At 43.0% G+C, this 137,564-nt stretch overlaps 3 protein-coding genes and 1 long non-coding RNA gene across 8 annotated transcripts; 3 read left to right on the plus strand and 1 right to left on the minus strand.

Annotated features, from left to right (window-relative positions):
- The first annotated feature begins 18,925 nt into the window (after positions 1-18,925).
- Positions 18,926-41,641, plus strand: LOC140076045 (interleukin-9 receptor-like). The gene is made up of 9 exons (XM_072122574.1): positions 18,926-19,014; positions 23,354-23,436; positions 25,178-25,274; positions 28,606-28,805; positions 29,972-30,108; positions 30,758-30,911; positions 37,700-37,814; positions 39,921-40,005; positions 40,692-41,641. The coding sequence occupies exons 2-9, from the start codon at positions 23,355-23,357 to the stop codon at positions 41,070-41,072; spliced, it is 1,251 nt and encodes a 416-aa protein (XP_071978675.1). The 5' UTR covers positions 18,926-19,014; position 23,354; the 3' UTR covers positions 41,073-41,641.
- A 17,716-nt stretch (positions 41,642-59,357) lies between these two features.
- Positions 59,358-89,987, plus strand: PDPK1 (3-phosphoinositide dependent protein kinase 1). Its single transcript, XM_072120400.1, has 14 exons — positions 59,358-59,506; positions 73,569-73,814; positions 74,866-74,908; positions 76,506-76,643; positions 76,921-77,065; positions 77,633-77,730; positions 77,886-77,961; positions 81,068-81,136; positions 81,269-81,365; positions 81,490-81,663; positions 84,291-84,508; positions 84,939-84,996; positions 85,454-85,606; positions 87,161-89,987. Exons 1-14 carry the CDS (start codon positions 59,483-59,485, stop codon positions 87,272-87,274), a joined length of 1,653 nt encoding a protein of 550 aa, XP_071976501.1. The 5' UTR covers positions 59,358-59,482; the 3' UTR covers positions 87,275-89,987.
- A 445-nt stretch (positions 89,988-90,432) lies between these two features.
- Positions 90,433-95,697, minus strand: LOC140074997 (uncharacterized). 2 transcript variants are annotated; one of them, XR_011849325.1, is made up of 3 exons: positions 95,511-95,697; positions 93,088-93,255; positions 90,433-91,703 (listed from the first exon to the last, which is right to left on the minus strand). It is a non-coding gene; the product is annotated as an uncharacterized lncRNA (long non-coding RNA). The 2 variants fall into 2 exon arrangements; XR_011849326.1 differs by lacking the exon at positions 90,433-91,703 and adding an exon at positions 92,299-92,967.
- On the plus strand, positions 95,638-115,197 carry LOC140074994 (BTB/POZ domain-containing protein KCTD5). 4 transcript variants are annotated; one of them, XM_072120401.1, is made up of 8 exons: positions 95,638-95,942; positions 103,702-103,810; positions 105,919-106,010; positions 108,603-108,698; positions 108,970-109,086; positions 110,593-110,718; positions 112,519-112,576; positions 114,614-115,197. In XM_072120401.1, the coding sequence occupies exons 1-7, from the start codon at positions 95,712-95,714 to the stop codon at positions 112,561-112,563; spliced, it is 816 nt and encodes a 271-aa protein (XP_071976502.1). In that variant the 5' UTR covers positions 95,638-95,711; the 3' UTR covers positions 112,564-112,576; positions 114,614-115,197. The 4 variants fall into 4 exon arrangements, with proteins under 4 accessions (XP_071976502.1, XP_071976503.1, XP_071976504.1 ...); XM_072120402.1 differs by lacking the exon at positions 112,519-112,576 and having other exon boundaries at positions 95,644-95,942; XM_072120403.1 differs by lacking the exon at positions 108,970-109,086 and having other exon boundaries at positions 95,645-95,942.
- The last annotated feature ends 22,367 nt before the right edge of the window (positions 115,198-137,564 follow it).

Raw genomic sequence — 137,564 nt, forward strand, 5'->3', positions numbered from 1 at the left:
CCAGGTCTCTCAGGCCTACTATGCCTCCTCCCACCCCTCCTCCACCTCCTCCTCCGAATTACCATCCGTGGGCATGGCGCCATCAGTCGGTAGCTCTAGGCACAGCAGCAGTGCCGTCGTTAAGCGACAGCAGGCGGTGCTCAAACTGCTGAGCCTAGGCGATAAAAGGCACACCGCCCAAGAGCTATTACAGGGCATCACGGCGCAGACTGATCTGTGGCTGGCACCGCTGAACCTGAAGCCAGACATGGTTGTGTGTGACAACGGCCGTAACCTGGTGGCGGCTCTGCAACTCGGCAGACTGACACATGTGCCATGCCTCATAGTTCAGCATTTCCTCAAGACATACCCCAATCTGTCTGATTTGCTCAAAAAGGTGCGCCGCATCTGTGCGCATTTCAGGAAGTCCAGCACAGATGCTGCCACTCTCAGGGCAGCGCAGCGCCGCCTCCAACTGCCCGCTCACCGACTGTTGTGCGACGTGCCCACGAGGTGGAATTCAACATTAACCATGTTATCCAGAGTTTACCAGCAGCGCAGAGCGATTGTAGACTGCCAGATGTCAACTTCTACCAGAACTGGTAGTCAGGTCAGTCAGCTTCCTCAAGTCTACAATGAGGAGTGGACGTGGATGTCTGATATCTGTCAGGTGCTGAGTAACTTTGAGGAGTCAACACAGATGGTCAGCGGTGATGCCGCCATCATCAGCCTCACCATCCCGCTGCTTGGCCTGTTGAAAAACTCTCTGGTCAGCATGAAGTCGGAAGCTTTGCGCTCGTCACAAGAGACGGGGGAAGAAGATTCCCTTGTTGATAGCCAAAGCACCCTCAGGTCTGTTTCTCAGCGCATATCGGAGGAGGTGGAGGAGGAAGAGGAGGAGAATGTTGGCGAGACAGAAGAGGGGACCATTGTTCAGTCCTTCACTGTTCAGCGTGTATGGGCAGAAGAAGAGGAGTTGGAGGAGGAGGAAATGGACAGTCAGGCCAGTGAGTGGAGTGAATTTTTGCACGTTGATACTCTGGCACATATGGCAGATTTCATGCTAGGCTGCCTATCCCGTGACCCTCGCGTTCAAAGAATTTATTCCAGCACCGATTACTGGGTGTTCACTCTCCTGGACCCAAGGTACAAGCAAAATCTTTCCACTCTCATCCCTGGAGAGGAAAGGAGTGTGAGAATGCATGAATACCAGCAGGCCCTTGTGCACAAGCTGAAACAGTATTTCCCTTCTGACAACGCTAGCGGCAGAGGGCGTACTTCTGCGGGACAAGTAGCGAGGGAGAGTAGGCGAGCAGGCAGCTTGTCCAGCACTGGCAGGGGTATGCTTTACAAGGCCTTTGCCAGTTTTATGTCACCCCAGCAAGACACTGTCACCTGTCCCCAGTCTCGGCAGAGTAGGGCTGATCTTTACAGAAAGATGGTGAGGGAGTACGTAGCTGACCATACCATCGTCCTAAATGATGACACAGCTCCCTACAACTACTGGGTTTCAAAGCTGGACATGTGGCACGAACTGGCGCTGTACGCCTTGGAGGTTCTTGCCTGCCCTGCCGCTAGCGTGTTGTCCGAGCGGGTTTTCAGTGCAGCTGGTGGCATCATCACCGATAAGCGTACACGCCTGTCGACTGACAGCGCTGACAGGCTGGCGCTTATCAAGATGAATAAAGCCTGGATTTCTCAGGATTTCCATTCTCCACCAGGTGAAGGAAGCTCAACCTGAATAATTTATGCACTCCTCCTCCTCATTTTCCTCCTTCTCCTCCTCTTTGTACACTAAAGCAGAGGAAACTGGCTATTTTTTGCCAGGGCCAACTGGCTCTAGCAATAGTACTCTATGTAGGGCCACCTACCCGGTCCTCTGTTTTAAACAATTTTTGGGAGTGCCACATACAGGCACTCAATCTATTTAATTTTTCTGGAGGGCCACCTACCTGCTCCTCTGGTTTGAAAACTTTTTTGGACTGCCACATACAGGCACTCAATCTATTTAATTTTTCTGGAGGACCACCTACCTGCCCCTCTGGTTTGAAAACTTTTTTGGACTGCCACATACAGGCACTATCCAAATTAAATTGTCTCCATAGCAGCCTCCACATGTCGTCTTTTTAGCTGCCTTCACACGTTGTCTCCATTGCTACCTCCACACGTCATCTCCATAGCTGCCTCCAAAAGTCGTCCATATAGCTGCCTCCATCAAACGATCTGTGTCAGGCAGAATTTTGGGTTGTTTTCATGGCTTCCACATCAAACTTGTTAACTTTGTCGCCACCCTGATATGTTATCCACAAAATATACTGGCAAACTTTTATCATTTACCGATATTATTTCAGCGCTTCTTGCGCATCTGTTTACATTCCCCTCACCCACCATATCCTAAACTTATAAGAACGCTACTACACTTGATCTTATACAAAAGTTCTTAGAAGTGCTGTTTGGGGAGGAGCCGAGAGACAGGGGCTTGGACAGGCGAAAGCTCGTCTGGCAGCGGACCGCCAGCTCCATCCCAAGATCCAACTAACATAGTTTTAACTGCAGCACCTTTAATCTACTACTACTTTACTGCCTCCATACATTGTCCCCTTATCAAACGAGCTGTGTCAGGCAGAATTTTCAGGTGTTTCACCAGATACATAATGGAACTAGGCACATCTGTCGCCGACATGCTGGAGACCTGAAGTTGCAATCATAGCAGCGCAATATGGATGCCCCATACTGTCGCTCTTAATCATGGAACCATTTACGAAAAAACAATTAAAAATAGAACCACTATGCTATTCCATTATTCCTAAGTGAAATATTCAAACAACCCTGCCTGCTTTGAAAATTATAATTTTTTCAAAGTAAAGGCTTCTGGCCCCCAGACCCATTTTGGGTGGGGAGGAGCCGAGAGACAGGGGCTTGGACAGGCGAAAACTCGCCTGGCAGCGGACCGCCAGCTCCATCCCAAGATTAGGCAGCCTCAGAGGCATCCATGCATGCTGCCCCTGCTGTTTCCTGCCTCCACGATGCTCCACAGCGTCCACCAATGTCTCCATGCGCAACTTTCAACTCTCTATACCCCAGACGCTGGAGCACGAGAGGATATGCAGCACATCATCCCCTTATCAAACGAGCTGTGTCAGGCAGAATTTTCAGGTGTTTCACCAGATACATAGTGGAACTCGGCCCATCTGTCGCCGCCATGCTGGAGACCTGAAGTTGCAATCATAGCAGCGCAATATGGATGCCCCATACTGTCGCTCTTAATCATGGAAGTCGTCTCCATGGCTGCCTCCACATGTCGTCCCCTTATCAAAAGAGCTGTGTCAGGCTCATTTTTTGGGTGTTTCACCAGATACGTTATGGAACTTGGTCACTATGTCGCCACCATGCTGTGTTATCGACTAAATATACGGTCAACCTTTTGTTCACATAGGAAATCATTTCAGCGCTTCTTGCTCATCTCCTTTGGTTCCTCTCTGCCACCCATTGGTTTGAAGCCTGAGTCCATTTAGGGTATGTCGCCATGAGACTCTCTAGCCTGCCACTGCTGCCGCTGCCTCTGCATGCCGTCCCCTATAGTGTCAGGGTCAATTATTGGATGTTTTAGATGCTATCTAGCCTCATTCGGTCACTCTGTCATGGCCATGCTGTTGCCCATAATTTTGGCATAATGGTGCGATTAAGCAGCCTCAGAGGCATCCATGCATGCTGCCCCTGCTGTTTCCTGTCCATTTCCGTGGTGTTTCCATCCTTTTCTGAGGTTCCCAGGTGTTTGGCCAAGCTTCCCTGTGCAAAGCCTTGGTCCCCTTGAAAAATGCTCGAGTCTCCCATTGACTTCAATGGGGCTCGTTATTCGAGACGAGCACTCGAGCATCGGGAAAAGTTTGTCTCGAATAACGAGCACCCGAGCATTTTAGTGCTCACTCATCTCTACTTCACATCCATTTTTATTTACAACTGCCTAAACCTTTTGCACAGTATTGAATGGAACTTGGGGCCATGAACCAGAGATCTAAAATTTGTACCAGTTTTGTAGTATCAATTATGTTAACGGCCTTGTCCTTTCCACTATAGCCCAACCACATTTATGTTTCTAGATAATTAACTCAGCAGGGAGAATGTCAAAACAGCAAAATTTTAAATACTGTGCTTCTCTATGTATATTAGTGAATGTAGCACTATCCCCCTAAGTAAGTATGTAGAGTGACCTCCTTTTAATTAAAATATTTAGAGTATCCTTCAAATTATACTACAATGTCTTCTATATAATATTATATAGAAATACAGCACCAGAACCAAACTCCATATAGAAATACAGTGCCAGAAATGAACTCCGTACAGAGATATAGCACCAGAAATGAGCTCTACAGAAATTCACTACCATAATCAAGCTCCCTACAGAAATAAAGCACCAGAAACCAATTTCATACAGAGATACAACGCCAGAACCAATCTCTGTACAGAATCACAGCACCAAAACCAAGCTCAGTACAGAAGTACAGCATAAGAACAATGCTCAAAAACTGAGCACCTAAACTGAGCCCCTTAGTGAAAACAGCCCCAGAACTAGGGTTCATACAAACAGTACATATAATAGAGTAATGGTAGATCATAACTAAGACGATATGTGCTGAAACGCATTGATCGCAGGATAACCATGTACATGCTTTTACTTAAAAGCAGATTTTTACACTTCATTCATCCCCCCCCCCCAGCCCAAATGCAGCATCACATTATTGAACAATTAAGATTACAGATCTTTACCTGATATTATAATAACATAAATGACAAACACTGTTGTCAATAGAGTTGTAAATAAATTGTTTGACTATTGCGCCCTCTTCAGTACACACTTGATATTACATCCTCTTTTCATTATATGTATAGTTACTTATGCCATTACATTACATGGTAGTCATATTCATAGACCCTATGTACCCAAAGGAGACAAATATCGGCATCCTTCTAGCCTCCCTCTATATAAGTGCATTGTAAAGCATACACAATTAGGTTTCTGTATGAATACACATTCCATAAAAAATATGGATTAATAAAACTTTTAGTATATTAATAATAATTATTATTATTATTATTATTATCTACAGTCTCTGGGGGTTATGGTGATGCCGAGTGCATTGAGAAAGAAGGTAATGCAAAAGAAAAACTGTTTGCAGGACTGTGTTCACAAAGTGCTGAAAAATGTATATATTTACCTGTAATAATAATGGAGACCCCAGAGCATGCAATACTAATGGATACCCCAGATCAGGCAATACTAATGGAGACCACAGAGGAGAGTGACATCTGGAAGAAGGGAGGACCCAGGAATCGTGAATACAGCTGACAAATACTGAACACTTATGGTTCCTTTCCTGTTCTAGACATTGCTTTGCTCTGGTCCTTGATACTAGTATAAGGAGATAAAGCAGCAGGAGGGGACCCTGGAGCTTGCGTACTTGTCAGTTGTACTTACTGCTGGACCAAGTGATTCCATGATGGATGCGCACATTGGTTTTGTGTGCTACCTGAAGGAGGATACAGGAGGAGGATGTTGTGCACCCCTACACTACTCAGCATCTGCCGTCAACACAATCCAGCACCCACGGGTGGAGATCCACCAGCCCCAACAACCCAAAGGTACAGAGCCATGATGTAATTGCATCAAACCGCAGGGATACCATGGGACTGCTGGGTGTCATACCCTGAGCATCCCATATTGTGATGGCAGTGGATACATGTAGTGCCACTACATTACCATACCATGTAGATTGAGCACACAGTGAGCCGGTTATACAATTTCTTCAGTATGTTTGCTGAGAACCTTGTGTTCAGTTTAATAAGTTCACATATTAAATTGATCCAGTCTCTACAGTAGATGTCCCTTTGAGAGATACTGTACCATTTCATCTCAAAATCTCGTCACTTTGGCTCAGTTTCGGTTCTTATGTATTGCTTTAAGTTCTTGTTTCTCTACATTAATACAACATGGTGAGACATCTAACCAAAATGGTTGGCACTCTGGTTAGCCTCAAACTAAAAATCCTCACACCCTTTTACCTTGAAAACGAATGAAGCAATGGACTATGTAACACACATCCTGGGGTGGAAACTTACATTGTATAATTAGGCTTCATGCGTCAAGTGGAAATACATGAGAGTGTGATCCAGGGCAGTGAAGGTCCACAAGTTCTGTTTGGGTCCCCAACTCTGGGTAAAGGGGCAAGACAAGACAGTTAGCAAGTCCCAAAATGTAGACTGACCAAAGACATTGATCAACACCATCTAGTAGATATATTTAAAGGCAACCTGTCATCAGGAGCCCTTTTTCTAGCTCCCACTTGTCTCCATAGAGAATAGAGTATACATTGACATCCAGTTTTTATAGTAAAACTGTTTTTTTCCGAACAAAAAGATAAGTTGGATCAAATTTTGCCTTTCTGTATGCAGTACAGTGTCTCTAGTCCCTTGGGAGTGGCCAGTGAGAAGTGGGGAAGACATGTATGACGTCCTGAAGGGGGGGAGCGACCAGTGCAGTTACCCGAGGGCTTGTTTTACTATAAAAACTGTTTGACAATGTGTTGAATATTGTCTATGGGGAGCCATAAAAAGGGGGTCCTGATGACAGGTTCCCTTTAAGGGGTTTCCCATTATGGACATGTATCCCCTATGGATAAATGTCTGATGACAGGGGTCCAACTTCCAAGACCCCTGTAATCTATGAAATGGAGACGTACAAGAATTTTTTGATGGGGGATATGTGTCCTTAATGGAAATGCCCTTTCGATATTTACTTCCATAAAAATCAATAGCCATGTAACCTGCCCCTAATACCCCCATATATTTCAAAGTCCTCCTTATTGTCCAAATCATAAATTATACCCCCTTACAGCCCCAACACTTAAAGGGAGGGCCACATTTTGTTGGACAACTTTTAAGCATGGCTACTGATCTACCTGTTTATCATGCAAGTGCCAGCATATGATAAACAATCCCCTAAACTCCCAACATTCCTGTTTTTTTCACTACTATCCCAAGCGGTTGGGAGAATGTCCCGCTTTGTCCCGGATGTCTCCTCTGAGTCCCTCCTCCTGGTCCTGACAAGTGCAGATTTGAAGCTGGTGCTAGGACCAGGAGGGGAGACAAACCTGCTCCTCCACGCCATCCCCCTCCCGTAGTGCTAAGGCTGCTCAATCTTCATGAGGGAGAGAGAGCAGGCGACAGAAGGACTCTGTCCGATAGGCTGTGTGAGAGGTCAGGGCTCTGTGCCAGATTCATGAAGACTGTGCTTGGTTCTTTATGAATCTGGCGCACTCTGCACGATAGTAAGGCAAACTGCACTCTGTAACAATAGAGAGGGACACATGTATAAAATAATTACAACCTGGGGGAGATCTATAATACACTTGTGCGCTGGTATATGATGAAGCCCCACACCCACCAGATACATCATGAGGCTCATGCCTGTGCTGGCTGGCGCACAAAACAATGCCAGGTCCGATCTGGCGTAGCTTTGAGTAAAAATGTGCGGATATTCAGCTGTGAATGTTTGGACATTTTCAAAAAGTGCGCACAAGGCAGGAATGCCCCATTCCCACCCACTCTGCCTCTGACTCCGCCCCTTAACGGCCCCTCCATGCCCACATAGTTTGAAGATGGTGTATTCCCCAGAATAATCACAATATCTTGCAGTACACAATATAATTGTGATTATACTAGCCAGATAAATCATCTCCCCCTGTGTGTGTAATCTATAGTGAGGGGTACATATATATGGTGCATACATTTGCTTTATTTCATATTTCTGAAAACAGTGTTAAAAAGAAAAAGGTTAAGTGTGAATTTATGTATAAGCAGAAAATGGGCGCTGCTATATGCCTGACCTAGGGATAAACCGCGGAAATTAAAAACGAAATTGTGTCGCAAGATCAAGCACTCACATGCACCCGGAAGAAGCAGGTGAACTCCAACGGACCTCAGAGCAGAAGCGACACATAGTGAATCGCCGCAGCTCCGAATCCTCATCGGACAACGCACCGCGGGATTGCAACAGGACCGGGTAAGTAAATCTGCCCCATTGTTGTGCTGTTATTATTGTGCAATGTACGTTGCAAAGTTTTATATGTGGCCATTAGGTGGCATCCTGCTTTCATGTAGCCTGCAGATATACTACAGACATGTACTGATGGTCCTCAAAAGAGATTCTGAAATTGTAGGAAAACATTGAAATATAATGGGGGTCATTTACTAAGGGCCCGATTCGCGTTTTCCCGACGTGTTACCCGGATATTTCCAATTTGCGCCGATTGTACCTGAATTGCCCCGGGATTTCGGCGCACGCGATCGGATTGTGGCGCATCGGCGCTGGCATGCACGTGACGGAAATCGGGGGGCGTGGCCAAACGAAAACCCGACGGATTCGGAAAAACCGCCGCATTTAATGTGTCGCGAAAATTACACTTACCTTCACCAGGTATAGGCCGGTGAATTTCAGGGCATTCCAGCGCGCCTCCGGGGAACTTCAGCGCAGCAGCGCCACCTGGTGGACGGCGGAGGAACTACCTTAGTGAATCCCGGCCGGACCCGAATCCAGCGCAGAGAACGCGCCGCTGGATCGCGAACGGACCGGGTAAGTAAATCTGCCCCAATGTTTGTATTTAAGTGCTTTGAGAAGATCACAAAATACATGTTCTTAAAGAGGTTGGCCACTTTACCTCATGTTTTTGTAATGTGTGTGTAAGTGGTGCGGGGGGCAGGATATGAGGTAATTTACCAATATACATCTCGTAATAGTTCTGCTCCGCTTTCCTCATATGTAAAGTGAAGCCTCCTGTCTTTTACCTCATCAGCCAGAGATTCCTGACCATAAAATGGCCGCAGATGGAGGGTCATGTGATCTCTATCTGTCCATGAGCAATCGCCCTGCCAGGATCTTGGTATTATATTCATGAATGTAAGATCAAGGTCCTGGCAGGGCAATTGCTCATGGAGAGATAGGGGCAACTTTACTTACCCGGTCCATTCGCGATCCAGCGGCACATTCTCTGCGGTGGATTCGGGTCCGGCCGGGATTCACTAAGGCAGTTCCTCCGACGTCCACCAGGTGACGCTGCTGCGCTGAAGTTCCCCGGAATGCACTGATCTTCACCAAGCCGGAACGAGTGAAGGTAAGCGCGAGTCCAGCGACACTTTTCCTTTTTTTTTAAATGCGGCGGTTTTTCCGAATCCATCAGGTTTTCGTTCGGCCACGCCCCCGATTTCCGTCACGTGCATGCCAGCGCCGATGCGGCACAATCCGATCGCGTGCGCCAAAAACCTGGGCAATACAGGGAAAATCGCCGCAAATCGGAAATATTCGGGTAACACGTCGGGAAAACGCGAATCGGGCCCTTAGTAAATGACCCCCATGTAGATCACATGACCCTCCATCAGCGGCCATTTTATGGACAGGAATCTCTGGCTAATGAGGGAAAAGACAGGAGGCTTCACTTTACATATCAAGAAAGTGGTGCAGAACTTTTGTCAACACTTTTGCGTATAGTGTTAGTAGCAGCAGGACTGTGAAAAATGCATTTATCTTCCAGGATTGTAGCTGGATTAGATACAACGGTTTGTGAGATCTATTCACTGAATACATCGCTCCTGGGAGTAGTCTGAATGCAGAGATCAACTTTGTAAGGTCAAAACTGCTGGTAAACTCCGCTGTATCTATGTGAGGAAACACAATAGGATCACAACAAAATAATTCTGTGAATATTTGCACAAATCTCCTGTCATGGGAAAATCGTCAAACATCTAGACATATCATAATGCTGTCATCACTCCTGACCACCAAGGATATAACACCATACATGTAATTGACCACAAGTTAACAAACTATAGGACTGACCACAAGTTAACTGTCTGTAGCCTCATTTTAAGAAGGGTATTGAACTGGAGAATAGACTGTCAATATCAGATCATTTGGGGCAATGTTGAACTGGGAATCCTTGGGCCCAATCATGTGAATTATTCTGAGGGCCCATCCTCCATTATCAGTACTGTGCAGTGTCTATAAGCAGGATAAGAGAAGTGGTACTGAGCAGTGTCTATATACAGGGTAAGAAAAGTGGTACTGAGCCGTGTCTATATACAGGGTAAGAGAAGTGGTACTGAGCCGTGTCTATATACAGGGTAAGAGAAGTGGTACTGAGCCGTGTCTATATACAGGGTAAGAGAAGTGGTACTGAGCATTGTCTATATACAGGGTAAGAGAAGTGGTACTGAGCCGTGTCTATATACAGGGTAAGAGAAGTGGTACTGAGCGCTGTCTATATACAGGGTAAGAGAAGTGGTACTGAGCCGTGTCTATATACAGGGTAAGAGAAGTGGTACTGAGCCGTGTCTATATACAGGGTAAGAGAAGTGATACTGAGCAGTGTCTATATACAGGGTAAGAGAAGTGGTACTGAGCCGTGTCTATATACAGGGTTAGAGAAGTGGTACTGAGCATTGTCTATATACAGGGTAAGAGAAGTGGTACTGAGCCGTGTCTATATACAGGGTAAGAGAAGTGGTACTGAGCCGTGTCTATATACAGGGTAAGAGAAGTGATACTGAGCCGTGTCTATATACAGGGTAAGAGAAGTGGTACTGAGCACTGTCTATATACAGGGTAAGAGAAGTGGTACTGAGCCATGTCTATATACAGGGTAAGAGAAGTGATACTGAGCCGTGTCTATATACAGGGTAAGAGAAGTGGTACTGAGCCGTGTCTATATACAAGGTAAGAGAAGTGGTACTCAGCAGTGTCTATATACAGGGTAAGAGAAGTGGTACTGTACAATTTCCATATACAGGGTAAGAGAAGTGGTACTGAGCCGTGTCTATATACAGGGTAAGAAAAGTGGTACTGAGCCGTGTCTATATACAGGGTAAGAGAAGTGGTACTGAGCCGTGTCTATATACAGGGTAAGAGAAGTGGTACTGAGCATTGTCTATATACAGGGTAAGAGAAGTGGTACTGAGCAGTGTCTATATACAGGGTAAGAAAAGTGGTACTGAGCCGTGTCTATATACAGGGTAAGAGAAGTGGTACTGAGCCGTGTCTATATACAAGGTAAGAGAAGTGGTACTCAGCAGTGTCTATATACAGGGTAAGAGAAGTGGTACTGTACAATTTCCATATACAGGGTAAGAGAAGTGGTACTGAGCCGTGTCTATATACAGGGTAAGAAAAGTGGTACTGAGCCGTGTCTATATACAGGGTAAGAGAAGTGGTACTGAGCCGTGTCTATATACAGGGTAAGAGAAGTGGTACTGAGCCGTGTCTATATACAGGGTAAGAGAAGTGGTACTGAGCCGTGTCTATATACAGGGTAAGAGAAGTGGTACTGAGCCGTGTCTATATACAGGGTAAGAGAAGTGGTACTGAGCATTGTCTATATACAGGGTAAGAGAAGTGGTACTGAGCCGTGTCTATATACAGGGTAAGAAAAGTGGTACTGAGCCGTGTCTATATACAGGGTAAGAGAAGTGGTACTGAGCCGTGTCTATATACAGGGTAAGAGAAGTGGTACTGACCTGTGTCTATGTACAGGGTAAGAGAAGTGGTACTGAGCACTGTCTATATACAGGGTAAGAGAAGTGGTACTGAGCCGTGTCTATATACAGGGTAAGATAAGTGGTACTGACCTGTGTCTATGTACAGGGTAAGAGAAGTGGTACTGAGCATTGTCTATATACAGGGTAAGAGAAGTGGTACTGAGCCGTGTCTATATACAGGGTAAGAGAAGTGGTACTGAGCCGTGTCTATGTACAGGGTAAGAGAAGTGGTACTGAGCATTGTCTATATACAGGGTAAGAGAAGTGGTACTGAGCATTGTCTATATACAGGGTAAGAGAAGTGGTACTGAGCCGTGTCTATATACAGGGTAAGAAAAGTGGTACTGAGCCGTGTCTATATACAGGGTAAGAGAAGTGGTACTGAGCCGTGTCTATATACAGGGTAAGAGAAGTGATACTGAGCACTGTCTATATACAGGGTAAGAGAAGTGGTACTGAGCCATGTCTATATACAGGGTAAGAGAAGTGGTACTGAGCCGTGTCTATATACAGGGTAAGAGAAGTGGTACTGAGCCGTGTCTATATACAGGGTAAGAGAAGTGATACTGAGCCGTGTCTATATACAGGGTAAGAGAAGTGGTACTGAGAGCTGTCTATATACAGGGTAAGAGAAGTGATACTGAGCAGTGTCTATATACAGGGTAAGAGAAGTGGTACTGAGCCGTGTCTATATACAGGGTAAGAGAAGTGGTACTGAGCCGTGTCTATATACAGGGTAAGAGAAGTGGTACTGACCTGTGTCTATGTACAGGGTAAGAGAAGTGGTACTGAGCACTGTCTATATACAGGGTAAGAGAAGTGGTACTGAGCCGTGTCTATATACAGGGTAAGATAAGTGGTACTGACCTGTGTCTATGTACAGGGTAAGAGAAGTGGTACTGAGCATTGTCTATATACAGGGTAAGAGAAGTGGTACTGAGCCGTGTCTATATACAGGGTAAGAGAAGTGGTACTGAGCCGTGTCTATGTACAGGGTAAGAGAAGTGGTACTGAGCATTGTCTATATACAGGGTAAGAGAAGTGGTACTGAGCATTGTCTATATACAGGGTAAGAGAAGTGGTACTGAGCCGTGTCTATATACAGGGTAAGAGAAGTGGTACTGAGCAGTGTCTATATACAGGGTAAGAGAAGTGGTACTGAGCATTGTCTATATACAGGGTAAGAGAAGTGGTACTGAGCCGTGTCTATATACAGGGTAAGAGAATTGGTACTGAGCATTGTCTATATACAGGGTAAGAGAAGTGATACTGAGCCGTGTCTATATACAGGGTAAGAGAAGTGGTACTGAGAGCTGTCTATATACAGGGTAAGAGAAGTGGTACTGCGCGCTGTCTTTATACAGGGTAAGAGAAGTGGTACTGAGCAGTGTCTATATACAGGGTAAGAGAAGTGGTACTGAGCAGTGTCTATATACAGGGTAAGAAAAGTGGTACTGAGCCGTGTCTATATACAGGGTAAGAGAAGTGGTACTGAGCCGTGTCTATATACAGGGTAAGAGAAGTAGTACTGAGCCGTGTCTATATACAGGGTAAGAGAAGTGGTACTGAGCATTGTCTATATACAGGGTAAGAGAAGTGGTACTGAGCCGTGTCTATATACAGGGAAAGAGAAGTGGTACTCAGCCGTGTCTATATACAGGGTAAGAGAAGTGGTACTGAGCCGTGTCTATATACAGGGTAAGAGAAGTGGTACTGAGCCGTGTCTATATACAGGGTAAGAGAAGTGGTACTGAGCCGTGTCTATATACAGGGTAAGAGAAGTGGTACTGAGCGCTGTCTATATTCAGGGTAAGAGAAGTGGTACTGAGCCGTGTCTATATACAGGGTAAGAGAAGTGGTACTGAGCGCTGTCTATATACAGGGTAAGAGAAGTAGTACTGAGCCGTGTCTATATACAGGGTAAGAGAAGTGGTACTGAGCTGTGTCTATATACAAGGTAAGAGAAGTGGTACTGAGCCGTGTCTATATACAGGGTAAGAGAAGTGGTACTGAGCAGTGTCTATATACAGGGTAAGAGAAGTGGTACTGAGCCGTGTCTATATACAGGGTAAGAGAAGTGGTACTGAGCAGTGTCTATATACAGGGTAAGAGAAGTGGTACTGAGCCGTGTCTATATACAGGGTAAGAGAAGTGGTACTGAGCCGTGTCTATATACAGGGTAAGAGAAGTGGTACTGAGCGCTGTCTATATACAGGGTAAGAGAAGTGGTACTGAGCCGTGTCTATATACAGGGTAAGAGAAGTGGTACTGAGCCGTGTCTATATACAGGGTAAGAGAAGTGGTACTGAGCCGTGTCTATATACAGGGTAAGAGAAGTGGTACTGAGCAGTGTCTATATACAGGGTAAGAGAAGTGGTACTGAGCCGTGTCTATATACAGGGTAAGAGAAGTGGTACTGAGCCGTGTCTATATACAAGGTAAGAGAAGTGGTACTCAGCAGTGTCTATATACAGGGTAAGAGAAGTGGTACTGAGCCGTGTCTATATACAAGGTAAGAGAAGTGGTACTCAGCAGTGTCTATATACAGGGTAAGAAAAGTGGTACTGAGCCGTGTCTATATACAGGGTAAGAGAAGTGGTACTGAGCGGTCTCTATAGACAAGGTAGGGGATAACTCTGTGATCAATGGGGGTACCAATGGTTGCCTCTTGATTCACTGTCTATAGCACTGACAAAAGTAACCAGGTACGGTGCATGGTTAACCCCTGTTCTTATGATCCTTGTTAACCCTATCAATCACCCCCAAGTTACCCCCTATCCAGTGGAGATGGAGCATGGAGCTTTTTCATTTCGGCCTCTCATGTCCATGATAAGGAGGCAGAATCCAAGTGTTTTGTTGTAGAATATTTTTAGCAGGAGAATCCTCTATAAAAAAAAAAGAACACTCTAATGTACGGACTTTGTAAATATGTCTTTATAAAGTAACTCAGCTTTTTATGTAGATTAATAATATGTCACATGTCATTTATAGGTGGACGCGCCTGAAGCCGCAGGTTTGCTGATTCTGCAGTGTGACAGCAGATGTAAAGCTTAGATACAGGAGATGTGGACAGGCAACCAAAGTGGGAAGGTGTCAAGATAAGTTTTAAAAACAACATCACTTCTTTTTTTTTAGACAATCTTTGGCCAAAATCTAGATTTTAACACATGCGGGTCAGACTTTTTGTGACATACAGGATTCTTGTTAGAATTTTACAGTATGTTACAAGATCGCAAAAAGACAACCAAGTGCTGGATACATCTTCCACTACAAGATATAGATATTTCAATCAGTTAATTCAGTTACCTAGTCCAGAGATAACTCTGACCCCAGCGGTTTAACCCCTTAGGTGCTGCGCGCAATGTTGATTGCTTCATCTTAATTTGTTGGCAGTGGGAAGTTGTTTTCTTTGCTTGGGGTAACCTTAAAAAGGTATTCTGGGTTCTTGATAATGATGGCCTATCCATAATTTATGGACACTTTACCCTTTACTCTCCCAAATACGTTGTCAATAGGCTATTTCTTTCTAGTAGTATAACTCCCTGTGCCTCCTTTCTTATACCTTATGACACCCCTTTGTCCTCATTCCTATAGACTATTAACTTTTGTGTCCCCACCCTATGGTCCACATGTATCAAGAGTCGTGCAAACTGCACTAGGGTGCAGGGAGCTGCAGATTATTGAATACTGGCCCATGGTCTTCATTAATCGGCAATTTCCATCAGCTCCATAGAGATGAATGGAGCAGAACGGACATGCACAGCATTCTGTTCTATTCATCTGGGTGGAGCGACAAGGGCTCCGATGGAGGTCCCTTATCACTGAGACCTCCACCGATCAGCAAGTTAGGCCCTATCCTGTGGATTGGGCCTAACTTGCTTGGTGGGAAAACCCCTTTAAGGCAAACATGTCCCCCGCCCATCTGTGACCACCATTACTGCAACTAAAATACAAAAATACATATTATACTGCATTCCCCCATTCTGAAAAAAATTCCCCCTCTTTTGTCCCCATTCTTTATCAATTCACCCTCTTTTGTCCCAATTCTTAATCAATGCCCCATCTTTTCCCCCACTCTTAATTCATGCCCCCTCATTTGCCCCCTTGATTAATAAATGCCCTCTCTTTTGCCCCCCATTCTTAATAAATGTCCCCCTCTTTTGCCCCCCATTCTTAATCAATGCCCCCTTTTTTGTCCCAGTCTCAATAAATGTCCTCATACATGCCCCCTCCTAATTAATGCTCTCTTTTTCCCCCATTCTTGGTAAATCCGTCCTCCCTGTTTTTTGGCAGTTCAGGATCCAAAGAAAGGACTAAAATTACCTTTTCCCAGTGAGTGGCCTTGGCTCTGCTTCTCATCATGTAGTAAGGCACCCAGCACTGGCGACTTAATGATGTTATTATTGTGTTTCATGTCATTAATGATGATACTTGTGTGTTCCGTGCATAGTTCCAGAGCTCTGCCACTGCTTGGATCTTGGAATCTCCAGTTAAATGTTTCAATGTACCCCCAATGCCTACACATCATTAACTCCAGCAGATTCTGTCTACAGTCTCTATTAAATTTAATGAACAATACTTCTAGGTATTACTATACTGAGTCATTATATTTCTGCTTATTGGTATTATTAGGTAATAGATCTACTTCCTGTTCTTTGTTCATGATAAAAGCTTAAGAAAAACCTAGAAACAAAGACAAACTCCTGCCATTGTAGGACGAAACGTCTGAATAATTTCTTCTGGTGAACCCACGATAGGCTTAGAGCTTTCTCACACTTTAGGAGATTAGTAAGTGATGACATTACTGATCAGACGCAAGAGATCCAGCAAGTAGCAACTAAAAGGTGATCATCTGTTTAAATAACTACTTATTCCTGCACTTAACATCTGGAAATTAACATTTAATTTGATTCATTTGCTATATACAAATATTTCTCCAATTGGGGGTTATTAACAACAATGTACCTGTGTGAAGATAATTTCCTATAAATGTAGCCAAGTTGTCCTTTAGAAACAAGATTGTTGTCCTTAGATATGACCACTGCTGATGGAGTGAAATAAATTGTTTTTCCTTATGAAATATCCAGGAGTTACTACATGTCAAACATCCGTCCTGTAGTAATAAACACTGAAGTGGTATTGTAGGGGGTATGCAGGGTGGTCGTATTCAAGGACAGCTATCTTGTTTCTAAGGAACAATATGACTACATTTATGGTAAATTATCTTCACAAAGTTACATCCTTTTAAAATAACATGCAATTGAAGAAATGTTTTAATACTTCAGATGAATGAAATTAAATGTGAATGTCCAGATGAGAATACCCCTTTAATGCTGCATTTGCCCAAGAGATCTTCAGCGCTTTGCAGGACATCTCCACACTGTGCCCCTAAATATACTACAGTTACTTATAGTATGATGCCATCTGGTCAACAATGAGCTTCTAAATAATATATCCCATCTTCATAAATTTTATTGCATCCCCTAAATAATAAGGCAGCAAGCAGTATCTATACATTACGATTAATTGTATAGATAGATGCTATAGAGGTAATATATATGTAATAAATTATTATATTTTATACACCCCCATAATAACTTATATTATATATTGTAAGAGTGTACATGTCAGCTGAAAAACCCTTCAACAGTTGTCTTTTGTGTGCGAACAGACTGTGCTTAAAATGGTTGCACCAAATTCAGAATTATTGGAGAGTTGGAGTGAGGATCTGACCACTGGGACACCCAATAATCATGTAATTTGGGGGTCCTGCCTCTAATATTTTGCACTGCCAGAGATAGCCAAGGTCTGTACGCAACATCTATTCACATTCCATAGAAAAGAATGGACTCCAATCAGATGGGGTATAGGTGACCCCTGTTCTCATGATGAATAAGAGTCCCAGTAGTCGGACCCCATGGACCAGACAACTATTACCAAATGTGGCTTAGAAGCGTATGGCCAACCACAGGATAGGTAGACACCATAAGGAAGGGTCTCATTATGATTCTATGCGAAATTGATGTTTCACTTTTCTATAAACATTTTTTAGTTCACATTTTAATTGGTCATTAACTGGGATAAGATGAAAAGAAAAAAAAGGATTTTTTTCTAGAACGAACAAACATTATTTAAAGGAAATTTGATATGGAATGTAGGAAAATGTGAGTTTTTCTCCCACTGTATAATATGGGTTTCCTACTTTATCCCTCCTCTATCCACGTTCCCTGTCTTCCTCCATACTGGTCTTCCTTATTCTTCCTTTCATGATCTTGTCTATCTTCACCTATTTCTCCTCATTCATTCTCTTCCAGATCTTATCCCATCATTCCATATCAGGCAACTCTGAAAAAGGGCAATAGTTCTATTAGTAATAATAGAATATTTTGCCTCCCCCATACTCTGTAAATCATCAGATCCTACAGCTGTACTGCTATGGGTCTGGTGGTCTTACACTGTAGCAGAGTGGTCTCCATCTACTATGGAGATTGGGTTATTCTTACCTGGCATGGTGGCTGAGTGGGTAGCACTTCTGCCTTGCAGCACTGGAGTCCTGGGTTCGAATCCCACCCAGGTCAACATCTGCAAAGAGTTTGTATGTTCTCTCTGTGTTTGCGTGGGTTTCCTCCGGGTACTCCGGTTTCCTCCCACACTCCAAAACATACTGGTAGGTAGATTAGATTGTGAGCCCCATTGGGGACAGGGACCGATTTGACATGCTTTGTGCAGAGCTGCGTAATCAGTGTGCGCTATATAAATAAAGAATTATTATTATTATTGATGAGAACTTCTTTAAAGGGGTTTTCCCACAAAGGCAAGTTAGGCCCTTTCCACGTGATAGGGTCTAACATGCTGTTCAGTGGGGGTCTCAGTGATGAGACCTCCAGAGATCATGAAAAAAGGGGTCTGATGGCCACGCTTGACCATTCTGCTCCATTAATCTCTACGGAGCTGACGGAAATTGCCGTCTGCTCCATTAATCCGACGGAGCGACGAGGGGTCCAATGGAGGTACCCTATCAAACCCCTCATTTTCGTAATCTGTGGGGGTCTCAGCACTGAAACCAATGTGGGAGAACCCCTTTAAATTCTTCCTCCCCTTTATCCATGGACTGTCTATGTTCCTTCTAATAGAAGGAATTAGTATATATACAGTATGGACGGAGGGGAGAAGGTGGGTGAAGGGGGGCTCCGCTCTATAGTCCCTCCGCTACTTCTATCCTCCTCCACATTCCTTTCCTTGCGCCCCATCCCAGAAAGGAGACTACGTGTATTGGCCATGACTTGAAAAAAAAATCCAGAGAGAAAAAAAAAAAACCTCTATTTATATCACGATGAATTTACTTCCTCCCCCAGGAAATGGTGATTTTCTAGGAGATACATAGAGATACATATGTTCCTCTTCTACTAAGAGAAAAGAGTCTGACAGCGGAGAGGAGCCGTCTCCTGGCAGGTACTGACATTACTCTATGTTGTGATTCTTTGACAATTGTTTTTTTCCGATTTTACTTCCTTTTTCCGATAAATTAAAAAAAATCCTCTCTTGCTTCACTAATGTAAAACGTTTTCTAAAAACATATTGAAACCCTATAGAAAAAAATCACAAATATTATTTAAAATTTTTCAAAGTATTCCAAATATTTTAATGTAATTTCAACCCTTCAATTACTCTTTTTTTAAATTTTGTGCTGTGAACTGAATGCTTTATTTTTATTTTAAGGTTATAGCATATTTTTTGCATATTATCCTTTTTTATACAACCATCATTTATTTTATGATTGTTTCTGTGTTTTGGGGGGGGATTTAGTTATTATTTTTATTATTTGCCAGATGCTTTTAACTTGGGGGTTTTATTTTTAAATTGTATCAATAAAAGTTATATATTATTTCCTATACACTACACCAGTGAATTCTTTATCCTTGTAGTAGTAGAAACTTACATAAATATTATGTTGCACCTTATCTTTCTTATCAGTAACATATGATTGCCTAGCCATTGAAAAATACACTTTTTTAAAATTAAAATATTTGTTTAACAAATTTGTGATATTCATTGAGTGTTATTGCTGTAAATCATGAAATTTGATTTTACATTCTGCATCTGATGAGCTGTGACAGACAAATTTTTTCATGCAGGCCGTTCATAAAAGTTACATTGGGGGAATTTATTAATAGCTTTCCACCAGTTCTTTATATTTTTTTGGTTTTCTCGCTGTGCCTGTGCTCTCAATTTGGGTGCACTTTGTGAATTGTGACACTTTTTCTGCTCTCCTAGTTTCTACGACAGTTTTTTGGCACAATTTGGTCCACAAAAGGCAAGTCTACCTAGTCCTATTTCAGCTTTATGAGTCTGAAGTAATTTCAGGCCCTTTTTGCATGTGCGCCAATTTATAAATCCCTTTCCCATCTAATATCCCTGCCTAACTTACCACACAGTTTATGTGCCTAAAAAAAAGGACACTGCAACACTTTTAATACATGCCCCCATTGTTCCTAAGTAAAAGATTTTAGTTTTGGTAAAACAAAAATATCTCTTTTCTCCATAACAATTTTTGTATTTCCGGACACGGGGGAAATGTATTAATTTGTGGCACAAATTCTGTTTTCTGGCGCCTGACTTCAGTGTTGTTTTGTAGTGTGATTTTTGTTTTCATTGTGTCTCAAATGCTTAATTATTTTGGCACACCTCCATTAGAAATAATGACACTACACATTCAGCGAGGGGTTCAGAAGTTGATCATTTAGCTTTTTTGACGGTCTTATTTTGCAAGTTATAAGGGTCAGAAAACTGAGGTTTTTGTGGCACAGATATTCTTAATCTGTTGAAACAGGTACAAATAAAATATAAAAAACTGGGATTGCCTTTCCCGGGTGCTCCCGTGACCCACATCTCGGGTCGCGGGCTCACACGTGCACCTCTGCATGCCCATGCGTCCCACGTCTCCAACTCACCTGTCCACGCTCCAGTTCCCGGTCAGGCATGCAAGGCCTCCTAGGGCGCATGCGCACCAGTTCCTGAAGATTTAAAGGGCCAGCGCACGTTTGATTGGTGCTGGCTATCCCCGGGATTCTTCATAAGCCTCTTCCTCCACACCACGCCGGATCTTTGTGTCTCACAGCCGTAGAAAAAAACTTGTTTGATGCCCTGTGCTACTATTCTTAATTACCGTTGTGACCCCAGTTCTGTTGTTGACTTCAATCTCGTTCTGCCTGCCCTGACCTATTGCTACGTTCCAGATTCTGATCCTGTGCTGCCCATCCTGACCTTCTGCCTGTCCCCGACTACGATTCTGCTCAACGTCTATGTACCTTACACCACCGTAGACAAAGTCACACCTGTGGAACGAACTGGTGGTACCACTCTGCAACAAGTCCAACCAGCTTTGCGGCAGGTTCTGGTGAAAACTGGGTCCCAGGTGTTGGCTTACGTCATTGTCCGCGGTGGTCCAGTGGGTCCACTACTTCTGATCCTGACATTGCCCAACATAAAAGCATTGTTATATTCTCCCAATGGAGTCCTATGCTTTCTTTACCTTCCATGAATCCTTTCAGTTTACTTTTAGTGAATCATTTTCTATCTAAAAGAATGTATTTTCATATATAATTTCCATATGAAGATCATACATATAAGGGTATAGTTGCCCCAAATTTATTTATATTTATGGGGATGTCCCATTCGCTTCAAACAGATGATATTGAGGCATTTTGAATTCAAACATTGAGAACACATTCAGCCGGGACAAGTGTGCAGGTATCTAGGAAGTACTTTACATTACAACTAGATGCCATAAGTCACTGGGGTAACTGTAACTTTTTTTAAGCTTTTTCTATTTTTGTAACTTTTTATGGAGCTTATGCCCTTTTGAGACTTTTTTTTTTGCACCTAAGACAACCTACTTTAAAGTTTACCTTTGTCTAGTTTACTACAGTTATCTGAGTTATCACCTCATTCCAGATCTTAAAGTTGTGTCTTTTTGCGAAAAATTGCAATTCCATACCTGCACTTGTTGTTTGCTACTTTTTGGGGACTTTTTGCGACTTTTGTTCAAAAAGTCGCAAAATCACTAAAAATCTTAATTCATATGAGTTAAAAATTCAAAACTCCTAAGACACATCTGACCAGCAGCAAAAAAAAGCCAGAAACACAAAGCCAAAACAAAGGTACATATACCCTACTGTCATGCAGTTTGTTTTTAGCCAAAGACCTAGTCACAATTTTTAGTATAGAAACTTAATTGTCCATCCCTCTATTCAAGTCAATGCACAATTTACAGTGCACATTCTTGTGAAGGATGATTAGGAAAGGCACACACCTGTCTATATAAGACCTCACAGCTCACAGTGCATGTCAGAGCAGATGAGAATCAAGAGGTCTAAGGAACTGCCCATGGGGTTCAGAGACAAAATTGTAGCAAGGAACAGATCTGGCCATGGTTACAAAAAAAATTCTGCAGCACTCAAGGTTCCCAAGAGCACAGTGGCCTCCATAATCCCTAAATGGAAGAAGTTTGGTACGACCACAACTCTTCCTCGACCTGGCCGTCCAGCCAAACTAAGCAATCATGCGAGAAGAGCCTTGGTGAGAGAGGTAAAGACGATACCAATATCATTGCTTCTGAGCTCCAGAGATGCAGTAGGAAGTTGCACGAAGTCAACTATCACTACTGTCGGGGCTTTATGGCCGATGAGTCTGATGACGGAAGCCTCTCCTCAGTGCAAGACATATGAAAATTTCTATAGAGTTTTAAAAAAAACACATGACGGATACAAGACAATGACCCTAAGCACACAGCTAAAATAACACAGCAGAGGATTCAGAACAACTCTGTGACCATTCTTGACCCAACCAGAGCCCTGACCTAAACCCAATTGAGCATCTGCAACATCCCCCCACCAGGGCTGTGTGACTAGACAGCAAGTCTCAGACACAATGGGGCACATTTACTTACCCGGTCCTGTCGCAATCCCCGATCCGGGCGGTCTAACGAGGATGAAGTCCAGTGCGATTCACTAACATGCGCCCGAGATCCTGCATGTGTCGCTTCCCCGCTCAGGTCTGCCGGAGTTCACATTCTTTTTCCCGGTGTATGTGAGTGCTTGTCTTGTGACACAATTTGCAATGTTAAATCCCGCACGTTGTCCGAATCCGTTGGATCGTCCGACAGCCCACCCCCCGATTTGTATCGCGTGAAACGAGCGCCGATGCGCCAAAATCCAATAGCGTGCGCCAAAAACCCATGTTAAATGCGGCCCAACACGGAAATCATCGGGAAACCCGACGAAAATGTGGTCCGCGGACCCTTCGTAAATGAGCCCCAATCTCTCATCACTCCACCTGGAACTTCTCAATTCTTTCTAAGAACTCTCTAGAAATTCTCAGGCCACCCAAACAGGGACCTTCTTATAAATGGAATTAACAATGAATAAACATGACATCCTATTGGTCGGTATGTTTCTTCCTAGGCAGGTTTTATGCAGCTGCAAAACCAGATATACAGTAGAGAGGTGGGGCTGTGAGGAGTATTATAATGTACAGCACAGCAGTGTGAGGATACAACCCAAGTCCAGCTACATCTATTCATGGAGGCAAATTTGTAATGTGTAAAAGTGCAAACTACTTGAAAGAAATCTATCGGTGGCCTCAGACTATACAGAGCACTACGGTGCTCCTGGCTGGGAGTCACAGCAGGGTGAGGGATATTACTGCAGGGATCATTTAAAGGTGCAGGAGCCTAAGTTTCTTTGGACCAAGACATGAATTGTTCTAATATTTCTCACTGTTTCAATTACAGAATGAGAAGAAATGTCGGGAAACTCTTCATGTTGTTCGGCATCCATCTGGTTTTATGTGATGACGCTGATATGTGTCCTCCTAGTAAGTAGCAAAATTTACTGTATATTTTTCAGGAGACAGTAACAGAAGTAAGGGCCAGCTACAAGTGTAAGGGTTTTGGGGAATTAAAAATCATTTAAAGGGATATTCTTAAACCGTTACAGAATATCCTGCAAATTGTAACACAGCAGGGGGTGAACCCTTGTTTTTAACCCTTTAAAGGAAATCCATCATGATAAAGCGGGGACATTACTCATAGATCCAGACTGTGGTAATCTTCTTATATGTCTTATCCATGGCCTCAACTTTTAAAATTATGCTGATGAGCCAGAAGGGCTCTGGGGGGTGTTACCAGACCCCCTCCATGCTGTGGCGTACACTGTGCAAGAGGACTTCCCCCTCCCACTGTGTGCTGAAACTCCCTTGCTGTGAGATTACATGAGGCACAGGTGTCGATGGAGCAGTGTGGAGGGGGGCAGTCTAACAGCCTGTGCAGCTACGGCGTGGAGGGGCTCTGATAACCCTCACCAGAGCCCTTCTGACGTAATAGCATAATTTTAAAAGTTGCATTTAGAAGGAAGGAGGCTGTGGATAATAAAAATAAGAAGATTACCACAGTGCCTGGATCTATGAGTAAGTGTCCCTGGTTTATCATGATGGACTTTTATAGTAGATTTCCTTGAACCCTCGAATGAGAGTCTGGATTTCACTGAGCCATGTTGGACTTTCAATGGGAAATAGCATTGGTCTCCTTGTAGTGGAAGCTGACCGAGTTACAAATGTGCTTGAAGGGCAATTGATTAGGGAAAGTACAAGGCCGAATATGGACTCAGAACAGAGCCTGAGAACAGAAACTTCAGTGATATAAAGTGATAAGTATACCGTAAGTGATTAGTAACAGATAAGTAACAAAATCAACTTTAGATTCATATCAATAAATAGTTTCACTGCACATAGTCATAGCAGGATAAAGTCATGAAATTCTAAGATTGTCATCTTTATTGAACTCTTCTCATTAAAGGGCTTTCCCGCAGTTGATCTTGTGTTAGATGACATAAAACAGAGATATTTATCATTAGAATGATTTGCTAAAATGCTCCTGTGTCTAGACACTGCTATGGCGCCCCCTGTTGTTCTTCTTTTGATTCCTATTCACTGTCCTTCTAATGTGGACATTGGGTCAGATTTACTTACCAATTCACTAAGATCGTTCGTCCGAGTTCCTTCTGGAGTTCACCTTCTTCTTCCCGGTGCATGTGAGTGCTTGATCTTGCGACACAAATCCTATTTTAAATTCCGCGGTTTGTCTGAATCCATTGGGTTGTCCGCCGGTCAGGCCCCCCGATTTCTGTCGCGTGCAAGCCGGCGCCGATGCGACAAAATCCGATCGCATGCACCAAAATCCCGGCGCAAAACGGAAATATTGGGGAAACCCGGCGAAAGTGCGGCGTTCGGACCCTTAGTAAATGAGCCACATTGTGTGCCCAATTTGCACCGTGTTGATGGTTGCACATGCTCAGTAGATTAGTTTGATCACTCCCAAGGTCTACTGTACATGGGTAGCAAAGCTATCTCTGGTCTTGGGCAGGCCCACCAACATGTCTGTACACTGAAAACAGCACTGGACACATTTAAGTGAATCACAGGAACAGAAAGGGGAACCAAAAATGATATTTGTAAATGTAATCTGGGTACGCAGAGGTAAGTAGTACAGAGTGGCAGTTTTACTCAAAAATAGAATTCAGTATCTCTTATAAATTGAATTTTTTTTTGTATTATTTAGTTCCCAAGTCAAATGTGGACTGCTACACAAATTATATTGATCGAATAACCTGCAACTGGCTCAAAGAATCGTATTCCGGAAATGGGCCATTCGTTCTGTGAGTATTGGTTGTTCCTGCACATAGTTTATGATTTTACATAGTGTTTGCACAGCTGGAGAGAGACTTTGGTAACAATTCCAACGATACCTATGTCATGCTTCTGACTTCTTCCTAGCCTGAGATATGATCTGTAATATTCTTATTATGACGCAGGGGGGCTCATTTACCAAGGGTCAAGGATCGCACTTTTGTGGGACTGTTCGCCTTTTTCGGGGATTGCACGGCTTGGACAGGTATTTAACAGGGGTTTGCGCTGGGATTTTAGCGCACGCAATCGTTTTTTTGGCGCAGCTGGGCTGGCTTTCATGCAAAACAAAACGGTGGGGCATGCCGACGGACAATCCGACGGGAGCGCGGGATTTAACTTTCAAATTGTGTCTCAAAATAAAGCAGTGCTCGGCAATCTCCGTCAACTCCATAGAGATTAATGGAGCAGAACGGTCATGCACGGCCATCTGCTCCCTTAGTCTAATGAGCGGCAAGGGGTTGGTCTGTCCCCTCGTTCTCACGATCTGCAGGGGTCTGGCCCGCCCTGACCCCCATGGATAGGGCCTAACTTGCCTGCGTGGGAATACCCCTATAAGAAGGTAAAATCTGGTGACAGGTTCCCTTTAAGCATCATTTTCAAGTCAAGTCGTTTCACTAAGGGCCGTTCCACACTTGCAAGTGTGATGCGATGAACTCGCATCACACTCGCAACGCATGCTGCGCGGATCACACGGCCCGAACGCTGCAAACCGGGACTGAACTCAGCATGTCAGTTCAGTCCCAGTTTGCAGCATTCAGGCCGTGCGATCCGGGCAGCATGCGTTGCGAGTGTGATGCGAGTTCATCGCATCACACTTGCAAGTGTGGAACGGCCCTAAGATATTGACACACCATAGGGCAGTGATGGCGAACCTTTTAGAGTCCGAGTGCCCAAACTACGACAAAGACCCGCTTATTTATCGCAAAGTGCCAACACAGAAATGTAATTTGTGATTTATACTCCCTTCTCTGTCACAGTTTTCATTGATACCAGCCCCTGAGGACACCAATAAAGCAGAAAATAGTCCCAGGTAGAGCTGTCACTTTATAATATCTCTGTGCACAGTAAGTCCTGGGCTGTCTGGGACTGCAGGAATATACCTGGAGTCATCTCTGGTGATGGCCTGGGTGCCCACAGAAAGGCCTCCGAGTGCCACCTCTGGCACCAGTGCCATAGGTTAGCCATCACTGCCATAGGGCATGATTTTACAAAAATATCACATTTCAAACTTTTTCCGATGTCGGTGAGAACAGATTGTAAGATTTGCTATTTTTCTCTACGGTCGGTGCAGAAAGGTCACATCTTGATTCTAACACGCTGATAACAACTGGGTTTTTCCCACTTACTTCAATGAGATATGTGCTGTACAAAAATACAGACTATGAATAATGAATCAAAAAAGATAATGGGGCAGATTTACTTACCCAGTCCATTTGCGATCCAGCGGCGCGTTCTGTGTGGAGGATTCGGGTCTTCCGACGATTCACTAAGGTAGTTCCCCCGATGTCCACTAGATGTCGCTGCTGTGAAGTTCATTGGAGTGCACTGAACTTCACCAAGCCGGGCCGAGTGCAGGTAAGCGCGTGTCAAGCGACACTTTTTTTTTTTTTTAAATGCGGCGGTTTTTCCGAATCCGTCGGGTTTTCGTACGGCCACGCCCCCAGATTTCCGTCGCGTGCACGCTGGCGCCGATGCGCCACAATCCTGGGGCAATTCAGGGAAAATCGTCGCAAAAAGGAAAAATTCTGGTAAACCGTCGTAAAAACGCGATTCGGGCCCTTAATAAATGACCCCCAATATATAGTCAACTCTTCTTGAACAGTGTTGTTAGTCTAAATGGGTTCTCTCTTCATAGCAAGTTAGGCTTTATCTACAGTATGGGCCTAACTTTCTGATTGGTGGGGGTCTCAGTGATGGGACCCTCACAGATCAGAAGGGTCTGGTCACTGAAGATGACCGGACACGCATGCGCCGGCTGTTCATCTTTATGGTGTTGAGGCAGATAGCTAAGCACCGAACTCATCTCTGTCAGCTCCATATAAATGAATGCACAACTGGCTGCTTCTGTCATCTTGGGTGCAACAAGCCCCCATTCTCATGAACCCTGGGATTCCTGCATTGAGACCCCCATAAACCAGCATGTTAGGACCTATACTATGGATCCTTTCACCAGACTTTACTCCATTAAACTATGAGCTCCTTCAGGTATGGGATGAAATGAAATTCTCCTCCAAAGTGATGTAAAAATGAGCAGAAAAAAGTCATATTTGCCTGACATGAGTGAAGTTTATAGACTACAGTGGAAGCATCATTTCAGATGCTTCTAAAATCAACTTTTCTAATAAGTTTCACAGGCTGTTACAATGAGCAGTGCAGTTCTCACCTCCCCCTGCACTTCCTGCAGTTGTTACATTACACAGGCAAAGGGAGGAGGGAGAGAGAAGTGTTTGATTTTAAAAGGAAGGAAGCCATGAATAACAAATATAAGAAGATTACCACAGTCACGGTGCCTGGATCTATGAGTAATGTCCCTGGTTTATCATGATGGATTTTCATGGTAGTCAAGAGGTACACTATTATAAATCCAGATATTGCAGTAATGTGACTGTGTGTCTGAGCCATTCCAGAAAAACAATATGGCCGCCCTCTCAGTAGTCACATGATAGTAATGGCCGCCCTCTGAGTAGTCACATGATAGTAATGGCCGCCCTCTGAGTAGTCACATGATAGTCATGGCCGCCCTCTCAGTAGTCACATGATAGTAATGGCCGCCCTCTGAGTAGTCACATGATAGTAATGGCCGCCCTCTGAGTAGTCACATGATAGTAATGGCCGCCCTCTGAGTAGTCACATGATAGTAATGGCCGCCCTCTGAGTAGTCATATGATAGTAATGGCCGCCCTCTGAGTAGTCACATGATAGTAATGGCCGCCCTCTGAGTAGTCACATGATAGTAATGGCCGCCCTCTGAGTAGTCACATGATAGTAATGGCCGCCCTCTGAGTAGTCACATGATAGTAATGGCCGCCCTCTGAGTAGTCATATGATAGTAATGGCCGCCCTCTGAGTAGTCACATGATAGTAATGGCCGCCCTCTGAGTAGTCACATGATAGTAATGGCCGCCCTCTGACTAGTCACATGATAGTAATGGCCGCCCTCTGAGTAGTCACATGATAGCAATGGCTGCAACAGCAACAAAAATAAATATACATATTAACCCAACTAAAACTCATTCCTTTTACTGTAAAGCCTACCAAAACTAATTTTTTTACCCCTGTCGTCCCTCAATTTCATTGCAGCACGTTGACAGATATTTTTCATGGTTATGATGGAGAAACCATCACGTGTGACCTTGTATCCAGCCCACAGAACAATATCTTCACCTGCAATATGACCCACAACTATCCCAGCAACATGGAAATATATGAAGTATCCTTAGAAGATCAGTCCTCAGATACAATTATTGAAACTATTCAACCCTTTAAACCATGTGGTAACAGTAAGTGAAAGACATGAAATTTGTCCTCTGACTATTCCTTTAATGAGAAAGTAGACTTTCCTGTAGTGATTTTACAGGCGTGATTTTACGGTACACTTTGAAAAAAGATAAATTCCGAAAATATAACACTATATATAAGTCACCAGAACAAAGCACCAATACACTAATACATCACAAAAAATTAGCTCAGTGTATCAAAACAACACCAGAACCAATCTCAGTACAAAAATATAGCTCAAGAATCAAGCATAGATACAGCACCATCACAGTATATGTAATCAGCACCAGAACCAGCTTCTAATACACCTAGCCTAAACTGAGCTCAGCATATACACTCACCGGCCACTTTATTAGGTACACCATGCTAGTAACGGGTTGGACCCCCTTTTGCCTTCAGAACTGCCTCAATTCTTCGTGGCATAGATTCAACAAGGTGCTGGAAGCATTCCTCAGAGATTTTGGTCCATATTGACATGATGGCATCACACAGTTGCCGCAGATTTGTCGGCTGCACATAAAGTGGCCGGTGAGTGTAAATACAGCACCAAAAACAAGCTCAGTAGTTAACTACACCAGCTGAACAAAACTCAGTACATAAATAGAGCACCAGAAACAAGCTCAGTATATAAATAGAGCACCAGAAACAACCTCAGTACCTAAATAGAGCACCAGAAGCAACCTCAGTACATAAATAGAGCACCAGAAACAACCTCAGTACCTAAATAGAGCACCAGAAACAACCTCAGTACCTAAATAGAGCACCAGAAACAACCTCAGTACCTAAATAGAGCACCAGAAACAACCTCAGTACATAAATAGAGCACCAGAAACAACCTCAGTACATAAATAGAGCACCAGAAACAAGCTCAGTACAGTACAGTAGCTTTTCCAGAAGCTGTTGTGAGGGCTGGAAGAAAGCGATAGTGACAGCCCTTCGGCTCCCTGTCCCTGAGGCATGGTGCTCCATTAGTTTTCTTATCATTATTTTACTATTTCCCACATAATTGTAAAACTTATATTGCCATTTCACCACTCGAACCCCCATCCTCGCATTTCTCTCTATGATGATATATTATCCTCCTCTGTGTTGATGACTTTACTGAGCCTAATAACATCCACATATATTGAAAGTCAATCCAAATTTTTTTCCAATTTCTTATTTTTAGTCAAACTGGATCCGCCTTCTGATCTCTCCTACAATTTCACTGGCACTGAATATAATATAACATGGAGAGGAGTATGCAATTTTATATTCTCGGAAGTACATTATCAAGTACAGCTCAAGAAACAGGCATCTGGCCAGGTAGGCAAAGCAACCCACGTTTTATACTTTAACCTGGTTTTTAGGTATAGGGTAGTCATATCTTTAATATGTTTAGTTTACCTTTACAGCTTTTCAGGCATTGCACAACCACCATTTACATGCATTAGAGCCTGGAGAGAAGGCACTTCAGGCAATACTATCTTTGGTTCTATAGCAACTAGAATCACGACTCTGGTGCCATTTTAAAGAATGGAATCCCATCACTATTGCCTTTTTATGTCCAATTCTATATCAGAGCCAGTGGCGTAACTAGAAGCTGATGGGCCCCAGTGCAAAGTCTGTGCCAGGCCCCGGAATATAATGTATGGTCTATAGTAATAGTCTTCTCATATGGGAAAGTGACAGCATAAGGGCCCCCTAAACCTCTTGGGCCCAGGTGCGATCGCAACCTCTGCACCCCCTCAAGTTACACCCCTGATCAGAACCACAATGCATGTGCATTTGCCTCCCAAATAGTTGAATGGAGTAGAATTTTCATACAATTCTTCCCTATAGAAGACTTGCAGACGTGTTGCCTGCAGAATTGGGGTTCCGCACCATTATCTGTATGATGAGTTAATTTTGCATTGGTATAATATAAGGTTTTAATACAACATCTGATGTGATTCATGAATTTACCTGGTTACAGGAATTATTGAAGAACCAAGTAGGTGACACATATATGGTGTTCCAGGCTTCAGAATTTGATGAAGGCTTCAACTATATTCGAATTCGATGTAGGCCCGAAGATCAAGAGGACTACAAAAGCCATTGGAGCAACTGGAGTCCACAGCTAAAGATTGGTATTTGATTTCTATGAGTATTCGGGAAAGAGTCAGTAAATTGCATTTCATTGATTTAAAATGTTAAGTGATCTGGATGAAGGAATCCCTTGGGTAGGTCTGCCCAAGGGATTCCTTCACCCAGATCACTTAACATTTCGTTTCTCCTGCTTTATAACATTCCGTAGCTACTATGAGGCTCCAGCCTCTTGGGAAACATGGGATCGAGCCAGTGTCGGAATGGTGTACCTTGGGCCCACCAGAGAAAATTTTTTTGGGGGCCCCCTCCAGACCCTCCCCCATCCCCCCCCCCGCACCCTTCATGTGGTACTGGGCTGTGTACTGCGGTTGTAGCTCCATGTATGGCTGTAGATCCATGTATGACTGTGTACTGTGGCTGTAGCTCCATGTATGGCTGTATACTGCGGCTGCAGCTCCATGTATGGCTGTGTACTGCGGCTGTAGCTCCATGTATAGCTGTGTACTGTGGCTGCAGCTCCATGTATGGCTGTGTACTGTGGCTGCAGCTCCATGTATGGCTGTGTACTGCGGCTGCAGCTCCATGTATGGCTGTGTACTGCGGCTGTAGCTCCATGTATGGCTGTGTACTGCTGCTGTAGCTCCATGTATAGCTGTGTACTGCGGCTGCAGCTCCATGTATGGCTGTATACTGCGGCTGCAGCTCCATGTATGGCTGTATACTGCGGCTGCAGCTCCATGTATGGCTGTATACTGCGGCTGCAGCTCCATGTATGGCTGTGTACTGTGGCTGTAGCTCCATGTATGGCTGTGTACTGCGGCTGTAGCTCCATGTATGGCTGTGTACTGCGACTGTAGCTCCATGTATGGCTGTGTACTGCGGCTGTAGCTCCATGTATGGCTGTAGCTCCATGTATGGCTGTGTACTGCGGCTGTAGCTCCATGTATGGCTGTGTACTGCGGCTGTAGCTCCATGTATGGCTGTGTACTGCGGCTGTAGCTCCATGTATGGCTTTGTACTGTGGCTGTACCTCCATGTATGGCTGTGTACTGCGGCTGTAGCTCCATGTATGGCTGTGTACTGCGGCTGTAGCTCAATGTATGGCTGTGTACTACGGCTGTAGCTCCATGATAGAAATGATGGATAGAATGATAGATAGAAATAGGGCCTCTCCCCCACCCCAGGATAGAAATAGGGCCTCCCCCACCACAGGATAGAAATAGGGCCTCACCTCCCACCCCAGGATATAAATAGGGCCTCCCCCCACCTCAGGATAGAAATAGGGCCTCTCCCCCACCCCAGCATAGAAATAGGGCCTCACCTCCCACCCCAGCATAGAAATAGGGCCTCACTCCCCACCCCAGCATAGAAATAGGGCCTCACCTCCCACCCCAGCATAGAAATAGGGCCTCACTCCCCACCCCAGCATAGAAATAGGGCCTCACCCAGCATAGAAATAGGGCCTCACCCCCCCACCCCAGCATAGAAATAGGGCCTCACCCCCCCACCCCAGCATAGAAATAGGGCCTCACCCCCCCACCCCAGTACAGACAGTACACACACAGAGGGCCTTACCTTGTACAGCAGCTGCAGGAACCCGCCATCTCAAGGGCCGGCGAAGATGCGGTGACGTCACAGGAAGCAGGCATCGGATATCGGAGCGCCGGGGCCGCGCCGTCAAATGAGCGCCTGGGCAGCGCCGTCACTTGAGCGCCGGGGCCGCGCCGTCTCCTGAGCGCCGGGGCCGCGCGGTGTCCTGAGCGCCGGGGCCGCGCGGTGTCCTGAGCGCCGGGGCCGCCCGTCTCCTGAGCGCTGGGGCCGCGCCGGCACCAGAGTGCCGGGTCCCAGCAGGCGTCAGGGCCCACCGGAGGATTCTCCGGTGGGCCAGTCCGATGCTGGATCGAGCCAGTTCAGCACTTTAGACCAGAAATGCTCACAGTGTTCCTTCTGTACATGGGTCCACTGCACCACGTCCCTTCACACCCACCGTGCCATAAGCATAAGAGGCTGCTAAATCTGCCTCTGTGGGGGTCATTTACTAAGGGCCCGAATCACGTTTTTACGTCGGGTTACCCAAATTTTTTCTGTTTTGCGACGATTTTCCCTGAATTGCCCCGTTTTTTTGCCGCACGTGAGTGGATTGTGGCGCATCGGCGCCGGCATGCGCGCGACGGAAATCGGGGGCATGGCCGAACGAAAACCTGACGGATTCGGAGAAACCGCCGCATTTTTAAAAAAAAAGTGTCGCTTGACACGCACTTACCTCCACCCGGTCCGGCTTGGTGAACTTCAGTGCAATCCGATGAACTTCAGCGCAGCAGCGACACCTGGTGGACGTCGGAGGAACTACATTAGTGAAGACCCGAAGATATTTCTTTCTATCGGTTACATTTGTACTGTATATTTGGGAATATGTATGGGAACTATTCGCAAAGATAATTTTATGTCCAACTAAGTGTTTATGTCCAACTAATTTTATCTCAATCAATTACTGCCTGTAAGCTAAGGACATTTAAAACAAAATAATTTTATTCTTATTTTATTAAAACAGTAAAAGACAGGGATTCACGAGGATTCACGGCTCATGAATCCCCGTCTTTTCCTGTTTTAATAAAATAAGAATAAAGTTATCTTGTTTTAAATGTCCTTAGTTTATAGGCAGTAATTGAATAAGTATGGGAACCTACAAATACATGTTTCCTAGTATGTATATATCTGTGTGATCCCCCCCTCCCCCCGGGATGGCCCCATGCATGAATTTTCAGATAGAATAGTGGACCCAGTGCCATATAAGAAATGGCAATCCAGAATTATTAGTTTGTGTTCTGTTATTTATTTTTTTAATCGGATATTTTTTAAATAATCAGGAAGCATGGTCACAAAAGCCTTGGTGGGGCCACAGTTTCGAAAGTCCATCGGTATGGTCATCCAGAGGGTCATCCAAACATATATCAATCTAGAATTATTAGTTTGTGTTACATTATTACTTAGATTACTATACATCATTAGATTAATATTTTATATCCTTAAAGCACACCTGTCATCTGGTCTCTGTAACTAATTCTGTCACCACTACCTGTTGGAGTCACTTTAACTAGTCAATTCATAAATTCATTATTTTGAAATCATATTTTCTTTATTATGTAAATGAGCCCAGGCACATGGAGAGAGAACGTGATGTCAACCCTGTTACCTCTACCCTCCTCCTGCTCATGTCCGTGTAAAATGTATAGTAAAGCATTGCTAGTGTCTGTGCTTTATCTACACAAGTACCTGACATGTTCTGCTATACACATGTGAGAGACCCAGACATCAACTACACAAGTACCTGACATGTTCTGCTATACACATGTGAGAGACCCAGATATCAGCTACACAAGTACCTGACATGTCCTGCTATACACATGTGAGAGACCCAGATATCAGCTACACAAGTACCTGACATGTCCTGCTATACACATGTGAGACACAGACCTCAGCTACACAAGTACCTGATATGCTGTGTCCTCCTATACACATGTAACACAGACATCAACTACACAAGTACCTGACATGTCCTGCTATACACATGTGAGAGACCCAGATATCAGCTACACAGGTACCTGACATGTCCTGCTATACACATGTGAGACACAGACCTCAGCTACACAAGTACCTGACATACTGTGTCCTCCTATACACATGTGTGATACACAGACATAAGCTACACAAGTACCTGACATGTTCTGCTATACACATGTGTGAGACACAGACATCAGCTACACAACTACCTGACATGTTCTGCTATACACATGTGTGAGACACAGACATCAGTTACACAAGTACCCGACATGCTGTGTCCTCCTATACACATGTGAGAGACACAGAGATCAGTTACACAAGTACGTATACAGAATTGGGATCTGTACTGTAAGATAACACCCAATCGATGGGCTACACACATGTAAAAGTGGGCTACATTAGATAAGGACAGAACAACATGTGTAAAGTAGCGAATGAACTTTATTGAAAAGCTTGGACAAAGGACAAACATCAACAAGACAAAAATATCATAAAATCATTTAAAAAGGAATGCACCCTAGTGCACCCATACATACAAAATCCACTGGAGCCCGACACCTGATAATGTTGGGTTTAACCAGACCTGGGCCTCACAAAAACCATCCCACTAAAAAGTGAGTGTATGAACCGGGCATGCGTCTGTGGGAAAGGAGATAAGAGCAAAATAGCTATCAGACAGTCCAGCCCGAGGATGTGTGGAAATGCGGCACGAAAGTGCATGTAAATCCTCTGTGCTGAAGTGGCTGAGGTACAATAGCGAACCCACTAGACACCGGTCTGAACTACAATATTTACCAGGGGATGTGAGGTGGAGATGTGGACCCAGGACAAGTCGCCCCACGCGTTCCGCCGCGTATCGCCCCTGAGGAAGCCGCGATACGCGGCGGAACGCGGTTGGGTCGCGCTGCATATTGCAGCAAAGGCTTACCGGTAACAACTGCGATCGGTGATAGCACTGATCGCGGGTGTTTTCACAGCGTGGGCTGCCGGCAAAGGTGCCGGCAGCCTCAAAAAGATAGTGGCGCATGGGCGCCGCCATCTTACCTGGGATCGCCGCTACCCGTGACGTCATCGGGGGCAGCGATCCGTCTCCATTTCGTTTTATGAGGAAAATCCCCATATACTGCCATACTGTAGTATGGCAGTATATGGTAGGATCGATCAGACAACCTAGAGTTAAAGTACCCTAGGGAGTCGGAAAAATAGTATAAATAAAAATAAAAAAAAGTAAAAAAAAAAAAAAATAATAATAAAAAAAACTAAAATTTCAAATCAACCCCCTTTCCTTAGAACTGACATAAATATAAATAAACAGTAAAAATCATAAACACATCAGGTATCGACGCGTCCGAAAATGCCCGACCTATCAAAATATGATAACGGTTTTTCAATGCGTTTAACCCCGTAACGGAAAATAGAGCCCAAAGTCGAAAATGGCACTTTTTTGCCATTTTGAAAATTATAAAACAATCTATAAAAAGTGATCAAAAGGTCGTACAGTCCTAAAAATGATATCATTGAAAATATTATCAAATTTCGCAAAAAATGACACCATCCACAGCTCCGTAGACCAAAGTATAAAAAAGTTATTAGCGCCAGAAGTTGGCAAAATCAAAATTTTTGTACAGGAGGTTTTCATTTTTGTAAATGTATGAAAACATTATAAAACCTACACAAATTTGGCAAATGTGTTTTTCACCATTTTCATTGCATTTGGAATTTTTTTCCCACTTCTGAGTACATGGCATGGAATATTTAATAAAATAAAAATTTAAGGTACAGTATGGTAACATTTACAGTAAAATGGACGATGCTAATGTTGTTGTTGTATGCCTTATGTTTATGAGCGACAGTTTTCCTGCTATATACCTGCAAGTCATAAGAATTTAAATTAAAAAAAGGACCATGTTAAATTCAAATCTGTTTTTTTTAAAATTTTTACCGGTGTTTTGTATGCATTGGAAAAGGGGTAGTCTTATACGGCGAATATATCTTAAACTCTATATTTTAAACAGGAAAGTAGGGGGGTCGTCTTATACACCAGGTCGTCTTATACGCCGGAATATACGGTATATAATTCAGGACCTTGGGAAAGCTGGGAGAGGCTGGCTGCCTACATAAACACATTGCACATGGAGCTTGTCATTACACACGGAGCTTAGTCAAGACATGACTGATCAACCTGAGCTGGATCACTCATACACAGCAGCTGGAGGATGGTGCAGCAATTGATTATTCTGCCTGACAGGGAGAACAGTGATTACATCATCCTCTGGAGCAGTGCATAACTAATCTGCTAGGAAAAGCGCTGAGCCCATGCACAGAAGTGACACAGCTTCATTATCATAATGTTATATCTGGTTTATCAGCAAAACCACTCAGCTTAGGGATTAACCAAGATATGATCCTGCATCAGTGTAGCTACAGCATTCTCAAGGTATGTTTGGTTAACTGCACACATGATAACAAAATAACACATTCTCTAATTCACTGTTTTTAACAAAAATGCAGCATTTCACATATAAAATTCCAACCTGTCTCTATGAGTCCTTGTGTATAAAATATTTGTTGCCCCGGGATCTGACTGTAAATAGTCAGATTCTTCTCATGAATAGCTTCTCCTGTCTACACGATCCATTGTGCTCTCTGCCTTCTGCCCCTCCCCATCAATTACAAGACAAGCTCACACACAGACACTTCCTGCAGGCAAGCAGCAGCTTACAGAGACTTACTCTACAAGCTACAGAAAAGATATACTATAGCTTACAGTATGTGTTATAGGTGAGTTAGCAAAGTGTCATTGTGTGTTATCTCCATCTCCTGGATCTCATCATCTCTGATCTGTCTCATCTCTCTTTTTCTTTTTCTACTAGTGAACATTCAGAAGCAAGATAAAAGTGTAGATATACATGGACCCTGATAATCTAAGCACATTGTCAGCACTGGATCTCATAACACTCCAGGAATCATAAAGTGTCTGCTTAGAGAGACTCCGCCCATACTCTGGAATCTTATACTGACCATCCTTGAGCGATAGCAGAGAGCAATAACACTGAGTAAAACTGAGAATTGCAGAGTAAGGGGTTAAAAATTATCTTTATTGTGAAAACATCTCTAGGGGGTTAAAATTTGAGAAATTTCTTTCACGGGCAAACCCCTTTAAGCTTACAGGCATGTAGAGTGACAATGAAAGGATAGGGGCAATGCTTTCTAATGGCAGTTTATGAAAATATATAGTTTGCCTGACGGGTTCTCTTTAATTTTTCAGAGAAAAAAGATGAGACACATAAACAAAATGTGGTCCATATCATCACCATTGTGACCCTTCTAACACTGACCCTTATTTTATTGTTCCTGGCCTTACGCTCCAACTTATATGTAAGGTAAGTAGTGACATCAATGGTTAAGGGCTGCATTATAGATGTAAACGAAGGGAGAAAAGTTTGTTTATTAAACAAGTTTTTTGGATAACGATTTTTACACTATATTCATATAATAGGTTCTCAATATCAGATTGTTGGGGTCCGACACCCAGCACCCCCAGTGGACAGGAAGCAGAGAGCGCCATTCTCAGTGTAGTGGTCAGACCAGGATACTGCTCTGTTCAACAGATGATTGGTGGGGGTGCTAAGTTTTGGACCCCCACCAATCCAATTTGTGAAACCAAATCTTTTAATAGATTATCAATATTTTAGGTAAAAAATAAACTACCTTAATTGAGTTGTCTCATGAAGTAAGTCCTTCCTATAAGCCATCCCAGGCCTCAACAACCAACAAACAGCTGTTGATTCTTGTAGATAATTCAACTTATCATAAATTTACTCAGTGGTGGCCACTGCAGGGAAAATTAAGCATTACATGCCAACAAATGGAAAAAACTACAAAAAATATGAGTCTGAAGGGTGCCTGGATGCATTACCAGATCTCCTCCATGCTGCAGCTTCACCGGCTGTTAGAGTCTTTTACCTTCCCCCTCCCTCTGCCTGTGGTCATCTAACACAGTGGGGGTCATTTACTAAGGGCCTGATTCGCGTTTTCCCGACGTGTTACCCGAATATTTCCGATTTCCCCTGAATTGCACTTACCTTCACTCAGCCCAGCTCGGTGTATTCCAGTGCGTTCCGATGCTCTTCAGCGCAGCAGCGCCACCTGGTGGACGGCGGAGGAACTACCTTAGTGAATCCCGGCCGGACCCGAATCCAGCGCAGAGAACGCGCCGCTGGATCGCGAATGGGCCGGGTAAGTAAATCTGCCCCAGTAAGAGAGGGAAAGTGCTCACGCACAGTGTAACAGCCTGTGAAGCAGTACGGGACTCTGGTAACACCCCCAGGAACCCGTCTAGCTCATTAGCATAATTCAAATACATCTTTAGAAGGGCGGAGGATGTTGCTAACAAATATAAGAAGGTACCACAGTCACGGTGCCTGGATCTATAAGTGTCCCTGGTTTATCTTGGTTGATTTTGATGGTAAATTACCTTTAAAGGAATAACCCACTACTTATGGCAGAATCAGATTCCAATGCACATAATTTAATATAATAAAATTTGGTTCATATACCGTATAATAAATACAAATTGTCCTTCATTATATGTAGAGATTATGGGGCACATTTACTTACCCGGTCCAGTCGCGATCCAGCAGCGCGTTCTCCGACGCTGATTCGGGTTCCGCCGGGATTCACTAAGGTAGTGCGCCCGATGTCCACTAGGTGTCGCTGCTGCGCTGAAGGACGCCGGAGTTCACTGGAGTTCACCTCCTACGTCTTGGTGTATGTGAGTGCTATTTTTGCAACACAATTTTATTTTTAAATTCCGCGGCTCTTTCGAATCCGTCGGCTTTTCTGACAGCCACGCCCCCCATTTCTGTCGCGTGAAAGCTGGCGCCGATGCGCCATAATCGCGTGTGGCAAAATCCCGTGGCAATTAGGTGCAAATCGGAAAAGTTCGGGTAACCCGACGAAAATGCGCGATTCGGACCCTTAGTAAATGAACCCCTATATGTTTAGTTTTAATACAAAATTGACAACTTTTCCTTTGCACACAAACATTTCTGCATAATACAGTATTGTAAGGTTTGTGGGAATGGGGCTTAGTTGCATTGCCAGAAAAAGCCTAAAGACAAGAGCGTCACTTTTATGAATACTTTACATGGAGAAAAGCAGTAAAACAACGCATAAACGGCTCCTGTCCATAGCAGAGGGGAGGGGCTGTAGAGCAGAAGAGAACAGAAAGCTCTTCAGGCTGATAGACCCGCCCAAAGCCTTTGCCAAAGCTGCAGACCTGAAATATAAATTCACTTTTCACAGTCCTGTTGCTACTAACAACATACAGGTATGGTTATACAGATCTCTATAAATAATACCTAATATTGTCTACTGTTTTGTAAAATCAAAACTGATGACAGATTCCCTTTAATCAATGAATATGAAAATGATATCTTACTTATCACTATTCATATGATACATCTAGTCATTGTTTCTTATTCCAGAATGCATGTCTCTGCTTTGAAGAAAATTCCAACAGCAGCTGATTATTTCTATCCTCTATATCACATTCATAATGGCAACTTTCAGGTAATTTCAGAAATAAAGTTCTTTTTTTTTGGGGGGGGGGGGCGGGGGGCTGGTTCATTTATGACTTGGGTAGGAGTCTGACACCTGATGCCCTTACTGATCAGCTGACCTCAACTTCCTCATGGCCAGGCTGGGTATCTGCAGCTCACTTCTCAGCTGAGTTGCAGTTACTTTGTCTTGCCACTACACAGAGATTGTAGTTGTTCTGGCTCCGTTCTGTGTTGATTCAAGCAGTGGAGGATCGATAGGGTCCAAATTTCCACTGGTCTGATATTCATGACCTATCCTACATATGGGTCTTCAACATACAATGTAAAACCCTCAGAATACTCCTTTAAAATTATAAGGTTGCACTAAGCCTAGCTCTTCAGGTGCTACTTGTGGAGGTGCTTTATCCTGAAGAGCTATCTACTGAAAGCAAACTCCACCCCTATAATAAACCACACTCATATATGGGAAACAAATCCCTTTAAATATGGCATGGTTAAGCAAGAGGGTAATAATTGGAGTGGACGTGGTCTAAAAATGTACTAAGTTCCTGATTGGCTACTACAGCTGTCAGAGCAAAGGGGAGGGGCTTGTTATGAACAAGCTCAGTGTAGAGAGCAGAAAGCTCTTCAGGATGAAGTATCTCTACTGCTGTATGTCACATCTTTTACTTTATATTGTTTTTTTTTGCTCCTTAGGATTGGACTAAATATTCAAATAAATGTAAGGAAAAAAGAAAAGGAAGAGAGCCCGGCATCCCGCAGGACACAGACCTCTATAGTACTACTGTACTACAAGTTCAAAAAGATGCTATATCCGCTGTCAAACTTGAATCTCCAATGTCTAAGGAAGACATCTCTGTGACCCATGCCACCGATGACCCCACGTCTTGGTCTGCTTCGCTGGTGGATCCAGAGATATCTTTCAATGGAATGTATCCGGTGTTCTTTAGCGGTCTACCTGGTCTTAGCGATGACATCATGGATGAACCCGATACTGTGTGCAGTTTGGATGGTCCAACAGACTATTTTTCTTACAATGGAAACTACATCGCAAATTCACAAGAAATTGCCGAATGATTATCTTCATCTGGGTGGTTTATTATCTCTGACTTGAACTTTACAGAAGACGGGCTTAGAATTTGTTGAAGAACAGATGAACTTTAACTTTGAACCATCGCAACGTCTTAAACAGAAGATTTGACATTTCTGGGTACATGAACCCGGTCCATACACATTTATATTACAACCATACAGTGTTCTGTAACACAACAGGTTATAAACTACCGGTGTACATAATAGATACTACACTATTATACACAGTATGATAATAAAACATAGAGTAGAAACAGGGCTGGTTTTAGACAAAGTGGGGCCCGGAGCAAGACCAACAGTGGGGCCCCAAAATAAACTATTTTATGAAGAGTCTCAGTCAGTAAGAGACTCCTACACAATAATAACACTTTGTAGTTACATACAGTAGTAGGTAAGTAGTATCTGTAAGATGGGAACGTTATAGGAGAGAGCCAGATGATAGGGAGATTGATGATAGAAGATAAAAATGAAAGGTGATATATGATAGATATGAGAGAAATCAATAGATACAGTAGAAAAGAGATAAAAGATTGCTTGATAGATCAATAAATAGATAGGAGATAGATAGATAGGTAGATAGATATGTACATATATATATATATATATATATATATATAGGAGATAGATACTAACCATCTTCGCCTGGGCATTTAACCAAAAGGAATTAAAAGAGCAATACATCCTTTGCCCACAAAAGTCCACATGCAGGTGCCCCTTTATGACAGGGGGCCCTGGGCAAATGCCCAGTTTGTCGCCCCTAACGCCAGCCCTGAATAGAAGTTCCCTAATACTATCATCAAACCACATACAAAAAACATAGCTGCTTTATTTCAAAAACAGTGACAAACCTATTCCTAGATAGGCACGATGCCATCATGGCCAGGGGAAAGTGTACAGTGCCATCACGACTGATGAAATGAACAAATTCAAGTACAAAAACATAACTAGAGTGATCGGGAAAAAAAGGGAAGGAGGACCCTGCCCGTGAGGGCTCACAATCTATATGGGAGAGTAGATGGAGACACGAGGTGAGGGAGCAGAGTGCTGCAGATATTCTGTATTGTAGGCAATCTTGAACAGGTGGGTTTTCAAGCTACGTTTGAAGTTTTGAAAGGTGGGGACCAGGGTCGACTCCAGGTTCCAGTAGGCCTCTGGGCGACAGAGCCTCAATGGGCCCCTTTGCAGTGAACTCTTGTGGCAGGATTAAAAATTCAGAAACTAAAACAGTCTCCTATTCCCTAAAAAAAATTCCCTAATTTATCATACTAAATTCCTTATATACAGCCTTATGTGGGCCCCCTTGCAGCTCTGGGCCCCTGCACTTGCCCAGGTATGCACAGTGGTTGTACTGGTCCTGGTGGGGACAATCTGGCACATTTTGGTGGAGAGTTTCAGAGTACGGGGGATGCACAGGAGAAGTCCTGGATACGGTTGTGAGAAGAGTGGATGGTTATAGAGTAAAGCTGAATGTCCTGTGAGGAACGGAGATTAGTTGTGGGACAGTATTGGCTGATAAGTTCCGATTGAGGAAGGGTCGGAGGGAGATGTTCTTGAGATGGAGGTGGCAGGTTGTCGTATGGTTCTGTATGTGAGGCTTACAGGGAACCTGTCAGCATAAATTGACCTAATAAACAACTTCCAGTATGTTGCAAAGCAGCTGTACACCTTCTAGATCGTGCCTCTTTCATCCAGAAAATCAACTTTGAAGTGAAATGTTAATTGAATGTATTTAGTTAAGGAGGAGAATGATTGAACACTGAAGTCAGGATAGGGAGCTCTGAACGCCTCCTCCTCTGTGATTGACATTGTGCATCAGACTTCAGGAGATCTGGTTAGTGATATCTGGATGCAGGTCCATCAATTACAGTAAATGGGGTGTCATGAAGAAGAGAGAGCTTGACTTCAGTGTTAAACTTTCCGCCTCCTTGATTTTATACAAACAATTCACATCTCACTTCAAAGTAGATTTTCTGGATGATGCCATCAATCTGGGTCTTGAAAGAAATACGATCAGGAAGGTGTTGATCTGCTTCACAACATACTAGTTGTGGTTTATTAGGTGAGTTACTGCTGATAGGTTCCCTTTAAGGCTCTGTCCCATTTTTCAAAAGTACGAAGACACACATTGGGGCACATTTACTAAGGGTCCGCGGACCACATTTCCGTTGGGTTTCCGGACTATTTCTGATTTGTGATGCATTTAACACAGGTTTTTGGCGCACGCAATCGGATTTTGGTGCAAACGCGCTGACTTTCATGCGACATGTAATAACAAAGGTGGGTGTAGCACAGCCAAATAATATTTTTTGAGCCAATGCACAAATACCAACATGAAAACAACACAAGAAAAAGAGTGCATTTAAGGGCTCATATGTAGTACAAAACGTAAATCCAAGTTTATTAAACTGAAATAGTTAATAATGACAGACAATCAAAAAATACACACATTTAAAATCATTTAAAAATACTATGTACCGTATATTCCGACGTATAAGACGACTTTTGAAGACAGAAAAATCTTCTGTCTTCTCTGGGGTCGTCTTATACGCCGGTAATCCCGACCGCCCGCCGTGTATTCACGGCGGCGGTCGGGTCCCGGTGCACAGAGAGGGCTCACGGGCTGAGCCCTCTCCATAGCCGGTAAGTCTTTGCAGCATATGGCAGCAAAGGCTTACCGGTAACACCCGCGATCGGTGCCAGCATGGGCGCCGCCATCTTACCTGGGATTGCCGATCCGTCTCCATGGTAGCCTCGGGTCTTCCGAAGACCCGAGGCTATTTCGTTTTAACCCCTTCATTACAATGTGCTGACATTGTAATGAATGAGGAAAATCCCCATATACTGCCATACTGTAGTATGGCAGTATATGGTAGGATCGATCAGACAACCTAGGGTTAAAGTACCCTAAGGAGTCTGAAAAATAGTATAAATAAAAAGTTAAAAAAGTTAAAAAAAAATAATAATAATAATAAAAAAAACCTAAAATTTCAAATCACCCCCCCTTCCCTAGAACTGACATAAATATAAATAAACAGTAAAAATCATAAACACATCAGGTATCGACGCGTCTGAAAATGCCCGATCTATCAAAATATGATAACGGTTTTTCAATGCGTTTAACCCCGTAACGGAAAATAGCGCCCAAAGTCGAAAATGGCACTTTTTTGCCATTTTGAAAAATATAAAAAAATCTATAAAAAGTGATCAAAAGGTCATACAGTCCTAAAAATGATATCATTGAAAATATTATCAAATTTCTCAAAAAATGACACCACCCACAGCTCCGTACACCAAAATATAAAAAAGTTATTAGTGCCAGAAGTTGGCAAAATAAAAAAAATAATTTTTGTACAGGAGGTTTTCATTTTTGTAAATGTATGAAAACATTATAAAACCTTTATAAATTTGGTATCCCCTTAATCGTACCGACCCAAAGAATAAAGTAGACATGTCATTTGGGGCGCTCAGTGAAAGACGTAATATCCAAGCCCACAAGAAAATGGCGCAAATGCGTTTTCTCACCATTTTCATTGCATTTGGAATTTTTTTCCCACTTCTGAGTACATGGCATGGAATATTTAATAAAATAAAAATTTAAGGTACAGTATGGTAACATTTACAGTAAAATGGACGATGCTAATGTTGTTGTTGTATGCCTTATGTTTATTAGCGACAGTTTTCCTGCTATATACCTGCATGTCATAAGAATTTAAATTAAAAAAGGACCATGTTAAATTCAAATCTGTTTTTTTTTTTAATTTTTACCGGTGTTTTGTATCCGTTGGAAAGGGGGTAGTCTTATACGGCGAATATATCTTAAACTCTATATTTTAAACAGGAAAGTAGGGGGGTCGTCTTATACACCTGGTCGTCTTATACGCCGGAATATATACGGTACATGAAATCATACAGTCACCCAGTATAGTGAACTGTAAACTACCCGACAGTAGGATAAATGCTCAATTGCTAGATGCCAAAAGGTGAGATAGGTCCCCTAACCATGTAAACATGCCAGGCTAATTGTACCAACCTCGGGGTCCGTGAGAAAGTACAGAAATATTGCTACCAGGTAAGCATGACAAAAACATGGATGGATACCGAGGAGAGGACTGTAATACAAATGGCGAACCTATAGGCAGTCAAGGAGGGCACAAGTGGACGAGGGTGGCAGGCTCCCCACGCGTTTCGTCGTATAAGAACGACTTCCTCAGGGGTGTCTTTCATGCGACACAAATCGGTGGGCGTGGCCGTCGGACAACCTGACTGATTCGGACTGGGTGCGGGATTTAAAATTCTAATTGTGTCACAAGACACGCACTTACATACACCGGGAAGATGAAGGTGAACTCCGGTGGACCTGAGCGGGGAAGTGACACATGCAGGATATCAGGCGCACGATCTTGGTGAATCGGGCCGGACTTCATCCTCGTCGGACCGGCCGGATCGGGGATCGCAACAGGACCGGGTAAGTAAATGTGCCCCATTAAGTAGCATAGAGTGATGCGTTTTGAACTCTGAAGATTACAAGAACGTGACTAAGATCTTGTAATCTAAAGCGTTTGTGTGTCACTGTACCTTTTTAATAATAAAAGGATCATTTTTTACTACTTTGAGTGCCTGGGAGAAGACTTGTGGATTCTTAAGTTTAGACTTAAGGAAATTCATTTAGTCCTTGCAAATTCAGACATTAAACCATGGCCTGGTCATCTTCATTCATGTAGTATGTTGTACTCATGGTACCTGGTTACCATAGCAGTTAGACCTTTGCCCCTGTCGCTTATAATTGGCTGCATCATTGCTGAATTCTTATGTTCTAGAAATGATCAGAACTGCAGGGGATGTTGAATTAAGGTCAGGATATGATACCCGGTTGATTAAATTTTAGAATCAGTAATGTGGCAATACCACAAGGTTTGTAAATGGGGCCAAATACCACCCTACCGGCATTTGGTTTATAAAATATATTCATTAGGGGACATGTACGGTATCTATTTTTTATTTTGGTGTATAATTGAGACTTTTGGTTGGTCTTTTTTGCACCTTATGTATGATCATGTCTTTTTTCTTGTGATACATGTTTAGTTTTTCCTCTCCTGGCAGGCGTGCCTTTTTTTAAATTTTTTTTTTAAACTTTTTCTTGCAAATACAGGCAGTCCCCGGGTACGTACAAGATAGGGTCCGGAGGTTTGTTCTTAAGTTGAATTTGTATGTGAGTCGAAACTGTATATTTTATAATTGTAGATCCAGACAAAAAAAATTTTGGCCCCAGTGACAATTGGAGTTTAAACATTTTTTGCTGTAATGGGACAAAGGATTATCAATAAGGCTTCATTACAGACACCTTACAGCTGATTATTACAGCCTGGGACTATAGTAAAGCATTCAGAAAGCTTCACCAGAGGTCAGAGGGGTCTGTCTGTAACTATGGGTTGTCTGTAAGTCGGGTGTCCTTAAGTAGGGGACCGCCTGTATCTCAAATGAACCTGGACACAAGCCACCTGAGAATTTGAATTTGAGGCCGTGTCCTGCATTTTTAAGCACGCTATTCACACCCCATGGAGATGATGACATATGAGGGTGCGGTCGCACATGGCGTTCAGGATGCGTTTTTCAAAGCATTGCAGAAACGCATGCATTTTACATGTTACCATGCGCTTGGTTGGTTAGAAAGCGTTTCTCTTTATTATTGAAAGTGTAAGCAGCCATGAACCTGTTAACACAGCTGCTTACACATCCAGAAATAAAGAAAAAACACTTTCTAACCAGCCAAACACATGGTAAAATGTAAAATGCATGTGTTTCTGCAAAGGGTTTAAAAATGCAATGTAAACGCCACATGTGAACGCAGCCTTAAAGTATGGCAACTAATTCCAATTTACATGTTAAAATAGAGTCTAAGAGAAAAAAAAATCCTTCCTCTGCACCTACCCTAAACCAGGTACGCAAAAAAAGTGATACATAAGTGAAAAGTAGTGATACATAAGGAAAATGAAGATACATAAGTCACAAAAACACAAAAAGTCACAAAAAATAAAGAAAAAAAAACAAGCAAAAATAAAGATACATGTCCCTCATTGTGTATGTCCTTTTCTTTGAAGTAACTCACATTTAGTGTGAATGTCAGTGGGGTTTAGAGCCCAGCAGCTTAGTAATGTCTCAGTCTTTCTCAGAACCATATCAGGTTTCCATTAAATGGGCAGATCAGAATCTCTATTACACTAATAATTACCGATAGCGCAACAGAAAATGGGTAACTGCATGCAGCTCCAGAAACCTCCCCACCTTATTTGATTAATAAAGCAGTGAGAGAAAGATAAAAGTCAAGGAGGGGCATTTATCAATTTGGGTACAGGGTGCCACAAGAACCGTGCTATATTTTTCAGTGGGATATAAGTTTGTGGGGCAAGAGATTAATGAATTTGTGCACAGGCAAAAAGTAATAGAACTTACTAGACCTACTTTTAGCTTCTCTAATTTTGCTCCACAAATTGTGCCCAAAATGAGTCGGAAAAATCGGAGAGCTGGAAAAGTGTCTGCTTCACAAGCCGCGCCACAATTTTGCAGAAAAGAAGAAAGGCCAGGCCCCAGTGGGGGATGTTCCACATATTTTACAGTACAAAAAATAGCGAAAGGTAGACTCCCTCAACAGGATCAATGGCTACCAAAAGTGATGGAGCCAGAATCAATATGGTAGCATTCTTTCTTGAGATGGTGGCCAGAACCACTTTCAACCCACTTACATGCTGATCCTTTCTTAACCCCTTCACGACTATAGACATACGGCCATATAGGTCCTAACTTCACAGATTAAGACCACCATGTGCCCTGGGCTGTATGAATATTATAGTCCCTACAAGTCTGGAATCACTTCCTACATCTGGTACTAGAATCAGGAGAATGGAGGATGTGTTAATCTTGAGGACCTTTGGAGGACCTTCCAAGGTCCTGCAATGGCTCTGGTTTACATGTGTATTGAGAACAGGAACAGATGGGAGGATTTGATGGGTGAAGGTCCTTCTCAGTATAAAATGTGTTGGGTGGTTTGGGTGGCCACAGGTCCCCAAACTGCCTGTATTATCATCCACTATTGATTGTAGTTTCATGCAAGAAGATAGGACTTTTTGCACCTTTTTGCTGGGAATGTAACTTAAGAAAGATCTTGGTGGCCAAGATATCTACCCAGCAGTGACCCCCAGGCTCCGGCTTCTTTTGCTCCTATAACCATCCATTGCTTTTTTACTAGTATCATTACATTGCCGTTACTTTACCTTCCTGGCTTATCTCTTGTTTTCACTCATGAACCTAATAATGAAACATTAGCTACACTGTCTGTTCTATGAGACGCCTTCCTTCAGTGGTTTATTGTTTGAGTCACAGGAGACTAGATGTACTGAACAAAAACATGTTCTAAGAATCTAATCTGATAGATTTGGGCGATGAACCTTTGGTTTTAACAATCTATTGCTCTGCTACAAAATACATGAAAATGTCTTGAACTGAATCTCTGTAGAATATGAGATATATCAGATTATCAGATAAACACAGCTCTTCCTGCCCCTTTGATACAAATTGTGAAATTACTTGTACTCTCTGTTACCCTCAAACCTGGACCAAGACTGAATGTAGCCCAGGTGGCCAACAGTCCTTATTTAATCAGATGCTGTGTAATATTGTCACAGATGCCCCTGTGACCTGGGAGACCTCCGTCTGCCCCGGCCAGCCTCCATGGAAACTCACCACTCCAGCGGCGATCTCTCTGCTGGCTCTGTGAAATTTAAAGGGCCAGCGTGCCGCTAATTGCCGCTGGCCTGCCGCCTGCCCTGATAAATTCCAGCCCATTCCAGTGTCTCCTGCCGGATCTTTGTGCCTCATAACCTTGGAGAAAGCTGTGTTCCTGATGCCCTGTGCGATTATCCTCATTTCCCGTTGTGACCTCGATTCCATTCCTGACCTCTCTCCTGTGCTGCCTGTCCTTTTCTTCCGCTACGTCCCTGACTCTGATCCTGTGCTGCCTGTCCTCGACCACGAGTTTGCCTTACGATTCTGTACTTCGTCTTGGCCTGGTGGTACCACGCTGCAGTCCAACCTGCTTTGCGGCGGGCTCTGGTGAAAACCGGGTACCACTTAGACTCCGTTCCCAGGTGTCGGCTTACATCATTATCCACGGTGGTACAGAGGATCCACTACCACTGATCCTGACAAATATTTAGCTACATTTATTCATATACTTAACACTTACTTCATGAATGTATGGTAAGTGCATCCAAAGGAATAAACGGATGGCTACGGATGTTACCATTGGTTCCCGGGCAGGATTTCTCTGTTGGAGCTGAAAATTAGAAAAGTAATGAGAAATTATAGACTATAATGACCTCTGAGCTGCCCACAACACAAGAGTCTATGAGACATCATTGTATATAATACACAAGTGTTCTACAAGTAACTTCTCACCTGTTTGATGATACCTTCAGCAGCGGAAAAGGTTTCATCAAGTAGTGCAGGATGGTACATGCACTCACTGGTGAGCATTTGATTTAAGATGGCACCCAATGCTGTCCATAAAGAAAAGAACAGTCAGTACACGCCTTATACCAAGGAACTAACATTGTAGAGCCATCTTGGACCCAGTATAGTCTATGCTCCTAACATCCCTCATTGTTCAAGGTCCAAAAGAAAACAATACAATTGCAACATCCCCCATCGAGGCCTGGCCTTTTTCATGGCATGTGGGAGCCGGGGCCCTGGTTACCTGACTGGCTGGCTAGCGCAGCCTAACGCTCGCCAGTGATCACGGTGCTAGGTACCAGGGAATGGAGGCCTCGCCCACAGCCTGGCAGGTCTCCGGCAGCTGGAAAGTACAAGAAAATGGAGGGAGAGGCTGAAGGTGTAGGTTTCAAGCTGGAATAACCCCGATGTGTAGATAGGGATTCCTGATGATGGAGGATGGGGTGCCCTTGATGGTAAACAGCCTGGCACAGGGATCACTCAGAGGCAACGTTGGTGAAAATCCAAGGTAGGGCAGACTCCTATGGGTGGAGGTCTGCTTGGGCCTGGTGTATCAGGGCAGCGTGCCACAGACACTGGTGCTTCTCAGGGAACTCTCCTGCACTGCTCAAGCCCCTGGACTGAACTCTGGAACTTTTCAGCCACAAGGGGTTTTATGAACTCCCCATGTGAGGTGGCAAGCTCTCTTATCCAACCAGCTCTCTCCTGGCATTATAAATGTTACAACACATGTTATTGGCCAACATTGCTCCTCTATGGAATGGAGAGGAATTTAGTTTTGCAATACCAGGGCCCGAACCCGGGTGTAGCACATGGCCGGGTGGAGAAAGTGGTGAGGGGGAAAGAGGGTACCTCTGCCTGGCTTGATAATGGTCTGGTTAGACACTGTGGGGCACATGTAGCAAACTTTGGTTTGCCTTTCTCTTTAATGTTTAAGACTTTTCATGGTTCATGTGCTCATTTGCGAATTATTTTTTGCGCCTAAGAGAGTCTTCCTTCAAAGTTTGCCATTGTCTAGTTTTCTGCAGTGTTTCCTGAGTTATCACCTGAAACCAGATGTGACAGTTGCAACTTTTTTTTATAAAACAACAAATTTTGGTGCAAATCTACGGCTGCCCCTGACCAGGCGTAAAAATTAGCTCAGAACTGATTGTGACTTTTGGAGACTTTTTGGGACATTTGTTTTAAAAAGTTGCAAATTCACTAAAGACCAAACGCCACATGTATCAATAAGGAAAAACGGCTAAGATACATCTGACCTGCAGGAAAGCCAAGAAAAGTCCCAAAAAACAAAAGGACAAAGCCGGACTTATTATACATGTGCCCCACTGTGTGCTCACCACACCATGATTGGGTGCCATAGACCTCTATGGCGGACGTGATTTGGTTGCAAATTGTGTGGCCATGTCACAGCCCCTGTTACATTCATGTGCTGGTAGTCTTAGGCACACACAGCATTATGGATGCAGACTTTTCACAGCAGTATGTCCACAGCCATTCCAGAAGCATCAAAAGACATCCAAAATTGAAAAAACAACAGTCATTATGTAGCTAAAAAAAATCTAAGTTGATCACAGTCAGTATGACACAAATGCGTGACATTTCAGGAACATGTACGATTTAAAAATGATAGAAGGCCATCTAGTGGATTTCAGTAAAACTGCAGTTTAGTGTAAGGTGCCTACAGGTAAAAAAATAAATTTTTGCCTGAATTCAGTCATTCTGCATTATTGTATTACAGACAGTTCAAGATCCAACTAAAATTTCTTTCAAATCAAGTTCTTGGGATTAAATACACATATTCACTTTGAGTTGGTAAAATTGTGGCATTACTCACATGTTGTCACATCTGCAATTCTCTATAGGAAAAAGATGAAACAATCAAAAGGAAAAGTAAGGAAAATTCTTACTTAAAAAAAGTAACAATGTTGTGTCTCAAAATGGAAAACATGATGGACTACTCCTTTCTATGCCCGCACCAAGCCAAAACCCAATGCCCCACATTTACTAATGGCCGTGCTTGCAGAGGTATTCAAGAAGTGTTCGTGACACATTTCTGGCGCACACAACATAATTGATTCGTGACTGCACTTTTCTTTATGCGACACAAAATTCTGCACTAAAAGGGGAGTTCTGGTGCTCAATTGGATCGTGCGCCATATTTGTCATGTAAAGTTTGACAGAAGTGTGTTGCACGCCCAATGTGCACCAAAAAAAAGTGGTGTCCTCTGTTGGGGCAGTGTAGGGAGCGCCTAGATTCATGAAGAACGTGCGCCAGAAATCATGAATCTGGCGCCCCCTGCACACTACGCGGGCAAACTGCATTTAGTGCAGTTTGCACAGTTATTAGTAAACAGGAGCGGACTGGACATATGACCCACCAGGAGAAAGACAAGCGGCTAACATCATAGTCTGTGAGCCGCCAGTGTGCACAGAACTGTCACTACCGGCCGGACTGAATGCATCAAGTAGCGGAGCTGCGGGGGAGCGTTGGAAAGGTGAGTACATGGTTTATTATTTTTATGTGCTGGGCAGGGGCTGGCTGTATACTGGGGGGGGGGGGCAGGCTTGTTATGTACTGGGGGGACTGGTTGGCTATATATTGGGGGGCTGGCTTGCTGTATACAGGGGAGACTGGCCGGCTAAATACAGGTGGCTGGCTGTATACTGGGGGAACTGGCTGGCTATATACGGGGGGGCTGGCTATATACTGGGGAGGGGCTGCCTGGTTGTATACTGGGGGGACTGGCTGGCTATAAACTGGGGGGGGACTGGCTATATACAGGGAAGGCTGGCTGGCTATATACAGGGGGCTAGCAATACACAGGGGGGGGCTGGCAGTATACTGTGGGGGGATGGCTGCCCTTATACAGGGGGTGGCTGGCTGTATACTGGGGAGGGGCTGGCTGGTTGTATACTGGGGGGACTGGCTGGCTATAAACTGGGGGGGGCTGTCTGGCTATATACAGGGGGGGGCTGGCAGTATACTGTGGGGGGCTGGCTGCCAATATACAGGGGTCGGCTGGCTGTATACTGTGGGCACTTTTTTGCCATTTTGATAAAAATATAAAATTCAATAGAAAGTGATCAAAAGGTCGTAAGTCCTAAAAATGGTAGCATTGAAAACGTCATAAAAAAATCGCAAAAATGACACCACACACAGCTCTGTACACTGAAGTATGAAAAACTTATTAGTGCCAGAAGATGGCAAAATCTCAAAAAAAAATTTTACAGGAGGTTTTAATTTCTGTAAATGGGTGAAAACATTATAAAACCTATACAAATATGGTATCTCCGTGATCGCACCGACCCAAAGAATAAAGGAGACGCGTCATTTTGGGCACAGAGTGAAAATCCAAGCCCACAAGAAAACGGCACAAATGTTTTTTTTTTTTTTTTTTTACTGCATTTGGATTTTTTTCCCGCTTCCCAGTACAGGCGGTCCCCTATTTAAGGACACCTGACTTACAGACGACCCATAGTTACAGACGGACCCCTCTGCCCCCTTTGACCTCTGGTGAAGCTCTCTGGATGTTACTATAGTCCCAGACTGCAATCGGACCCCATCTTGTATGTAACCCGGGGACTGCCTGTACATGACATGAAATATTAAATACCATCACTATGAATTGCAATTTTTTACACAGAAAATAAGCCGTCACACAGATCTTTACTTGTAAAAATAAAAAAAGTTATAGATGGTGGGGAGTGAAAAATCTAAATTAAAAAAAGAAAAAAGGGCCAGGTCGTTTAGGGGTTAATCTGGCGCCCCTGCACTGCTCAGGAAGTATGCATCAACTTTTTTGGGCGCACCTTTAACATAGAGCGTATGACACACTTCTGTGGAATCACAATAATAAATGTGGTGCACGGTCTGACTCTGCGCTGGAACGCCCCTTTATGTGCAGAATAAAGCCCCAATTTTGAAGAAATGTGGGGGTCCATTCTAGTTATTCCTCTGTATGTGTCCTGTTTTTCCTCCAGATTCTCCTCCGTATGGACACAATTTTAGTTAGTGTCTCACCTGATTTGGAAGGCTGTAAGAATATGTCATTGTCACTTAATTTTGTGTTACTCAGCACCCGGTCCACAAATACAGGGGGCAAGAGGAGGGCACTTGTTTGTGGCATCAGTATTTTCCACAGCTCCACAGACTTCTATGGCAAGTCACAAGCAATACTACCAGGAATGAGAACTGCTTAAAAAAACCCTTGTGGATGTAACACAGTCATGTTTGATATTAAGGGAGCTTCCCTACAAAGTAGCTAGAAGAGGAGTGGTATTCCCGTTCCCATCCTGGAAAACATATTTGCTTATTTTCCCTGAATACCCTAACGGAGCGTCAATGGCTAGAAGTCTCCACACGCCTATAAGACGACCTTGATTGACAAAGTCTCCGTAAAGAGAACTCTTACTTTCCAACCCTAGTCACAAGCCTCTCACTCAGTTCCCTACACTGTACTGAAGAGATGCAACCACAACGACACAGTTCTGTCTGCAGTTGGGAATCTGTTCCTTCTGGAATAGATTTACTGGTTTGGTCTTTTTCCTGCATCATGTCATTAGGCTTCCGGAAAGTCATGCTTGATGTCAAGGGAGCTGCCTTACAAGGTAGTTTAAAGAGGCTTGGTTATCCTTATCCCATCCTGGAAAACTTATTTTCCCAGGATGTAACACACAAGACTTATGAAACAAAACGGCAAGGTGCATCACAACATTGCATAACATTGATACGTGTGACAGCTGTATAAAATACATATAAAACACGTCTGTGACACAAGCATGTAGCCTAAGGTCTCATTCCCCCTGACCGGATCCTGGGCAAGCACAAGGTAGGGTGGAGAAGGAAAGTAATGGCTCCTCATCCCCCTCCTTGACATAGAAAGCTGAGCGGCCGCACCGCAAATCTGGGAAAATATAGGACATCCCCACCCAGCTTGTACATGGTGGGGTGAGACCCTGGGTGCCATAGACCTCTTTGGGGGCTGTGAATTTCCGGCCAGGCTCCAATATGGTCATGTGAATGGGAACTAAGATTGTTATATAATTGATAAAATAATTATTGGTACAACCCATTTAACTCTTTTCCAGAAAGGAAGACTCAAATCCCCAATGCGTGGGTTTCCTCCAGTTTCCTGCCACACTCCAAAACATACTTGTAGATTGTTCTGTGGAGTTCACGGAAAGTGCATTGTCGGATGATAAGATACACTAAGGTCATGCGCCCAATATCCTGCATGTGTCGCTTCCCCGCTCAGGTACGCCGGAGTTCACCATCTTCTTCCTGGTGTATGTAAGTGCATTGTCTTGCGACACAGTTTGAATCTTAAATCCCACGCTCAGTCCGAATCAGTCGGATCATCCGACGCCTCCCCCCCCCCCCCATTTCTGTCACATGAAAGCCGGCGCAGCTGCGCCACAATCCAATCACGTGCAACCCAATCTCAGCCCAAACCCCTGTTAAATACCTGTCAAAGCTGCGCAAATCCCGAAACCGCCGAACAGTCCGACGAAAGTGCGATCCCCGACCCTTAGTAAATAAGCCCCAATATATATATGAGAAAAGAGCCCTGGAACATGTATCGGAATATTAGCCATAGATAAGAGGAGAGTTTATTTGCATCATTTTTTCCTGTGAAGCAACATATGGATCTCTTCAAATAGAACCAGTATTTTGTAACCCTAATAGCAAAAAGAAGGAAGATATGACATCTTCTGGTCCCCTATACATGCTACAGTCACAAATGGTAGTGTATAGGATTCTGCTTATGTTTACCCCGCAGCAGAGTAAACACATCTGTCCTATCTCTATATCATGTAACACTCGAGCAACAAAAAGACACCAAACAGGCTGTACCAACCGCAAGCGTTTTCCCCTATTTCCTGTGTTTTGTCACACATTGCGGCACATTGCTCTGTATACAGCCAGCAGTTCTCACATTAGTGCAATACCTTCTAAGAGCGGCCAGTAAAGGAAGGGAATTGATGATTATAGAGCACCAGTGCACTAATCTAGGCAGTATATATACATTTACCCAAATTATAAACTTTATGCACAGTCTATAAATCTGATTTGGCAACTAGACTCACAGCATATCCCTCCTACACAATATAATGCCCCTTCTCACACTTCTAACAGTGTGCAGCCTAAAGTGCACGACTCTCAAGCAGACTCTGGGATGGTTTATATGACTTTTAGCAATTTAGGGTTCATGTCACGTGTCCCTGAGATCGTATGTGGAGGATGTCAAACAGTATAGATGCTGCTTTACTCTCTTTCATTCAAACAGAAGCAGCATGTAGGACATTATAGAGTAGTACTGAACAGTATCCATGTGAATAACACTCCGGGATTAAATAGAATATTTGCTATTTAATAGAGCAGAGCAGTACTGGAACAGTACTTCCACATACATGGAGCTGCCTGCACTGTTCAGACAGGACTAAACAACCTGAGCTGCATGACTCATACACAGCAGCTGGGGGATTGGTGCAGCGATTGATTACTTCTGCCTGTCAGGGACAAGACAGTGTATACGGCTTTCTCTGAAGCTGAAGGTAAGAGGAGAAGCGCCGGAGCAGCCACAGGAGCGAAAGAGCCTCATTAACACAATTTTATAATTGTTTTTTCAGCAAAACCACTCAGATCAGTGTAGCTACAGCATTCTCAAGGTTCATAATTCATAAAAGCAAACGGTAGATTACCTTTAATAAATTGCCGCAAGGCCCGAAAGTGTCTGAAATGACTCCACATTCATAAAGGTGAAATAGAGCTGGGTAGACTTGATTGTGGTTGGTCTTATTTTGCACCAAAAATTGTACCAAAAAAAGTCTCAGAGACACTAGAAGAGCAGGAAGTTTCACAAGTTGCACCCAAATTGTGCGACAAAAAAAATCCCAGTATGAGTGCCAGGGGAAAAAAATTAAATTTGTTGTGTCAACAAATAATAAGACACATGGCGCAGCAACACCAAAAAAAACACCCAACAAAAAACTGGCACAACGCCAGTAATACATGCCCCCCAGTATGTATCTGTGATAAGACACTGTGTATTTCCAGGTTTCTTATATTTGCTTGTTTTATTGATTTATGCAAAGTTTGTTAAAACAGCAAACTGTGAATGAAGAACAAATAAACGGTATAAAACTCTATATTGCCTCTCCAATGTTATCTCCATTACAACAATGGGAGAGAGATTACAAAGTAGTACAACCCCTTTAAGACAGTTTCCCTTTTACGATGTAACTTTTAACCCCTTCAGTTCTATCTAACACAGATGCCGCAGCCTCCAATGTGTGTTTTTTTTTACCTCCCGATCATCATTTCCTCTTTTCCATTCCGGAGAAATAATAGTACACCACAAGGCAAATAGATAAGAAAATAGAAAACCACAAACAACAATGGAAGCAAAGAAACCGATATGATACTACGATAAAGCGTAAACTATATAAGTTCTTATTGAGATTGAAAAAACACAAAACCCAGGAGCCCCAAATGAGATTTTAGAATATATTGAGATTCCATACCCCAAAATAATTGTAGACTTTGCCTTGATCTCCAAAACTAATTCAGGCCCCCCAGACAGCTCCAAAATAACTAAAGACCCCCAAACACATAACATACACAGACTTGACTCTTGGTTGAGGACCCCCCCCCCCCCCCCAAGCTTCAGCGACTGAAGTAAGGGATTACTACACATACATTGCACATGGAGTCATCTCTTTGCTGACATAGGAAGTACAGAGGTACAAAACTGTTGCCAGTTTAGGCTATGTGGCTATGTGTTGTAGATCTATATAGAGGACCTAGATCATAAGGTCCATTACCCCAGTTAGGGGCTGAGTGGATTGGAGTCAGGTACCCTCAAAAGATGGAGATATAGGCAATACTTTCCGGGCTAGGGTTAAGAGGACTGGTGGTAGGTCTCATCAAAATAAGCAGACATAGGCAAATCTTGGCAATACCTGGACCACAAGGTCCACTTCCCGGGCTAGGGTTAAGAGGACTGGTGGTGAGTCCCATCAAAATAAGCAGACATAGGCAAATCTTGGCAATACCTGGAGCACAAGGTCCACTTCCTGGGCTAGGGTTAAGAGGACTGGTGGTGAGTCCCATCAAAAGAAGTAGACAAAGGCAAATCTAGGCAATACCTGGAGCACACGGTTAGGGTTAAGAGGATTGGTAGCAGGTCCCAAATCCAAATTGGTAGTAGATCTCCATCCCAAAAGATGGAGACATAGTCGAATCTAAGCGAAACTTGGACTACAAAGTTAAGCGAATTGGTGGCAGGTTTCAACAAAAGATGAAAACATAGGCAAACCTAGGCAATATGTGGACCCAAAGGTCTGAGGTTAATAGGATTGATGGAAGGACCCACCAAAAGATGGAGACGTAAGCAAATGAAGGATTGTCTCTCCCTCTTGGACTCTCATTTTTGAAGGCATATTCCATCTTTGAGGCTATATCCTTGTGATGTCCCATATGTGACTGAGAGATGTGACAACCACCTCATGGACCCTCATCACTCCCACTCACTCATACAACCCCAAGTGAATGGGTGAGAGTCAGACATTTTCTATTTTCAGAACTCACAAAGTAGGTCCTGTGCTCGCAATACATCCTAAAGGACCCAAATCTATCTATTAATTAATGGAATAGCCTATGGATATACGTGTCCCCTTAAATCTATGAATATCAGTATTTAGTCACAAATTTGGAAACCACCAATGAACCAACCAGTGATTTCAGTCTGGGTCCGGCCTTGCGACCTGGACGTATTGCTGGACTAGCGACCAAACAGCCAATCCGGTAAATCGATGCTACGGTAGCTATGACTTGTTACTAGTCACGGCTAGTGGCCATAGGTGTCAATTTTCCATGTTTGTCGTTCAGCCATCAATCCGGAAGTAGGTCCGGGTCATGCTGCTGAACCCCAAACTGAAATTACGGGTCCTCTCATCTCTCCTCCTCACGTGTAGGAAGCTGTAGATACCTCAGAGAAGATCCTATTCTTGTGCGTTTCGGCGAATTCACAAAAACGGACGACACATGGACCGTATTTGCGGACACAGCAAACTACAGTAATGACAAAAAAACTGGACTGTGTTCACACGGAGGCAGCTTAAAACTCAAAATCTGCATTTGGGAAAAAAAGAAAACTACAACTGATATTTTCTTTTTTTTCCTGGAAAAATCCACCAACTTTTGTAAGAACAGTATGTACTGTATATATGTGTACATGTGAGTTGTCACACAGTTTTATGTGGACTTGTAGAAACATTTATATTTTTTTTCCTCTAGTAAGAAACGCAGTAATGTGAACAGATGCCGCTGTTATACTCGATATCAGTTGCTATTCAGCCCTTCTGAAACCCGGTATAACAAACGCACAAATAAGCAGGAGGACACCTCAAGGACTTGAAGACACATTTACAGTTTATTTTATTTTTACAGAAAAAAAAAACGCATGTAACAAAACGCAATGTGAGAAATAGCGCAGTAAGGTGTGATGCTACGGCTCGGTCTCCAGTTACAGGACAAGGTAGGAGTGTGGGAAGTAAACAGAAGCGCCGTCCCCTCACACACACACACACACAACCTCCTCGCTGCAAAATGGAGGAAACAAACAAGGAAACGAAGACGCTTTTTCTGTGAATGAGGAGGAGGAGGAGGCGGGAACCTGGCGGGCTAATGAACGGCCGCCTCGTCCAATCACTAGCGCGCTAAGAGCAGCTTCAGCCAATCCAGCGCCACATCATTGCAGATCGCTCCTCCCTTCACCACCACGAACATTGTTGTGGAGTGACGTCAGCTCCAGACGATGCGGGCGGCCATTACTGTTGGCCGCTGTGTGAGTCTATAAGGCATCTGAGGAGAGGGGGAGAAGGCCATGGCCAGGACCACTAGCCAAGTGGTAAGACGGCTGCTTTGTGCTGGGGCTCGGGCGGGGGAGCGGGTGGGAGGCTTTGGTGAGGAGGCAATGGACGGGGAGAGGTGTGCGCCGCGGCGGGTGCAGGCCTCTCCCTCCATAGATGGAAGGATGGGCATCTGCCCCTGTGCCCAGTGCTTGTCCCTGACCCCCACAGCCAGTCCTGTAAGTACACGTCACCCCCATTACAGCCGCACCCCATATAGACCCCCACATCACCCGCCGCCTCATAACTTCACCAAAAATGAGCAGATTTCACAATAATTTACCCATAACCTTTACTTATCCGCAATCACCATCTTCTAAACACCCCCCTGTGAGCTTAGAAGTCACCCCAAGGTGTTTAAACATGAATTCTAAACCTGGGTGCACCCTGATGATGTCATCATGTCCTGCTGTGATGATGTCACCTTTAAGGGCACGTCCAGGTTATACCTATAAGGCTCAAAATCTTTCTAATATACTTTGTTTTGTTTTATTAGAGTATTTGCAATGGCAATTACTTTTGGCGTATAGGTTATAACCTGTTGTATGCTTGTCACAGCTGGGGGTTTGCTTCAGTTGTGTCCCATCAATGTGAAGTTGTATATTTTGGCAGTATAGATCGTTCCTGTGCCGATGGGTTACTGCAATTATATAATGTATTAGCTTGGTTTAAGGGGTTATCAATAGGCTGTCCTTTTGGGTTGGGCATCAATGCCAAATAATTTGGAAGCTGACTCCAAATTGGGTGATTAATGCTGCTTTCACCCAAATTTATGATTTGTCCAGTCCAGCATTTCTGTGCAGTGTGAATCCGTATAAACAAGACATTTTTCATCCATATGTTATTGTATCTGTATAACATGCGGTGAGCTGTCTGACAGAATGCACCTGCCACCGGCTCTGGGGTCCCTGGATACTGCCCATATATACAGCCGCATACGGTGCACAGCTGTATATATTTAACATTCCCATAGACTTCTATGGAGTGTATGGAATCAAAATACTGGGAAAAAAATAGGGCATGCTCTATATTTTATGTCTTGCTCAAGGTACACTGGACAATACGGCCATGGCATTGTAAATGCCCATTGAAATGAATGTGGCCGTACGCTACCCGTGTGCCAATAGTATGGCCGTAAGAGGCCTAAAAGGGTGATAAGTGCTCGGGTACGTTCTAAAACCTTTTTTACAGGATCCATCTATAGATCAGTAGTATTAAGAGGGATTGTCTCAAATTATCTCCCTACCCCATAACAAGATGATCAGTGGGACCTCCACTGATCATGGGTTATGGGGGTACTGTTCTCCCTAATGGGTGGAGCTGCAGGACGTGTGCGCCACCCATGATTTCCGGAGCGCTGGGGTCTCGGCAGTCGCTCTCACCGATCAGCACGTGGATAGGGATAATTAAGTAATTTAATTTAAGTAAATGAAAGTGAGCTGTTATACCAAGCAAAGCCACTACTGAATGTGCGGAGCTGTGCCATCTATACAATACATTGTAGCAAACTGTCTTCTTTGTAAATCAATAGTAAATTGCAGCAATAGATCTGGAAAATGCTGCAGAAGTGAGTCCAAAATATGATAATTCAGTTGTATAAGATGGGGGTCCACAAATCATGACAGTGGGGGGTCCTCTTATTACAGCATTAATATGCAACATGGCTGCTGACCGGCCCCACTATTTTTGTGAAAGGTGGTTTCCTAAATTTTAAAATTGCCTGTCCTCGGTACAGTGTCTGATTGGTGGGGTTCAGGCAGCTGGTTCTCCTGCTGGTTCCAAAAATGTCTGATTCTATTCTTGGGGAGTAACACAGGACCCTTATAGTGGTGATTGGTGAGGGTCCCTGTCCTTTGCATCGGTGTAGGGGGTGCACCAATCCATACTAGAAGGTGAACCATGGAAAGACGTGTATAGAACACGTAATATTTAGATTATGGAGAAGATGAATGTCTGCTCTTGTTGAGAGGAGATGATCCAAGCCCCTCTGGAATTTTCTAGTTTCTGATAACTGGTACCCATGAGAGCGATACTTTGTGTCAGGGACCACTCAGACAACAGGTCTATGAACTATATAATTATACCATCTTCCTTCCCATTATTCCTCTCCTGACAGCTGCGATCATATCCATGATGTGACACCCTTGCAAGTCTTATTCCTTTCAATTAGCTTTATTTACAAAAGTTCACAGAGCGCGCTTTAAAGGTGACCTGCAGAAACTTGACTCGGTGACTCTGTGCAGAGTATTTGTCTTACTCTCCGGCTTGTAAACAACGTGCAAGTTCCCCTTTCTGTTGAGTGAAAATGGGAAGCGAGCGAGAAGGGTAAACAAGGCGTTTTAGTGAATGGCGTGCGCGAAGTGCTGCTGTGGTTTCTACTAGTCATTCACAAGTGCATTGTCATTCATGGCTATGGCTGCATTCATTGGAGGCCAGGAGGAAAGCGATCTGCTAATCTGTGCGCTCTTATTGGCATCTGCCAAGTTCCCTCCTAGTTTCTCTCCCACATTTATGGCAGGCGTTGGATTGGATAATTATGGCAACATGTAACTACTTGTGGATGTATACAAGGCTCTGGAATGTGGATGTGACATCTGCTTGACTTTGCCAGATCAGTTTTCTTGTTTGGTTTTGCAAGAATTTTATAATATGAATATAATAGTTACATATTCTCCATTAGGGCGTATTCACATTACAAAGGGGTCCTCTGTATGAGGCATTGTAGCATGCGGTGTCAAGTAAGTCGATTCCCACGATCCAGAGAATTAGGGGTCCTGGTCTCACCGATTGAATGAAGTAGCAGGTGGAGCAATGCATCTTGTCACACCTTTTGTGTTTTGGGAGTTTGGAAACCTCGAGCTTGGTGCTTGGGTATCTCCACCTCTCATGTTCACTATTTGCGTGCCCTGGAGATATCTGAGCGCTGTGCTCGGCTATTTTCGACACTACCATAGAATTGAATGAATTGGCAAAACACATGCTCAACCTGCTTCTCCATCCAGGACCGCCATTCTCCGGTTTGCTGGTCCCGATCAGATTATTCTCTACTCTTGTGGAGGTGTTCCTATCAAACTACTATGACCTGACCTGTGAATATACCATACATTTTGTTCATTTGTCCCTTAGCGTACAATGATTGCTGCGTGTGTATAGCAATCAACTTTTAATATCTATCAGCAATTGATAATGGCAGGAAACCTGCCCATGTAAAGGGGCAATTAGCTCAATATGGGTGCATTATAAGGGTCTGAGCTATGACCACGACAAATAAGGCAAGGTAGATGCCCATGTAGAAGCCAATATATACTCGGTTGTGTTCAGACTGTCAGGTTACATGATACCTCTGCCCCACAGCAGCTTTATTGTGCACAGCACTTGTAAATATGTGTTTGCATTCAACTGGGACTTGTAAATCTTTTCTGTATTTTTTTTTTCTGTTAAATTAAGTGACTTGCACTCAAGGTTTTTCTTTAGGATTGACATTGCTTCATCGGTGTCGCATAACTTTGGTTCTAAGGCTCAGTTCACACCATGTTGCATTCTCCGCTCCCTCACGAAATAGTGGGGGAGGGGGGAATTGTCTTTCTTTTTTTCCTGCTGTAGTAGTTGTATTCGTACATGAGTATCAATGGGGAATGGAGTCAATGTTCACTTTCTGTTCTTGCGTTCTGTTACTCTCCTAACATGGAGAGTGCAGCGGACACTCGCAACGCAGATATGAACTGAGCCTATTTCTATGTAATGGGCATCTTATTATGTAACGCTCTGCTACAGCGTTGGTGGTGTAGATCCAGTTGCGGTTTCCGTTAAGCCGGTTTTAATGACTAGAATAAGGATTAGGGATGAGCAGACCCAATTGTCGTGTTCGGCTGGATTGGCAGCCGAGTAAATCGTTGCCTCTGCCAACTAGCGGACCTTCCTAAATTTTTTACATGGTGGATGGAGCTATGCTAGTGGCAATTTTGAGTCTGACCCTATTTGTTTCTTTCTAGTCTCTTGCAAGTATTCTAATATTTTTATATATATTTTGGACCAGCTCCTGTCTGACATGTATGACCCTATAACAGAGATGACTATTAGATACCCCCTTCTGCCCTTTATGTCCGGCTTTGGGACATTTATTTTACATGTGCCCCATGCAGCTTGTGCCTTGTTACTCTCCCATTGTAGTGCGTGTTTGTTGTACAGTGGTGTCCTTTAAAGTTGCAGGTTTCTTTAATGCATACATTCGCTATAGATGGTCTGCTGTGCTTTGGATTCCAAGCTGAAAAAAAAAAATTAGTATTAAAATAATTTGCTCTAATTTTTATATTTTTTTCTTTTCGCTAGCAGAAATATAAATGTATTTACTAAATTCTCCTCCTTCTGTAGCCATTGCTTTCATTTGTCAACCATTAAATTAAAATTAATGTTTTTAAAAGTAATAACAGAATTTTTCCAACTAGAATTAAAAGTAACTCGGAAAAACAATAGAAATTTCATGTCATTTTTTTTCAGTTAAAAACCTATTGCTTATTATTTCATTGGCATTCATTGAAAGTCCTGTGATTCTGTGGAAACTTGCATTTTTACATGAACAATCTTTTGACATTCTTGATGAATTTACTAATGAAATAAAGATTAATATAAAACATTACATTGTGATTAAAATAATTGCACACATAAAATAGTATATAAACTTGGTAAGTCATTGATTTAAAGGAAACCTACCACTTAGTATGGCAGGGGTAAGCTGTAAGTACCGAGCACCAGCTCAGGGTGAGCTGGTGCCGGTACTTACTTTCGTTAGTGTTAAAACCGCGGTATCGCGGTTTTAACACTTTTTAAACTTTAGGGCAGAAGGGGCTTCGGCGCTGCGCGCGACCGTGCGCGCGCAACATCTCCGCTATTTCCTATGGAGGCGCGCGCACGATCGTGCGCACGCAGCGCCGAAGTGTCTTCTGCCCTAAAGTTTAAAAAGTGTTAAAACCGCGATACCGCGGTTTTAACACTAACGAAAGTAAGTACCGGCACCAGCTCACCCTGAGCTGGTGCTCGGTACTTACAGCTTACCCCTGCCATACTAAGTGGTAGGTTTCCTTTAAAAAAAAAAAAAAAAACAGCAAGAGATGTAAGTGCAGAGAAGTGATATTTGTCGACCTCCATTGCTAGTCACGGTCTGAGTCTTGTGAATGATATGTGACAGCAGATCATGTGAAATCGGATGTTTACTATAAATAAAAAAGATAAATCGAGCGTCTTCTGTTCTTGACAAATTGTGACCTCGTTGAATTGCGAGAAATCACAAAGGGCCTTTCATTAAACTTTAGCACGCGGTGGAGATTGATAACATCTCCATTATCTTCAGGAAAGGAAATATCCAAGGATGTTACTTTAGGCTTGTGCCATTTTACTGAAATGTTTCCATAGTGAAGCGCCCTCCCGTCCCAGCCGCTTCATAGTAGTCTCTACAGACAGTCCCTGGGTTATGTACAAGATGGGGTCCATAGGTTTGTTCTTAAGTTGAATTTGTATGGAAGCCGAAGCTGTATACTTTATCATTGTAGATCCAGACAAAAAATTTTTTGCCCCAATGACATTGAGTTTCAAATATTTTGCTGTAATGGGACCAAGGATTATCAATAAATCTTCATTACAGACACTTTATAGATGATCAGTGCATCCTGGGACTATAGTAACGCATCTAGAAAGCTTCACCAGAGGTCACAGGGGGCAGAGGGGTCCGTGTTTTACCAGAGGTCGTCTGTAAGTCGGGTGTCCTTAATAAGGGGACTGGCTTTTTATATGTAATTGGCATTAAAAATGTTTAAACAAATGGTGAATTTACCAAGCAAACCTGCTCATGACGGAAACCTTCATATTGTGAGGCGGCGATTGCAAGAAATAGAAATTATTATTCCCAATGGAGCGACTTAATGTCGAAAGAAGAGTGCGGGGTCTTCTGGTCTAATTTAAAAAAAAAATTATTTTGTTGAGAAAGAGCAAACAACCTTGTGGTTAAATTTTAGTTTGGTAGGAAAAGGGGGAATCTACATTGGAGAAATTGGGTTTATTTAGATACAGGCAGTCCCCAGGTTACGTACAAGATAGGGTCTGTAGGTTTGTTCTTAAGTTGAATTTGTATGTAATTCGGAACTGTATATTTTATAATTGTAACCCCCGGCAAAAAAAATGTTTGGTCTCTGTGACAATTGGATTTTAAAAATGTTGGATGTCATAAGAACCAGGATTAACACTAAAGCTTCATTACAGACACCTGTGATAACTGTTACAGCTGATTATTGTAGCCAAGGACTAAAGTACAGTAAATTACCAACATCCAGAGGTCCGTTTGTAACTAGGGGTTGTCTGTAAGTCGGGTGTTCTTAACTAGGGGACCGCCTGTATTATGAATTAAAATATAGTTTCATATACTTATAGGGGGTTGAATGATTAGTCTCCATCTCATTGATCTGTCTTCATTTCTGTTTTATCTCTCTCATATCTGTCGATCTTGCTCTCTGATATTTATCCATTTCTTCTCTATCTTTCTCGCATCCATCTAACTATAGTGGTAAAAACAAACTGTATCCATGACATGAGTCACCGTTTTTAGAGCAAAAATATGACTCATGTCAACAAAAATTTCAGGGATGAGTAATAACCCAGATTACGTTACAAAGATAAAGAAGAACTTTGAGAAATTAATAACCTAAATGTAAATTGAGTTTTCATTAATCAAGTTTTCTTGTTTGTGCTTTTGTAGTGCAACAATTAATATTAATGTCCAATTAAAACTTTTCTATATTATAACTTATTTTTAAAGTTTTTATGACGATTTATACTTTTGTGTTAAAGGGAACCTGTCACCGCTGTTCCAAAAAAATGAAACTAAGACAGGTTCCCATAGAGCCCTTTAGTCCTAAGGGCACCCATTCATCAACGAACACTAGTGATGCATAGAAAAGCAAAAAAATCACATTTGATTCTGTACCTGGTAACCAGGGAGAACCCAGAGAGTCCACGTGGGAGGATCACCGCGGCTCGAGTCCTCGCCCTCCTCTGTGCACATCAGCCAGCGCACGCCTCCATCTTTCCTACGCCACGCGGCTCCCTGGCTTCCTGCTCGCTGATAAGCAGTGACACAGCTGAGAGCAGCCAGTGCGCGTGCGCGGAACTCGGCTGTGCGATGTAGGAAAAATCATACAGGGGGCGTGCGCTGGCTGATGTGCACAGAGGAGGGCGAGGACTCGAGCCGCGGTGATCCTCCCACGTGGACTCGCTGGGTTCTCCCTGGTTACCAGGTACAGAATAAAATGTGATTTTTTTTGCTTTTCTATGCATCGCCAGTGTTAGTTGATAAATGGGTGTCCTTAGGACTAAAGGGCTCTATGGGAACCTGTCTTAGTTTCATTTTTTTGGAACAGCGGTGACAGGTTTCCTTTAAATAGGTTTTTAATATTTTTATGTAATTTTACTGACAACAACTGTTCTGTTAATTGGAGAATTCTTTTTTTTTTTTTTTTTTTTTTTTCCTTTTGATAGATGAGGAATAGAGATAAATGGGTGGATAATAGATGGGTATAAAATAGAAGGATATGGGATCAATGGATGAATAGGCTCTTCTTAGAGAGGTCTTGTGCAGGGTTGTTTTTTTTTTTTTTTTTTTTTTTCAATTTCTATAAATTTTACAAAAGCAAAACTAATCCTATGTCTCGCTGGTATAACAGAATAGTTTATTTCTGGTAAAGTGTAGTTTTTCTTAGAACATTAGTAAAAGCAGTTTCCTAACGGATCAATGCTGCTAGATGAGGATTCAGCAAAATCCTATCACGAATATCCGTCTGATCAATAAAAATGACTTTCCTCCTTGTATGTAAATCTGGAATAGACAAATAGACAGCACATTATACAAGGTAAACAGTTTTTTTTCATAGTTTTTGTTTGTACCAAGACAATAGGAGATACTGATAGAACACGAGCACAAACCGTAAAGTTGATGACTTGTCATTTCTTGTCTGTGAGCTTGGAGCCAGACTTGCGGCGATCACAAGTTCTGTTTCACTTGAACTATTTGGCTCTTTGTAGTCCTATAGAGTTCTGCCGTTACTGTCCCAGTAATAGACCCTTATATGCCGCCACTAAATTTATTTGCCATTTTGCAAGGATTTATAGGAGCGCATAAAGCGCATCGGGGAGGGGGTTGCAAAAATTAAAATACGAGACTCGGAGGCGCCCCGGTGATACATATATTTCTGCGATTGCCTCATATAGACCTATAATATTTCCTCAGGAATATTCTTATTGCCACACATCTGCCATCACTAAACCGATGATAATGTCCTTTAACGCATTTGAGACATTCACCAAAGTTTGGAGGTGGAGTGAAAAGGAGATTCATATCTTTGGTGCATTTCTCTTTTTAATTTTGATGAGCGGAGAAGTGTCCCAAAATTTTCATTAAACTCCACACGCTATTCTGTTTTTGGTTAGAAACGGGCAAGAGAAACACAACTTTAATAATAATATAATAATAATAATTCTTTATATATATAGCGCCTACAGATTACGCAGTACTGCACAAAGCAGGACAAATCAGTCCCTGTCCCCAATGGGGCTCACAATCTAAACTTGAGCTTGCATCCAAAATGTCATCTTCTCTATACCAGAAAACTGGAGCAAAGCCCTTGATATATCCTTACTATACTGCAGGTGTTTATGTGGGAACTTTTCTGTGCTTTCAATTGTCTCTTGTAGCTAATCTCCGGATCTTTTTCCCCAGATTAACCTTGGTATACGGTAATGGGACGATGCAGAAAATGCTGCGGACTTAAAAACATGGGGTGCAGTTATATTTTCTTAAGGTTTATATACAGATGAACATTGGTTCAGTTTTCCCGAATCTCTGTGAAGACCATAGAAACTCTAGAGCGGGTCCTATTTGCAGAAATACTGCAGAAAATCATCAGGATTTTAGTGACCTCTATAAGTGACCACAAAATTCCAGATTAATTTTTTTTTTTTCCAGAATTCCTTGCCGCAAAATCTGCACCCATTTCTCAGTTTGAATCCATAAAACAGGTGCAGGTAGTCTCATAGTATGAAGCTTGTGTGGTGGCTATTGTAAGTAGTGTAGTTATATTAGGAACGTCTCTCCCTATGAGAATGTTGCTGTGGTCCATGAAATAAATGATTGTAGGGTCAGGAGAATCAGTCTGCAGGTCATTTTGTTGTTTTCTAATTGACAATTGTCGTCCTGCAGTAAAACCCGCACCCTTGAGTGACACATAAAAAGTTCCTGTTGGCCTTTGTATCTGAAATGTGATAGGTGTGTGAGTAGCGTCTGGTATGTGACCTCGAATTCTTGCTCCCTTTTTTCCCCCTCAGGAATTTTCTGAACCGATGAACTCTACTTTCCGCTGCACGAGGAATGCCAAAAATAATTTACCCAAATTTCGACCACTTCCAACATGTCCAAGCATTTATCCGATGGTAGTCATAGCACAGGAGGATGAGTAGCAGCAGGCGTGTTTTATCTATTGGCCACACACAGAGAGATTACCTGTCCGTCCGTCCGCCCCCCCCCCCTCCTGTGCTATTTACGGCCTTGGGCACGTGGGTATACAGGGACAGGCTGGTGTATGCGGATCACACACATGGATGAATCCATATCCAAGTGGTAAAAATGTTATTTCATTAGATTAAACCAAAAAAAACTGAAAAAAATAGAGGCAGGCGTGGATAAATTTGGGCCATAGGGGAGCAAAGGTTCGCCCTGCTGTGCTAAGGGTTTGTATTTTGAATTCTGGGAACTGGTCCCCTCCCAAAGTCTTAATTTTCCTATCTCGGACTCCCAGGCACTAGGGATAGAGTATTTTTAGACTGTGGTAGGAAATTGTAGAACGTTGTGGAGCCCCGTACAGATTAGGGGAGAGATCTTGTATATGAGAGGAATATGTGTGATATTATACATAGTAAGAGACCAGGCAGGGCCTCAACCAAAATGTGTGAGCCGGGCAGTTGGATCCTACACTGGACCATAGAAGACACGGCTGTGTGTATAAGCCCATAGGAATACCTTGGTCCAGAAATAACACCCGTGTGCGGGGGGCTTCACCGTGCCGTCATCTGATGCTCCATTATGTATAGTATGTGAAGTTATAGGAGTAAAGCGAGACAAATATGAGGCCTTTCCCTGCAGCAGTAGAAAGAAGCTGCCGCTTGCTCTCCCTAGGACGAGTACATGTAAATGTGAGCCGGCCTGACACCAGCCTGAGCTGTTGTTTCCAGAAATGATAAGCGCTTAGGACATGGACTCCAATTAGGAGGATCTGGGTGACTCATCTGTATTCTCTCCGGCCTCGGGGGGATTTGCAGCCTCCATTAGCCGTCTATATTCAGACTGTGTTTATGTGAGGATTTGCTCAGGTTTGGAGGGAGAGATCACGCTGTACCTTACTAGATGCCTCTTCTTTTTGTCTTGTCTGGGATTGTTTACTTCCTTCTGAATATTGCAGACTCATTGCATCATTCTGCCGTGCCAAGGTGCCCATTTATTTAGTTGAGTACATAATGGTTTATAGCTCTAATCCTGTAACTACATTATAATTATACCTGCAATTGGCTTGTGCGTCTGCGGACTCCTAAAGCGGCTGATACCAGAGAGACATTGTGCGGTTGGTGAGCAAAATAGTTTATTCGCAGTCCTATAAGCCGTACTGTGACTTGAAGGTGGAATTTCCCTTTAAGGGGCAATCTGGAATTACATGGAAAAACCTCTCGCGCAGCAGAAGATCTTATTTCTCTGTTTACGTATATAGATTTACACGAATGGAAACTACGATACAACTCGCTCATCTCTTGTAACAAAATATCCGCCTTTAGGGCTATTAACACGGTTCGGTTGCATTAGTGGTATGGTCATTTAAAAAAACAATACTTAAAGGGAAGGTATTTGTTTTGTCAAATTAACCCCAGATTGGGTTACATATTTGTTTTATCCCTAATCTGTTTTATGCTTTGATTTTGCTGTACAAGCGGCCATCTTGCCTAAGCTGCTGGGGTTAACAGCATTTAGAGATGCACTTTACGGCAGCCACATCCCCATAGTCGGGAGATGTTTGAGTGTTGTGGGCATCTGAATCCTAGTCCCATAAAACCCCTTTAAATCCAGATGAATGTCTGCAATGTTTCTCAGTGGTGGTCTGACGGCTTTTGATACCTGGATGTTATGGCAGAGCGTCCAACAAGGAAGTGGCTTATAAATCTTTCATTGTAAATGTTTAAAAAAGTGTTTTCAATAGAACCTTGTAAGGAGGCTGTTTGTATCCGGAGGTGTGTGTATAATCGCCACAATCTCCTGTTTACTCTTCCGTACACCCAGATAATGCCATGTCATTGTGAACGTTACAGCTGCGCTCTGCCTTACCTGTGCCGCCACGTGACCTCCTCTAGGCATCTCTAAAAAATGGTAACTTTAGTTTGGTGCTGGCTCCTTTTTGACTCCCTTTTAAAGGAAATGATAAACCAGGGACATTACTCATAGATCCAAGCACCATGACTGTGGAAATTTTCTTATATACGTTATCAATGGCCACCACCTTTCTAAAATCTACTTTTAAAATTGGGCAAATTAACAAATTACCAAAACCCAAGCTGCGGATTCACAGGCTGTTACAATGCGCAGAATATGTCTCCACCTCTCACCCCTTGTAATCAAGCAGCAGGAAGTGCAGGGGGGACGGGAGACATGCTCGTAACACCCCTACAGAGCTCTTTTTGGCTCATTAACATCATTATAAAAGTTGTGGGGGTCGGGGGAATACCCCACTACTTTTTTTTTTTTTTTTTTTTTTTTTTTTTCCAGAGGTTCTGATGTGTCATGGGAAGTGGGTCCCGTGAACCCCTCTTGCCCTTCCCATACACGGGTTACATCTGCCAAATCATCTCATGCGTGTGAGACCTAACTCCTTCCACATGCAGATGTTTGGAAAGAGGAGCTTTGGGGCACGTTGGCAGAGGAGCTCAACAGTGTCTGCTTTTTTGCCGTACACATTTCGTACACTAGACGAGAGTGCAGATGTTCTGAATTGGCTATGGGCGGGATCATCGGTTGAACGTTAATGTGACTCTCCTAAATCCCTTCTATTTTAGGAAGGATTCTACATTCTATTTCGTTATTGGGGTCCATGGACCAATTTGCCATGCTTTGTGCAGTGCTGCGTAATCTGTGTGCGCTATATAAATAATTATTATTATGCTAATCATGCAGCCTTATCATTATCTATGAGGGAAGTGCAGAACCAGCAGTTATCGGGTATCTCCACTACTATATCCACCCACCTATGCACACAAGTCCCCCAGGGTTGTGCAGCGACTTGTGCGGAGACACTTCTCGGCACATGCATGGTAGATTCTCTTGCACCATCAAGAATGGGCTGTAAATCTTTACAGGGCCGGGACAAACCCCTGTGGTTTTGATTTTGATAGAAGATACAGAAATAGCACAAGCAGCCAGGTGCATGGAAAGTACCACACCATGTTTATCTGCTGCTAACACGTGACTGTAAAGTTTTTGCATCTGTATAATTTCCTACTCATGGAAGTTTCCTGTAGTACGGACCATTCAGTTATTTACTTTTGTAATTCGGTGAAATTGGGCGGTAGAATATAATACGATGCCAGGAATTGTTCCCTTTCCTAGATGAATGTAATCTGTGTCTGGTCGCCTATATGCCTGCGCTGCGTTTGGAGCCAAGCTATACATTCTCAGTTGAAAATCTTGGCCACATTATTTGTACGTGTTCTTATTAATGCGCTTGCTATGGCTACGCATCCATGGATTGCACTGCATGAAAAGCTGGATCAGGAAATGTAGAAAAATGTGTAGAATTTGAGGTGGAAGCAGAAACCCTTAAAGGGGTTGTCCATGGTTGAGTTGAAGTGTATAGGAACAGAGGCCTGCAGTGACTGGTGCCCATTAAAAAAAAAAAAAAAAAAATTAATCCCAGACAACCCCTTTTAAGCATAAGTGCACACGACTGTGAGCTTAATACAGGTTGCAAACTGGTCGTCTGAGTCCTTGGTATGCTTTTCTTTGTGAGCTTAATATTGGAGTTTCTGTAGAATACAAATGTACAGGTTACATACAAATATTATGAACATCAAGCTACAAAGCAGCTGTGATAACAGGAGGGGTTTACTGCGTAATAGGGTCATTAAGTCCTGTACTCCGACACATTTCTTCAATTGCGTGCTATTAAAAAAATGTACCTGTGTCAAGATAATTTCTCATAAAATGTTGAACGAGATTGTCCTTGGATACGACCACCACTGCTGGAGGGATTAGACAAAGAAACAGTTTTTGTAAATGAGATGTCCAGGAGTTAATTCATGTACCACAGCTGTCCTGCGGTAATAAACGCTGAATCCAGTTGGTCTCAAGAGTGCATGGTAGCTACTGGTGCCAGAGTGCAGGGTAGTTGTATCCAAGGACGGCTATCTCGGGTGACTTCAAATAAATGTAAATGCCAAAATGGGAATACCCCTTTAAGGAAAATGGTTAGGGAATCTGTTTAATGGGTTGTGTGCATTGGGTGAAATTTAGTAATTTTCTGATTATATATTTTCTAAATCCGTGGAAAACTGTCGCCCATCAGACATCATATCTTGCTGTGTGATGGATTGTAACACCGGCTGTACACAAGGGGGGCAGAAACTCCTACCAGTAACTAATATTAACCACACAGGTTCCAGGCACTCGGTTATAAACAAATGGCTCTCCGCCTCCCTGACTTTATACTTATGGTATGGAGAATTTTAGATGGAGAAGATACTCCCACTGCTCTTCAGCTACCACTGGCCATAAATAATACTATGAGGCAACAAGGAGGCATCATGGGAATAATCACCAATCTGCGAAAGCGGGGGAATTATAACTCTACCTTGATTTTTGGCATTGCAAAATGTGACATTTTGTGTTATACAGTCAGGCTGCAGGGATGAAATGTTGTGCGCACTGGAGGTCTGTGTTTGTATGGTGTATAACCATTTTGCTTATCTTTTCTCTTTTTATCTTTCTAGTATGATACTATGCCTATTCAGTCCAACGTGGTTATGTGCCCCTGCCCATCTCCTTCTCTCGTGATCAATTCAGATTCTGGGTCTTCGCCTTCCGTCGCAAACTGCAGCACCCGAGCAGGGTCCACGAGTGACACGAACACCGAGTCCGAGCAGCAGACCGTGCAACAGCCGACGCAGCAGCCTCGAAAGAAACGTCCTCAGGACTTCAAGTTTGGTAAAATCCTCGGTGAAGGATCCTTTTCAACAGTGAGTTTTTATTTTTTCCACATATTCATCCTTAAAAGTGCTGACCATGAAAATAGGAGATGGTTTGGGGGAAAAAAACCACACTTGCCCCAACACTCCGATCCCAGTTTTACTCTTGTGCTTCCTGTTTTCAGGCCGGAGCACACCGGAAGTTTTAGGGTATTTATGGGTAATTACCAGCTTCATCCAGTGAGTGACCTCAGAGCGGGGAGGGGTGTGACACGGGAAATTAAGGAAAACCTACCATCGCGGATATACCTAATAAAGTAGATCTGATGGTAGGTTGCAGCTCTTAATACTCGCCCCCAAAGGCCTTGGTGCTAATTTGTATAAATCGGACAACTATTTTCATTGCTTATACAGAATTTAATGGGTAACCAAAGTAAGCATGTGGGTGAGGATCAGACTAGAAACCTACCGTCGTACCTACCTTATTAGTTCCCTGATGGTTTCTTTTAAATCCCTGTCCCATATTCCATGTCCCATATCCCCTCATGAATGAACATTAGAAGTACGGCCAGCAGGGACTCCTTGCATCATATAGATTGCACTGTGCTTGGTCCATGATATTGGACCAGCACAGGGTCTGTTTCCTTTGGCCCTAGCAAGTCTGTGTGGAGGAATTGGGGGGGCGTGTTCTGAAATGTGAGGAATTTTTATTTTGCATGCAAGAAATTCGCTGCTTTTACAGATTTTGAGTTATGCGACCTCTGGAGGGGAGGGGCTTCCTCATTACATACATAATATATTGATTAGTCTCGCAACAAGAAGACCTTTCAAGAGGAACTTCTGTCTTCATAATGTGTTTGGTCATAAGCCGCCCTGTTCTGTAGATGTGGAAGCAAAACTTTAATTTGTGCAATATCCAACTGTAAGATTCACGGGCACCTTCAGCATCGCACAGTCCCTACACTCCCAGCACAGTTTGGTTTCTTGTGAATGTCTTTAGCAAAGCGAAGCTGCCATTTTTGGTTACGTGATAATTTCCATGGCCAAAATCTCTGTTTAATGTTTATATGCCGTTTAGTTTATTAATTTTACTGTTTTATAGGTTGTTTTGGCCAAAGAGATCGCAACAGGAAGAGAGTATGCCAGTAAGTATATTTATGTAGAGAATTTATAAGAGTTTGATGAGGGAATACACATGTTTTTTTTTCTTGTTCTCCACTGCCTTGGTCATGGATAAATTCACTTATGACCTATGCTGTGGGTCAGGGGGAAATGTTATATTGGCGGGACATCCCCTTTAACCACTGCAATGGGCACATCACACTGTAAATGCACACAACTGCATACTCTTCTCCATAGATTAGCAGCATAGATCCAACTTAGACATATTTAGCCTATCCAGAGGTTAAAGAGAATCTTCCATCAAAATAAAGTGTCATAAACCAGGGACATTACTCATAGATCCAGGCACCGTGACTGTAGGAATCTTCTTATATTTGTTATCCATAGCCTCCTTCTAAAATCAACCTTTACAATTATGCTAATGAGCCACGAGGGCTCTGGGGTCCGTTACCAGAACCTCTCTGTGCTGTAGCTTCACGGGTCTGTTATGCTGTGAGATAACAGCAGGAAGAAGGACAGACAATGCCTGAATCTGAGTAAGTGTCCCTGGTTTATCATGCTTGATATTGATGGTAGATTGCCTTTAAGCCATAAAGAGGTCAGAGACAGCAGTCATCGTATCCAAAGGCTTGTGGATATGTTATCAATGTCCACATTGCAAATACAGAACACAATATTGATGTGTGCGTAAAATGACCACAGTGTTCTGGTCTGAAGAGCAATCTGCACATGAGCAATAATGTTATAGGTGTTGCTGGGACAGAGATTTTGAGGAGATTACCTATAGCAGTGGTGGCGAACCTATGGCACTGGTGCCAGAGGCGGCACTCCAAGCTCATTCTGTGGGCACCCGGGCCATTGTCCCAGAACACTAGACAGGAATTTTCCAAATTCCAAGAAACGTAAAAGATGTTGCTTTCGGTCATAATTTTATACTTACTTCGCTACTTGGGACTGTAGGAAGAGGGAAAATGAATTGACAAGGCCCAATTATCTTTGGAGGACCTCTTGTCGGTCCCATGATTCTCTGTGCACAGAGGGACACTTGTTGCTGTCCTCAGGAGGCCAATATGATTGAAAGTTGTTGAAGAACAGGGAGCAATAAGTTACTGCTTTAAATTTTGGTTGGCACCTCGCGATAAATAAGGGGGGGTTTTGGGTTGCTTTTTGGGCACTCGGCTGCTAAAAGGTTCGCCATCACTGACCTATAGGATAGGTCCTTGATGCTGGATCTGGAGGACTGACACTTTTGCCATCCGTTTATTGAAGAGACTGTAGTGTTTCATCAAGCGCAGGAGGGACTTGCCTTCATCCAGGTCAAGTTGTAGATTTGGATAGCCATTCTCTCAAGAACCACTGCCACTTCAAGTAGCTGATTTGTGAGAGCAGGAGATCTGCCACTACCACCAATGAAATCTTAAAGGCCAATACTGTAATCCCTTTTAAAGATTGTGTGCAGCTTTGGTGACAAAAAGTTGTCTGTCTGGTTTTGCCATGGAGATGTATGGGTCTGTAAAGTTTCTTTAGCTGAGAATCAATGGGATTTTGAAATGAACAAAGCCTCGTCGTACACGATCGCACCTCCTAATTAACTTCAAAATCTTTTCTATTTACTTCTAGTTAAAATTCTACAGAAACGTCACATTGTAAAGGAGAATAAGGTACCATATGTGACGCGGGAAAGAGATGTCATGTCACGGTTGGATCATCCGTTCTTTGTCAAGCTCTACTTCACATTTCAAGATGTTGAAAAGCTATGTATCCTTTATTACAAGTGACCCTAGGTCTGGATGTTATCTTTCACCCCTTGTAAGTGCATCTAGTATAGCGGATGCTTGCTGGGTGGGATGTACAGCTAACCCCCTGCTGCGATGGCTGTGCTGTACGGGTCATGAAGGTTTGTAAGTCTTGAGTCCTTTTTAAATTGTACTAGGTGTAATCCTCATATGCAGCTTTACGGACTGCCTAGGACCCATCGAGAAGGAAATGAACTCCGTCTTTCAGCATGAAATTATTCCTTGACAAAGGGCTGCAGACTTTGGCCTTAGTTATGCCAAAAATGGCGAACTACTGAAGTACATAAGGAAGATCGGCTCCTTTGATGAAACGTGCACAAGGTTTTATTCTGCTGAAATTGTTCGCGCTTTAGAATACCTACATGAGAAGGGAATTATTCACAGGTGAGATTATGAAAAGGGTAAAAATTTTAAAATAAAAATTTGGCTTTAAGGAAATCTTCTGTCTAAATAAAGCACAATAACCGGGGACATTTACTCATATATCCAAGCACCATGACTGTGGTAATTTTTTTATTTGTTATCCATGGCCTCTTTTCTTATAAAATCAACTTTTAAAATTATTCTAATGAGCTTGAAGAGCTCTGGGGAGGGGTGTTGTCTGAGCCTCTCTGTGCTGTAGCTTTATAGGCTTTTACACCATCACAGCCTCCCCCCTCTTCTCCCTCAGCACTGCCCATTCTGCCTGCTATAATCTCACTGTACATGAGCACTTTCCCTCCCCTCCAACTGTGACAGCATGGGGAGCCCTTCAGGCTAATTAGCATAATTATAAAAGTTGATTTTAGAAGGTGGGAGGCCTTGAATAACAAATATATAAGAAGATTACCACAGGCAGTGCCTGGGATTTTGAGGAAGTGTCCCTGGTTTATCATGATGGAGTCTGATAGTAGATGCATTTTAATTCTATTTGAAGAATATTTAGTAATTGAAACAATTGTTGCTTCACAGAGACCTGAAGCCGGAAAACATTTTGCTTAGTGAGGACATGCACATTCAAATCACAGACTTTGGGACAGCGAAGGTGCTGTCATCCGACACCCGGCAAGGTATGTACCACGATCTTGACCAAAAGTTCATGATCAATATTGACCTAATTCTGAGTTGCATTCCTCCTTCTAAACCTGAGCTCCATTTATAAATCTCTTGGCAATCCTCTTTGTTGTTGGTGGATGCAGATAATGTGTATATTTTCTTTTTCTAGCACGGGCAAATTCATTTGTGGGGACAGCACAATACGTGTCTCCTGAGCTTCTGACAGAAAAATCGGCATGTAAAAGGCAAGTATAATGTGCATTCACAGGTTATGTCCTTGTGACGAGAGGAGTCTTGGTTTATCTCATTTTGAATTCATGTTGAAAATCCTAACGCGTAGAGACCAACACAGATTCCTCATTGGCCTCCGTTAGGCTGTTTGTATGTTGGTTGTGAGACTTAAATATACAAAGTCCTGGTAAAGTTTTTACCTCTAGTATTAACTACGTAATTACCCTAAGCTTGAATCTCTCCAGACATAGGCTAAATGTTTGTACTGATATTTTATTTAACTGTTCATTTCCTAAGCCTTGTGGTGCATGAGTTTTCTCATAGATAAATCAAGCCGAGACACGGAGCAAGTTTGGTTAGAACAAACTTGTTCATGTGTTACAGGCAAGACGCATGATGGTTATGATGGAGCAAACTTTACCGCAGTTGTTGTTTTTTTTTTTTTTTTTTTTTTTTTTTAAACATGTAGTGCGATTGTGATTCAGCTTAAAAGAGAAGTTTAAGGCCCTTCATACGGCTGGAGACTGCACTGTGATCGGGGGTCATGATCCAGCCACATTTTGCCAGATCAGAGCACCCATAACGTTTGCATGAGTTCTAAGTCTTTTCTTTATATTTCCAAATTCTCCTGGCTTTAGCTCAAAACGATTGCAACATAAAACAGCAACAAAAATTGTATCTCCAGTGTTAAGGACAATGTTACCATTGTGAATCTACATATAGGTGTATTTTCCATGAAAATTAGCAAATTTTTAATAAAAACCGTTATATTGGCTGCATGCAAATTAACTTACAAGACTACTAGAGCGTGGAGCGGCTGCGCTGTGTGCTAAGGCTACTCCATGTCCCAGTAGCATCTGGAGTGGTGCTGCCTTACACATTGCCATTGTGCTTCTGCAGACTGGTGGAAAGCCTGTGACGCTCTGCATGGGAATCTATCTATGCAGAAGGCACACACTCATCGCAAGCAGAAATTAGGGACGCGCAAGAAGGCAGCACTCTACACCTATTTGTATACGTATAAGAGTGTTTTTGGCTAGAACAGTGATGGCGAACCTTTTAGCGGCCGAGTGCCCAAACTGCAACCCAAAACACCTCTTATTTATTGCGAGGTGCCAACCAAAAATTAAAGCAGTAACTTATTGCTCCCTGTTCTTCAACAAGGTTCGATCATATTGGCCTCCTGAGGACAAGATGGAAAATTTTCATCATTTTAGCTTCTTGCCAGTGTCCCTCTGTACACAGAGAATTGTGGGGCCAGCAGGAGGTCTTCGAAAGCTAATTCGTCCCTGTCTACTCATTCTCCCTCTTCCTACATACCCAAGTAGTGAAGTATCACTTAATATATGACTGAAAGCAGCATCTTTTAAGTTGCTTGGAACTGCGGGAAGATTCTTTGAGTCCTGGCTGGTGTGCTGGGGTGATGGCCCAGGTGCCCACAGAAAGGGCTCTGAGTGCCGCCTCTGGCACCCGTGCCATAGGTTCACCGACACTGGCCAAGAACATGAAATGAGATGGACCTTAACAAGCAGTGTAGGGTTGATGCATGCAGGAGGAAACTACTGATTTATGTCTGCATATGTAGATTCTCAATGGTAGATTTCCTTGAGGCCCCTTGCTGTAGACTGTATATGGCAGCCATATGTAGCTTTACGTAAAGCATCTATCGTATGGCCACAATGGGAGTGCACAGTATTGTGAGCATACACTTGTGTCACCATGTCATCGCCGGGGAAAAAAAAAAGATTGGAGTGTGCTCCAAGATTGGCCCGGCAGCACGGAGAGGGGAGAGATGAGGAGCGCTCATCCCATCACATCTCCAGCCTAACATGTGCTACTCAGGGCATAGGACATGTTTGTGTGCAGGGAGCCTTACAGTCGGTTTCCATGAGTGACTTTTTACCTATCCTGTATACATGTAAGATCTGATTGCCAGGACAGACGGTGGACACTAAAATATGTATCTGAACCTCCATGTCCTCAATAATTATCTTTATATAGCGCCATCAAATTCCATATCGCTTTACAGATTATGGGGAACATGTACAAATAAAGACATTTACAAATAAAGACATTTACAGAATGTGGCATCTCAACCACGGGGGAAATGTGCCCGCTGGATGGGCAGCCTGTTGTCATTGTGTGATATTCCTAATTGACTCTCGGGTTAAATTCCTGCGGAGATTGTGTGGTTCAGACGTAAATTAATATTTTAAATCCTGTTACATTATACTGTAAAGCTTCCTGTACTTGGGAAGCATCTTATAATGCATTGGTCACCCTACATCTTATACCGCATCCGGGAACCACAGTGGTGTAAGAAAAAAATGTTATGAATACAAATGTTAAAAATACTTTTATCTTTGTGTCCATTCTAGCGTTCTGGGTGTAACCCATGTCTGATATAGTGTGTGTAACAACTCGGGGCTCCCATTTGCCCGTATATGAAATCCCAGCCATGGGGGTGTAACCCAAACCTGGCTGACGAGGTGGTGACCTCTAGTGGTTGATAATAAAAATATTATGCTTTGAATCCACAAATTGTGTCCTTGGATTCGTTACATCTAAGAGTGTTTTATCATGGGAGTAACAGTCATGAGGCATAATCTACAGGGGAGGGAGTTGTGTGTTTTTTTTTTTTTTGTTTCTCTGTGGGGGGGCTGGGCACCACATACTAGTGGCCAGTGCATGAATAAACAGGGGGGACAAAGGAGATGTGGAATCTGGCAGCAGTTCTGCGCCATTACGACCTGTAGCGGCTGATGTTGCTCTGTTGCAGCATTATGGTTGGTGACAATGGCGACTTGTTTGTAGCAATTGCTTCAAATCTACAGAGGCGCCTATCTTTCCATACAGTATCAAACAGACTCCTTAAGTCGCTCCTTGATTGTGCTATGGGCCCTTTTTTGCAATTTTAGAAAGTTTTTGGTTTTTTCTTTTCCTTTTTAAAAAAAAAAAAAAAAAAATCTGGGTTAGACCTTAAATTAAAATTTATGACGTCCAAACCGAATCTGCAGTAAGTAATGTAAATTTTTTTTTTTTAATTTCTGAATGTAACTACCTAAAACTGTGGTTATTAATATTTTGTATTTTAATATTTTGTTGTTTTCCCTCTTTTAGTTCAGACCTTTGGGCACTGGGTTGCATTATTTATCAATTAGTAGCTGGATTACCACCTTTCAGGGCCGGGTAAGTGTAACATTAATTACAATGAGAAATGCTATAGCTTTCACGTGTTAATATGCATTTCTCCATAATTACTGATTTGCTGTGTGTTGTGGGGTTTTTTTAATTTAATTTTTTTTATTTTGTTTGTTGCAGCAATGAATACCTTATATTTCAGAAGATAATAAAGTTGGAATATGACTTCCCAGAAAAATTCTTCCCTAGAGCTAAAGACCTTGTAGAAAAGCTTCTGGTAAGTTGTCTTAAATCTTTTGGAGTAAAAATATCCTGTATGGCGTGTATACCTATTATGCCATGTTCTCTTCACGCCGCTATGAGTTATTGTTTCTGCTGCAGTAAACTTTCTTATTTAATAGGTTCTAGACCCAATTAAACGATTAGGATGTGAGGAGATGGGAGGATTCGGACCCCTTAAAGCTCATTCGTTCTTTGATGGCATCACATGGCAAGACCTACACCTTCAGACTCCTCCAAAACTCACTGCATACCTGCCTGCTATGGCTGAAGATGATGAAGAGTTCTATGGAAATGTAAGATCTCTCAGGATTTAGTAGCTCTTTGAGTTGCTATGTACTAATTGGCTACATTGCTAAGAATAGGGACTTCTTATTCACTGCATATGTTTGAGGTGTTTGGTGTAACAGGCCTTAACGGTGAACAAAAGATTGGGACTGGTTTTCCCGATCTCTGCTAAATGCTAATTAGTCCTGGCATCTAAAGTTCACTCATGTATATTGCCTGCAGCAAATTCTGCTGTTTGGTCGCCTGATTAAGGACTTGCATAATTAATAAAATCCAGGGTTACTTCACGTTCAAAGCTGCATAAGTTTAGATAAGAACAAAGTCTCCACTTATTGTTCAGAACAGCACTCTCCTACCTTGGAGATAAATTGGATTACTGCCATCCTGGACCACTACGTGGTTCACGGAACAACCATGGCAGTGTGAATCTGCCCTACGGATGCGATGCAGTGTAGGCTTGTACCGTGCTAGCCATAGAGAGGAGAAGACTGAAAAAAAAAATAGTTTCCAGGCAAACTATTTGTTGGTGAACTTTTGAGAATGCTAGTTCTCAATTAGATATTATGTTATCAGGTTTGGTAGTTGTCAGTAGGTAAGTGGAGGGGGGAGCTGTGAATATTGCTTAAAGGGAACCTGTCACCAGGAGACCTCGATTTTAGCCCTCCACACTTCCCCATAGAGCATTGCATGTACACTGCAAAACATTTTTTATCGCAAGAATCGGCTTTACAGAGAAAAAGATAACTTTTATATTTTACCTTTGAAAGACCTGTGCAGTGTGACTACTCCAGTCGCCAAATGGGCGGGGTTGGAGAGGAGTATATTCCCCCCCCCCACCCTCGGGAAACGTCTCCTCAGTGTCTCATTTTCAAATCAATATTACCGCCCCTTATCCGCCCTTTGTCTTCATTTGAACGCCCCCTTGCTCGGCCCTACTGTTGACGTCACCTACTCACGTCCCGCCTGCCTGCCGCAACTCTCGCTGACCGCATCTGGCATTCTCGCGCCTGTGCGGTCAGCATCGCTTGTGCTGTGCGCACAGACATGCGCAGATGAAGCAGTGCCGGCCGCAAGGTCCCCACATTCATCTGTGCATGCGCCACACTACGCTGACAACTCGCCCCAGGTAGTGTGGCGCATGCGCAGATGAATTCGGGGACCTTCCGGCCGGCACTGCTTCATCTGCGCATGTCTGTGCGCACAGCACAAGCAATTCTGACCGCGCAGGCGCGAGAATGCCAGACGCGGTCAGCGAGAGTTGCGGCAAGCAGGCAGGACGTGAGTAGGTGACGTCAACAGTAGGGCCGAGCAAGGGGGCGTTCAAATGAAGACAAAGGGCGGATGAGGGGCGGTAATATTGATTTGAAAATGAGACACTGAGGAGTTTTATGTCTGTGAAGAACAGGTTGGTGTTCCATGGCAATATGACTTGGGATCTCCACTTGTGGGCTGCAGTCTGATTACTACTAGGGGTATTCGGGCCTCCAGTGTGGTCTCCTAATATGTAACCTGTCTGATGGCTGCTGATTTGCTTATTTGATTTTCAGTCGCTTTTGATCTGTAGCCAAACTACAGAAATTCAGACCTTGACTCTAGGAGGTGTTTTTCCAGGTCTGTTTGTCCAGAAAGTGTATTTCCTTATTTGAATAGCTTCCTTTCAGATTGATGGTGATGAAAGTTGTTGTAACCCTAATGGAGTTAAAGGGGCTCCTCGCCTGCAGACTAGATCAGAATATCATGAATTTAATGGAGTAAGATAATGGGGTTTGTAGTGAATTTAGATGGGTATGCACCTTCCAGTTCGGCTATTAATACCTTTTACTGTGGTGCTCACCTTGAGCCATAATGTTCCTATACTTTGTAAGTAAAGGTAGTCTCCTAATGCAAAGTAGTTGTTTCTCCATGTCTGCCCTACATGTCCCTTTTCTATCTTTTGTGGGCAATGTGTACAAACATGGCAGCCAGAATTGTACCATTGGGTAGTGGGCCTACAGCCATGAGCCTATTTAAAAGGGCAGTGTTCTGGATATAGCTGGGAGTATTTCTAACAAGGGGTTTTAGGAGGGTTTTCCGCTTTCCATTAAGGCGCCAATGCCAGAACTAAGCCATCCTGGAACGCCATGTTTCTGGATCCGGGGATTCTCTGGGATGAGTAGTTTTACTTTGTGCTGGATGCCTGTTGAAAACTTTGGTCCTGTTGCTATTACACATGGTAAAAGTTGGTTATGCAGGTTACTACCAGTTACCACTGTATTATTATTTGGTGGACCCCTAGCATTCTATAACGGATGCGGGGAGTCCAGGTACTACTCATGTTCATAAGAAAAATTTATGGCGCTATAGCTGCTGTGTATAGAGAGGTGGCCGTGCATACAAATCATTCTATTTGTTTGTATTGAAGCTCCAGAAACTGCCAAGAAGGTCTGCGGAAGAGAACCAATAAGCCATGGATGTGAGACCCGCTTCACATTCACAACCTTCCTTATATATAAGTGGCATTGCTTTTGTAAGGCACATACTATATATGGCATAGCCTTTCTATAGGTTATAAGTCCCTTTAAATAGATATTGCATTTTACAGTACGCTTTAAATGTGGAAGGGGTTCATGACAGTTTCCTCCTTTTTTATTTGCAGTACGATGACCTCTTGAGCCAGTTTGGAGGAATGCAGGTAGCAACGTCGGTGACTCCTCCAGTACTACCCGCACCAGAACCTGTTCAACCACAAAGATGCGATAGTAACATCGAGCAATACATTCACGACCTTGATAATAATTCTTTCGAGCTTGATCTGCAGTTCTCCGAGGAGGAAAAGCGACTACTTTTAGAGAAACAAATTGGCGGAAACCAGTGGTGAGTAGCATGGGGAGGGATGCTATAGTGATCTATAAAGAGATCTGTTCTGTGTCATCTTAGTCTTTTACCCACTCCTAAGCCTGGCGCCTACAAGCGAGTTCTGTCTGAGGAACTCGCTCCATGCACTGTGGGATTTCCGGTACCGTACCTTGAATTTCTATAGAGCATAGGCTACCATAGTGAGTGTTTGTCACGGTGGTTCTGGCTGTGGAAACTACAAGCTAAAGGATGCAAATAATTATTAGAGGTCACTTGGCTCTTGCTTATGGAGTAATAAGCCTCAAGTTCCCCTCTGTGCCTGCCATTAGGTGAGTGGCAATGTGGCACGGTGTTAGCTGCAGGCTGGCACATTTCACATCTCAATGTTTTCTCTACTTTGCACTAATGGACATTGATGAGTCTATTTTTTTTTTTTTTGTCATTTCAGGCACCAGTTTGTAGAAAACAATTTAATACTGAAAATGGGTCCAGTCGATAAAAGAAAGGTGAGTGCAGCTGAATGTGATCCCCTTTTATTAAAGGGGTTATCCATCTCTGCAAATAATTGATATGGTTTGTGTAATGAAAGTCGTGCACCTATGTGACATCACATGACCAGGGACAGATTTCTATCCACAGGAGGTATACAACGAAGCTTTCCATAGAATGATGGCAAGCAGAAATCTAGAAAACCGTGAGGAATTGATACAGAAAATACATTGGGAAATTGTATAACTTTTCACTACACAATCCATATCAATTACTGAAAGTGGACAACCCCTTTAATAGCTAGAGTAACTCTTGTGGAGGGCCAGATACCAATAAATCGTAGGAATCTGCCAGCTCAGGTCACTAGACCCACAGTCTGGAGGGATGCATAGTTGTGTTTAAATGCCACCATGGCCCTCAGTATCCTGGATGTGTGTTCTCTAGGTCTAGATCTCACACCCGTTTCTCTTTCAGGGGCTGTTTGCTCGTCGGCGTCAGCTGCTTCTTACAGAAGGTCCGCACCTTTATTATGTGGATCCAGTAAATAAAGTCCTAAAAGGAGAGATTCCATGGTCACAGGAGCTGCGCCCAGAAGCGAAGAATTTTAAAACTTTTTTTGTTCATACCGTAAGTAAAATAAATATGAAAGCTATTATCTGCCTTGGGCTACATTCACACGACCGTTGGGGTGCGTATATTGGCACAGTGGGCACACGTTAGTGTGAATGTAGCCTTACATGAAATCCATGGGTCCCTGTGGATTGCTTGTCTTTCTGGGAACATTTAGTCACATGTGACTTGCTGTAGATCAGTTTTTGCCAACTTCACCTAGGTTGAACTTTTTGCTTGGGTCACGAGGCCGGATTTTGGTAATCCCAGCATTTTTTACAGCAATTAGTTAGAGCCCAAGCCTAAAGGCTGGAGATATTAGTATTTCCATTCACGTTGACTCTACTCAGCCGCGATGCACCTTGCTGGAGGGTGACCGAAGATTTTGCTATTTTTTTCTGGCTGCCTCACATAATGTTTATCAAGAGGGTTTGGCTTCTTTCTAACAGAAAATGGTGCAGGACTTTGTGTAAAGTTGGGTGTGGCCCTAGTTGGGACACCGTGCGCTGACCATAGCTGGAGAGTCTAAGCCAAACTTTGTACTCCTCCATTTCCCTAACCCGACTTTAACACCAACGAAATGTCCACTGATTCCGACTACAGAGCCATGTTTTCCTGATCACTCTGGCAGTTTTCTACAATCTATAGTGGAGGAGCTTCACTACTAAGAATGTACATAAAGTGCAGTCTACATTCATGCCCAGATCAGGGGTGCACAACCTTTGGCCAGGCCACATGCGGCCTGTTAAGCCGCCAGTCTAGTCCGGACCCTGCTGACAGTCATCAGCGTTCATAAGCAGGGAGTATAGCTGAGAAGTTCACTTCTTCTTGTTGCTCCACTCTATTGCTCCTAGAGCATTGGGAGTTGGGACAGATGACACAGGAGTGGTAAGTACCTGCCACCTCTACTGTACTGCTCCTGGCACAGCTCTGCTCTGGGTCCTGATGCAGGTGCATACAGGAGAGGATTTATTTTTGTGTGCTCTGAGATCTCCAGTATCTGTATATTTGTTTTTTGCTCTGAATGCAGTATTTCTGGGGTGGTATATATTGCTGTATTTTGGTTGCTTTTGCTGGTTACTGGTCCATCCCCTTATAGTTAAAAAGAATGACTGTGGGCTATTCACCCCTATCCTTAGATGAGGAACAGGACAGACATTTTAAAGGGAACTTGATAATTTTTATAATCATTTATGTGTAGAGTTGGCAGTCAGTCCGTTTTCTGATGATTTAGACTCCACAGCCCTGTTGCCAACAAAAGTGACTAACTTTACACCACCCATTGTGTATAGTGTATTCTACAAAATGAACCAAAAGTTTAACTATACATTTTAATAATGTGGCGGATTATTCATCCAGTATTTGCTTTTATAAATCTGGTGCAGATAAGACTAGTCTTACTTTGCTCTTGTGACTGTCCCAGTGTGTGAGCTACCTACCCGGCTAACCATATGGCTGCTTACACTTGGCTGAAATCTCTTGTTTTCTTCAGGTATTTGGTCTGATGTATCCGGCTCTTAATTGAGATTATTTTTCATGAAACTTTTTTTTTTTTTTCCACTTTCTCCGCAGCCTAACCGAACCTATTACCTGATGGACCCTAGCGGCAATGCCCACAAGTGGTGCAAAAAGATCCAGGAAGTTTGGCGGCACAGATACCAGAATCACCAGAACAGCAGCATATAGCATTGCCTCTTCCACCTCCCGCAAAGCTTCCCCTCGTGCTGCTAGAGTCCCCCCACCCCCCACCCCTGATTCAACAGATGAGCTTTACATAGCAGAACAGAAGCGAGACCCTTCTCCGCTCACCACGCCACCATCTCTCCATGGGAAAACAAACTCCAGACAGACATTAATGGTATCCAGGGTTCACCTTGCTTCTTCTCTGCGCTTCTGTTGGGTTATACAACATGCATATCGTTGCTGTGGTGAATTTTGCTTTTGTGCACACACCAGCTCTATATCTTCTGCAACCTAGTGGGTAGGCCTCGCTTTATGCCAGCTTTAACGTGCAGTCGGTAGAAAACACAGTTCATTGTACTTGAGATTCTTATACAGTAGTCCCTAGGACCTTTCATCTTGCCAATTTTTGTTTTTTTGGTCTTGCAACAGAGCTAGTCTGATCAGGGATCTTCACAACCTGTACAGTAAAGGAAAGACGCGCCATGCAGTCACAATGGATTGTGTCTTTCCGTATACGGTGCGTTCTATAGGGTCATACCCATGCTTCCAAACTTCTCGTACTACTACGTATGTGGACTGTGCCCCTATCACACACAGGCTAGGGTAACAACGGGAAGCAGGGCAACACACACACCGTTCAAGTATGTCAGCCATGGCACTGAATATCAGCTTACATTTTATTTATACATACAAATATATATATATAGATAGATATAAAATTGTAAAGAAGAAAAATCCTATATCCCAGATTTTATCCTCATAGTCTGAACCTCTTCCCCCGATCTAGCTACAGCGCTCCCGTCTGCTTTCCGGATCCCAGTAAGTTTTCATCACCATATTTAAATACATTATACGCACTTTGTGGAATTTTTTTTTTTTACTAGGGAGGTAGTGGGGGAGAGTAAGGGGGGGAAGGATTAGGAATGCTAAAGACTGTTCTACTGACTACAGTTAGATTTACCCACAGAGAGGTGTTTTACCATAGAGCTGTATCCGTTCATTGGCTTTATGTAATATCTGCCTGCTGCTATTTGAACACGCATATATTTTTATGTATTGGGGTTTTTGTTTTCATCTTTTAGGGCCGCCTAGTAACAGACCAGTCAGACTTTAATACTCGGAAAAGGATTTACGGTACTTGTCACATCCCAAATATCAGTTTCTAAATAACTTTAGGAGGGGGGGGGGGTCAAAAACATTTCTGTAAATAAGTGGGGGGAAAAAAGTTGTGGATAGTAGATATAGAAGACCACTCACTTGCAAACAATTTAGGCAGCAGATCTGTATATGATATATATATTCTAAAAGTGCACCTAGTGTGACTGATGTATTTAGAGGCTGCAATATCTTCTCCTGGGGGCAGGTAAAGTTATTCTTTTAGTTCTGGATATTGTTGATTGTGTCCTATCTGCAGGTAGCATGATGCTGAGCGGATTGTACATAGTGTCCTATCTGCAGGAGGAGCTGAGCACATTGTACATAATGTCCTATCTGTAGGCAGCATGTTATAGAGCAGGAGTAGCTGAGCACATTGTACATTGTGTCCTATCTGCAGGCAGCATGTTATATAGCAGATTGTTCTTGGGTTCCCTTCTGCTAATCTCCTGCTATAAAACCTGTGACCTGCAGATTGAATTGTATTTTCCAGTTGGCACGTTACCTTTAAGGTGGCCATTCGCCTTAGTCAGAAAAAATGGAATTTGTTTGACGCAAAGAGCCGAGCAGACTGATTTTATATCATTTCGTAGTAAAGGATTTTCTGACTTGTCATTCGTACAGTTTTACTTCCTGCTCATTCTGGGCTTAGGAGTCCAGTGGGCGGCCCTACTCATGGCTGACAGCTCTCTCTGTATGCACACTTTTTATATACAAGGAAAGCTGTCACAATAAGACCGCCCACTGGACTCCAAAGCGCAGAATGAGCAGGAAGTAAAATGGAAAAATATGAATATCTCTTAAAACTGTGGCCTACAAAACTATGTATGGATCTGCTCTGCTCCGCAGCTTTGTGCTAGAGATCGCACTGGGAGCAGTTCCTGCGAAAGAATATTGCATAAAGCTGGGTGAAGGGGTCGGTTTTGGTTTTCTAGAAGCTGTACCTCTCTCGTCTATCGGTGGCGCCTCTGATATACAATACCCACGGACAGAAGTGATGCTGTTATTTTCTGGTTGTAGTCTCCCATAGCCCGTTAAAGGAGAGTGGGGCATCCTGGTACAGGTGACCATTGAGGGGCAAGGCATAGTGAGCAGCCTGCAGGACCTGATTTGAGTTGAGCTATAAGATGGACCAATAGCACAGCCGGCTGTGCTGGTTTTGCATAATCTAAATCAATGATAACCTTGTCCATAGGCTCCTTATATCCATCTGTCCCGTATATATATCCCTGCCTAATAACCACGACGACCCTCCGTATCCTCCTGTCACACACTAGAGCATTGGTGCCTCCACAGTAAGATTATTGATGACGTCATCCTAACGCTGGTTAATGTTGACATTATCCGCAGCCGGATGCGTAGCTCCTAGACTACTTTTAGGACCCACCCGGAGCACCCTACATCCGGTAACATTGACGCCTACGCTGCTCGAAGGAACGCACATGCAACTTGCACAGTGACCTTAAAAGAAGATAGATTTATTATTATTTTTTTGTTTTTGTAGTTTTTTTTTTTTAAATTCTGTGACGCAGCTAGTACGGCCACCGCGGTGAGAGGGGGGGGGGGGAAGAAAACCGCTCACAATGACCACAGTCTAGGCTACTCGCCATGGTCGGTGGCAGAGTGTACTGCTGAAATTAGTTGCAGAGTTTAGAAGAAAAAAAAATAATTAGAAAAAGTTTTTTTTTTCCGATTTAGTACGTTGGCTTTCATTTCAGGTTGGTGGCAGTTCTGTTTTTTAGTTTTATTATTTTTTTTTTCTTTCTGGTTTGTAGCTGACTGTAACTGTGATGTACAGGCTAAGCTTAAAATTTAAAAAAACTGAAAAAAAAATTGTTGAAAAAAAAAACAAACAAATAATGCAATGATAGGATATTCACTTTTTTTTTGTATTTTTATTCTTGTATAAGGTTATTTGCTGGCTAAATGTTGGCCTCTAGTTCAGTCTGTGTTATTTAAATTCTAATATATGAATTATTTGGATTGAATTCATGTTCCGGGCCACGTTGTTGTATGTATTGATGTACAGCCATGAATGTGAATAATTATTGTAAACTATATTTTACAACTTTTTTTTTTTTTTTTTTCCTTTTTCTGGCTTTATTATATAAATTTTCTATTTGGTCAATGATTTAATCATATTTCTCATAATTTAATTGAATTTTTTTTTTCTTTTCCAATTATTTGTGCCCCTAGATGTAGTAACTGAATGAGGAATTTTTCACATATGCTCGATTTAGTCTTGTAATAAAAAGCATGTAGGGTTATAGGTGTACACATTGTCAGTTTCTTTATTCGGGGATGTGGTCAAGTGCTTTCTTACTGTGGGTGTGTATTCATGGACTTGGGCCCAGGATATTGTCAGGATCTTTATTTTGATATCATTTCACACAGAAATCTATTGTTGAATGCTGCATACAAGGGGGTCATGGGATGGAGAAGTGTAACCCAAGGAGGTCAACGACGGGTTGGATTTCCCATGGTCCAGGTTCAAACCACACATCCATATGGCAGCTGCATAGCCACGGAGGGGACATCCTTTATATAAAACTCTCCTCCGCCCCTATGACTCCATATTTCCCAAGAAGGGCACCTGCCCTTTAAACCTATGTATGGACAGGAAGCAGAAGAGGGGGTGAAAAGTATCCTCCCCACATCCTCCCACCAGTGTGCTTCTTGTCCCTACAGAGGATGGGAGGAAGAAATTGTCTTTTCTCCTCAAAGGGCAGAGGGTGGGGGACGCTCGCTCGCTCGCTCACTCACGCAGCCGTAGGTGGCTAAGTGTTCTGAACCTGTTCCCTGGGCGAGCAGAAGGTCTTGGCGATCCACCTGCGGTCTCTAAAGGAGATTGTGCCCAACATGCGGACATCTAGGTCCAGAAGTTTTGACGCACCGAGGAGGATGGGTTCCACAATAAGGTATTTAAAACAGACCGCGGACGTCCATTGATTACAATATAGTGTTGTGATTCTAAGCATTATACTGTATGTATAATATGTATGTGTGGTGTTCTCTCTGTGCTTTCCATCCTCCCAATGGCAGATGAAACACTTGGCTTTTCTCCTTCTGTGGTGGCCGTAAGTGTTGCTGGTATCTTCTTTTCCTATATAGAATTCATATTGTACGAACTTTGCCATGTCAGTCTATCCTTGTCCCCTTAGTCATGAATACGGGAAAAGGAGGAGAAAGCAGAAAAACCTAAAACAAAACCCGCTGAGAAATCCAGCAGGCGCTGTAACATGTATTTCTTTTAGATGCCAGACTCTTAAAAAACAACCTGATGAGAGAAGAAAAGACATTGTTTATGGACAAATTAAAAACCTTTATTGAGGACAAGTTAGTTTCTTCCCTAGCAACAGTGACTTCACAGGGGCCCCTGTGTAAAAAACAAAACAAAAAAAAAAAATCCTATATAGACCGTTCACCTGGACTCAGAACCAGATGCAGACTCTAACTCATTCATGTTCTCGTATGGAAAGCAAACCATGCAATCCTTATGACCAACCAGTAGAGTCTGAGACTAAATATCTACCACGTATACTTGAGCTGAAAAACTTGGCTTACACTATTTTTTTGCTGAAATATCCCGGCTTATCACTCGGCTTTTCAATACCCCAGGCAGGTTCTCTTCTTACTTGATGTGCACCACCAGCTCCAGGTCAGGCGTGCATTGCCAGCGCACAGACGATGATGCCAACAAGCGGCAAGAAGAGGACCCGCCTGTCGTGTCGAAAAGGTGAGTTGTTTTGGGGTTTTTTTTTTAATGTGCAGGGCATACTGGTGGCTTACTAGCTATACTTGGGGGAGGCTGTCACCAATGCCTTTCCCATCCTAGGCTTATACTCGAGTCAATAGGTTTTCCCAGTTTTGTATTCTTTTTTTTGTTAAATATAAGCACCTAATTTTATAAGTATATCCTATTGAAGAACTAGGAAAAACTCCTGAGGGCTTTTTGAGAAATGCTTAGCATAGAATAAGAGGTTCCAACTAAATCGGGTTGATCTAAAATTATTTCGGGCTCTCAAAACAAAAAATAAGTATTTTTCCCATCAACAAGAATCTGAAATAACTTCTCGTGTGAGTGGCAAGACCCAAAGAAGAAAATCTCAATCGACAAAAATTTTAGAAAGAGACTTCTGTTTGATACGGAAGAATCAAAACTTTGCAATCCAAGTAACAAAGGTAGTTTAAAAAAACAAAAACAGGAGCTCTGACAAACGCAGCCAGACGCACCTTATGGCTAAGGCAGTGGAGTGGAGATTTCAAAAGCCAAGCTTTGTAGCATACCCTTCACTGAGGGAATACGTTTTTGGTCCGGACTTGGATGTTGTCCTTCAAAAAGCAGTGGATAAAAAGATGAGATTTCCATAAGTTGAGGGGACCCAGAAGAAAAGTTCCTTTTGAAATCCTAAAGAATAGAAGGATACTGTGGAAAAGGGAAACCAGGATGTAAAAAAAACAGGATCCAAAGAGTCCAAACAGATGCAAGTCCATCAGGTTGGGTGCACACTTTTTAAACCGACCTGTGCGGGGCCTTTTGGCTGGAAGAAATAAAAAAAGTCCTTAAATTACCGAGAGCTTTGAGCAGAGTTGGAAACGCTGTAGAGAAACCCCGTTACACTGAAAAACCAACACATCCACATATGACAACTGTTTCCTACCTAAAAAGACAAGGCGGGCCAGGTCCTGCTCTCTACTGCCCCTCTCTTAGAAGAAATTCATCTGGGTGGAACAAAACATTCTTGCTCTCTGACACCTTTCTCCAGGGTATCAAAAATACAGCGGCTGACTTCCCAAGTAGGAAAATGTTAGACCCAAACAGCTGGTGCCTGAAAGAGGAGATTTTCCATCAATTAACAACACTGTGGGCAACTCGGAAAGTGGACTTATTAGTGTTACAGAAAAATACCCACATTTCTTTTTGCTAGATGCCTGGGAAACAAAGGAAATCTTGGATGCTTTCAAAAATGGAACATGTAACTAGTTTACGCGTTCCCTCTGATTCCCTTATTCCAAGGGTTCTTCAGAAGATACGCCAAGATGAATCCAGTCATCTTCATCCGTCCATTCTGGCCCAAGAGGAGCTAGTTTCCTCTACTAGAACAGATGGTCATCTAGGATCACATAATCCTTCATTCGGAAGTAGATCTGTTGTTCCAAGGGCAAATACTCCATCCAAATCCAGAGAAACTACTGTTTGCAGCCTGGATCCTGAACAGGAGTTCCTGAGGTCCAAGGGCCTATCGGTGAAGGTTATAAATACACTCCAACTACATGTAACTAAATAGATTACATGTGATGAGTGGAATGTTATTTAAAATGTAAGCAAAAAATAACGTGCCGCTCATCCCATGTAATCTATTTAGTTATATGTAGTTGTGGTCTCCAATTATTTTGGATCTATCGTTTAAGAACTCTATATCCAGATGGTCTCAATGAAGTCATAGAGTCTACATCCTGTTAACATTTGATTTATAATTTGTAACATTCAATATTTTTAAGCACACGTCATACACTTTTCATATACCTTATAATAAAAGTTCTGTAGTATTTTTACGATAGTTTTTTTAAAGAGTAAAACCAATCATACCAGTTTTATACCTTTGTTATCACATCACGCATAGCACAATTATAGTATATTTATGAGATATATTTTAAAGAAGACAGTTCTACCGATACCAAAAAGACAAACAGTACCTCGAAAGACAGGATGCCTGATTAGCGGAGACATCCTGTCAAGTTTTGAAAATCCGCTCCGAATTGTCAATCAACCTGATGTCATTTCCTTTTTAGATGTATATATAAATGTGTTCTTAGATTGTAAGATTATGAAGTTTTTATTGCCTGAAGAAGATCGAAAACGCTTAGCAAGTCGTAATAAAGACATCGCTTTTGATCTTACCTGATCCGTATGCAGCACCAATTTCTCTTAGACTCCGCTAAACCTTGTGCTTAGATCCCAATATCCTCCGGGCGCGTTAACATGTTCCGTTAGCGCCGCGTTTATAACGAGATGCTAGCGTAAAGTGGAGGAATTTGGGGCGATCGCATATGCGTTTCCAGAGAAACGCATGCGATCTGGTTATTAATCGCATGCGTTTCCCGGGAAGTAAAGATCAGCGGGAACTCGCCTTGCTCAAACATCTCAGCCAACGGCATGCTTGACAACAATCTCCATTTGAAATGCCCATTACCTTGACAATAAGGTGAGCCCCATAAGACATATTGTCACACTTTTTTAATTGAGGATACACTTGGATCAGATGCGCTTCTCTTTTTTTTGTTTCCTTTTGCTTGGTTTAACTTCTCCCTATCAACGAGAAAGTAAACAGCATATCCCAGTTACTTCTGAAGTGGTTTTAGGTGCAGTTTTGTTAATTTAACAGGTGAAAGACATGAACTGAACAGGTGAATTTGATTTTGAAGTGGAAACTTGTTCAACAAATGTCTTTTACCTGTTAAAACTGCACCTAAAATCACCTCAGGGTGCGTTCACACAATGCGTCATGGTTTTTACACATTATAAAGGCTTCAACCTTGATCACATACTGAGGTAACATTGCGTTTCCATTGCATGTGCTAAACCGCAATGTTACTTCAGCATGTGATTAAGGTTGATGCCTTTGCAATGAGAGTCAAAAATGCGTCAAAAAACGTGATGCAACACATGGTGTGAAGGCGCCCTCAATGCTAATTGCAATTTAACCTAGTTGCACCCCGAGTTTTTTTTTTCAGAATTAGCTCCAACTTCAATCGTGTTTCAAAACACATTTCAAGAACAACAGGTGATCGCCGCTTCAGGGCGCATTCCACTGGCTTCAGCCTTGATTACATGCTAAGGTTACATTGCGTTTCCCCTGCATCTGCTAAAACGCAATGTAACCTTAGCATGTAATCAAGGCTGAAGCCAGTGGAATGCGTCAAAGACGCAACGCATCATGTGAACGCGCCCTCAGCATCTAATTTTCTAACTTTAGTTTTGAGTGATCAGCCCCAATAATCAACCCTTAATTCGACATTAAATGTGACATTACAACTATAAAATGCACAGCTAGACGCGGCAATGGACATCAGGATGAATTACATGTTATTATTTCAATATTATTGAAGCTTTTTGGACGTTTTTGTGTTTACTTCCGGCCAGCGTAACAACTAATTCCGTCCCCCATCGTTTGCGCCGCTTCCACTTCCGGTGTGGCGTCACCAGCGCGCCCAGCCCGCAGGAGGGGGAAGCTATTAAAGCTTGGACACTTCCGGGACTGTCAGTGGCAGGCTGGTGACGGATATGGCGGAGAATAGTTGCGAGTTAAACGGGTCCGGGGCATCGATTTGCCGGAGGTGCGCGGCGGTGACCACCCCGGGGGAGAGGGGCAGCACACCGGGGGTCGTGTCTAAATGGGTCCGGCTGAACGTCGGGGGGACGTGTTTTCTGACCACACGGCAAACTCTGTGCAGGGACCCGAAATCCTTTCTGTACCGGTTATGTCAGGCGGATCCAGACCTGGACTCTGATAAGGCAAGTACCGGGGCAGGACGAGGGGCAGCACTGTGTGCCCGGGGCACTGCCAACCTGTGGAGGCTACACGTATAAGGAGTATATAGTATATATCATTAGTATATAGCTCCTCTATGCAGGAATACTGTATATCTCTAGGTAGTCATAGATAGAGGGGCAATTGTGCCAAGAGGTGGCAGGGGTGAGAGTATTGTGTCCCCCAGGGCACAGGGCTGGATAGTTTTTTTCAATTCATATTATATACTACATAATTACAATTATCCTCAATGGAAGACACAGAAATCTAGTTGCAGGGGATCCAAGATATTCTCGCGGTGCCCATGGGGTGTACCCTGCCCTATGCAATGCTCTGATAAATTTGCACCACCTCTAGGACCCCTCTGCTGGTCAGACATCTATTACTAATCCTGTGTTTTAAAATGATGGGGGTTTATACTTTACTCTTAGTATGTTAGGGAACAATTTATAGGAATGTTTTTTATATGCCCGTAGCTTCTTGAGATGGGCACTAAAGTGTACAAGTCTGATTTTGTTATGGTTCCCGTTAAGGTGTTATATTGGGGAATCCTAATTATGATCCTGTTCCCTAATAGAGGTCTGGAAAGCTGGGCAGCGGTTGTGGAGATTCATATGAAGAAATTAACACCTACTTAATCCCAAATAATGGGAAAAATCAAGACCAAGACATGAGCTTGATACATATAACTTTTATTATGAGACTTTAAAAGAACAGCAGTCAGTTATGAAGCAGACAGTTAAGTTACCTCTGCTATAGCATGATACTATAAGTGTAAACAATGTGTATTTGTATGACAATGCTAAGTGAATCCTAATAGGATAGTCAGATAGGACTGAGTCTCAGTATATACCGTATATACTCGAGTATAAGCAGAGGCCCCTAATTTTACCACAAAAACCTGGTAAAACCTATATTTTGTTTACTCGAGTATAAGCCGAGTTTGGGTTTTCAGCACATATTTTTGTGCTGAAAAACTAGGCTTATACTCGAGTATATAAGGTAGGTAGAAAAAAATTATCTCTATGCAGTATGCGGGACTCTGATACTCTGACCAAGTGGTGTGGAAAGCTAACACATAGAAATGAAAACACCATACAAAGAAATGAGAAAAGTTTAGGATCTCAACTGTAGTGATGACAGGTGTAGGGAATAGGTAGCAAGGAGTTGGCAGAGATGGGGTATTGTCGCCAATTTTTATGGTGTAGGGTTGTATCCATTGTTTGAATGACACTCATTAGGATAACATATAGCATTTATGGTGGAAAGTTTTATGGTTTTAGTTCACCAGTTCTTTTCCTCATCCTTCTACTTTTACTATATCTGGACTAATATGGTCTATTATGGCGAGCTGGTTATTTGTCATGTTGGTGCCTACTTGTATAGCCAAATATTATACAGTGGTGCACAGAACAAGATCCCATCTTGACACTTTTTAATTTGCAAACTTTCCTGCCTTAAAGGCGTTGTCCACTTACACTGAATTATTGATCTGGTTTATGTAATGAAGTTGTACAACTTTACCATATACTTTCTGTATCGGTTTTGTAGATCTCTGCTTGCTGTCCTGCTATAGAAAGCTTCTTTGTTTAATTCCAGTCATAGTCACGTAATGTCACACTGCTGCACGAGCCGTTGTCAAAGAGTAAACAGAGGTGTGTGTGATATAGCGGCTTGTGCATCACATGACAGTGGACGGATTTCGATCGACTGGAAGTAAACATGAAAGCTTTTTATAGATGGACAGCAAGCAGAGATCTAGAAACCCATGAGGATGTGATACAGAAAGGATAATGGAAATGTATATAACTTTTTATTACAAAAACCATAGCGATTATTTGCTGAAAGTGGACAGCCCCTCTGGTTGTTCATGGTCCCCCGTGCAGCCTTTTGGAGACTGTTAGGTTGATGCTATGAAATGTCCTGGACTCTATTGTCAAAAAAGTTTATTTTTTATTTAATTTTTTTCTCATACCTGTTGCTTCCTGGATTGTGCCACGGTCAGTGTATTTCAGTCCCTTCTAGTGGCTTAGTGGACCCCTGTCAAGTAGATATTGAGTTCTTGGTCCAATACTGTGTGAACTATGTTACTATGTCACCCCCTTCCTCCTCATAGGCTGTAAGCTCTTGTGAGCAGGGCCCTCACCACTATTGTTTTATCTAATTACTTTAATACTCTAATGTTTTGTTTTCTTTGTACCTGTTCCCCCTGTACAGCGCTGCTGAGTATGATGGCGCTATATACATAAAGCTTTATTATATAGCTGAAATTCTGACACAATCAAGAATCATTGTATGACATTTCTATTGTCCAGGAAAGATGGAGGAATATTCCCATCACCAGGCATTGTCACACTGCTGCCACCTCCACATATCCAGAAAATGAAGAAGCCACATGTTGTTAGGGGTTTCAGCAGTCAGACCCTGAGTGATGCCATAACCTATTGTCCATTTACTTCAGTTTCTGTAATGGAGAGAATGTTGAAATGCAAGTGTGTAAAGTAGCTGCATCTTTACACAAAGTATCCAGTATGTTGTAAATATTTGTCACTTGTCACATTGTAGCTTTGTCACATGCATTCTACTCTGTGATGGGATCTCGTGTCCTAGTTCCCTGCTCAGTGCTGGTTGTGTGGAGAATATGGAGCGTGTTCCTCACGTAGTGGCCTTGACGTGGTAACACTGAGGAATGCTGATGGCCACCTTGGTACTCGGGGATAACAAACAAAACTATTGAAATGCACAAGGTCCGCTTTGAAATGCAGTGGCAAAGTTTAGGTAATTCTCTTTGTACGGACCTTTAGTTCATGCATAATTTATCAGGGTCTGATAACCTTGTATTACAGCTGATGGTAAGGGGTTGGTAATCTAAATCCTGCCTACTAGGTGGCACCTAATAACCTTTATAAGATACCAGGGTAGTCGTAGAAAGGCAATGGATCATATGGGTGTAGCGTCTATAGTGTAGACTCCAATCCATTGAATGCCAGTCACTCAGTTCTTTTTTTCTAAGGTGGATTACTGTTTTGTAAAATTTGCTTAAACACCATCTATCGCTCTTAGTTGAATGTGTGAAGTTTGTGATGGGGCATGTAGCGGGGCACCATAATGTTTATGGAAACTGACACGAAGGGTTCCTGTGGAATGTGAAAACCTACTGTATGAGGCTTCCTGCACATGAACTGCAGCTACTCTGGCCCCACAAACGTTGTTACATTTTGCGGGTCCTGTATCCGTGTGTAATTAGGTTCTCATCTGTATTTCTGCAAAAACAGCAGTCTGTGTTTGCAGATGAGCAAAGCTGGTAAATGTCACTGGCTTGTCTCACACCGTTGATGGGTCACATAATTGCGTTATGACAACTGATCCACAAATACGAATCGCCTGCGAGTCCTCTATGGGGCATCAGTATTTTTTACATTGCTTTAGATGTCTAAGAGGAGCCACAACCACAGGCAGGAATATTATCTGCTCAGAGATCCATGTGGCGGCTGTAGAAAACTTAGAGGGTGCCTTCAGACGTGGCCTTAACGCACACCTTCTGAAACTTATTACAACAGCTTTGCAGAGAGAGATTTGCCTAATTGTAAGAAAGAAGATCCTTTGCGAAATTTACAGAATATAGTGTGCAGGAGCATTGAGGATATGACTGCGATATGGGAATTTATTATTTTTTTTTGTTAGATCAAACAATATTCGAAACTGCCATCTTCTCGCACATGATGCATTTTGCAGTAAGTAGAGGTCTGTAATTCAGTGTTATTCCTCTTCTGCCCCTGATCTGCCCAGAAAAGCTCTTGGCTTCTCCAAAGAGCAAACTTGTCAGACCAGGTCTTGCTGCATGGGGTATAGACTGCATACATCTACAGGTGTGTATATACATGCATAGTATACTAACCTACATTCCTACCCCTTCCCCCACCACCCCATGCATATCACCCTGTCATGACTAATTGCTTTATATGTTAAGACTTTAGCTTAGTGAGAAACGCTGCGGCCACAGTGGAAACTTTATAATCTAATCTTCTGCCTAGAGGAGAGGGCCGGGGTGTCCTTACTTAGCACTGAGTTTTATTAAACCAGAGAGATGTCACATAAGCTAGAAAGCGATACCCGGTAACCGCAGCTGAAGACTGATAACTGATATAAGACTAATCTCCTAAGTATATACTGTATACTCCATGGTGGAGATCATGACAAGCACCAGCCAGGCAGTCCTCCTCGCCCCGTCCCATCAACAGGAAGCAATTTTGTTTTTCTCAAATGTTATAATTACATAATGCAATAGTGGTTTAACCAGAAAGTCAAGACCTAAGTGCATGTAATAGTTATGGAGAATAGAATATAAGGCGGGATTGGAGTAAGGATCCACCAGGAGCGTGGAAGCATCCATGATGGCGGCTGTGGGAATAATGCATATGGGGTAATGGCTTGTAAGACAAAGTGCACGTGAATAATTTATCCTGATCAATAGTTCTACTGATCATCAGAGTATTAGAGAAAATGCTGTGTGTGCGGCGGTGCTTGTGTATGTAAGGCATAACAATGCTGGGGGTATATTTATAAGGACTGTCCATCAGTAGAAATATGTGTCTGAAACAGCGCCACACCTGTACATACAGGTTGTAGGTGGTATTGCATTCCTATTCATTGTCATGGAGCTTATCTGCAGAACAAGGCTGAAGGGAAATGTATGGGCCTGTAGTGACTTGATGGCTTTTAAGAAGTGACCTTGAGATTTTCCATGGGATGAAGCAAGGGGGATACTTGTCACCAGCAGTAAAATGTCTACATTCTCTATAATGAAGCAGAGAAGTCATTTACATGTAGAATGGAAATCTGTCTGTATTGGGGGAAATCTTTATTTAGATATGTAAAGGAGGCTCCGGGTTTTTGCATATTTCCGACATGGAGATATATTTGGATTGCGCCTCTCTGATTGAATATGGACTATTTCTGGGTCTCCTTTGTGTGTGAAGGCAAATTGCTTCCATTGATTTGCCTTTGAAATGGATCTGGCCCGGGGCCTAAAAAAAGATCATCTTTATGATGGGATTGTGGATCCTGTATTTGTGTGTGAATGTGCAATGTCATCATCCAGCTTTCAGGTTCATTGTGACTGGACTGACATGGAGATTTGTCTGAGACCTCAGAGCCCCCGAGGCATCTAGTATAGGAGAGCCTGCACATTGTGCTTTCTTATAAAGTGGTGTGTGTGTATATATATATATATATATATATATATATATATATATATATATATATAGGCATTGCTGAGCTTTCCCTCTGGTCTCTACGTGGTGATGGTCTTCACAGCCAATAGGAATAGCCTTTTGTCCTGCTTGTCAGGGAAGGAGCAGAATCTCTGTTGATGAGAAGACTTCTCAACACAGTAGAAGAGTATAAGGGTCTATATACTAAATTTTACAGATCCCAACCCCTGCAAAATAGATCAGCAGCAGCATCAGGAGGGAAACAAAAATGCTAAACATTTTTAGGCTTTGTCCTTTTGAAGGGATAAGGGAGAACAATTTAAGGGGCTGACTGGTGGGACCCTGACTAATCACAAGAACGGTCCCGCAGCACTTTGCACCACCTATGAGGGCACTTAAAAGATTGTATCTCGTGTTGTTGTTACTTTGGAGCATCGTGACAAGCACCAGAAAGCTGTCAGCCCGGCAGTCATCCGCACTGATCATTGCCGCCCCATTTAATACTATTGGAGCCCAGCAATGCCGTTCTAGTGATCAGTGGGGGTCCCAGCAATCGGACCCCAAATGGTCAGATTGTTATCCCTTAACCAGAATACTTAGTGCAACAACTTTAAAAGTTCTATCCTGCACCCTCATAATAGATGAATAATGGCTATAAATTGCCCTAGATCACCAAGGACCATTTCCCATAGACTTTGGATGTATTGATAGTCAATGGCCGACCTGACATTTTTCCATGTTTGGAGATTTTTATTTTTTTAGGATTGATTCCTAGGACCTGTGCTTTGTGCCCTGTGGTGGGGTAGATCCAGGCGGCTCAGCTGGTGGACATGGCGTGGTATCTGTTTGTCAGCCTGCCTCGTCTTCCATAACACAATGATTATTATCCTCTGTAGCGAGTGTCTATAAGATACACAGGGGAGACGCGACGTCTGGAGAATACTTGATTTATTTAGAAGCCCTCGGCAAGATGTTAGCAGCCGCTAAATGAAAATAATGACATGAAAGCATCTGCTCTCCTGCCGTGTATGTATGTGTTGTGTGTCAGGGCTGGGGGTGCATATATCTATATATATCAAAAATGTGCGGATGAATAGATAGCGAATCTTGTGTTACCATCTCAGATTCTCTATCTATAACCCACCAGAACATTGATAATAATATCCACATGATGCTCTGTCTTGGGCGGTTGCTTCTTTTAGATGAACTTTTTTTTTACTTTAGGCGTGTGTCTATTATTATGTATATTTAGGGGATGCGGCTAAGCTGCAATACTATGTCCAGCCTGCAGTAAAGGGTGTTGCACACAGTGTCTCCTGGTTTGTTTGGATTTTTCTGCCTCGAGCCATAAGATGTGGTGGAGGCTTGATCCAGCGGTTGTCTATCCACCCCCCACTCCCAGTTTTCATTAAAGATGCTTTACATTATTCATGTTATTTGTCTGCTTTTTGCAAATGATATCCTGTAGTGCGGCTGCTTTGTGCTTTTCTGGGAAGTCTTTGATGTCCCATCTTTATATAATGGTTTTATGGGCTGCTTCCTCTCCATGTACAAAACGCCTGTCTATATGATTGGAAATCAGACCGAAATGTCTCCTCCCTAGAACATCCCGGACTCTTCCGCCCCAGGAATTGTATATTTTGGCTTTCAGCATAATTTGGGATTTTTGTAGCCCCTTTGGTTGGGCGTCCTAAGAGACTATGCGCTGGGTCCTGCGTCCATGTTGCTGCTCTATTCATTAGGGAGATGCTTCAGCACTTGGCTATCTTGCCGCCATAGATTTAGGATTTTCTTGCTCCCTATACCTCTAAGACCTCAACCATATTGGGGGCGATGATCTGGCAACACAAATTATCGTCTCCATATACATCTGACACGAGGGCGCACCACAATATGTGCAGTAAGAGCTATATTAGCTTCCTATGGAGAGGGGAGGGGTGAGGAGTGTCACTCCATCATTTCTCCTCCTGACCATGTGCTTTGCCCAGGTTATGGCCGGGTGTGCATGGAGCCTAATCTATAGGATAGGATAGGACATGCACCTCATATTTGGTATCCAATGACATTGCAAGTGCAGGTCTTGTCAAAGTGAATGTTATCTGAGCCTATGCAGTTTTCTACTTGTCCATTGTATAGCAACCCCATACATACATGCATGTCGTATTCACCTACTGACCGAGTCAGACTGGTTATCAGTGATCCAACAAAGACTTGTGCTCTATACATGAGTAATAGAAGAGCCACCAGGCGGTAACCTCCTATACAAGCCTCCATTGTCAGGCATTGCCTATTGCTATCCTGTATAGCCTGAGGCTGTATAGTATAGAATTACCTTCAGGAGACACACAATGAGCCGCCATAAGCTGCTTTGCCATCTTGCAAATTATGTTTCCATTGAATTATACAGAATGTCCTTGTATTCCGCAAGCTCGGAAACTTGCAGATTTGCATGTGTGAATGTACCTTTCTATTATATCCATATACTGGGTCCATTACATTCATTTGATATCTTGTGTGCTTTGTATTACAGGATGAAACGGGAGCCTATTTAATAGACAGAGACCCCACATACTTCGGTCCAGTATTGAACTATTTGAGGCACGGGAAGCTGGTCATAAATAAAGACTTGGCTGAAGAAGGTGAGTGCCGTCTAGATGCTATCACACAATGCTAATCATGGAGGGCTTGTTATACAGCTGCTGCACCATTGCCTCAAAATTTGCTGTAGAAAGAGTCTCTTCACATATTGGTAACTTTGCTGTTCATGCATAATCTCTCGCCGGCTCTGAGAATTGGGTCTTCCTGGAAGAGGTGTAAATGCAGGCAGCATGAACCTTGCAGATATGGTTCCAGAACTGGGTCTGTTTCCCTTTGCTACTGCTCATTCCTTTCTATATGGCGGTCACAAGCTTGCCGCAAAAACGGCAGCGGTCTCAACGCACCATGTCTCACTTAGCTCACTATGGAGAGGGGTGAGCAGCACTTGCCCCCTCCCTCTACACCCAGCTGAAAACTGGCCGCCAACCTTAAGGCTTTAAAGAACGTTTATGGGCAGGTGTTTTGATACTGACCCTTTGGATAGGTATCAGGTGACTGGACCGTGCACTATATGGCCAGAACCGGCAAGTTGTACCATGGAGGCCATGTCCATTGTATAGCGGGATTTCTGGATATTTAGGTTATCACAGTATAATGTACAGGATGCAATAGTTGCAGCACTAGAGGAGCTCCAGAACCAATCTACAGACAGTCCCCTACTTAAGGACACCCCGACTAGTTAAAGACTGACCCCTCTGCCCACTGGGACCTCTGAAGTCTCTGGATGGTACTTTAGTCCTAGACTGCAATGATCAGCTGTAAGATGTCTGTAATGAAGCTTTATTGATTAATCTTGGTCCCATTGCAGCTAAAATTTTGAAAAAATTGTCACTGGGGCAAAAGAAAAATTTGTCTGGAACTACAATTATAAAATATACAGTTTCGACTTGCATACAAATTCAACTTAAGAACAAACCTACATAACCGATCTTGTACTTAACCCAGGGACTGCCTGTACTTGGGTGCCACAACATCTGTGAAGTGGTAGAACCTGTTTTGTCTGCAGACTTTCCAAGGCGTGATGGTTTCATGTTAGCGTCTCGTGTAGAGATGACAGCGGAGCAGGACTGTTGACAATCAGTCACTTCCTTCTATAATCCCATAACCTCATTATCATCATCACACGGTCAGGATCTCACACCCACCCTCGTGTTACGTAGGTCTGTGGCCGGCTTGGTGTACATACAAACTTTGTAGTCATTGTGTTGTTCCTTATTGTTTCCACACAATACAGGGTGGACAGGCGGCCGGCAATTATAGACAATTACATGGATTATTCTGTTGTGTCCACTCTGCTTGTTCAGACCTGCTGATGAAATCCACATGTGAACATGTCCTAAAGCTTGTTGATTTACCTTGGCATATAGCCTACATTTTTGATTGGTTACAGGTTCCTATTAAAGGGGTTTTCCAGCCTGTTGGTGACGTAAGCATAAGAGGGGTCATCGGTATCGGCATGGTACGATTAGCTGATTCCATCTGCTTTACATGGTGTAATAAACAGACCTGGAAACCGCTGTATTCTCAGTGTAATGGCCAAGCTGGGTTACTGCAGATCCTTTCACTTGAATTGGAGCGGAGATGGACTTGCCCAGAACAGAGCAATCCTGGCTTAAAACAGTTTTTCCCTTAGGGTGATTGCTACATGTCCAATTTTCTGTCCGTATTAAGATAAACTGGTTCTAAGCAGCCAAACGCATGATAAACGGTGAAAAACGGCCGCATTTTTTAACGGACTGAAACCACATGCATGAAAACGGGACGTGTGGCATCACGCTTAGGTGACCTGGCCTGTAAATAAGATAAACTGGAACACTCCTATAAAAAAAGCAAAGCAAGAAGATCATGTTCCTTCAATCCTTGCTCTGGCTCCATATTTTTGGATTTCTTTCCCTTTCATCCCCATATTAATCCCATGATGCCTCAGCACAGCGTCACAAAGGCAGATGGAGCTAGTTCCATTTGTCTGCACGGTGGGGATGGTTTATTCTAAGAAAATCCATAAGTTCAGGGAGACTTAATTCTCCTAAATATAACCATGTGATACTATCTTGTTTAATGTTATATTGGTAGCATTTGTTATAGGCCGTGATGCTGTTTTTGGAAGAAATAAAACTTTATTTAAATTTTTTTTGCTTCTCCATTGCAGGTGTCCTGGAAGAAGCGGAATTCTACAATATCACATCCTTAATAAAACTGGTAAAGGACAGAATAAGGGAAAGAGACAGTAAAACCTCACAGGTAAGGCACCCTGACATTGGTCACAGCATTAGGCTTTAACAAGGGTCCTTTTCAAGGTTTCAGAAATCTTCCCTACCCTTCTTATGCTGCAGCCTATTCTTGAATTAGAGTAGGAGTAACAATCGATGGCCCTTGAAAAGTTGAGCTGTGGACACAGCGATTGGCCTCTTGTCTCTGCAACCTGAACCGATCAAACATTGACAAGTACTAGAAGAGTAATTCCGGCACAGGAGTGCAGAGTATTTAAGCATTGTATAAGTTGAGCTTTATTTGCAGTGGTTGATGGCATGTTTCGGAGTTGCCTACTGAATTTCCAGTTTACCCTTGACTAATCGTTACTCTAGCACTTGGGATCAGCCGACAATAAGCACATTACAGGGAGGTTATTAATAGCCACAGCGGTGACTTTAAGTATAAGGTCGTATGGGGATATGGGTCAGTCCTGAGCAAGTGTGATGATCCTGCCAGCAACACCTACACTAGATAGGATCACACGTGATCCACACACTGCTGCCTGTAGAAGTGAAATCCTATACGGCATTGGAGTCATAGCCCGGTCTATCAGGAACAAGAAGTCAGAACAATGCAAGAACCTCATGAATATGCAGGACTCGCTTGGTGTGAGTGACTCACATCCGCTGAGTTGTGTACAAGTTTACAAACCGTTTTTGTAACATTGCTGCCATGGGATAACCGATACTGTTTACATATTTCACATTTATAGGAAGGACATTTTATACCCTAACTGTGGGGGCTGCTAGTTTAAGGGTACATTCACACGTGGTATGCCCGGCGTGCGGGCATACCGCCGTGTGCTGGAGAGGTGGTGACCCCTCCTCCCTCCATAGAGAATAGCGGCACACGGCCGCACACACGCCTTAAGATAGAGCATGCTCTATCTTTTTGCGGTGTGTTGGCCGGATCTATGGGGACGTACATGCGGCCGCAAATTTGCGCCCGCATGTACGTCCCCGCAGACGGCCATGTAAATGAGCCCTAATAGTGTAAAATCTGTTGACCGGTTCCCTTCACGTTCTCCAAAAAAAAAAAATTCAGATAAGGAATATAAACTTTCATTTAAGACCATTGAAGTTGTGATTTGACCCGAACCCAATTAAGTGTAACTCTGACCCTCAAATGTAAGGGGGAAAATCCAGTTCTCAACAAAAATGAAATACTACTTTACATGTATATACACCCCCCAGGAATGGGTTGGTGAGACTTGTTCTAGCAGTAAGATCATTATATTAAAGGGGTTTCCCCCTTACTTTTGTTGATCAGAGTTAGTCTGCTGGGTTGCGCTCCTCTTCCCCAGCCCCTTCCCGCAGCAAAACTATTTCAGCGCTTTGACTCGTAGCATCAACAATTTGTTCTAGGACTGCTGGCATTTCCATAAACCCAGGGAAGGAAAATGCACAAAATGTTCCTTAAAAGGAAGTCCTCCGCAGCGGCAGATACTGGACAACATTAACAAAGTGCCCTCAGTATATGTTTTATCTCCACCAGAACAGACAAAACACTCATTGAGCCGAGATTATGTACGTCACCCAGATAATGACTCTCACATCTGTGCCGGCACTTGTAGATGTCGCTCACGTGGAGGAGGGTCCGGGGGTTGCTCAGGATTATTAGCCGGGAAAGATTTTAACAGAATCTGTGCAAAAAAAGTCACGTGTGTGTGATCATACCTTATAATTCTACAAGGGTGCTACACCGGTACCATGATGGAACTTATCAATTCAGACATGGTAGTGTTTTTTTTTTTTTTTTACCAGAACATCAAAACTTCAGTTTTTTGTTGGCCGACCATCTTGTGTGGCGCCTACCTGATTTATTGCTGACTTGTATTAGAGGTTGGAGGATTGGCTAAGTTACAATTCCCCTTTAAAGTTGGTCCACCTTGATCCAGCGTGATAAACCAGGGACACTTGCACGCCGGAACAGTATTAACTATTACACTTCCAGGGTGGCTGTTCGTCCAGCAGAGGACGTCCCTGCATTATATTTCAATATTATCCAGGGACTCCCATCCTCTGCTCTGTATGCAGCCCGTGGTATCAGGCCACCATATGGCACTTTTTTTTTTTTTTTATCACGATGGGTTTTGTGAATACACTTCCTTTAATGAAATTGAAAACCAATGCTCCTTCCATAAAACAGCTGTTCTCCTGACCATGGGTAATGTGTGGTATTACCTCTACACAGCAGCATTACCAGCACATGTCATGGTCAGGAGTGGTGCTGTGTTTGGAAATAGACTGACAGGTTTTTTTCAATCCTTAGACAAACCCTTTTATCCCCACTGACCACTTAGATCCCCATCCGGATCCTCAGAGTGAATGAATTCCCTAGATCATCTCCAGCAATCCCAAAGACTCTCAATGGAATGGCCGGATTGGTGTCTGGGGAAATGGGATTCCCATTCTTGTGCCCAACTGGGGTCCCCAGTCATCCAATTATCAATGGGGTAAACATTTCTGACAACCCCTTCAAACATTGTCTAGAAGTTCCATTTGAGATTGTGTCCTTGAATGACCTCCATCTACAAGTATTGCACTAATACCCGGTGATCTTCCTTTCCCTTCTCATCAGGTGCCAGTGAAACACGTTTACAGAGTCCTGCAGTGTCAGGAGGAAGAACTCACCCAAATGGTGTCCACAATGTCAGACGGCTGGAAGTTCGAGCAGGTAAACTGGTAGAGATCCTGGGTGCGGGCATTTGGCCGGCAAATATTAGCGATGGGGACTTCATACACATGCGGTCATCATGCTGCATATTCCCGGTAACTTTACTTTCTTTGAGGGGGAGGGTGGTTTGTTCCCAAATCTCACAGGTGACCTGATCTGTGTCATTGCAGGGTGAAAGCCCTGTAATGTGCAGATAATGGTGTAGTGGCTAGGGGAGAGGCAGACTTGCTGTACGTCCCTCCTAGTTACTGTGCGTTTGCTCTGGTTGCAGTTTGTCAGCGTAGGTTCCATGTATGGATGCGGGCGGGATCATCAGTCAGAGTTTCTTCTCATTGTTTCCCGGGAAGTAAAAGTGGAGGAGACCTGCCTCCAGAAGTGCCCCGGCGAGGTGTGTCCCTTTCCTCACACTGCTATACTATCCCCCCCCCCCCCCCCCAAATCTTCCTTTCTGCACCCCTCTGCTACATGTCCACATGCATGGCCTTGCATACCGCACTATGGGGGGACCTAATGACTGTGTGTGTCTCAGTGAACCCACTGACTGCCTAACCCTTAAGCTTTGGATATGGCGCCTTCTTCTCAGCTGGGGTAAAGAGGGTTCTTTTAACATCGCCTCCTTACTTGGTTACTTTGTTTAAAATCTTGGGGTACGTTGTATGTGGCTGATAGGACAAGGATTTCGGCACAGGTGGTTTCCCAAAACCTGCATCGAATCAGCGAATGGTCACTTTCCTTGCAACAAAAAGTTGCCATGGGGTATTTTTTTGTGAACAAAATATTCTAATGGCTTAGTTTTCCTGCACATGGTTTAACCCCATTGAGTCCAACACTACCTATAGCAATCCTGACCTGCACTTACAGCAGACTTGGAATGTGCACCACCACTTAGGGCTGTTTTGGGGATTTTTGAATGGTTTAAAAGGTTCAATTTGTTAGCACTTGGCTTTGAGTACATGTTCTAAAATTTTGGTTACCTGCTTGGTAGACAGTGAACATCTTTATATTCCATCAATTCTCTTACACTATTTGGCTAGGATCTTGCTCGACTTCTGTTAGTATATTTCTAAAGCTATGGAGAACAACTAGGTGGGTCATAAATCCAGAATAACTCTGGATCAACAGAAACTACTTACCTGTAGATGGGGTCAGTGCACACGCCCAAGTCTGACCCCCTCTAATTAGGGGTTAGTGCACACGCCCAAGTCTGATCTGACCTGTGTTTGTGCGTTGTTCGGATTAACCCTACAGCTGGACTGAACAGACATTAGGGTTGTGTTTTTTGGCCAGCTGTACTGGTTTGGGAACAGACCCAGGGCTTGGGTTTGTCGGACTGCAGGGCAACAGTCCTTCATCACAAAGACCACTTTATATTATGGGACCTTAACCCCTTTCCCATATCGACAAGCCATTTACCAAGAGTGTCAAATGCCTCCACGATCTTTGTACTGTTCTCGTTTCCCTTGAGTGAAGTTCAGGGTAGAACATTTATTGTTTACTAGGATATCCGCTACATTTCTCCTCCACATCGTATCCTCCACTGAGCCTGCATGTGTATTGGGGTGCAAATAGCTGCATGAGGGTTTTGCCTTCAGCTGTGGGAGATCTATAGGCACCCTATATGGTCGTTTTCCCGGGAGAGGGGAAATTGAAGATTCCTGATCATTGTGGGGTGGGACACTACGATAGCCCCCCCCCCCCCCCCCCCATACCCCTCAGTATACATACATAGACGATCCCTTATGGATTTAAACAATCTAATCAAGTATAACGTGTGATGGTTCCCCCGCCGGTGTTTGTCTTGCTCACCCTTACAGTGGCATTTGTCCGCTTCCAGTCGTGTCTACTTGCGGTTTCTCATTTTCTTTGACTTAATCAGTTTTTTCTTTTTCTTAAGCTGGTCAGCATCGGTTCTTCCTATAACTATGGAAATGAAGATCAGGCAGAGTTCTTGTGTGTCGTCTCCAAAGAGTTGCACAATACTCCATATGGCACTACTAGCGAACCTAGTGAAAAGGCAAAGGTAAGTTGTATGCCCCGGGGGGAGGAGGGCTGTGGGTTGAAATATTTGCTTTAGCGTCACTTTATTCTTACCCCACTAAACTACCAGACCTCTGAAATATTTCACATTTCCCTATAAAAATAAATAAATCTTGCCCCAAATCATGAGAAAATGGGATGAGGAGTCATATTTGGTGGCTACAGGGGTAGTGTCGCCTCAGAAGCACTTATCTGTAGTTCTATAGGACCAAGAAAACTTTTTAAAGATGTTAATCTCATTTTTCAAATCCCATCAAGCTTATAGTTGTTACATTTTTTTTTTTGTATAGCTAAACAGGTGAGATTTAACATGAGAGGAAATTCTAAAAAGGACATTTCATACCCTGCCTGATGGAGTAAAAACCTGGTGACGCGTTCTAATTAAGGAAGTTTTTGACATTTTGGCTGTTTTTTATTAAAACTTGAAAATGACACCACGCTTGACTGGGCAAGGTCTTTTCTTTTCAAGGTCATACATCCCCTTTAAAATGTGGTCATCACTTGGCATTCCCACCACCTCGGAAATGGTCATTCCTATTAAAGGGAGGGATTTAGGCATTCCAGCCCGTCATCTATCGATTGGAATAGAGTTCCTCCTTTACTATGCATGTGTACACATTACAATGTGCCTCCCATGGACCACTTTAATTAAAACATCTTGCTATTAACAACTCACTTCTCTATTCTCATCTTGCACAAAGTGTGGAAATCTTATTCTTTATTATAGTACCTTCAAAACTGAAATATGTATAGAATATCCATAGTATCTGCTGCGCCTGTAGAGTAATTCCAGGTCCTAGCTCTCTGCAGAGGGACCACCACATTCCTATTTGCCCGTTCATTTGTTAGATTTCCATTAATTTTGCTGCCAAGTAAGATGTGAGGGTAACAATGAGACCCCCCACCATCTGACTATAATTTTGTGTTTATGTAGCTTGTATGGGGAAAGCAATGGACAAACCTTCTTTCAATTCTAACATTAATGTAGTCACATGGCTGAGGCTGACCTATGCCACATTCATCCATGACTGGTAAAACTTGGGTCAAGTTTATTCCCTCTTTAAAGGGAACCTGTCACCAGGGACCTCATTTTCACTAAAGACAGAAGCCCATTATTGCTGCATTGCACATCTGTTTAGCATTTGCATTACAATATAATTGTGTGTTATAACTTACCTTGCACCCTGACAGAATCCTTTGTTAAGTCCCAGGGGTTGGCATTGGTTTGGATGCTTTTCTGCACTCCTCAGCTCTCAGCCACTACCTGAGTTTGCAGTCACATGTTTTTTGAAATGCAGCCAATCCCTGAGACTAAACAGAGGATTCTGTCTGTGTTTTAAATTGCCTTGCACCCTATTATATTGTAATGCAACTGCTTAGAGAAGGCAGAAAGGCATGTTTGAAATGCAGCTGTAATGGGCTTCTACAATCTGTCCTAAGTGAAAGTGAGGTCCCTGGTGACAGGTTCCCTTTAAGGGTGCTCATAACACTATCTATATCTCTGGCTCTGAGGAACTGTCTTGTGTTACAAGGATTTCTCGCCTACAATTCCCCTTTATATACTCCTTCTGGGATAAGAGGCAGCATCAATCGAAAGCCAAAGCGGAGGTTCAGTTTTAGTCCGCAGTGATGACATCTAGCATGCATTCATACAGGTTGTGCTCAGTTATTGCGCTGCTTTAGTGCATTTTGTGCTTGTCTTCTTTCTTTTTCTTTTGTTTGCACTCACAATTTTCTGTTTCCGCTCCTTTTCTTTGCACATGCATGCTGCATGCTGGTACAGAGTGAGGACGAAGAGACGGATTACGATATGAATGACTCAGATTAAGTTTAAGTTACGGGTGAGCGCTGGCTTTCCTGCTCCAACCCCCCCCCCCCCCCCCCCATCCTCCAGATCCGAATCCTATACCCACTATACTCATCAATTCTCCTTAGTTGTGTCTGAACACATTGCATTTTGGGTTTGACCAGAGACTTTTACTACATTGAAATTTTTTGTCGATTTCTTTGAATCTCCGTAGACTCTTGTCCTGCCTTGTCACCCACCACCAGCCATGTAACAGCTTTAACTGTAGATCTGGATCTACCTCAGATCCTGGGAACTAAGCATCTTAAAGGATTGTTTGGCATTGTCAGTAGCTCACATGTTGGTGACAAATCATTTTAATACCAGTGACTCAGCATTGCATCTGACATCCTACTCTGTAAGCTACTGACTGCCCTAAAACTAGATGCTTGTCAGTTTTCAACACCATAAAGAATTGAGTAGGTTGTGTAGTGTCCTATCTGCAGGCAGCATGTTATAGAGCAGGAGGAGCTGAGCAGACAATATATAGTGTCCTATCTGCAGGCAGCATGTTATAGAGCAGGAGGAGCTGAGCAGATTGTACATAGTGTCCTATCCGCATGCAGCATGTTATAGAGCAGGTGGAGCTGAGCAGATTATATACAGTGTCCTATCTGCAAGCAGGATGGCTTGGGTTCATCTCTATAAAACCTGCAGATTGGGTTGTATTATCCTGGTCACGGGTTACCATTAATGTGGACATTCACATTAAAACGGAATTTGTAAATGGAATTTGACAAAACAACTTTTTCACTTAAAGGAATGGCTGAGGATTCTTATTAAATATAGATGCATTATAATGTATTTTTAATTGGCTAATAGGTTGTAATGTGCTTACAGGGGATATTGCAGCAGAATAACAGGAAACCAGAACTTTGTCAGAAGCTTTATGGCTGTGTAAGAAGAGAACCAATTTGTATAAATATAAGACATTTCTGTCATCACAAACCAATAGGAAGCTTTAGTTTACATTTCTTTTCCCTTCATAAGGAGTCCAGAATTCTGTGATTATCCTGCCTTGGAACACTGTATCACAAGTCTTAACCTTGTTCTGTCACCACTAGAGGGAGCTTCTCTCCATGCTCCTTACATACCAGTGGGTTTAGGTTTAAAATTAGGTGATATGACTGGAAGGCCTCACTTGGATAGCCATACAGCCATGAGGGGCAGAAACTTTTGACCGAGTTAGGGGCCAAGTACCCCAAGAAACTTTGCTAGGGTTACTGTTGTATTAGGCTGCATTCACAAAGCCGGGGTGGGAACGTATATCTGGCCGCAAGTTTATGGCCGGGTTATATGTTCCCATATACGCCGATGGTGACCCATCGGTGTGGCACTGTACACAGGGAAAAGATGAAGCATCTTTCCCCGTATGTATGGCCAGGCCGCGCCATTTCCGGGTTAACATGCGTCTGTGAGTGAACCCGAATACTGTATTGTAGATGCATGTTTGGGATGCTTGAGCAGGTGTCTTGCTTCCATCTGAACACCCGAGTTATCCCTGGGCTTATACCAACAATTTTGTAAATGGTGTCTGGGGAGTGATCACACTGATTATATACTGTCCACCTGAGCCATCGGGGAAACTTGTATATGGCTTATAATTTCTGCTGCACTCCACAAGGTTGCATATAACTTCTTGTATTCTTTCAGACTAATGTAACTCAATAGATGTTCTCATATCTTAGAGGAAAAAACACAAAATAAAATAAAAATCCCTCTCTAGAGGCGCTGCCATTTCAGCTCCGAAAAGCCAATCGTTGGTGAAGTCCCATTTATTCACAAGTGACCTTTGGGACCAGTTATTGGCTTCAGTGTTGTACATTTAGGAAATACATCTGGCTAACCTGCATTACCAGGCAGAGCCCAGGGTGGCGCTGTTTCTGTTGAGAAATAATGTGTATATAGTAGACTGCCCACGTAATGTCTGTAGCAGTGCGTATCTGTAGTGCATTTCCTTATGTATAGTTTCCTGCGTGTTGGCTTTACCTATCATTTTCCCATATTTCACTTGTTTTATATTGTCTTCCAGATCTTGCAAGAGAGAGGCTCCCGAATGTGAAGTGTTTAAAGAGAAGATTTTGACACCCCCCCCCCTTTTTTTTTTTAAATCTTATTCCAAGCAAGCAATGACCCTGCGGAGAGTCTTCACTGTAAGAGGCCACCACAAAATGGCCGTCATGATACCGTGTATTGTATATGTGGTGGAAGCTTCCGTGTTTCATGGGGACTTGGTGTTGAAAAAAAACCTCTGAAGCGGGTTTATTATAATGCATCTCTTCCCACGGTTTTTATTTGGCTTTATTCTAGAACCTTTTGTACATTGGTGGTATCACTGGGTGACACGGCCCGAGTTTATCCACCACGTTGCCCTTAATCACATCCTTACGGCTTTCTACTGACACTACATATGACCCCCCATTGATACAGTCCTTTATTGTAATTTTTTTTTTGTTGTTTTTGGGACATCTTCTCTAAGCCAGTCACTTCCAGTTTCATCTATGGTTGACCCACCCATAGTCTCGGCAAAGGGAGCGCGGAGCACGTCCCATGTTATCTGTAATGGTCTCTTTGCTGCGAATAAAGGGTCTTTCCATAGTATTCCTACCTTCAAAAGGGGAAAGGTTTTTTGGTTTTCTTTACACATATATAAATTTTGTTTTTTTATTAAATTTTTTTTTTTTGGGGGGGGGGGGGGGGGTTGATTTAACTGTATTATATTATCTTCCTAGCAGATATGTCTTGGCATATTGCATGTTCAGTAAGGAATGGATTATAAATCTTATAACAGGCAAACTTTTAAGAAAGTGTTTCTTTTTATATATATAAAAAAAAGGGGTTTTTTTTTGTGCATTTAAGATAAAGAAACTGGGAAAATGTGGGAAATATTCCTTTCATAGAAATCTGGTCTCCCAAATTTGCTGCATATCCATGTAGATTGTTCTTCCTCTCACTTAAATATCTGTTCAATCTCCTTTTATCGACGAAGTCATTTTCTCAGTCTGTAATTTTTTTTTTTTTTTTTCTCAATTTCAGACCCTTACACTACAGATTTTACCACAGAAATATAATAGAAGTTGTATTTTCTTAAAAGTAACCCAGCGGCCTTTATCAAAATTACCTAAATTTTTCTGCCTTTTTTTTTTTTTTTTTTTTACTTTAATCTTACACTACAGCTCTTGTCACAAAAAGAGAACAGAACTTGTAGCATCTTCTTTAAAAGTATTTTTGGTATTTTAAATTTATTACACAGGTTGGTTCTTGTATACAAAATGGCTGCCTCCATTGTATGTGTGGAAATGGTTAATGGGGGGTGGGTTTCCTTTTTTGTGAAATACCTCAGAAAGGTTTGATTTTAAGAGTGGGGTAAATGGTGAAATCTTTTGTGATGACACTGTCCACTGTATGTGAATACAGGACCTGTCAGCCATAGCAACCAGCGTTCAGCTTTATTGGCTGACACTGCTGAGGGAAAATGAAACTCAAGCTCTCATTGGTTATGAGGGATAATAAAGGTGATGGTGGTTACCACTGTACAATTTCTATGTGACAATTCTGAGGTAAAAAAAAGCTGAGCTCAACACAGTCATAGAATGATTTTTATAAAAACTAAAAAAAAAAGTGTGCCAGCAATAAATTTCTGTCTACAGAGGAGACCTGCAAAAATGTTGAAGTTTTAAATTAAAGGATTTTTCCCTTAACTACATTCGTACTGCACTATTCACACCTATACTGCCTTGAACTTCTGATATTGTTAGCGGTTCAAGAAGATCCATACAAAGCAATGGAGAACAGCCTGGTTTGGTCTTGGACTCCATTGATTTGTAAGGGAAGTGTTCTCCTGATAGGGCCAGATTAGGACAATGGGGACTGCAAGTCCTCCTACTCAATGGGCCCCCAGCAGTCAGACATTCTGTCAATGAGAAAATCCCTGCAGTCATTAGTTTTTGCTTCTGAGACCAGTGACAATTCTTTAGCCCATGGTGATCCTGTTGCCAGGTTATACCCCATTAAACTACCTGCCCTCTCAAGTAGAGTATAAAATGTCCTTTCTAATCTAAAGACTGTTCTAGTTACCCCTTTTACAGGAAAACTCACCCATTTACTTGTATTATAAAAAAAAAAAAAAAAAAAAAAAATAATCCCTCAGTTGCATAAATAAGCAGAGAAGTCATTTTGTATGAGATGAATCGAGTTGAGGCTACAGTGGAATATTACTTCAGACGTCCCCAGCGTTAATAGACAGTGTTTCTAGATACTATATAAACTAAAGATAAGAATCTCATCTTTCAGATCACATCAGACATCACTGTGATTTCCACTTTCCTGTCTGAAAGAGGAGATTATTTTCTTAAACTTGAATCCATGTGCATTTATTCTCTGAATTATTTGCATTGAAGGATAAATATGTATTTAGACTGAAGGGCTGAACACTGTTCTTAGTCCATATATGATTCTAGGGGTTCCTACCAACTTGGGGGACTTCATCTCTAGATCAGGGGTCAGGAACTTTCTTGGCTGACAGAGCCATGAACTCCACATATTTTAAAATGTTATTCCGTAAGAGCCCTACAATATGCACATGCCTCCCAGTAGATGGGTAGCCCCAGCACATACCCCCCAGTAAATAGGTAGCTGCCACAGCACATACTCCCCAGTAGATAGGTTGCCGCCACAGCTCATGCACCCCAATATATAGCTAGCCCCGTACATATTCCCAGTAGATAGTCACAGCAGAAAAAAAAATGTTCATCTTCCTGCGCTCCTTGCAGGCAGCTCCTCATCGCTCCCACACTCTGGATTCGGCAATGGCAACAGGATCACACAAAGGACGTAGGCAGCGGTAACATTGTGTCCAGTGATCAGTCTAAGGCTATATTCACACTGCCGTTGCCCTACCGTACCGTAGCGGGCAATGGCAGTGTACGGGGAGAGGAGGAGGAGGTGAGCTCAGCTCACCCCCGCCCCTCTCCATAAGAATTAATGGCGCACGGCGCCATACTACGGAGAAAGATAGGACAGGGGCCGTGCACCCATTGACGTCTATGGAGGACGTATATCGGCCGTATATACGTCCTCCATACGTCAGTGTGAATGTAGCCTAACAGACACACAGCAGCCATCACTATTTATTAAAGATCTGGCTATGCAGCCAACAAAAGAGCAATATCTGCCTCCCGAGCCGTAGGTTCCCTACCCCAGCTCTAGATGGAGATCAGTCCGGGGCTGTTATCCCCCAGGGAGTAGGACTTCGGTGTTCAATCTTGGAAATAGGGACGTCCTACTGTCTGTATGAATTATGTGAATAGGGTCTATGGGGGAAGGGTAACATAATCCTGCCAGACTAGGGGGTCCTGCTGCTATTAAACTACATCCATGTAAAGCTTCTGACCCTTTTGTCACTGAAGAATAGGTCACTAATGTAAAACACAATCATAGAGGATGCTGAGAGCAATATACTTTTGAGCCCCCCAGATACATAACGATTAGTGGATCACCATGAGATAAAACCTAAGTTTCACTATGGACATTCCTTAAATAGAATAATATGAAAGTGGGGAAAATTTTAGAAGCCCATTTACCCTTCTCATAGTCCTAAGAATCCATTCTGCATGATGTTAAAACCAGAAGGAATATTGACCGTTCTTTTTCCAAGATCATTCAAGTAGTTCAGGATCTTATCAGGTTTTTCCCTGAAGGTTGTAGGGGAAGGGGTATCTACCTGCCCGCACATGCATACTTGGTTTGTTTGACTGTTCTCACACATGCATGCTCAGTCTTCACCAGACGCTGTTTGAGAATGACACTACCATTGTACATGTTTGTCTAAACTTAATCAGATTACCATCATCTACTTTCCAGGGGGTCCCCACATTGAGAGTGGTGGGTGTGGAAGCAGGGACACCCTGAGGTCACCTGTAAAGGAAAAAAAAAATTACGCATTATTACATCGTAAAATTCATCCACATGAATATCCCCTTCCCCACCGGTTTTGAAATTTGTCACATTTCCTATAGGCTCCACTGTGTGAGACTATAGCCACAAACTCTGCCAGTTCCAATTTCATCTAAAGATAGGAACAAGAGGAGCTTGCGCGCATATTCAGTAAAAGGCCAGAGCCCCCCGGTGACTATCGGCACAGCCTGGCTGTCTAAATGCCAATCTTAATGAATTCCTATTTGTCACTAGGCTGTGGCTGGTAGTGCAGATCATACTTGTTACCAAAGTGGTGAAGACTGATCTATTGAACAAGATACTTATGAGGTGGGTGAATACTGAGGGTGCGGTCACACGTCACGTTTAACGCATGCGTTTAAAAAACCGCATTGGAATAACTGAAGAGTGATTTGCCTAATTAAACAGCTGTTAACACTTGCGTTGACAAAACGGAGATGTTAACGCATGCGTTAGCATTGCGTTAACAAACGCATGCATTAACAGCGATGTTAACGGTTGCGTTTTGTAAACCCATGTTAACAGCTGTTTAATTAGGCAAATCACTCTTCAGCTATATGCAATGCGTTTTTAAACGCATGCATTAAACGTGACGTGTGACCACACCTATCACTAAACTGTCACACAATTGGTATGTGGCTCTCCCTCGGACAGTCCATTAGGCCCCATTTACATGTGTAGGATTTCAGTTTGTAACATCTTACACACCATGTTCCCAACCTAGGATTAACCTCATGACAATGGGCATTAACCCCTTTGAGGTTCTGTAGCAGCTTCAGATTTTTGCTGGTGCATCTCCTAGGGTTATATCTGACACATGGGGGCGTAGCCTAACCCTGTCAGGTGCCATCATACTTCTACATGTCATCATAAGCTCTATACAGTTGGATACACTATGCCGCACCAATATTGTCTATGCCAAGATCTACCGACTGCTGATGTAAGATAATATAAGGTTAGGGTTGTTTGTTTGTTTTTTTTTAACTTGACAGATGTTCCACTTTTTGTCACTTGTACTTTTCATGTTGCAAAGGGCTAATCTAATCTCCTGGATATTACTGTGTGTTATAAAGCAATGCAGTAAGTAAAGGGCTAAACCTGTAAGTACTTTCTTTCTGGCTGACGTCATGTTGCAGAGCGCCCGTCACTGTGGTCCTTGCGCTATGTGGGCGGTGGTTACCCGTAGGCGGTCGCGTTGTGTAGGGTTATATATCCCCCATACCAATCCTGGGGTGTCCACGCCTTGTTCTGGAGCACAGCAATTTTAAAGCGACCACAGTAAGGGTATATGTGCATTATATGGCGCATTTATTTATGCACTTAACCTCGAGTATACTCCATGCATATTGTAGGTGTTTCCGCTACTTTCCAACCACACGGACAATCTATCAAGTGCAGTTTTTTTTTCTTTTTTTCCCCAGTTCCTGTCATCAACTAATGGATTTTTTTTGTGACGGTTTTAACTCCTTTTCTCTAGTGATCTATAGTTCTGTCTATTGATCCGTTCTGTGGGTATATTTGCAGGCGTGTTCGGAAAGCCTCTCGCTGTCAACTAATCCTGTTATAAAGTCCAGTGCACTTTTCTTCTCATCAATAATTCAATGGCTTTTTCAGTGTTGTCACCTTAAATCGTCTGGTTGTAAGCGTCTGTAATCTTCACATCACTTCAGATCTACAGGACCTAAGCCTCTGGTGTATGGCAGCTTGTTTGTGTACTGAGTAGGGTTAAACGTTACGGGTGAGCTGCCACGGCTGCAGGTGGGTGCAGTTTTCATCTAGTTTATGGTTGTGCGGGTATTGGGTAATTTTTACCTTTTACCAGTCATTCTGAATACCGCACTGATTTTTTTTATTTTTTTTTCCCCACTACACAAGGCCTCCCCATTACGGGTACCTGCACACAAATGTGTTATTTTTACAAGATGTAAACGGACCTATGATCCGTTGTTTTGCAGCCCTTGTGTCATCGGCAGGTGATCGCCTCTATGTGCCGATGACTATGGAGGAGGTGCTAAGACCTGCTCCTTAATCTGTGCCGTGGGCAGTCGTCTCTCAGACAGGTTGTAGAAACTAAAGCCGTCTGTGAGCCCATAGAAAGACATGGGGGACATGTGCTAGCTGCTGAAATGGCATTAAAAATATTTCCCCTGTTATTCTGTTCTACTATATCCTTTCAGTTCCTCAACCTATCCATGCAATTTTTTAAGGAAAAAACTCCAATGGGGACAGAATTTTTATAAAATTAAAAACGCCAGAAGTTTTCCAGTAGCAGCTCCCTTTGCTTAAAGGGCTTCTACCACCAAGATGAAGGACTGTATGCAATTGAACATGTAGGGCTCCATGCTCCATAGGTGTTAATGGAGCCTGGAGCCCCTCAGACTCATCTGCATGCAGTCTTTCATCCCGGTGGTAGATGCTCTCTAATAAGAGCCTGGAGCCCCTCGGACTTGAAGGACAAATATACCACGAGGATGAAAGACTATGCAAATGAGCCTGAGGGGCTCCACGCTCCTTACTTGTTAAAGGACATCTACCACCAGGATGAAAGGCTCATTTGCATATAGTCTATCACAAGTCATGAGATGTAGCTGCTAGGCAGTTGTTTCTGCTGTCATATGCTCGATGGTGTTGAAGACCTCACATACAGTCAATGAGACCATAAGCGCCAGGGAGCTGCTCCTGGAACCAAGGTTAACTTTGCTTTTCACTAATTCTGACAAATATTTCCTAATCATAAATCCTGTCTAGTAACTCCCCACCCAGCTCGGTTTGATGGGTCTTTCCGTATATTAAAGCAAGACGCCATGGTTGAGATACGCTAGTAGAGAGGCCCCTAAGCTCGCACTGATCTCTAGTATTGCAGGATATAGCTGGCCATACACTTTTGATTTCCTGTCTCCTTACCATTGTCCTCGACGCACCCAGATGTGTTTTGGTGCACTTTCGGATGGTTCTAATAACCAATTTGGTCTCCTGGCGCTGTATGACGAGCCCACCTTCCCTTACTTGTAATTAACTTTTATGTATTGTACAAAGTCTCTCAATATTTTATTAGTCGACGAATGCTGCAAACTCAATATGGGAAATAAAAACTATTGTCTGAAAGTCAGGTGTCTGTCTTTCCTGCTCTATATGAGAAGCCTCCTGCTGTTGTGAATAGGTATGAGTGTATGATCTATGTACATTATTGTTTTCCTCTCAATAAATAGTTGTAACTCTGTATCATCGTAAAATCAGACCAAGTTCAAACATCTCAGGCTGATGAGAATTGTCCAGGTTTTTCTTAACTGCTTACTGCAGTCTGAATTTTCCCCATCATTGCTAACACGTCATTTCCTAATCACAGTTGTCCCTAAACGCTATATTTTACACTTTACTACATATTATTTAAAGATTCAGTGCATGCATAATAATGGCTAGGAAAACAGCCACCCAAGGATCGGGATACCACAGGAATACTGTCCTGGCCAGAGATCAGTCATGTTGACGGTAGCAGATAAACTAACCCATGCAAACTCAACCTAGCTCTGAAAAAAAATCTACTATATAGAAGTACAACTATCCCTATATTGCTCCCCCATGCCTGTAAAGTTGATTCCTCATCTATGCATATTTCAGTTTTTAGCTCAGCCACGCCTCCAGCTTTCCGATTGACAAGGAGGCACGGCTTATCATGAATATGCATGATTCTGCTCAAAGGAAAGACTATGACTGGACGTAGATGGCGAGTCAGATTTATGAATGGACTGTTGACCTCTACAGGCATAGAGAGGAACAATATAGGGATAGTTGTACTGCTGTGTAATAGTGTTTTTCAAAGATATATTAAATTGGTGTGTGTGTAACTGGGATTGGGTTGTCACATTTCCCTTTTTAAGATTCGGTTATTTGATCTTGTTCTGCCTCATTTGAGGATAGCATATAGTAAAGATGGACAACCTGTGTGAGCCAGGCGTCCTCTATGCACATCAATAGCAATCAATAGATCGCATCAATCAGGAAGCTGACAATCACTGATGGGTGTAGGCTCACAGGGGTTGCACTGCACCTAAACTACTGTACACTAAGAAACTAGTAATGTTACTATTTCTGGTGAACTTCGGGTAAGACAATATAAAGACAACTTTGCTGATTCTTCATCTCTCCACATGAATATAATCACCGGACGTGATAAAATCCACCATGTCCAACCGTTTTTCCCCCCTAACACAGAAAAAGGAACACTGATGGTGTCCTGCTGCAGAGACCGATCCTGGATGTTGACCCTTACATGGTATGGGCGGCAACAAGATCGAAGGTGAAATGCCCTCTGCGTGTAAGGTGCCAGTACCAATCACTGGTGTTCACTATTGGACCCGTTTAAAAAGCTGTCACCAGTATTTAAAGGGTTAACACCCACTATAGGTGCAAGCACTAATTCCAAGTGTTCGGGTACTCAAACCACAGACTTTTGGTCCAGGTTCTTCTGATCACTAATTATGATATCTACCTAGAACAAAGCTTTATGAAGCTGGACCATAGCTGGAGATTGAAATAGCTGGATCAATATTTAGTACAACGTTCTAGAAAGAGCTACAGTATATAACTGTGGATAAAGGGTCAAGTCTGGTAACTATTCTTTAAAAAAAAAAAAAAAAAAAGATTAGAAAGCAGTTGGCTTATTTCAGAAATGGTGCCACACCTGTGAACTGGTTGTTTCTGGTATAGCTTCTCCATTAACATGAGTGGTGCTAAATTGTAATACCACACATCATGTAGGATACTCGTTCATGAAGACGCCATGTTTTCCTAATTTTGGAAACTGCTTTAAAGTGTAACTGTAAAGTTATATTGATTTTACCAAATTATTAGCTGATTCTCCCTTTAAAAACGAATATAGCGATGCCTACTTTATGCTGCTTGTCCTTTTCTTTCCATAGTTATGGAATTCTGTTCTGAAAGTGTGTGACAAAAAATCTTTTTTTTTTTCACCAGAGGTGAAGTGTGTGGAGACTAATGTCTGTCAGTCTATGCCCTCAAGCTGAGGCTGGTTAGCTTGCCCACAGATCCCATGATGCCTTGTGTTCTCTCTTAAAGTAATTTAGCATTAAATCCATTTAGTTTCCCATAAGTAAATCCACTGAACACTGCATAGTGCACATACAGGATGTATTTGGTGACATCCTGTCAGCTTTCATCACATGGAGGAGCAGGGAACATGTAATAAGTGGAAGAAATCACAAGTAAACCAGTTGCATTAAGTCTATAGCCTGTTCTGTGTGACCACTTAGGGTTAACACTTTATCTGCACATTGCACAAAGTGTGGATGACAAGTTGGGGCAAGGGAGCAGCATGAGGCGCAGAGAGAAACAGAGAAAGTTCTGTACAATCAGAGACTGGGATTGAGGAACTGATCGGGAATGAGAGATCTTGTACCTCACTATTCTGTGTAGGAGACATCTGTATGCACTGTTCTGAACACACTCATCCCTGCTACATACACAGAGAGAGAACTCTGTCACATGACCTCCTCCTCTGTGAGCAGCAGCCCCTCCCCTCCTAGGAGTCTGTAGATTTGTTTATCAGATGGACTCCGGGGCTTGTCTGCACAGGGAGAGGGAGCAGCTCCTGCACCAATGAGATAATCTGAGGGGTATAGCAAAGAAGCTGCTGGATTTAGGTAACAGAGATAATAGGCAAAGTTGTTTTAAATCCCAAGAGATATTGATTTGTGGGGGAAAAAAACTGTACAGTTACTCTTTAAGTCAAATATTAGCTACTAAATACACCTTGAGATGATAATTGGTTTAGGGAACACATAACTTCTCTTCTGCACATGTTCTGCATAAACTTGTAGCTTGGAATTTGGGGATGTGACAGTGTGTTTTTTTGCCACAGGGTTAATAGCGATATCTTATTCTAATATAACATGACTTATAAAAAGCAGACATCAGATAAAGTTTATTAAGAGAAGAAGAGATGGCAGGATATGATATGATCCCTTCTATTTATAAGCAGTCTCTTCCTGCCAGGTCATATTTCAGGCTGACAGCCAGACTACAGACACCTGGATAGTGATGATACACATTATATCCTGTTTGAGGAGAAATCTGAAATTCAATAGTGGATTGGGAATTGCATTCGGGGAATCTGCAGCTCACGACTGATTGGAACATGTATAGAATAAAGTATCTGTGTTTTACATCCTGTGTAGTGGATTTTGTTTCCATCAACTTTTGTATCAGCAGTTGAGAAGTTGCAGCGGGTATATGCCGCGTTATAAGGGTCGGCTCCAGGTCTCAGTAGGCCCCTGGGCGACAGACCCTTACACCCTATGGATTCATTAGATACAGTCGCCCTCACCCCCATGAATTCCTTATGTGTGGCCTTACGTGGGCTCCCCACATAGCAGCTCTGGGCCCCGGCACTTGTGCTAGCGCTGGCCCTCATACTCTTAAAGGGGTTGTTCAGAGTTTGAAAAACATTGCTGCTTTCTTTCAAAAACAGCTCCTCTCCTGGCCATGGGTAACACCTGGTATTGCAGCTAAGCTCCATTCATCTCTATACAGCTGAGCTGCAATACTAGAACAAACCATGGTCAGGGGTGGCGCTATTTTTAAAAGAAAGAAGAAAAAATGTTATTCAACCATTGGGCAACCCCTTTAAAGTGGGTTCCCAGTCTAAAATAGTATAGATCCTTAATATAAGATCATTAGAGGTCCAGAAGCTAGTACCTGTCAGATCCACAGCATTTTATACAGAATGGAACAGGAAGCAGAGAGCTCCCTTCTCTGTGTAGTGGCTAATGCTGGTTACTGCAGTTTATCTCTCATTCGTATAAAGTAACCTGGTCTGAAAACTACACAGGAAATGGAGCGGTCCGATTCTCCATACAATTTAACAGCCACCACTATGACATTGAAGACATATTCTATGGATATCTAGTCCTGAAAACCCCTTTAAGAATAGATAGTCTGATAGGACATTAGATAATGTGCCTCCATGACACTACAGCTCTAAAGTCATAGTTGTAGCTTTGGTCAGTTCCAACATGGAATTCATATCTTATCAGTCACCAACTCTCCCTTTTATTCAAGGTGTGTTACTGTGATATATAGTATAAGCAGGAGCGATGTCTGTATGAATATACTTAGGGATTTGAGGATGCATCCTTTCCTGCTGCCTGCTTTCAATTTGTGGTTTCAGGACCTTTGTTGGACCTTCAAAGGTCCTTAAATGGCTCTTGTGTACATGTGTATTGAGAGCAGGAACAGATGTACAAGGATTTCATGGGTGAAGGTTCTTTTCAGTATAAAATCTGGTGGGTGGTTTGGGTGACCATGGGCCCCCTAGATCCTGGGCTTGGATCCTGGGCTACTGTCCAAAGCGCCCATATTATACATACATTATACATACAACTGAGTATAAGGTAATATATGCGACACAATGACATTGGGGCTTTTGAATCATGTTGTAAAATCAAGTTAAATCAGAAGTGGTGCAAGGAGATCAGGGGAAGTACTGTACACACTGGGGCACATTTACTTACCTGTCCCGTTGACAACGCCGATCCGGAATGTCCGACGAGGATTCGGGTTTGCTGCGACTCACTAAGATCATGCATCCAATTTCCTCCATGTGTCACTTCCCCGCTCAGGTCCACCGGAGTTCACCTTCTTCTTCCTGGTGAATGTGAGTGCTGATCTTGCGACACAATTTCATTTTTAAATTCCCCGGTTTGTCCGCATCAGTCGGCAATCAGTCCGACCCCCCCCCCCCCACCCAATTTGTGTCGCATGAAAGCCTGCGCCGGAGCACCACAATCCGATCGCGTGCGCCAAAAAGCCGGGGCAATTTTGCGTAAAACGGAAAAAATCGTGAAACCCGACGAAAATGCGTTCAATGGACCCTTAGTAAATGTGCCCCACTGTCTTGGTGCATAAGGAATTTGTTCCAAGATAGAAGGGCCATATTTGATGGAATGAATAACAACATACTGTAAAAAGTTATCTCACCTTTCACAGGTCACCCAAATCAGTGGCAGTAGCCAAGTCCTTAATATTACAAGCACTAGATGGAGAACTGTACAGAGCAGACTGTAGCTAACCACCAGCCTCAACAGTGTACACATATAGCCTGTGACTTGTGAGGCTAGTGGCTCATTCCGCTTTAATATAGATCAGCCATGTTAGACCAGGGAAGAATAGTGTTAAGGGGCTTCTTCTTGACTAGAACTAAATGGAAATACCCACCAAGTACGGAGCCGTACAACCCAATACCTATAACAAAGTAATCAATGTGATGACTGGGAGTGCTGTTTTTCAATCCCTCAATGATCTGATATTTAGCATGTATCTGACAGAAATATCAGTTTCAATAACCCCAAAAATATAAAGTTTCAGATGAAGATCTCATTTATAAATTACCATCAAATAAATAAAAAATCTGAATAGCTGTATGTTCAACCATGAAACCAAAAATAGAAGGGTTGTACTGAGCTGCCCGGTTCAAAATGGGGAGACAAACCGGAGGTCCTTCAATGTCCCCAGCTATTACATGCCTCATGTTATAACACAGCAGCTGTGGGTGACATGGTACATCATTCTAAGGACACCATGGGCCCCCTAGTGGTCAAACAGCAGACTGCTTAAAGGAGAAATTATAACATGACAGTAAAATCCCTTAAAAACAGTCTCCCAAATTGCATCGAAAAGTGGCCTTCAAAAGAGAAAATGATGTATAATTTATATTATCACTAAAACCGTCATACAAGATCATAAATACCTCTTTCCAATTCAAGGTCCTGCATCCCGAGGTAAAACAATTGGTACATGTAGTGTTACAATGTGTCATCCTAAGCTTGGATGGGTTAGCAAGGCAAACTTGCAAACTTTGGGAGTCGAAGGGACCCATTAGTTGTGATTTCCGGTGCCCCTATGGCCGGTCACATATATGAATCCGCTACAGACTGTTATAAAGCCATATAAAGATGAAAAACGTCCAATCACTGGGCTGCCACCAATCATTAGCACCACGCCATTCATCTCTTTGATACTTGTACTATCTCCCTCAATTTCATAGATTCGGGATATGGACCTTGATGCTCGTAATCAGTTGGAATCCTAGAGGTTGGACCCTGTCGTTACTCAAGCATCGATTTATGTAACTAGAAAGATAGGAGTGTGCGTATGAATGCCGGCTCCTGATACCTCTATAAGGTACTCCCATGAAGACAAGATTCTCAAATATACTCATGATAACAAAATAACACATTAGGGCACATTTACTTAAGCCCCTTCCACACTGGCGTTTTTCACTCGCGAGTTCTGCGCGTGCATTTGACGCGCAGAACTTGCATTGCACTCTGTCCCATTGTATTCAATGGGTCTTTCTTCATTAGCGTTGGTTTTAACGCGCGTGCTTGCGTTCGTTTTCACGCGCGTCAAAATCGCAGCATGCTCTACTTTTGCGTGTCACGCACCCATTCAAGTCTATGGAGATGCATCAAGAACGCATTGCACTTGCAATCATTGCAAGTGCAATGCGAGTGCAATGCGTTTTAAACATAAGGGTTGCTAGGTGACCAGAATAACATTATTTCCCCTGCTCGCGATCGAGCATTTAATTAAAAAAACACAATGAAGAACAGTGAAGAATAGAATAAAAACATTGAACACAGTGAACACAGGATCATTTAAGAGAAAAACACAGTGCAGAACACAGTGAAGAATAGATTACAGATGTTCGGCACATCTGCTTACTTGTCGGGAGATGCGCACGGAACGGTGCGCCCAAAATAGCATGTGAAGAACAATATATATGTGTGAAGAACACATTGCAGATGTATTTAAACATCTGCAATTTGTTCTTCACACACATATATATTGTTCTTCACATGCTATTTTGGGCGCACCGTTCCGCGCGTATCTCCCGTCAAGTAAGCAGATGTGCCGAACATCTGTAATCTATTCTGCACTGTGTTCTGCACTGTGTTTTTCTCTTAAATGATCCTGTGTTCACTGTGTTCACTGTGTACAATGATTTTATTCTATTCTTCACTGTTCTTCACATCTGCTAACTTGTCGGGAGATAATATACACGGGGAACAGTGAAGAATAGATCGCAGATGTTTGCAAATTATCAGAAGACATTATTTTTCAATTAAATAACACATTTTAATCCCAAACCATGGTCCCTTTGAAAAATGCTCGAGTCTCCCATTGAATCGCGTGTGAAAAATGCGCCGAAAACGCAAAAAAACGCTAACAACACGCGCGTGAAAAACGCTAATTACTCCAAGGAAAAATGGAACAAAAACGCAGGCAAAAACGTCAGTTTTTCACGCATTGCACCCTGACGTGAAATGCAACGCAAGTGTGGAAGGGGCCTCTCCCATTGAATCGCGCGTGAAAAATGCGCCGAAAACGCTAACAACACGCGCGTGAAAAACGCAAAAACGCTAATTACTCCAAGGAAAAATGGAACAAAAACGCAGGCAAAAACGTCAGTTTTTCACGCATTGCACCCTGACGTGAAATGCAACGCTAGTGTGGAAGGGGCCTTACCCGTCCTGATTGTTCACCAAGTGTGCATTATCCGATGAGAATGCACTGTGCCGCGATTCTCGAAGATCGTGCGCTCCATATCCTGCATGTGTCACTTCCCCCCTCAGGTCTGCCGGAGTTCACCTTCTTCTTCCTGGTGCATGTAAGTGCATTGGATTGAAACGCAATTAGAATCTTAAATCCCGCGCTCAGTCCGAATTATTCGGATTGTCCAACGGCCCGACCCCCGATTTCTGTCACATGAAAGCCAGCGCAGCTGCGCCAAAATCTGATCGCGTGCGACACAATCCCCTTGTGTCACGCCCGTGGAATCCTAGAAAATGTCGGAGAATCCAACTAAAGTGCGGCCGCGGACCCTTAGTAAATAAGCCTCATTCTCTAATTCACTGTTATTAACAAAAACACAGCATTTCAAAGATATAATTCCATCCTGTCTCTATCAGTCCTGGTGTACACAATTTTGTTTGCCCTCGACCCAACCCTGGATCTTCTGAGTTTAGGGTCGGGGAAGACATCTTGTTCTTCTGTCTGACGCTACACTGAGCTCCTCTCTGCCTCTAGCCCCACCCCTTACATTCCAGGAAAAGCTCACACACATTCACTTCCTGCTGGTGTGTGAGGAGAGTAAATCACCAGACAGATAAGATCTTCATCCGGGTGAGGGGGAGGCACAGCAGATCTGACACGATGCGATAGTAGTGATGTGTTATATGCATCTCATGGATCTCATCATCTCTGATCCGTCTTATCTGTATTTTTCTCTCAGATACTGGTGAATGTTGAGAAGGTAAATGAAAGTGTAGATAAACCCTGTACCCTGATAATTTAAGCACATTGTCAGCACACAGCATCTTACAGCACCAGAGGGATCATAATGTGTCTACTTAGAGAGTCCCCACCCACATTTTCTTTAAGGCTGTGTTTTCACAGTGAGTTCTGTGAAATCAAGAAACTGCAACTTTTTCTGTGGGAAAAACAATACTGCAATGTGAAACCACATGACTCATCTGCTGTTTTTGAAGGGGAAGCAAGAACAATAGAGAATCCAACAAAACTGACTTATAATGTTCCTCCTGCAAGGGGTTTCTGTTTAGCCTGTTCGACTGTAAGGCAGTTTCTTGTTTTTTCATGGAATAAAACTCTGTTGAAACTATGAAACTAAATAAGAATAGGGAATATAGACTATGAAGTTAGACAGTCTCATACTGCACCAGATTTAAACCACCAGGATGAAAGATTGTAAGCCAAACACTGACATACTGCTGTGTGCCCCCTCTAGCAGGATCTGATCTTCTTTACACTTCTTAAACCATTGTTTAAAAAAAAAAAAAGTTTTTAAAACTTTTTTGCAAAACAAAAAAAAAGGCTTATTAAATTATGCAAATGAGCCTGAGAGGCTTCAGGCTCCATAGGTGGTAATAGAGCCTGGAGCCCCTCGGGTTCGTTTGCATAATTTTAAAAGCATTTTTAAAACCAGGACATAAGAAGCTAAGAGAAGAGCAGATCCTGTCAGGAGGGGCACACACCAGTATGTATGTGTGCTTGGTTTACAATCCGTCATCCTGGTGGTAGATTTCCTTTATCAAGTTTCAAGTCTAACTTTACACCCACTATTAAATTACATTTAAATTACTAGTGATTTTTCTGCACATAGAAGGTCAAGTTAGGCAATGTCTCTTTTGGTACAAGTCGTGAAAGAGTAATGCAGGGGGGAGGCAGGAAGCAGAAAGCTCTGCAGTGTGCAGACAAGAGAAGCTATTCATTACCACAGAACATTTACGGTCGTATCCAGAGACAACCAAAATTATATACACCAGGAATGATATAGACAGGTTGGAATTAAATCTGTGAAATGCTGCATTTTTATTAATAACATTGAATTAGATCAGTGATTTTCAACCTGTGTGCCGCGACACATGGTTGAGTGTGCCGCGGGGAAGATTCCCCGAACTATGGTGCCCCTGTGTAATGCTGCCGCCGCGCCCTCGTGTTTCTGCCCCATACTTACCTACAAGCCCCGCGTCGGCGATCCGCCCATCTTCTGTAGCTCCTGCACCGCGCGGCCCATGTCACGTGACTGACGCGACCTGACGTCAGGTCGCGTAAGTCACGTGACCAGAGGCGCGCGGTGCAGGAGCTACAGAAGATGGGTGGATCGCCGACGCGGGGTGGGCGGATCGCCATTAGGAGTGAAGGTACGCGGAAGAAGACATCAAGGGTAAGTATATAGGGTTGTTTTTTGTATAGGGAAGGAAGCTAGGGTCTTTTTTTATTAGTAAAGGGAGGCTGGGGCTTGTTATTAGTTAAGGGGGGCCTCTAGGTCCTTTTAATTAGTAAAGGGGGGCCTCTAGGGCCTTTTAATTAGTAAAGGGGGGCCTCTAGGGCCTTTTAATTAGTAAAGGGGGGCCTCTAGGGCCTTTTAATTAGTAAAGGGGGGGCTCTAGGGCCTTTTAATTAGTAAAGGGAGGCCGCTAGGGGCTCTTAATTAGTAAAGGGAGGCCGCTAGGGTCTTTTAATTAGTAAAGGGAGGCCGCTAGGGTCTTTTAATTAGTAAAGGGAGGCCGCTAGGGGCTCTTAATTAGTAAAGGGAGTCCGCTAGGGGCTCTTAATTAGTGAAGGGAGGCCGCTAGGGGCTCTTAATTAGTAAAGGGAGGCCTTTTATGACTGTTTTATTGTCATTTTGTGCTATTTTGGTTGGTGGTGTGCCCCAGGATTTTCTAAGTATAAAAAGTGTGCCGCAGCTCAAAAAAGGTTGAAAATCACTAAATTAGATAATGAGTTATTCTGTTATACAGGGTATATTTAAGAATCTTGTCTTCATGGGAATAGCCCTTTAACTATGTGATCGGTTGGGTCGCTCTCATAGAGTTGAATGGAGCAGTAGGGAGCGTGTCTCTCCACCCATTAATGAGAACAGAATCCCCCTTCTCATAGTCTGTGATGGTCTCATATTTTGGACCCTCATTCATTAAAAAGTCACCCCCTATCCTGTGGATAAAACTTCCAAAGTTGGGACAACCCTTTAAGTTGATGGTTTGCAGCAGCAAAGGTGTTGATTCAAGGGAATTTCCGGGAAAAAAAAAGTGTCCTTCTCTCTTCACTCCTCTATTTCCAGCACATGCCTCACTATCTGACTACTTTGCCTGTACCATCATGGACTATGACAATACAATTCTATGTTTTTTATTGTTGTTGTTCCCTTTCTTCTGTTCTAATCCCTTTAAATTGTTATAGCAGTCAAATATAGCAGTCATTGGTTAGCATTACAGTCTTGCAGCGCTGGGGACCTGGGTTCAAGTCCCAGGGTCAACATCTGCAAAAAGTTTGTATGTTCTTTCCATGTTTGTGTGGGTTTCCTCCGAGTCCTCTGGTTTCCTCCCACACTCCAAAACATACTGATAGGTTGATTAGATTGTGAGCCCCATTGGGGACAGGGACTGATTTGGCAAAGTCAATGCAGCGCTACGTAATCTGTGTGCGCTATAAAAAAAAAAGAATTATTATTAATATAAACCAGAAGCCACCATACTGAAGAGACCTCATCCCTTTAAATCACAAAGGAAGTGTATTAATATTCGCAGCAGCAGGGATACTGTAATGTACACACCACAGCTTCTGAAGAACCTCTTTGTAAAAAAAAAAAAAAAAAAAAAGAAAAAGGGGAGCACTACAAGCAATAATTCCCCTATAGGAAGAGATAAGCAGTTTCTTATCTCCGTAGAAGGTGATGAGTACATAAATAAGGGATTTAGGATATACGGGAAATCCTAAAATCCTAAAATATGTCATACGGAAATCCCATATTTACGAAACAGAGGAGCGTCTCCTTGCAGCTGTTGTGCTTGTCTCATTATTAGCATGAGCGCCTATAATTGGGGATGATGTACGGCATCAGAGGAGCAGATGGCTTCCCCATATTTGTGTAAGATATGACTTGCAGCAATCCCGTGCAGAGGTATTATCACAGTACGAGAGTCATTCTCCATAATCGGGGCCAGTAATTGGATCTGGCAGCCCACTCCGGCGCTTCTAGTCATTGCAAGAGGGGATGGAGGGCTCCCGCAGAGATCAGCATCCTCCTTTTGTGAACGTTATCAAGGCTAATTGAAAGCAATCAGGAGAGGCCGCTCTGCAGCCGCACAGATCCTCATGTGGGGGTCACGTCTGTACAAGTCTAGGCAGTGGGGATAAGGGGGGGGGGGGGGACTCCAGGTTTCTGTCTCATCTCTCAGTACGACAGCTCACACTTTCACATATAAAACTGTTTCGTTTAATTTAATTCGTTTTATCCCATTTTTTCAAATAATGTTATCCCCCCACATGAATATGGAGCAGCCATCTTGCCTTCGAGTTGAAGATATAAATCATTGGGATATAGAAAAGCAGAGAACAATTGTGGTCATGCACTGGAAGCGAAGCAGAGGACAATGTATAGGGAGGGGGGAAGAAGTAAGCTGTGAGCATGACCCCTGGTAAGGTAAGTATACAGTCAGGGAGGCTGCAGGGTCATCTTCTTATTCATAACAGTTAATGTGATAGGAGTTTGTGTCCCCTTATGCAGAGTGTGTAAGGATAATAAGCACAAAAAGGAAGGTTGTATCCGACACTCCAATCTGCATAGTGTTTAATACATACTATTTATTGAGAATTTATTAAAAATTGTGATGTTGCATGGTCCCGGAAAGACATACTGTATATACTCGAGTATAAGCCGACCCGAGTATAAGCCGAGGTCTCTAATTTTACCACAAAAACCTGGTAAAACCTTTTTTTTTTTTTTACTCAACTATAAGCAGAGTTTGGGTTTTCAGCACATTTTTTTTGTGCTGAAAAAATAGGCTTATTCTCGAGTATATACGGTACATGTTTCAAACTTTAGAATTCAGTTCTTACTTATGATCTGACCATGACCTCAGACCGTGAGAAACAAATAAATTGTAAAGTTTGAAACGCATAGTGAGGGGCTTGCAGGAATCCATTTTTCTATATGCAAGGATGCACTAGTCATGAGGCGAGTTGAGCCTCTTGTCTCAGGCTGCACCACCTACAGCAAGACGGAGGGCAGCATTAGAGCACAGTCACCTGCTATAAAACAGCACCTGATACTTAAAGGGAACCTGTCATCCAAAATTGTCGCAATAAACCAATTCCAGAATATTGTCAAGCTGCACAAACGCCACCTAGTTTTTGTTTCTTCCATGACCCAGTGAGGTGGCGTCATCCAGAAAATCAACTTTCAAGTGAGATGTAAATTGAATGTATAAAGTCAAGGAGGAGGAGAATTGAACACTGAAGTCATGGTGGGACCTCTGAACTCCTCCTCCTCAGTGATTCACATCATGCATCGGACTTCAGGGGATCTGGTTAGTGATGTCTCTGGAGGCAGAACCATCAATTACAGTGAAAGGGCTTTCTGAGGAAGAGAGAGCTTGACTTCAGTGTTAATATCTCCGCCTCCTTGACTTTATACATCCAATATACATCTCTTTTAAATGTAGATTTTCTAGATGTTGCCACTACACTGGGTCATGAAAGAAACACGATGTGGAAGGTGTTCAGCTGCTTCACAACATACTGGTAGTGGTTTATTAGATCAATTTCTGCTGACAGGTCCTTGCTCAATGTCAAAGCAAGACACTGTATGGAGGACCCATTGTATACTACTACTAGATGGGGGAGAGGAGGGGATGTTCTATAGCTCGCCTATGGTTCACCACCGGCAGTAGTATCACAGAAGTTAGGGTAATTTGCAAGGGGGTAAGGGTCTAACCATATGATCACATGACTCAACTGAAGAGAAGGATCTGAAGAGGAAGATAAGTAATTACAGGCGGTCCCCTACTTAAGAACACTTGACTTACATACGACCCCTAGTTACAAACAGACCCCTGGATGTTGGTAATTTACTGTACTTTAGTCCTAGGCCACAATAATCAGCTATAACAGTTATCACAGGTGTCTGTAATTAAGATTTATTATTAATCCTGATTCTTATGACAACCCAACATTTTTAAAATCCAATTGTCACAGAGACCAAAAAATATGTCTGGGGTTACAATAATAAAATATACAGTTCCGACTTACATACAAATTCAACTTAAGAACAAACCTACAGACCCTATCTTGTATGTGACCCGGGGACTGCCTGTATTCTCAGAATTCAGAGGAAATGTGGATATTGTAAAAACATTTTTAAAAAATTGTAGTTGGGGGCCCGACCACTAGGACTTCTCTGAATCAGCTCCTCCTCCTCCATCTTCTCTGCCCAGGCTTCTACGGACACATGTAATTTGATATATTTTCAATCTGTCTAAGAAGACCAAGACAGATTCAGGAGAGATTTTGGAAGTGGGTGGAGGAAGAACCTGATAGGAAAACGCGTTTTATTGATAAAATACGTTGCATCGATTCTTGAACTTGTACTTTTTAGTTATACAACGTTTGGAAGAGTGTAAATCAAAGCCTGAAGTAATTTTATCGGAAATTCCCTCAAAAATCGTCGTGAGGATTTAATAACAGGTTGCAAAATGTGGCTACTTTCCAAAACTGGTACCACACTGGACCCTGGCTTGTGTTTTTCACGTCCACGGTTCAGCGATTTTCATGGATGACTCAGGGAGCATTCACACGATGCGTGGCGCTGTGTTTTTAGAAGTGTTTTTTTTTACACATTCCAAAGGCTTGAGCCTTAGGGTGAAGACACACATGGTTTTTTTAGGCCGTTTTTGGGCCGTTTTTAGTTAGTGCGTTTTCAGATCGTAAAAAACGCATGCGTTAAAAAACGCATGCGTTTTTGACAGGTTTGACCAATTATCTTAATTCAAACTGGTCAAAAACGCCCTAAAAACACCACGTGTGTCTTCACCCTTAGGCCGGCGGCACACATGGCATTTTTGGTCCGTTTTTTTAAACCGCATCTTTTTTTGACCGTTTACCATGCGTTTGGCTGCTTACAACCTGTTTACCTATAAAGATAATTGGAAAAAACGGTCAAAAACGGATGCGTTAAAAACATACCAAAAACGCCATGTGTGGCATCACCCTTAATCACACGCTAGGGTTACATTGCGTTTCCACTGCATCTGCTAAAACGCAATGTAACCTCAGCATTGATCAAGGCTGAAGCCTTTGACCGCGGTCACACGTCCCGCTAGCATCGCGTTCATAAAGCGACGACGCTAGGACACAGGGAGCGGGCTACGGCTTGGTCGCATATGCGTTTCCCGGAAAACGCATATGCGATCAGGCTAAGGCCCTCCCCGTGTGCACTAGTGTTGCGTTATGAACGCGTAACCACGCCCTCAAGAAGACATTGATTTCTATGGGTGTTTTCACACTGGGTTGTATTTTCAATAATCCGTTGTCCGGAAAAATTTAGAAAAGAGTCCTATTTTTTTTTCCAAAGATCACGGAAGCCAAAATAGGTCCAAAAAAAATCCAAAAAACGATGAAACATCTTTTTTTTTTTTTTTTTACAATGAGGCTGAAAAACCATTTGTTCTGTTTTCAAAGCCATGTAAGGCCAGCGGCACACGTGGCGTTTTGAACCCGTTTTGGGGCCATTTTTAAGTAGTCCTTTAAAAACGCATGTGTTAAAAAAAACGCATGCGTTTTTGAAACACATCTGTTTTTGACCAGTTTTACCAATTATCTTAATTAAAAAAAATTAAAACCAGACATGGCTTTCTAAGGGTGCGTTCACACGTTCAGTTTTTTTAAATGCGTTTTTTTTTTTATGTCCAGAGTGAAACCAGAGAAGGGACAACTTCTCTCAGTTATGGCCGCGGTCACACCTACCGCTAGACGTCCGTTCATAATGCGACGCTAGCGCACAGGGGGAGGTCCTCGGCCCGAAAGCACATGCGTTTCCAGAGAAACGCATGCGACCGGCTCAACAATCGCATGCGTTTCCCTGGAAACGCATGTGCGTTCGGGCCGAGGACCTCCCCCTGTGCACTAGCGTCGCGTTATGACGGACGCCTAGCGGTACGTGTGACAGCAGCCTATGTATTCTCACCCATTATGATGCACACCTGCTTTTGGCTTCATTAACCACAACTGAAAATCTGAACGTGTGAACGCACCAAAGGGTGAGGTCACACGTGACGATTTGATTCCAAAGTGCTACGTGTGAGCGCACCCTGAGGCCGGCGGCACACGTGGTGTTTTGAACCCGTTTTTGGTCCGTTTTTTAAAGCAGTTTGGTAAAACTGGTCAAAAACGCATGCGTTTTTAACGAACTGTTTACAAAAGGCCCAAAAACTGGTTCAAAACGGCACGTGTGCCGCAGGCCCGCCCCCTGTGAGTTAGCGGCGTGTTATGATCGCAACGCAATCGGAACGTGTGACCGCGGCCGAACACTCAGAACCCTATTTACATGCGGAGGACAAGGACACTACACACCACATATATTTCAAAATGATTGAGCTGATTTTTTTTTTCCTTTTATTTTTTAATATTATATAAACATTCTTATATTTATT

This window comes from Engystomops pustulosus, chromosome 8, assembly GCF_040894005.1.
Source record: "Engystomops pustulosus chromosome 8, aEngPut4.maternal, whole genome shotgun sequence".
Taxonomy (NCBI): domain Eukaryota; kingdom Metazoa; phylum Chordata; class Amphibia; order Anura; family Leptodactylidae; genus Engystomops; species Engystomops pustulosus.

What these genes read in the sequence shown, in the direction of transcription:
- LOC140076045 (XM_072122574.1), top strand. Translation starts at nt 23,355, where the DNA reads ATGAGAAGAAATGTCGGGAAACTCTTCATGTTGTTCGGCATCCATCTG. An exon ending in GGAAATGGGCCATTCGTTCT is followed by an intron (nt 25,275 to 28,605) that starts GTGAGTATTGGT and finishes ATTTCATTGCAG; the next exon opens with CACGTTGACAGATATTTTTC. An exon ending in CTTTAAACCATGTGGTAACA is followed by an intron (nt 28,806 to 29,971) that starts GTAAGTGAAAGA and finishes TCTTATTTTTAG; the next exon opens with TCAAACTGGATCCGCCTTCT.
- PDPK1 (XM_072120400.1), top strand. Translation starts at nt 59,483, where the DNA reads ATGGCCAGGACCACTAGCCAAGTG. An exon ending in CCAGGACCACTAGCCAAGTG is followed by an intron (nt 59,507 to 73,568) that starts GTAAGACGGCTG and finishes TTATCTTTCTAG; the next exon opens with TATGATACTATGCCTATTCA. An exon ending in GTCCAGTCGATAAAAGAAAG is followed by an intron (nt 84,997 to 85,453) that starts GTGAGTGCAGCT and finishes TTTCTCTTTCAG; the next exon opens with GGGCTGTTTGCTCGTCGGCG.
- LOC140074994 (XM_072120401.1), top strand. Translation starts at nt 95,712, where the DNA reads ATGGCGGAGAATAGTTGCGAGTTAAACGGGTCCGGGGCATCGATTTGC. An exon ending in ACGGCTGGAAGTTCGAGCAG is followed by an intron (nt 108,699 to 108,969) that starts GTAAACTGGTAG and finishes CTCTGGTTGCAG; the next exon opens with TTTGTCAGCGTAGGTTCCAT. An exon ending in AACCTAGTGAAAAGGCAAAG is followed by an intron (nt 110,719 to 112,518) that starts GTAAGTTGTATG and finishes ATGCTGGTACAG; the next exon opens with AGTGAGGACGAAGAGACGGA.